Source organism: Oryx dammah, unplaced genomic scaffold, assembly GCF_014754425.2.
Source record: "Oryx dammah isolate SB20612 unplaced genomic scaffold, SCBI_Odam_1.1 HiC_scaffold_27, whole genome shotgun sequence".
Taxonomy (NCBI): domain Eukaryota; kingdom Metazoa; phylum Chordata; class Mammalia; order Artiodactyla; family Bovidae; genus Oryx; species Oryx dammah.
Window position 1 is genome coordinate 5,199,222 of NW_024070211.1, and position 137,449 is coordinate 5,336,670.

The 137,449-nt window shown below is 46.3% G+C and overlaps 4 protein-coding genes and 1 non-coding gene across 9 annotated transcripts in view; 4 read left to right on the top strand and 1 right to left on the bottom strand.

Moving 5' to 3' along the window:
- The first annotated feature begins 24,658 nt into the window (after nt 1-24,658).
- LOC120855015 (proproteinase E) lies at nt 24,659-31,814 on the top strand. Its single transcript, XM_040229538.1, has 8 exons — nt 24,659-24,703; nt 25,696-25,781; nt 27,623-27,720; nt 27,842-27,976; nt 29,065-29,201; nt 29,600-29,742; nt 30,922-31,074; nt 31,731-31,814. Exons 1-8 carry the CDS (start codon nt 24,661-24,663, stop codon nt 31,746-31,748), a joined length of 813 nt encoding a protein of 270 aa, XP_040085472.1. The 5' UTR covers nt 24,659-24,660; the 3' UTR covers nt 31,749-31,814.
- An 8,284-nt stretch (nt 31,815-40,098) lies between these two features.
- Nucleotides 40,099-44,743, top strand: LOC120855016 (SCAN domain-containing protein 1-like). Its single transcript, XM_040229539.1, has 2 exons — nt 40,099-40,540; nt 43,823-44,743. The coding sequence occupies exon 2, from the start codon at nt 43,855-43,857 to the stop codon at nt 44,284-44,286; it is 432 nt and encodes a 143-aa protein (XP_040085473.1). The 5' UTR covers nt 40,099-40,540; nt 43,823-43,854; the 3' UTR covers nt 44,287-44,743.
- Nucleotides 44,744-57,949: 13,206 nt separating this feature from the next.
- CDC42 (cell division cycle 42) lies at nt 57,950-105,236 on the top strand. 5 transcript variants are annotated; one of them, XM_040229544.1, is made up of 7 exons: nt 58,192-58,280; nt 60,734-60,812; nt 87,748-87,902; nt 90,627-90,699; nt 98,630-98,739; nt 98,871-99,068; nt 102,227-103,087. In XM_040229544.1, exons 3-7 carry the CDS (start codon nt 87,798-87,800, stop codon nt 102,314-102,316), a joined length of 576 nt encoding a protein of 191 aa, XP_040085478.1. In that variant the 5' UTR covers nt 58,192-58,280; nt 60,734-60,812; nt 87,748-87,797; the 3' UTR covers nt 102,317-103,087. The 5 variants fall into 5 exon arrangements, with proteins under 5 accessions (XP_040085474.1, XP_040085477.1, XP_040085478.1 ...); XM_040229540.1 differs by lacking the exons at nt 58,192-58,280; nt 60,734-60,812; nt 102,227-103,087 and adding exons at nt 57,950-58,189; nt 103,712-105,236; XM_040229543.1 differs by lacking the exons at nt 58,192-58,280; nt 60,734-60,812 and adding an exon at nt 58,077-58,189.
- Nucleotides 105,237-111,292: 6,056 nt separating this feature from the next.
- On the top strand, nt 111,293-111,399 carry LOC120855255. The gene has a single exon (XR_005719218.1). It is a non-coding gene; the product is annotated as a U6 spliceosomal RNA (small nuclear RNA).
- Nucleotides 111,400-127,439: 16,040 nt separating this feature from the next.
- The window catches only part of WNT4 (Wnt family member 4), a 13,705-nt gene continuing 3,695 nt past the window's right edge, over nt 127,440-137,449 (bottom strand). The window contains exons 3-5 of the mRNA XM_040228542.1: nt 131,211-131,342; nt 130,949-131,091; nt 127,440-130,338 (exon numbers count right to left, since the gene is read on the bottom strand). Coding sequence (XP_040084476.1) covers nt 129,871-130,338; nt 130,949-131,091; nt 131,211-131,342 — 743 coding nt within the window. The 3' untranslated portion in view covers nt 127,440-129,870. The remainder of the gene's footprint in view (nt 130,339-130,948; nt 131,092-131,210; nt 131,343-137,449) is intronic.

The following is a 137,449-nucleotide window of genomic DNA, read 5'->3' on the forward strand; positions in this document are numbered from 1 at the left end:
GCTCTCAGGGCCCAGCCTGGAGTCAGGCTTGGCCGGCGGGGGTCCAGCTGACTCTAAGCCCAGGGACACAGGAAGGGGAGGGAAGGGGAGCTGCCCACCCCACGTCCTGCCCAGACCCACCCCTGAGAAACTGACGTGGTAGAGCACTCAGTATGTGCCAACGAACCCGACATTGTCAGATCCCGGTCATCGCATCCACCTCCTGTTTAATCCTCGTAGCACCCTGGGAGGTAGGGGTTTTGCTTCCCAGATGACGTCCTCGAGGCTCAGGGAGAGCAACAGACTTACCGAAGCTCACCCAGCAGCCAGAACGAAGACCCAGGGTTTGGACCCCAAAGCCGACGGGTTTGAGCACTAAACAAGGAAGAGGGTGGGCCACCCACTCACTCCGTGAGGACTCGGTAAGTGACCCTGAGAGCTGAGAGGCATTGGGAAGGGTCCAGCCTGAAGACCCAGGCTGGAGGGACGCTTAGCCCTGTCTCTCAGTGAGCCTCCGACGTCCACCCCCCAGCCAAGGCCAGCTGCTTCTCCCTCCCTAGCACTGCGGGATGGATGCCAGGGTCTCAGAATATCCTGCCCCTCCCTGCACCGTCTCTAGCCACAGTGGCCCCTACCTTTGCCCCACCGGGGCCATCTCCAACCTTGGCTCCTTAGCTGCTTTGCCAAATCAACTGTAAATCACGAACTTTTCACAAGCCCTTGCCCCTCCCACTCTGTCCTCTTTCATCTGAGCGCCCCTCCCCACATCCCTACTCTCTCTCCTCCGGGTCCCACCAAGATGATCGGAGGCCCTTCCTCCACCCCTCTGATGAGTTCAAAGGCATCTCCTTTCCCTGGACTCCCCAAGAGTGGACGGAACAGCCCCCTTCTCCAGAGACCATAGGACCCTGCCCCGTTACTCCATAGGTGGCTTATTGTCACCCAGAGTTCCCCCTCCACCCCTGACCCCCAGACGGTGGGAGGAGGGTCTCCTTATTGTTTCAGGCACTTGGCAAGGAGGAGGGGCCACAGACATGGAGGAGGCCACAGACATGTGGGAGCCCATCTCAGTCCAGGAGAACAGCTAGAAGCAGGAGCCAGGGCTCTGTTACCACTGTCCCACCCTGCCTAGGGGACACTTCTCCAGCTTCTGGCAACCCTGAGCACTGTGACTCACCTGAGCCTTTACCTGGCTTGGGGCCAACACGCCCACAAGGCTGAAAATCTCTCCTGGGCTGGGCTCTGGCCCTCCCCCAGCTGCAGTCTTCCATCCACCCAAGCATAATGAGTCACAACCCTGCCTCATCCCCTAACCCCCTCAAAGATATCAGCCCTCTGCTCACCAGCCGCCAAAACAGCACTTCCCCAGGCCCACGTGTGGCAGGTACAAGATAGGACAGATCTGTGCTCAGGAGCGCTGGGGCAGGTGTGGCTTGGCAGGAGCCCCAGACTGCAAGAGCTGCCCTCTTGCCAAGCCACCTCATGGTTTTCAAGGAGAAGCAGCCAGTCTGGGAGTGGACAGGAATCTCATCTTTATGAGCCCTGGGAAATTCCCTCTAAGAGGGAATGGAGATGATGTTCACGTATAAGCTTATATTGTTGTTGTTGTTCAGTTGCTAAGTTGTCTTTTTCCAAGAGTGCTGCACTCAATATGCCAGCAAATTTGGAAAACTCATCAGTGACCACAAGACTGGAAAAGATCAGTTTTCATTCCAATCCCAAACAAAGGCAATGCCAAAGAATGTTCAAACTACTGCACAATTGCACTCATCTCACATGCTAGTAAAGTAATGCTCAAAATTATCCAAGCCAGGCTTCAACAGTATGTGAACCATGAACTTCCAGATGTTCAAGCTGGACTTAGAAAAGGCAGAGGAACCAGAGATCAAATTGCCAACACCTGTTGGATCATCTTCTGTTGGAAAAAGCCAGAGAGTTCTAGAAAACATGTACTTCAGCTTTATTGACTACACCAAAGCCTTTGACTGTGTAGATCACAACAAGCTGTGGAAAATTCTGAAACAGATGGGAATACCAGAACACCTGACCTGCCTCTTGAGAAACCTGTATCCAGGTCAAGAAGCAACAGTTAGAACTGGACATGGAACAACAGACTGGTTCCAAATAAGAAAAGGAGTACGTCAAGGCTGTATATTGTCACCCTGCTTATTTAACTTATATGCAGAGTACATCATGAGAAACTCTGGGCTGGATGAAGCACAAGCCGGAATCAAGATTGCTGGGAGAAATATCAATAACCTCAGATATGCAGATGATACCACCCTATGGCAGAAAGTGAAGAACTAAAGAGCCTCTTGATGAAAGTGAAAGAGGAGAGTGAAAAAGTTGGCTTAAAACTACATTCAGAAAACAAAAATTATGGCATCCGGTCCCATCACTTCATGGCGAATAGATGGGGAAACAGTGGAAACAGTGGCAGGCTTTATTTTTGGGGGCTCCAAAATCACTGCAGATGGTGAGTGCAGTCATGAAATTAAAAGATGTTTGCTCCTCGGAAGAAAAGTTATGACCAACCTAGACAGCATATTTAAAAGCAGAGATATTACTTTGCCAACAAAGGTCCTTCTAGTCAAGGCTATGGTTTTTCCAGTAGTCATGTATGGATGTGAGAGTTGGACTATAAAGAAGGCTGAGTGCTGAAGAATTGATGCTTTAGAACTGTGGTGTTGGAGAAGACTCTTGAGAGTCCTTTGGACTGCAAAGAGATCCAACCAGTCCATCCTAAAGGAAATCAGTCCTAAATATTCATTGGAGGGACTAATGCTGAAGCTGAAACTCCAATACTTTGGCCACTCAATGCGAAAAGCTGACTCATTGGAAAAACCCTGATGCTGGGAAAGATTGAAGGCAGGAGGAGAAGCGGACGACAGAGGATGAGATGGTTGATGACATCACCGACTTGATGGGCATGAATTTGGGTAACCTCTGGGAGTTGATGACGGACAGGGAGGCCTGGTGTGCTGCAGTCCATGGGGTTGCAAGGAGTCAGACACAGCTGAGCAACTGAAATGAACTGAACTGAGCTTTTTCCAAATTTGCTGGCGTATTGAGTGCAGCACTTTCACAACATCATCTTTTAGGATTTGAAACAGTTCAGCTGAAATTCCGTACCTCTCCTATCTTTGTTTGTAGTAATGCTTCCTTAGACCCACTTGACTTCACACTCCAGGATGTCTGGCTCGAGTGAGTGATCACACCATAGTGGTTATCTGGGTCATTAAGACCTTTTTTGTATAGTTCTGTGTGTTCTTGACACCTCTTCTTAATCTCCTCTGCTTCTGTTAGGTCCTTGCTGTTCCTGTCCTTTATTATGTTCGTCTTTGCATGGTATCTCCATTTTTCCCTTGGTATTTCCTTTGGTATCTCCAGTTTTCTTGAAGAGATCGATAGCTTTTTCCATTCTATTGTTTTCCCCTATTTATACATCCTTATATACACTTCCGCTGGGAGGAGGATAGCAAGTAACTGGTTTGTGCTGTGACCTTGGGTAAGTATTGAACTTCTCCTAACCTCTACCTCCTGAACTTCTCCTAACCTCTACCTCCTGTCCTGTTAAAAATAGGAGTAAGGAAGGTGCCCAGTGAACATTGTTGGCTCAGCTGACTTGCAATAATCGCTAATGTTTACGAAATATCCCCATGTGGCAGGCACAGCGTGCGGTAATGGTACCTGAGAGCCAGCTCATACTGGCTCTCAAAAGCCATTTTCAGAATATTCTAGAATCTGGTGAACTTGTTATTAAATCACTACTAGCTTGACATCAGCCATTTATACTACAGTTCAGTTTAGTCGCTCAGTTGTGTCCAACTCCTTGCCACCCCATGGACTGCACTACACCATGCCTCCCTGTCTATCACCAACTCCTGGAGCTTACTCAAACTCATGTCCATTGAGTCCATGTCCAGTGAGATCTAACCATCTCATCCTCTGTCTTCCCCCTCTCCTCCCTCCCTCATTCTTTCCTAGAATCACGGTCTTTTCAAATGAGTAAGTTCTTCGAATCAGGTGGCCACAGTACTGGAGTTTCAGCTTTAGGATCAGTCCTTCCAATGAACACTCAGGACTGATTTCATTTAGGATGGACAGGTTGTATCTCCTTGATGTCCAGGGGAGTCTCAAGAGTCTTCTCCAACAACACAGTTCAAAAGCATCAGTTCTTCCATGCTCAGCTTTCTTTATAGTCCAATTCTCACATGCATACATGACTATTGGAAAAACCATAGCCTTGACTAGAAGGACCTTTGTTGGCAAAGTAATATCTCTGCTTTTAAATATGCTGTCTAGGTTGGTCATAACTTTTCTTCCGAGGAGCAAACATCTTTTAATTTCATGACTGCACTCACCATCTGCAGTGATTTTGGAGCCCCCAAAAATAAAGCCTGCCACTGTTTCCACTGTTTCCCCACCTATTTGCCATGAAGTGATGGGACCAGATGCCGTAATCTTTGTTTTCTGAATGTTGAATTTTAAGCCAGCTTTTTCATTCTTCTCTTTCACTTTCATCAAGAAGCTCTTTAGTTCTTCACTTTCTGCCATAAGGGTGGTATCATCTGCATATCTGAGGTTATTGATATTTCTCCCAGCAATTCTGATTCCAGCTTGTGCTTCATCCAGTCCAGCATTCTCAAGATGTACTCTGCATATAAGTTAAATAAGCAGGGTGACAGTATACAGCCTTGACGTACTCCTTTTCTTATTTGGAACCAGTCTGTTGTTCCATGTCCAGTTCTAACTGTTGCTTCTTGATGTGCATACAGATTTCTCAAGAGGCAGGTCAGGTGTTCTGGTATTCCCATCTCTTTCAGTATTTTCCACAGTTGATTGTGATCCACACAGTCAAAGGCTTTGGCATAGTCAATAAAGCAGAAATAGATGTTTTTCTAGAACTCTCTTGCTTTTTCCAACAGAAGATGATCCAACAGATGTTGGCAATTTGATCTCTGGTTTCTCTGCCTTTTCTAAAACCAGCTTGAACATCTGGAATTTCATGGTTCACATACTGTTGAAGCCTGGCTTGGATAATTTTGAGCATTAGTTTAATAGCATGTGAGAAGAGTGCAATTGTGCAGTAGTTTGAACATTCTTTGGCATTGCCATTCTTTGGGATTGGAATGAAAATTGACCTTTTCCAGTCCCATGGCCACTGCTGAGTTTTCCAAATTTGCTGACATATTGAATGCAGCACTTTAACTGCATCATTTTTAAGGATTTGAAATAGATCAACTTAAATTCCATCACCTCCACTAGCTTTGTTTGTAGCGATGCTTCCTAAGGCCCAGTTGACTTTGCGTTTCAGGATGTCTGGCTCTAGGTGAGTGATCACACCATTGTGGTTATATCTGGGTAATGAAGATCTTTTTTGTATAGTTCTTCTGTGTATTCTTGCCACCTCTTCTTAATATCTTCTGCTTCTGTTAGGTCCCTCCAATTTCTGTCCTTTACAGTGCCCATCTTTGTGTGAAATGTTCCCTTAGTATCTCTGATTTTCTTGAAGAGATCTCTAGTCTTTCCCATTCTGTTGTTTTCCTCTATTTCTTTGCATTGATCACTGAGGAAGGCTTTCTTATCTCTCCTTGCTATTCTTTGGAACTCTGCATTCAAATGGTATATCTTTCCTTTTCTTCTTTGATTTAGCTTCTCTTCTTTTCATAGCTATTTGTAATACCTTATTGCCAAATTCAGACTTAAATTGAAGAAAGTAGGGAAAACCACTGGACCACTCAGGTATGACCTAAATCCAATCCCTTACGATTATACAGATTAACTGAATTCCAGTTGAGCTGTTTCAAATCCTGAAAGATGATGCTGTGACAGTGCTGCACTCAATATACCAGCAAATTTGGAAAACTCAGCAGTGGCCACAGGACTGGAAAAGGACAGTTTTCATTCTAATCCCAAAGAAAATCAATGCCAAAGAATGCTCAAACTACCGCAAAATTGCACTCATCTCACATACTAGTAAAGTAATGCTCAAAATTCTCCAAGCCAGGCTTCAGCAATACGTGCACCGTGAACTCCCAGATGTTCAAGCTGGTTTTAGAAAAGGCAGAGGAACCAGAGATCAAATTGCCAACATCTGCTGGATCATGGAAAAAGCAAGAGAGTTCCAGAAAAACATCTATTTCTGCTTTATTGACTACACCAAAGCCTTTGACTGTGTGGATCACAATAAACTGTGGAAAATTCTGAAAGAGATGGGAATACCAGACCACCTGACCTGCCTCTTGAGAAACCTATATGCAGGTCAGGAAGCAACAGTTAGAACTGGACATGAAACAACAGACTGGTTCCAAATAAGAAAAGGAGTACGTCAAGGCTGTATATTGTCACTCTGCTTACTTAACTTATATGCAGAATACATGAGAAATGCTGGGCTGGAAGAAGCACAAGCTGGAATCAAGATTGCTGGGAGAAATATCAGTAACCTCAGATATGCAGATGACACCACCCTTATGGCAGAAAGTGAAGAGGAACTAAAAAGCCTCTTGATGAAAGTGAAAGTGGAGAGTGAAAAAGTTGGCTTAAAGCTCAACATTCAGAAATGAAGATTTTGGCATCCGGTCCCATCACTTCATGGGAAATAGATGGGGAAACAGTGGAAACACTGTCAGACTTTATTTTGGGGGGCTCCAAAATTACTGCAGATGGTGACTGCAGCCATGAAATTAAAAGACGCCTGCTCCTTGGAAGAAAAGTTATGACCAACCTAGATAGCATATTTAAAAGCAGAGACGGTACTGTGCCAACAAAAGTCCATCTAGTCAAGGCTATGGTTTTTCCTGTGGTCATGTATGGATGTGAGAATTGGACTGCGAAGAAAGCTGAGCACCGAAGAATTGATGCTTTTGAACTGTGGTGTTGTACAAGACTCTGGAGAGTCCCTTGGACTGCAAGGAGATCCAACCAGTCCATTCTGAAGGAGATCAACCCTGGGTGTTCTTTGGAAGGAATGATGCTAAAGCTGAAACTCCAGTACTTTGGCCACCTCATGGGAAGAGTTGACTCATTGGAAAAGACTTTGACGCTGGGAGGGATTGGGGGCAGGAGGAGAAGGGGACAACAGAGGATGAGATGGCTGGATGGCGTTACTGACTCGATGGACGTGAGTTTGAGTGAACTCTGGGAGTTGGTGATGGACAGGGAGGCCTGGCGTGCTGCGATTCATGGGGTTGCAAGGAGTCGGACACGACTGAGTAGCTGAACTGAACTGAAATTAACTGAAGTCTGTTTTGAAAGTCTGTTTTGAACCTGTGTTTCCTTGTCCATAAACCATAATAATGATGATCTGGATAAATTGAAATTTTCCTGGGTTCCAGCTTCTGTGTGTGTAATTTTATGCATCCACTAGACTGGGCCATGAGATGCCCATGTATCTGGTCAAACATTCCCTCTGGGTGTGTCTATAAGGATGCATCTGGATGAGAGAAGCATGTGGATCGGTGGACTGAGTAAAGCAATCTGGCCTCCCCTTGTGGCTGGGCATCCTCTAATCCGTTGAGGGCCTGAATAGGAGAAAAAGGCAGAAAAAGGTTGAATTCACTCTCTGCCTGACCAGTTGAGCTAGGACATCCATCTTCTGCCCTCGATGCTCCTGGTCCTCAGAGCATCAGACCTAGGTTGGAATCTATACGATCAGCTGCCTGGTCCTTAGACCTTTGAACCACTTTTTTGGAGCTCCAGCTTGCAGACAAGAGATCATGTGACTTCTCAGCCTTTGTAACAGCGTGAGACAATAGCTAATAATCAATAGTACATAAAGATGTGTGTTTATATAAATATAAAAATCATATAGTATATATACATATATGTACACAACCTATATTATAGCATATAGTATTATATTTATTGCTGTGTGTGTGTATAGAAGTTTGTGCCCCCTACCATAATTTGTATATTGAAACCTAATCCCCATATGGGATTTAGAGGTGGGAAGTGATTAGGCTGAACCCCAAAGAATTGATGCTTTTGAACTGTGGCATTGGAGAAAACTCTTGAGAGTCTCTTGGACTGCAAGGAGATCCAACCAGTCCATCCTAAAGGAAATCAGTCCTGAATATTCACTGGGAGGACTGATGCTGAAGCTGCAACTTTAATACTTTGGCCACCTGATGCTGGGAAAGATTGAAGGTGGGAGGAGAAGGGGACAACAGAGGATGAGATGGTTGGATGGCATCACCGACACGATGGACTTGAGTTTGAGTGAACTCTGGGAGTTGTCGATGGACAGGGAGGTCTGGCGTGCTGCAGTCCATGGGGTAGAAAGAGTCGGACATGACTGAGCGACTGAACTGAACTGAACTGAACTGAACTGAAGTGATTAGGCCACTGAGGGTAAAGACCTCATGAATGGGATTAGCGCCCTCATAAAGGAGACCCCAGAGAGATTCCTTGCCCCTTGCATTCTTTGGGAATGTAGTGAAGAGGCAACCATCTGTTACCCAGGGAGTGAGCTTTCACTAGATACTGAGTCTAAAGATGTCTTGATCTGAGACTTCCCGGCCTTCATAACTATGAGAAAGAAATGTTTTTTAAAGTCACTCAGTCTATCAGTTTATGGTATTTTTGTAATAGTAGCTCAAACACAAAGATATAGAAGACTCAGAAATATATATATATATATCATTTCTTATTGATTGTTTCTCTGGGGAACCCTGACTACTACTCTGTACTGAGTGCTTTACATATATTCACCCATTTGCTCCCCACTACAACCTTACAAGGGAGATATTAATAGCATCTCCATTTTTTAAGACAAGAACTTGAAAGGCAGAGGTGAGTGAACTCACCTAAAAAAGGGTGGCCAAGACATGAACCCGAGCAATGCGGCTCAGGCCTGCCCCCTGCCCTACTGCCTCCAGGGCCATACTCACAGGTTTAGCATTTCCTGAGTGGAGCCGCTTGGCTAAGGGTTTTCCACCTGCAACAGGTGGACTGAAGCCTTCCAGTCTTCTGTGATTAGCTTTTCATTTAATAATCAAATCAAAAGCTCAACCCTTGTTGAGCTTTCCATGTGACACATTCCAGGTGCCATGCGAAGTCCAGCGCCTCCCCGCCTCCATTCCCGAGGAAGCCCAGGGGGCTGCTATGGTTGCTTGTCCCTCCCCACTCTGAGTCCCTGCTTCTGGACCGATTCCGTGACTGCCATCTTGGTGTGTCTTTGGCCACACCGTGCAGCTTGCGGGATCTCAGCTCCTCTACCAGGGATGGAACCCCCTCCCCCCGCAGCGGAAGAGCAGAGCCGTGACCACTGGGCCCCAGAGAAGTCCATCTGTGACTGTCGTCTTCCCTCAGCAGAGCTGCGCCCTGCTCCCACCCCAGTGACCTCTACCACCTCCGCATCTGTGCCCCAAGCCGCCTGTGACAGACCTGGCCAGGGGTGCTGGGTGACAGAGGGTGGCAACACGCGGCACGGGACAGAAAAGCCTGCCATGGAAGAGACGGCCACCACCCCGTCCTCACGTCTCCCGGTCTCCTTCATCTCAGGCCTGGGCCGCCCACTCCCACCATGAGGCTCTCAGGAGTCCTTTTCCATCTTAGCTCCTCCCCCGCCTCGCTCTGGGGTACCCCCCCCAACCCAGGCCTCCCCCTTGGGGGCTGCTGAGGTCAAAGTCGACATTTCCGGTTCCTGGTTGACCCTTCAAAGTGGCTCCCGTGATTCTTCCCTGGGGTGGGTGGGGGATGTCGCCTTCCACACGACGCTGCTCTGACTTCCCTGGTGGCTCAGTGGTAAGGCGTCTGCCTACAATGCGGGAGACCTGGGTTCGATCCCTGGGTGGGGAAGATCCTCTGGAGAAAGGAAATGGCAACCCACTCGAGTACTCTTGCCTGGTAGCTTACAGTCCATGGGGTCGAGAAGAGTCGGACACGACTGAGCGACTTCACCTCGCTTCACTTCCTCCCGCCACCCCTACTAGGGTGTGGAGCAGCTGCTGACAACATTTCCCTTCCTGTAAATATGCTTTAGGTGACCAGATCCTTTCAATAACATTGTGAGGTAGATCCTTGGTCTTCCCAGAGAGGAACTTGGCCCTGAGATTTTGCTTTGTGCTTTTTTTTTTTTATTACCAGACATCAGACCTTTGGGCAAGTTTACTTCCCTTATCTGAGTCTCAACTGCCTCATCTGGAAACTAGGGTAATAAGAACACTTGCACCCAAAGCTTGATTCCTTGGCGTGTTGTAAACTCTCAAGGTTGTTGTTTAGTCGCTAAGTCGTGTCTGACTCTTTTGCGACCCCACGGACTGTAGCCCACCAGGCTCTCTGTCCACGGGATTTCCCAGGCAAGAATACTGGAGTGGGCTTCCGTTTCCTTCTCCAGGGGGTCTTCCTAACCCAGGGATCAAACCTGAGTCTCCTGCACTGACAGGTGGATTCTTTACCATGGAGCCACCAGGGAAGGCATAAATCCTGGCTGTTCAATAATTGACAGATGAGGAAATTAAATTCTAGGCCCAGCTGTGTTCTTTCATTTTATTTTATTTTTTTGGCTGCAGACCTTATGGGATCTTAGTTCCCCAACCAGGGATTGAACCAGGGGCCACGGCAGCAAAAGCACCACATCCTAACTGACAGATTGCCAGGAAATTCCCCCAGCTGTGTTCTTCATGCGCTGAACGACGTGGGCCTCAGTTTGCCCAACTGGAGAGGAGATAGTGGGACTGAATCGTCTCTGAAGACTGTCCCAGGCCTGTCCTTCTGAATAATGGCATCCATGGGTCTTTACCATGCGCGCTTAGAGCCTTCTGGACCTTGCCCTGTGTATGTCTTCACCTCTGAGCTCATTGAACTCCTTTCTAATTTTTTAAATTAACTTTTATTGGAGTATTGATTTACAATCACTGGTTGATTTACAATGTTGGGCTACTTTCAGGTGTATAGCAAAGTGAATCAGTTACATATACACTCACATCCACTCTTTTTTAAAGTATTTTTTCCCCATATAGGCCATCACAGAACACTGAGTAGAATTCCCTGTGCTGTGCAGGAGGTCCTCATCAGTTATCTGTTACATAGTAGTATGAGTATGTCAATCTCCCAGTTGCCCCTGACATCCCTTTAAGGCCCCAGTTCAGTCAGCTCAGTCGCTCAGTCGTGTCCGACTCTTTGCGACCCCATGAATCGCAGCACGCCACGCCTCCCTGTCCATCACCAACTCCCGGAGTTCCCTCAGACTCATGGCCATCGAGTCCATGATGCCATCCAGCCATCTCATCCTCAGTCGTCCCCTTCTCCTCCTGCCCCCAATCCCTCCCAGCGTCAAAGTCTTTTCCAATGAGTCAACTCTTCTTATCAGGTGGCCAAAGTACTGGAGTTTCACCTTTAGCATCATTCCTTCCAAAGAAATCCCAGGGTTGATCTCCTTTAGAATGGACTGGTTGAATCTCCTTGCAGTCCAAGGGACTCTCAAGAGTCTTCTCCAACACCACAGTTCAAAAGCATCAATTCTTCAGCGCTCAGCCTTCTTCACAGTCCAACTCTCACATCCATACATGACCACAGGAAAAACCATAGCCTTGACTAGATGGACCTTAGTCTAGCAAATTATCAAACCTAAGGAGGGAGTGGTGGGAACTCCCAATTTATGGCCAATTAGGTCAGAAATAGGAGAAGGCAATGGCAACCCACTCCAGTACTCTTGCCTGGAAAATCCCACAGACAGAGGAGCCTGGTAGGCTGCAGTCCATGGAGTCGCTAACAGTCGGACACAACTGAGCGACTTCACTTTGACTTTTCACTTTCATGCATTGGAGAAGGGAATGGCAACCCACTCCAGTGTTCTTGCCTGGAGAATCCCAGGGATGGGGGAGCCTGGTGAGCTGCCGTCTATGGGGTCGCACAGAGTCGGACATGACTGAAGCGACTTAGCAGCAGCAGCAGCAGCAGGTCAGAAATACAGAGGTAGGAAATTCCCTGGCAGTTCCGTTCAGTGGCTATGAGTCTGTGCTTCCACTGCCAGGGGCCTGAGTTTGATCCCTGGTGAGAATTAAGATCCTGAAAGCCGAGCAGCCCAAAAAACAAAAAAAATTGTACTAGGGTAGCCCTAGGCACTGGTGTCTGAAGTGGGGACAGTCTCATGGAACTAGCTCTATTGCTTAGGGAGGTGCCCGGGAGGCAGTGATAGAAATGAGCTGTTGGGTGCCCAGTGGGTGTCAGAGAATCACAGAGTTGGTGGGTGTCAGAAAACAACTTACAGCTCCTTTTCTAAAAAAGCTCTAACAGGAAGCCCATGAAAGAGACATGTCCCAAGAGATAAGAAGAGGCTCTGATTGATTCAGGCTGGGAAGGGAGGTGCCAGAGACCACCGGGAAGATGTGCCGAAGCTTGGTGGTATGTTCCCAAGGGGAAAAGTACTAGTCTTTACACTTTTTTGTATGCTTGAAATATTTCACAATTACAAGTTTAAAAAAAAAAAAACAGGGATGGGATGCAGCAGAAAGAGGATGGAGTCCGGGGTCCTGGGGGCTGGCTTCAGTTGCACCCTCAGACCACTCTCTGACGTGAGCAAGTCCAGGCCCCGCTCTGAGCCGCAGGGGCCAGTCTCCAGCAGCCCTGCCAGTGCTGGTATTTTATTAGAAGTTTTCATTTGGTTGTTGCTGTTCAGTCACCAAGTCGTGTCCCACTCTTTGCAACCCCATGGGCTGTAGCCCGCCAGGCTCTTCTGTCCATGGAATTTCCCAGGCAAGAATACTAGAGTGGGCTGCCATTTCCCTCTCCAGGGTCTCTTCCTGGACCAAGGATCGAACCCATGTCTCCTGCCTTAGTCCAAACATGTACTGAATGTCTGTTGGGTGCTTGTCTATTTACATGTCTGACCTCCCGAGCAGACGCTGAGCCCCGGGAGGGTAGGGGGCTGTCTCCTCACCCGTATCCTCAGGGCCCAGCACGCCCCGGTACCTAGCGAGTTATTTGAAGGAAGGGAGAACAGACTGAATGACCCCCAGGCCAAGTTCTAGAACACCTCCACCCCTAAAGTGTTTGGAGTCTGTAGTTGGGGCTGAGCTCACTGGGTGTCCATCCACGTGCGTGTACCCCTGGGCGCCTGCCCTGGGGTGGGAGTTGAGTGCGGCCGTGGGAACAGGAGATGAGCCAGCTTGGAGGTTTGGAGGCCTCCACTTCCTGCAGCAAACCCTGCCCAAGACTGGCTCCAGCCCTAACCTCTGACCCCACTGGGAAAGCACCAGGAAACAGGCCGGAAGGCAGGAAACTTCCCCTGGGCCTGGTCTGGGCCCAAGCTGCTACCAGGCCCAGGGCTGAGCCCTGAGTCCGATGGGCCAGAGCCCACCTCCTAGCCCAACCCGCAGAGCTCAGCTGCTCTGATTGAGAGCTCCTCAGCACCTCCTGTGTCCCTGAGACCACTGCCAGCCACTCGGTAAACACAAAGCGGCCTATGTTGCAGGGAAGGCAGCTGGGGTCAGCAGACCTGGGTTCAGTTCCCAGCTCTGCCTCTCAGGCTGGGTGAGTGTGGGCACTTTCCCTGCCTCCCTGAGCCTTGGTTTTTCCATCATATTTGTTGTGGAGATCAAAGCAGAGATGGTCTCAGTCTCGTATCGTATTCGAGGAACTCAAAAACAAGTCCAGCTCGGGATTTCCCTGGTGGTCCAGTGGCTAAGACTCCACGCGTCCACCACGGAGACCCTGGTTGGGGAACTGAGATCCCCAATGCCGCATGGAGCGACCAAAAAATAAATAAGTAAAATAAAAAGCAAGTCCTGTTTACAAATACCGCTGAAGCTACCTGAAGCCCTGGTCAACCCTACTCCCTCTCTGCTCGGAGAGTGTCACCAGCCTGATCGCTGTTGATCCTCACTTTCAGTTTATCCCATCCCCACACATCTCTATCCCACGTATGACTGATTTGCCTGTATCCGAATGCTATACACATTACGGTATATTGAATACATTATTCTATAATTTGCCTTCTTACTGTATGAAATGCTTTTGAGAACTAGCCATGTTGATACATGAAGACTGAGTTAGTTTTCATTCTCTAGTGCTGCTTTCTACAAATATACCATGATTTATCCAGGCTCCTGTCAACATACATTTGTTTCCAATTATGTTTGGCTATTTCAAGCAACATTGAAATAGGTATTCTTTTATGTGTAAACAATGATTTATGGGACTTCCGTGGTGGCACAGTGGATAAGAATCCTCCTACCAATGCAGGGGACACGGGTTCAACCCCTGGCCCAGGAAGATTCCACGTGCCGCACAGCAACTAGGCCGTGCGCCGCAACTACTGAGTCCATGGTTAGAGCCTGCCAGCTGCAGCTCCTGAAGCAAGTACGCCTAGAACCTGTGCTCAGCATGAGAAACCCCTGCAAGGAGATGGCCACGTGCCTCGCCGCAACTAGAGAAGCCCTCACATAGCAACGAAGACCCAGTGCAGCCAAAAATAAATAAGTAAAGTTATTTTTAAAATGATTTATGCAAAGATGAATGTTTTCAAGGAGCTTACATGGATTCCAGTAACGTTTGACTGTCATTTAAATGACACACTCTCCTGAACCCCAAATCGAGGCAACAACTTAACCATGAAATAGACCATTTGAGGTTGGGACTTTCTGGAATGCAAGGACAGTGATTGTCACCTTCTCTTCAGTGCTCCTCTGTCAGCGCCAAGCCCCATGCTAAATGCCCTACCTACCCAGATGATCAAAAAAAAAAAACCTCTGTGAGGGAGCTACTGGTATAACCTCAGCTGAGGGAACCAAGGCGCAGAGAGGTCAGGTATCTTAGTTAATGGTTAAATGAACTGGTTTGAATTCAAACCAACTCTGTGTCTGTCTGACTCCACTGCCCCTTTGTAGCCCAACAGACCAGGGGTCCCAGATGCGGCAGCAAAAAGGCAAGAAGGACCGATCCCGACCACGGGCTCAGGGAGCCCTTCCTGAGGAAGGGGCCAGTCCCACCTGGCCTAGAAAAATGGGGAGCACTGCAGTGGCATCAGTGGGCAGCACTCAGGAACAGTGGCACTTCAGGCCCAGGTGCCGAGACTGGCAGAGTTAGCTCTGCCTTCGTCCCTCGCCTCTCCCGCCACACAGCTTGCTAGCGTTTCTCTCGCGCTTCCCATTCTTTCCCAGTCTATCTTCTGTCCAACTTTCTTTTTCCAGCTTCTTTTCAACTCTCCTCTTTTTACCTTTTAGTCTTCTCTATTTACCTTTTGTTTTTCTCTCTTTTTAAAATCTTCCCCTCTTGGGTCACCTCTCTCTCATTCCCCTAATAATCCATCCATCCATCCATCCATCCATCCACCTATCCATTCATCGGACGGGAACTGGGTACCAGTGCCGTGTCTGGGCCTTGGAACCTGTGTGATGCTGGCCCATATTTGTGTCCCTCAGCCAAACTTCCATGAGGAAACTCTGAGACCCATCCCCTCCCTCAAACAACCAGAGACAAACACATTTTTACACAAACCAGGCAACTAACTAGGAAAAAAAGCCTGGAGAGACAGTCATGGCTCTCGTGTACCCCCTGCTGGTAACTTGAGAGATTACCTCCTGGGCGAGAGAGTTCCTTCACGACTCCAGGTGGGGCCTGGTTGGTCTCTCCGACTTCATCCCAGCTGCCCTGCAGCTTCTTCTGCCAGTGATTCCACTTTAGGGGCTCCGCAGGGTGGGTTCTTTTCCAACATGTTTAATTCCACAGCCATTGAAAGGCCCAAGCCAAAGACCAGAGGATGAAGCAGTGAGAGAGGTTGCTATGGATTGAATGTTTGTGTCTCCCTAAATTCTTACGTTGAAGTCTAGCCCCCAGTGTGATGACAGAGAAGGCGGGGTCTTTGAGAGGTAACAGGTCAAGAGAGAATAGGGCTGTCATGAAAGGTATCGATGCCCTTGTAAAAGGAGGCATGAGAGCTGGCTTTCTTGCTCTCTGCCCTCCACCATGAGAGGGGACTATTGTTCAGTCGCGAAGTTGTGTCCGATCTTTGTGAGCAGACGGGCATCAGCAAACCAGGACACAGGATCTGCCGGCAGCTCGTTCTTGGACTTTCCAGCCTCCAGAACTGTCAGCTATAAATGTCTGTTGTTTAAGCCACTGCGTCTATGGCATTATGTCACAACAGACCAAGCAGACTAAGACAAGTGCTTGTTGTAACCAGGAGAAGCGTGCGCTCCCCAGTGTGTATGGGAATCAAGCATGTGTGCGCTCTGCTGTGTGTCCACTCAGGGGTGCGGACGTCGGGGAGACAAGGTGCCCGTTCCAAGCACGTGCTTGCACACCATGCCGTGGGCACGATGGAGATGTGCGTGGGAGTGATCCTGCCCTGTGCACACACACACCATGGTCCTCAGGGAACGGGCGTGGGAATACACGCTCGCAGCCCCCTCACACATAGGTGGAACCCCGAGGCCTTGGCCCCCGGAGTTCCCGGTGGTTCCCAGCTGTCCGCTAACACGTGCCACGCTGACTTCCTTACCTTTTCGGTCGCGCGTCTCTGCTCCCCTACACGGGCTTCTTGGGATCACCTCCAGAATAAACCGCCTGCATTCAAACCCTTGTCCTGCTCCTGCAACGGTGAAGGAGGCAGCCTAGAGGAGAGAGCACCTCGCAGAGGCTGGCAGAGCACGAAGATGGCAAGAGCCTGGTCCCCAGGGGCATCACAGTGCCTCTGGCTTTACCGACCGGCAACTGGCCAGCCTCTCCATCCCCACCCCTGCCTCCTGGTTAGGTGCTGCTGCAGCTGCTGCTAAGTCACTTCAGTCGTGTCTGACTCTGTGCAACCCCGCAGACGGCAGCCCACCAGGCTCCTCAGTCCCTGGGATTCTCCAGGCAAGAGTACTGGAGTGGGCTGCCATTGCCTTCTCCACCTGGCTAGGTGAGAAAACCATCATCATTTTAGCCTCTTTTCACGGCGTTGTCTGTTCCTGGTGGCCGAAAGCCTTCCAGGAAGATGCGCTCTTCCACGTAGAGGGCAGGTTGGCAGCCAGCTGAGGACGAGCCGCAGTGGGTCCAGCGCAGCTGAGTGTGTGTGTGTCTGCCTGTGTGTATACCCACGAGGGGTGCAGAGTGCCTGCTGTGTGCAGGCCCCATGGAGTGGCTGTGTACCTGGGACGCAGAGCTGGGTTGGCCTGGCATGTCTGTGCCCGTCCCTGTGGCACCCCTGTCAGTTCCAGGCTTTGTCTCTCTTCAGCGCTCACCTTTGTCCTCTGCCCACCTGCTTTTCTCTGCCCTCACCCTGGCTACCCGGACAACCTCTATGGAACCCTGGCTATCTGCCCGACGGTATTCTTGCTCCTCTTTACTCAGCAGTCCGAGACAGTCTAAAAACATGTTGGATCGTCTTGTTCCCTTGGGAGTTTTTTTGGGCGCTCCACGTGGCTTGCAGAATCCAAATTCCCCCAACCGGGGATCAAACCCGGGCCCCTGCAGTTAGAGTGCCAAGTGCTGACCACTGGACGCAGGGGACTCCCATATTATTCTCCTGTTACAGACCCTTGAAAGGGCCCCACGGCTCTAGGACACCTGCCCACAGAGGTCTCCAGTCCCACCTCTCCCCTCCCTTCCCATTCCTTCCCACAAAGGCTCCAGACTCAGGTTGATTCCTCCCCGTATCAGGGCTGGGCCAGGGACTGGGGGACTGACTCCTGCGGGCTTGACTTCCCTGGCACCCAGGCGGGTCAGCCAGTGGGAGGCGGGAAAGAAGGGAAAATCCAGGGTCTTTCTCCACAGCACGTGCTCCATGGCTCCCACTGGACTCGCCTGGGCCGGGCCCCGCTCCTGCTGAGCAAGCCAGCTCACCTCACTCCTCTGTCCCCAATCCTGGAAGGTAGTCGTGACTGCGCTCTAAGCCCTGTTGTCTTCTCAGCACTCCCCTCACCCGCAGAACCAGTTCCCTTCGCTTCAGATACTTGAGATTCCTGTTTTCTGGTTTGACCCGGACTGAACTGACACCCGCAGCAGCTGCTGCCGCCGTGTGACTTTCCAGCCAGAGGAGGAAACCAGCGCTTGTGTAGGGCCGAGCCCTGGGAGCAGCAGAGGATGGACCCCCAAACCTGGGTGGACTTCCCCCGCGCTCCCCCTCGCAGACTTGAAGCCAAGTCCTGAGAGATGGTAGAGTTCCTAACTGTTTATCTTAGGCAGGGTTTCCTGCTGCTGCTTCTGAAAGCATTCGTGGTACTCGGTGCCAGGAACCTGCAGCTGCCCCCCATATCTCTTCTCCCTTTCTTCCCTGGTAAGAGGCATTTTCCCTGTGCCAGGACGTTTCCCAGTCTCCCAGGCAGCTAGCGGGGGACCACAGGCTGGTTTCCGAGCATGGTCAGAGGAGACGGACACAAATTCCAGCTTGGGTGCTTAAAGACAATGTGTCAGCTTGCCCCTTCCTTTTCTCCGTCTGGAATGTGGTATGGTGTAGAGGCCATTGCAGGCTGTGTTAGTCTCCTGGGGCCACAAACTGGGTCATTTAAACACCAGAAATGTATTCTCTCAAGGGTCTAGAGGCTAGAAGTCTAAAATCAAGGGGTCAGGAAGGTAAGTTCTTTCTGAGGGTTTTTCCAGGTTGTAAAAACCTGGCTTGTAGGGGGCTATTTTTCTTCTGTGTGGGTCTCTCTGTGTCCAAATTTCAGCTTTTTATAAAGATCCAAGTCATATTAGACTAGGGCCCACCCAAATGACCTCATCTTAACTAATTACATCTGCAATGACCCTATGCCCAAATATGGTTACTTTCTGAGTTACCAGGGAATTCGGAGGGGGAAAAACACAACAGAACCCATGCCTTGAGGTTGAGGCACATTCCTAGCGATGCACTGAGAAATAGAAAGAGCGGATGACTTCCCAGAGCAGCACCGCAACGCCAGCCTGGGGCTCTGAAGCCGCATGCACACATGCTCAGTTGCAAAGTCGTATCTGATTCTTTGCGACACTGTGGGCTATAGCCCGCCAGGCCCCTCTGTCCCTGGTGTTTCCCAGGTAAGAATATTGGAGTGTGTTGCCATTTCCTCCTCCACGGGGTCCTCTTGACCCAGGGATCGAACTCACATCTTCTGCTTTGGCCAGCTGGTTCTTTACCACGGAGCCACCTGGGAAGCCCAGACTTTGAGGTTAGAGGAAAATACATTTCCCTCTTATTCATGCACCATTATTTGGGTTCTCTGCTATATTCAAACAAAAGTGTATCCCAGGTCAGGGTCCGGGAAGGGAACAGGCGTCAAGCCCAGGAGGTAACTGAAGGATATTTAAAAAAAGTGCAGGTGGGGTTGGAGAAACTAACAAGGCATGGTGGGGGCATTTCAAGGCATGCATCGGGGGAGCCGAGACCACCCCCAGGCCTGGAGGGGCAGAGGGAGAAGGCAGTCAGTGGAGCCCTGAGGAAGGAGCTGTGGGGAAAGGAGACGGCCCCCTGACAGGCACCACAGCCTCTGATGGAGGGATGCAGGCCCTGGAACAGACGCCCCGACGGCTCCATCTTCCCATCCCCCGGGTTCCTGCTGGGACCCTCCACTGACTGAACCAAATCCAGAGGACCAGGGAGCCCACAGATGCTTCCAGCAGGCTGGCCCACGGCCCAGGATGCAGCCGGGCGAGGAGCAGAGACGGTCCAGAAGAACGGCTGACACCCAGTTCTTGCTGCCGCACTCCGCCTGCTGGCTGCGGGCTCAGGCGGCTGTGTCTCCTTGGCAGGAGCATCCCTGGTGACGGGTCAGTGCCTGGAATCTAGTGGGTGTTTGACAAATATTTGTGGATGTGTACGTGCCAGGAGGGCAGTGGAATGAGAGTGGGGAGGGAGGGGACTGCCTACCTCCAGCCCCTCGGTCAGCACCATCTCCCAGAGTGGGCGGTGAGGGGTTGGCCCCAGGAAGACAGGCCCCGGGCCAGCACCCCTCCTCAGTGCCACTGTCCAGCAACCTCCCCGGGTCCCAGCTGAGACAGCGACTTTCTCGGGGCAAGAGCCGTCTGCGTGGCATCCCAGCCCTGGGTCCCCTCAGCGGCTTTTTGGTGCCATTGCAGGGCCAGTGGGGCCCCTGCCTGATCTCAGAGGCTGAGCCATCCCACCCGAGAGGGACGCTGGGCAACGAGGCGTCCGAGTCTGGGATTTAAGATCACCTGTGTCTGACTCTCCATGGACACTGGCACCTTCCAGATTCCAAGAAGTCCTACAGGAGAGATCCCTGGGAACTTTGTTTAATCTCCCATTTCCCAGGCCCACTGACCCTCTGATTCTTTATTGCGTGCCCACGGGGTTCTGGGTGGGAGCTGAGCTCCCAGCAGAGAACACAGCATGGGCTCCATTCTCATGGCTTGTTTGCCACAGGACATGGATGAGCATCCTCCGAACACTGCCCTTCAGAACCGCCATCCAAGGGACCACGCTCAGAGGGGCCGGACTCCAGCGGCACCCCTCCTGAGAGTCAGGGGAGGAAGAGTCAGCAGGCGCTGAAGCGTCTTCGGCTTCATTCATTCTTTCGTTCCCTTTTAACACATTGTGCATTTCATTGCGTACACATGCCAGGCTCCTCCTGGCACTGGGAATTCAAAGATAAATCAGAAAGTTTTGCCCTCCTGAAGTTTCCCACCTGGTGGGAAACTAGAAATAATGAAAACACCTCCCCCCGCTGCTAAGAAAAGGCTCCCCAGCTCCCTGGTACCCTCTCCAGACACACCTCCGAATTCTCTGTTCGCTCTGTGCCTCCCGTTCAGGACGCTGCTTGCTTGGCGTTAGGCTGAACCCTGCTGTGAACCTGGGCCCTGCAGCCTCCCTGCCAGCTCCCTCTTCCCAGGGGAAAAGCTTCAGCTGCTCCCAGGCCGGAAAACCCCAGGGGATTAATCAGCAGCACCCTGGCAGCGTGTCCGCCAGGCCTTGAGGCTAAGGTGACCTGACAGGGTTAGTGGCGGGCGGTCCTGGAGAGTCCATCTCCCTTGGGACAGAGCAGAGGGCCAGGGTGGCCACACACCCGCCTGCAGAGCCAGTAGAGAGGCTGGGACCCACGCAAGGCCGCCCAGATAAAGGCTGGGGTGGCTTATCGTGTGACCCTGCGGGGAGCAGGCAGTGACCCTGCGGAGGGGTGCTGAGCCAGTCCTCACTGTTCCCTGGGTCTTCATTTCCCATCTGTCAGAAGAGATGGATTAGATCATCTTTGAGGCTGTGTCTGTTTCAGACCCTCTACGGTGGGATCCGGGAAGCTCTGACCTGCCCCTCTTCCTCCCCGGGCATGTCTTCAGTTTCTCCCCCTTTCTTCCTCTGCTCAGGGTCTGGGAAATGGCTGTGAGCTTCAAAGCTGAGCAAACAAGCATGCCCGGGCCCACAGGGAACAGGGGTGAGGGAGGGCGCGGCTATTTTTATCGGGCTCTGAAGGATTTTCACAGCTGCTTCTGTTGTTGTCCACACACTCGCCGCAGGCTCAGGCTGTTGGCGTCGCAGACGTCACTGTAGAGGGTGCTCGGAGGGGCTGGACCCTTGAAAGAAACCCTGCCTGCTGTTGCCTGGCATTCCATCACGAGGGATCCGTTTAAAGCAGCTAAGCGTTGCCCTCCCCCCGAGCTTCCAAAATGTAGCAGCCCCCAAAGAATGGCTCTGCATGATCCCTGACCCCAGCAGGAAGGAATCTGGCCATCCTCAGAGTGCTGGGCGTGGAGGACAGGAGAGTGTTGCTCAGTCAAGTCTGCAGCGCTCCTTTGCCTTATTCTGCAAACGTGCATTGAGACCCTGCGAAATGTCGGCCCTGGGCTGGGAGGCTGTTTCCAGCCGCCAACAAGGATGTGCCAAGTCTTTTCTACAATTAGAATAATGTGAACTGAGTTCACAGACTTAGTGCCAGCCTCTGTGCTTCACAGGCTTCCCTGGCGGCTCAGATGGTGAAGAATCTGCCTGCAGTGCAGGAGACCCAGGCTCAATCCCCGGGTCAGGAAGATGCCCTGGAGAAGGGAATGGCTGTCCACTCCAGTATTCTTGCCTGGAGAATCCCATGGACGGAGGAGCCAGGCAGGCTACAGTCCATGGGGCCAGACACAAAGAGTCAGACACGACCGAGCAACTAACGCTTTCACTTTCTGTGCTTCACACTTCACTGAAATGGTCTCAGATATCGCTCTGTCTCCAAAATACCTCCTGATCCCACCCAAATCTCTCCATCTCAGTCTCTACCACCCCACCCCCACCTCCCATACCCCAACTTCGCCCAAGCAACTGAAATAGCTCCAGCTGGTTCCCTTCGCTCTCACCCCACAACCCTTCATACAGTACCCAGGAAAGAGATTTTTTGAAAGTGTAAGTGAGATCCCAGGTCCTTCTCCTACTTAATCACCACTCCTGCCCCCATGGCTTTCTCCTTATTGGAATTAAAGACCCAACTCCTTATCAGCCTGACCTGCAAAGAGACCTCGTGGGGTCTGGCCTTCACCCACCTCTTTTTCTCTCTTTCTCTTTTTCTCTCTCTCTAAATCTGGATTTCAGGTAACAGAATTAGGTTAATCAAATAGCGTTAGTCCACTCATGGGCCACTTTTATTTATTAGACACATAGTTGTTTTAAATAAGATAGTTGCTGCTTGCAAAACCGCATCTAATACAATGACGCATGTGACTCACAGAAGCATTATGCTAACCGAAAGATGCCCAGACACATAAGATATATACTATATGCTTCCATTTATATGTAAAGGTTCTATAAAAGGCCAGACTAAAGAGACAGAAAGCAGATCCCAGGTTGCCAGGGGGGCCAGGTGTGGAGGTGGGAGGGTAGGGGCAGGGGATAGAAAGTGACTAGGTGGGAGGAAAATTTCTTTTTGTGTGTGTGTGTATTTATTTTTTTGCCTAGGGCTTCCGTGGTGGCTTAGACAGTTAAGAGGCTGCCTGCAGTGCAGGAGACCCAGGTTCGATCACTGGGTCAGGAAGACCCCCTGGAGAAAGAAATGGCAACTCACTCCAGTATCCTTGCCTGGAAAATTCCATGGACAGAGGAGTCTGGCGGGCTACAGTCCATGGGGTCATAAACAGTCAGACACAACAGAGTGGCTTCACTTTCTTTCTTAGTGGCAGAACACACCATCTTCGACGTGTCATGCAAGATCTTTCGTTGGGTGTGTGGGCTCTCTAGTTGGGTAATGAAAACGTTTCATGTCATGATGGTGGCGGTGGTTACTTGCCTGTGTGTGTGTTTGTCAAAAATTAAATTTTACAATTAAAACTGGTGAATTTTATTATATGTAAATTAATCTTCAACAAAAATCTAAAACTAAAACAAAAACTACCAAAACAAAGCTGCTGCTGCTGCTGCTAAGTCTAGAAGCTCTCAAAACATCTGACCTATCCTCTTCGCCTTCTCCCCAAACTTGAAATGAACATAATCCCGAACCCTAGGTTCATTGCGCCTTTGCTTGCCTTTTTATGAAATTTTGTTCACTTATCTATATTTTTTAAAAGGTAAATGTTTAAATTTCAGTAGTTTTTAATTCTCCAAAAAGAGTATTAAAGTATTTCATCTTCTGGGGCCTTCTTGCTTTATATTCCTAGAGATTATCTACAGTGTGGCATGTCATGGTGATTCATTCTTTTTGACTGCTGCTTGATATTCCATTGTATACATAGACCACACATATTCATCCACTTGCCTTCATGGACATTTCTGTTGTTCCTAGGCTTTCATTATTAAGGAGAGTGGACAGGGATGCCAGGAACATTTTTGGGGCATGCCTCCTGGGGCACATGTGTGTGATTTTTTTGAGAGGCTAGAGGAGTGGAATTGCTGGATGAGGTGTGGAATCAGCTTTAGGCTTTGATGCTTCAGCCTCACTGACCTCCTGTCCTTGGACAAGCCTCCAGACCTCTGCACTTGTCCTTCCCGCCTGAGGAGTTTTTCCTTCAGGGCTTCCCATGGCTGGCTTACCCACACTTTAGAACTCAAATCAAACACTATCTCTTCAGCCCAAATGTCACTCTCTCTGGCCCCCCACCTAAGTGAGTCACTCGCATCCCCACCTCAGTCCCCTACATCTTATTTTTTTCATAGCATCTTCCAGCACAAACAGAAATAGCCTTTCTTTATTTTTGCTAATTTGTCATTGTCTTCCCTAGTAAGCAGACTTGCCTGGAGAATTCCACGGACAGAGGGGCCTGGCGGGCTACACGTCACAGAGTCGGACATGACTGAGCAACTGATATCTTCCAAATCCCCTAGTAGACTAAAGCAGCCCCAAGAAAGCTGGGACCATTCTTGTTCACGGCTGCATCCCCAAGAACATCCTGATATGGAGAGAATGCTCAACAAAAACATACTTTTAATTGAGGTGGAGAGTAATATTAATCCCATATTAGAGATGAGAGACCTGAAGCTCAGAGAGGGTAGGCCATGTGCCCAAGGACGCAGAGCGTGGGAGTGGTAGAGCCAGGATTTGAACACAGGTGTGAGCTGTCCCAGAGCCCCTGTTTGCTCCTGGAAGAGGCTGTCTTACTCTGACGCGAACTTTCCTTCTCCCTCCCCTGTTATCGGCTTGCCATTCCGGGCCACCTGTGCAGCCTCACTTTGGAGAGCACACTCGGGACCCTGTTGTCGGCAGTCACTGCCCCATCTGCGGTGCGTGGGGATGTGGCCTTGGACTATGGGAGACCTGGTGTTCCACCACCTGTTCCGGGAATGGGGCCCAGGAGGGCCCCCCGCCCATCTTCTGCCCTATATTAAAGCCTTGGGCTATGAATCCCTTTCTTATCGTCTCAAAGCTCATGATGATCCAGCTGCTGAGTTTTCTCCTATTTGTGGCCCTTGGTAAGACTCCAGCCTGTGCTGCGCGGGGCCAGGATCCCTTGAAATCTACCGCCCACCCTGAGTCTCTCGAACGTAATGCCTGGTTTCATAGGAGAGGGCTCAGCTTGTAGCTGAGGATGGCGGTGAAGGTTTTCAGCTCGGTGCTGGAGCAGGAGAATCGAGGGGAAGCTGTGGGTGATGGACCAGCTCAGGAGGAGGACTGGGGGACCCAAACCCCTGGGTGGGAGTCCTTGACAGAAATGATGGTAAACAAAGTCTAATGGTAAAGAGTCTGGGCTCTGTGGTTAGACTGCTTGGGTTTGGAATTTCTGTTCCTCTGCTTAACCCTCCAACCCTCCAACCCTCCTCTCACACTCCCCTTACTGCACTCCACATCCTATGATCTAGCCTTTTCCTGGTACCTCTGCCATATTACAGTACAGCTCAGGGCCACCCTCTCCAAGCAGCCTCCCTTCACTAGCAGTAATGAATGGTAACAGGTCATGTTTACTGAATGCCTACTACATTCCAGGCAGAATGCTTGGGGTTGTTTTCTTATATTATCTTCTGTAATCCTCACAGCAGCCCCATGAGGTCTGTACTATTATTATTCCCATTTTGCAGATAGAGAAACTGACCCTCAGAGAAGTAAAGTGGCCCATTCTAGAACCAGGGGCAGAGTTGCACTTTGAATCCAGACAGCCTCATTCCAAAGTGGCCCCTCTTCATGGCAATAGCTATCGCTCCTCAAGCCCCCTTTGGGTACCTGGCGCTGTTCTAAGTACATCAGGTTTACCCCTGCCCTGAAAGGAAGCCACATGTTCATCTCCATCCCAGACTCCCAGGACCCCAGAAATCCCTGCTCTTGTCCAAATGCTCACTGTTGATACACGGCTACTGGGGTCAGAGATGGGAAGGAGTTGTGTGGGATATCACAGCCTGTCTGGGGCCCAGACCTCTTCTTTGCTTTGGGGAACCGTGGGGCTGATTGACACTTCTCCTGTCCCCTCTAGCTTCGGGCTTCAGCCAGCCTTTCTCCCGCCCCTCCTCCAGAGTTGTCAATGGTGAGGATGCGGTCCCCTACAGCTGGCCCTGGCAGGTAAGAGCAATACCAGCTGCGCTGTTTCCCACCATGGGCTCTCCGCCCCATGCTCTGATCGCAGGGCACCCAGTCTGGACTCCACTGCATTGCTTCCGGTATCCACTTCAGTTTCCCAAAGGCCAGGAAACCCTTGGATAATCGCCTTCATACAGAAGTTTTGCCCATTTAACCTGTAATTCTCACTGGGCTGTTTGTAAGTTAACAGTAGACTCTGGGGAAAGAGAAATGTTTAACCCAAGGGTCAGTGCATTAATGGTGGAAGTTCAACGCTATGTTTAGGGAGGGATGTGAGGTCTTATTTCCCAGGCCAGGGACCGAAGCCTTGCTCCCTGCATTGGAAGCACAGAGTCTTAACCCCTGGACTGCCAAAGAAGGCCTGCCACTATTTTCTTTAAATTGATTCACTTTTAAAAACCGAAATGCCTACGTCAGCCTCATTTTAGCAATACTGGTCAAGAAATCATGGATTTGATGAGCTAATTATACACTTTTTTCCCTGCCATACATTATGCTGTTGCTAAGTCGCTTGAGTCGTGTCCAACTCTGTGTAACCCCATAGACGGCAGCACACCAGGCTCCCCTGTCCCTGGGATTCTCCAGGCAAGAACACTGGAGTGGGTTGCCATTTCCTTCTCCAATGCATGAAAGTGAAAAGTGAAAGGGAATTCGCTCAGTCGTGTCCGACTCTTAGCGACCCCATGGACTGCAGCCCACCAGGCTCCTTCATCCATGGGATTTTCCAGGCAAGAGTACTGGAGTGGGGTGCCATTGCCTTCTCTGGATACACATTATACAACAGGACTATAAAGTCTGAGAGCAATAAAGGGATGAAGGGCTTTTATGGAAGTCAGTGGAGGGAGGCAGAGAGGACTAGACTCACGGCAGTAACACAGTAGCCACTTGTCACACGTGGCTATTTAAATTTATGTATTTATTTTAATTTTTATTGGAGTGTAGTTGATTTACAAAGTGGTGTTAGTTTCAGGTATACAGAGAGTGAATCAGTTATACAGAAACATGTCCACTCTTTTTTACAGACTCTTTTCCTGTATAGGCCTAAATTTAAATTCATTAAAATTAAGTCATATTAGAAATCCAGTTGCTCAGTGCTGACCACATTTTATGGATTGATTGATTGCGCTGGGTCTTGTTGCTGCATGCAGGCTTTCTCGAGTTGCGGCTAGTAAGGGCTACTCTTCACTGCTATGCATGGGCTTCTCATCGTGGTGGCATCTTTCGTTGCAGAGCACAAGGTCTAGGGTGCCCGGGTTTGTTGCAGCACGTAGGTTCAGTAGTTGTGACTCAAGAGCTCCAGAGCGCAGCCTGAGTAATTGTATAGCTTTAGTTGCTCCGAGGCATGTGGAATCTTCCTGGACCAGGGATCAAACCTGTGTCCCCTGCATGGGCAGGCAGATTCTTATTCACTGCACCACCAGGGAAGTCCACTAACCACAGTTTAAATTCTCAGTAACCACACGTGGCCAGTGGCTACCAGGCTGAATCCTACCAAACATTTCCATCATCACAGAAAGTTCTGTGGGGTGTCATTGGCCTGTATCAGGTGTCCTCTGGCTTGTTCTGCAAAGGCTGAGACAGGAAACGTTTTAGCCTCTGTTGGCCCTGTGCTTTCCATCGAGGTGACTTAATTCCACCGTTGTAGCTTGAAAGCAGCTGTGGAAGGTACAGTTGTGTGTGGGATGGGCACCCCCTTTCCAGAGGATGCCATTCTCTGTGACTACTGCCCTCTAGAGTTGTGCAGGGCACAACCTATACAGCCATGGGTAGCAACCCCCCTTGTGGGGCCCAGACCACTCAGAAGCCCCCTCCCTTGCTGCCAGGTCTCCCTGCAGTATGAAAAGGACGGAGCATTTTATCACACCTGCGGCGGCAGCCTCATTGCCGCTGACTGGGTCGTAACCGCGGGCCACTGCATCTCGTGAGTTCTCTCGCTTGCCCCTGTCCCTGCGTGAGACCCAGGCGGGCTGGGGCCGTGGAGGACGGTGGGAGGGGACCGGGGAGGCCGCTCAGGCCTGGGCTAACGTCACCTCCGTCGGCAGGACCTCCCGGACCTATCAGGTGGTGCTGGGCGAGTATGACCGCTCTGAGCTGGAGGGTTCCGAACAGGTGATCCCCATCAACGCCGGGGACCTCTTCGTGCACCCTCTCTGGAACTCCAACTGCGTGGCCTGCGGGTGAGTGATCTCTCAAGCCGGGCACCCAGGGGCTCCTCTGCAGGCCCCTCTAGAACCGGACACTGATGCGGAGAAGACTCCCAGGGGCAATGGACCTGAAGGTCGGAGCCAGGAGAGCCTCTGGGGATCACCCATCCCAAACCTCTCTCCCTACAGAGGGGACAGCAGGGCCCAGGCAGGGGCAGGAACTCCCCCGAGGCCACTTGGCTCTGCGGCTTCAGAAGAGGAGTGACGTAGGAACCCCAAGTCCAAAGGCTCCTCCATTCCATGGGCACTCCTCCAGAGCCTCCTGGGCTCCTGGCACTGTGGGTCAAGGGAGGAGCACTGGACTGAGAGTCAGGCTCCAGCCCTGAGTCACTGTGTGGCTTGGGCAAGTCATCCACTTTCTCTGGGCCTGAGTTTGACCACGTGTCAAGGGTGACCTTCATGAAGGTCAAGAAGGCCATCACTGGGTGAGAACACAGAGTAGGCTTCTTAAGCCTCTCAAGCATATGCAGAATTGTATGTCTGGGTGGCTTCGCTCAGCAATTTTCTGGGGAGAGGACCAAAGGAGGGTGCAGAACCCCTGCGAGTGCAGGAGTGAGGGACCGTGATGATCAAGACCTGGACCCATCTCCTGGGGCTCCTGGGGTAAGCGGAGAGAAAGTCAGACCCAGATGTGATGATCTGAGTGACAAACAGGAAGATGAAAAGAGCGCTGGTTCTCCAAGTGTGGTCCCCAGGCCAGCAGCAGCACCTGGGAACTCACTAGGAAGGCCAATCCTCGGGGCCTCCCAAACCCACTGCATCCGAAACTCTGGAACGGGCTCCGGATCCTTTGTATTAACAAGCCCTCCTCTGATTCTGACACGGATGACGTGTACGAACTCCTGGTGTAAAAGCCGAGCACAGTTACTGAGGCCAAGGGTCATTGTGGGCTGAAGGGGCCAGGGGGGCTTCCAGAAGTTGCTCAGCAGTAAGAATGCATGGGATCCAGAGGGGAGCGTCGGGAGTATCCCGGAGGTGAAGTATCCTGAGCAAAGCTGGGGCTGGAGCTTAGTTTGGCTGGAGGACCAGGCTCCTTCCAGTGACTCTTCCCTCCTCCCCAGCAACGACATCGCCCTCGTCAAGCTCTCGCGCAGCGCCCAGCTGGGAGACAAGGTCCGGCTCGCCAGCCTCCCTCCTGCCGGCGACATCCTGCCCAATGAAGCCCCCTGCTACATCAGCGGCTGGGGCCGTCTCTACAGTGCGTGCTGAGTCCTCCAACTGGCCGTAGGGACGGTGGGCAGGAAGACAGAGCCTGGGGCGAGGGCTGAGGGCAGCACCCGGAGCAGCCTAGCATTTTCTTACATTCCTCCTCCAGCGGCCGCCTTCTCCCCTCACCCTCCCAAGCACGAATGTGTGCAGCGGGGGCAGTGTTTAGTCTCTCCTTTGTGCCCGTTGCCGAGATGTTCTGATGGACAGAGCAGGCAGGACCACACGACCTGGTGGGAGGAGACTTCACCTCACACGGGAGGAGCAGGCTTTCCTCGTAACCCCCACACCATGCTGGGGCTCCCAGCTCTGACTCAGACCCTGGCACCCCCACAGCAACCGCCCCCCACCCCCACCCCCCCAGCCGCTCTCACTGCTCTGTCTGCACAGCTGGCGGGCCGCTCCCAGACAAGCTGCAGGAGGCGCTGCTGCCCGTGGTGGACTATGAGCACTGCTCCCAGTGGGACTGGTGGGGCATCACCGTGAAGAGAACCATGGTGTGCGCCGGCGGGGACATCCGCTCCGGCTGCAACGTGAGTCAGCTCTCACCCGCCCGCGCGGGCTGCAGCCCCTCTGCTGAGTGCAGGGCCTGGGGCCCCTCTGCCTGGGAGCTAGAGGAGGAATCTTGCCCATTCAGCCTCCAGGCCAGGAGGAACTTGGAGGAAGTCAGTGCAGCCCAGACACACAGCCCTGGTCTGTCACACTGACTTGATCTGGAGCAAATCACTGTGCCTTTCTGGTCCTCGGGAGTCCCCTTCAGTACACCAAGGAATGGGGCTTCCCTGAGAGCTCAGTTGGTAAAGAATCTGCCTGCGATGCAGGAGACCCCAGTTAGATTCCTGGGTCGGAAAGGTCTGCTGGAGAAGGGATAGGCTACCCACTCCAGTATTCTTGGGCTTCCCTTGTAGCTCAGCTGGTAAAAAATCTGCCTGCAATGCAGGAGACTTGGGTTCAATCCCTGGGTTGGGAAGATTTCCCTGGAGAAGGGAAAGGCTACCCACTGCAGTATTCTGGCCTGGAGAATTCCATGGACTGCACAGTCCATGGGGTTGCAAAGAGTTGGACAGCACTGAGCGACTTTCACTTCACTTCACACCAAGGAAAAGAGGCATCGTGATCTCTAAAGTCACCTTCAGCTCTGGGGTCCTGAAGTCATAATTAAGCAATACTCTCATTGTACTATAAGTGAACATGAATAATAATAACTAACTGTGGGAATAATAATCAGAACTACTATTAGCTTGCTTCCTCTCTACCAAGCATTGTGCTAAGACTGTAGGCTTATCATCTCATTTAACTGTCACAATATCTTATAAGATAGGCATAATAGGTATCATTCCCCATCACAAAGGGCTTCCCAGGCAGTGCTAGCGGTAAAGAACCCACCTACGAATGCAGGAGACATAAAGAGAGGCGGGTTGGATCCCTGGGTCAGGAAGATCCCCTGGAGAAGGAAATGGCAACCCACTCCAGTACTCTTGCCTGGAGAATCCCTTGGACAGAGGAGCCTGGTGGGATACAGTCCGCAGCATTACAAAGAGTCGGACAGGACTGAAGCAACTTAGCGTGCACGCACGCACCCATCACAAAGGGGCAAACTGAGGCCCGGAGAAGTCAGGCCATATAAGGCTTTCTCGAGCCCCCCAAAGTCAGAACCAATTCCTTGGAGCTCAGACGAGGCTCAGTCCCCTACGGCTCTCTGACTGTTCCAGGGTGACTCTGGAGGACCCCTTAACTGCCCAGCAGCAGACGGCTCCTGGCAGGTCCATGGCGTGACCAGCTTCGTTTCTGCCTTTGGCTGCAACACCATCAAGAAGCCCACAGTGTTCACGCGAGTCTCAGCCTTCATTGACTGGATTGACGAGGTGAGCGGGGCAGGGTGAGTGGAGAGGGCTCTGGGGGCTGGGTGAGAACAGCAGATCCTGATCCCAGATCGGCAGTTGGGGGTGGGGGGTGGGGACCTTCCACAGGGGCTTGAGGATGTTTTCTGGGCCTCAAGGGCTTCTGGGTAGAGTTCTGAACACTACTGGACTTCCGTATTTCAACAAGTGTTTAGGAAATGCCTCCTCTGGTCCAGGTCTTTTCTTGTCATGGAGGATAGAGTGATACGCGGCTTGTGGGAAACAGAGGACTAGATGAACAAACTGACGGAATGGGATGGACACTGTGATAGGTGAAGCTCAGGCCCCAGTGACCATGCCAGCTTCATCTGGGCATGAGTGATCAGGGAGGATTAATATTGTTCATGACAAGAGCATTAGTCACCATCTATGGACTCTTAAACATATGCCAGGGACCGTGATGACACCTATGTGTTTAATTTAACATACACATGAAGTAAGTATTATGATCACTCCCATTATACAGATGAGAAAATTGAGGCTAGAGAGGTCAAGTCACTCTCCCAGGGTCACGCAGTTAATGAGTGACATGGCTGGGAGTTGAACTCAGTTCCATATGGCGTTAGAAGCTGTGCTCCTGACTAGACCATTCTGGCTTTACTCCCTCTTTTTTTTTTCAGACCATTGCAAGCAACTAAGAACCAAGGCCAAGGTGGCAGTGCCCATCCACACTCTTTATAAAAAATAAAAGATCTCTCAGAAAATTCCAGCTCGAGTCTTTCTTTCTTCTTTGACTCACCTCTCTTTCCAGCCCATTTCTAGAATTTTACATGTTGTATGTAGAAATGAGACCCAACTCTCTCATATTAGAATGAGAGAAAAATGAGGCTCAGATAGAAGGGAGCTATTGTCAAGTGACCGAGCATGCCAGTTTGCCCGGGAGTGAGGGGATAGGAAAGGACTTTTCATGGTTAAAACCAGGTGAAGGACTTCCTTGGTGTTCCAGTGGTCAAGACTTTGTGCTTCCACAGCAGGGAGCATGGGTTCAATCCCTGGTCAGGGAACTAAGAGGCGTGACAGAAAAACAAACAAAAACAAACGGAGTGAGTTCTGGGAAGCTGGACGCCTTGCACAGCCACCTGCGCAATGATTGGCTTTTCAGCACAGGCCTAAAAGCACAGTAGAGGCTGCAGATATACCGTCCTCAGCAGCCCCTTGGGAAGCTCATGGTGGAGGGGGCATGGGCTGTGTATTTTCTGCTTCCACTGATGGGCTGGGGAAGAAGGACCAGAGTCATTCATTCATTCAACAAACATTCATTCCTTCAACCTGCGGATGCCCACAGGGAGAAGACAACACGGTTCCTGCCCTGAAATGGCTCAATATTTAGAAAGAAATGAGCAGAGCATATCAGAGTCATTCAGTAAACATTTACCGGGCACCTTCTCTGTTGAAAGTTCAGGGCTGAGAGAACAGAGGTGAGCTGGACAAGCTCAGGGAGAGCTCTGGCTGCAGTCGGGGGCGGACGCAAACACAGATGTACATGCGAGGCAGAAGGTCAGGGCCCAGAGAGCCACTGCTGACATCCAGAGGACACAAAAACAACATAACTCTTTCACTCCTATTTTTCCTGAATACCTTGAAACATGGTTCCCACAAGGACACACAAATATAACTCTCAATATTGACATTGTTCCATTGCCCCTTCACTTAAAAAATTACACTTCTAAAAGATAAAAAAATCAAACGAACAAAAAAAGTACACTTCTAGTGTTTAAAAATTAAAAACATGACGAAGGTGAATTCGCTCAGTTGTGTCCGACTCTTTGCGACTCCATGGACTGTAGCCTGCCAGGCTCCTCAGTCCATGGAATTTTCCAGGCAAGAATACTGGAGTGGGTTGCCATTTCTTTCTCCAGGGGATCTTCCCAACAAATAATATATAAAACACCCACATAGCTTCTCTCCACAAGTTCAGGTGGAGGCCCTTTTGTACTCTATCCAAGGGTCTTCATCTTCACACTTGCGGGGTTGTCCACCCAGTATTACTGGTTTTCCCCTGGGGCTAGCAGAGCTTTGTGGTGCAGAGCCGCTCCGCTGCCCCTGATGAACATGTAGTAAGTGTTAGTTGCTCAGTCATGTCCAACTCTGCGACCCCAGGCACTGTAGCCTGCCAGGCTCCTCTCTCCATGGAATTCTCCAGGCAAGAATACTGGAGTGGGATCTTTTTCCTTCTTCCCTTCTCCAAGGGATCTTCCAGACCCTGGGATCGAACCCAGGTCTTCTGCACTGCAGGCAGATTCTTTACCATCTGAACCACCAGGGGAGTCCAATGCAAGAAATTTACTCTTGGTACACCCCTGGTAGACCAGTGGTCAAGTCTCCCAGTTTCTACTGCAGGGGGCATGGGGTTTGATCCCTGGTGGGGGAACTAAGATCCTACATGCCAAGCTGTGCAGCCCCTCAAAAAAAAAAAAAGAAAGAAAGAAAGAAAAAAGAAATATACTCTTGTTGTAAGTATATATTATAAGCTGCTTGAGATTTGGGGTGTTTGTTACAGTGACATGGACCTAACCTATCCCCTCTCCAGACTGATAAATGGAGTTTGGTGCTTATCCTTCTACTCCTTGTTGTTATATTTAGATATAACTATCCATAAACCATATATTACTTTTTCTTTTAGTTTTAAAAAAATACATGCATGGCATCTTGCCATATTGATTTTCCATAACTTGCTTCCTTCATCAAATATTTTCACCCAGTGGTTCTGAGGTCTACCCTATGCTAGTTTCTCTCTCTCCAGTTCGTTGTCGCAAGTTTTGTAGAGTATGCTACTGCCCAACAACAGCAGCCATTTGTCCTTCCCCTCTCCTGATGGACGTTTAGAACAGGGCCAGTTTCTCCTGATTTCAAACAGTGCTTCAGGGAACATCCTCGGATATATCTCCAGGCACGGACGAGAGTGGTCTTAGGGCATATTCCAAGAAATGGGATGGCGAAGCGGGAGAGCGTGCTCATTTTCAGCTTTTCAGTTCAGTTCAGTGCAGTTGCTCAGCGGCATCCGACTCTTTGCCACCCCATGGACTGCAGCGCGCCAGGCTTCCCTGTCCATCAAATTGTTCTCCAAAGTGATTACATCAACAGTATCTCTTAACATTCTCGTTTTTCTTTGCCCATCCACTGGCTCCACATATTACAACTGCCCCACATTTTTCTCCTAAAACCACCCCTGGAATCTCAACCATTCCCCCTGAAACCTTCTCCTCCAGTCGCTATCCCCATTCCATCTCCTACAAAAGCTCAGGAACTGGTCTGGCGAGGCCAGAGTGAGGGCAAGGAAGGGACTGAGTCCCTCCTTGGACTCAAAGACGTCCACAATCCAGGGCAGTGAGGGGGATGGGAGACAATGCCAGAGATATATGCAACTTCAAATGTTTCCAGGCCACTGTGGTATCTACTTCTTCCCAGTGGGTCAGGGAAGGCCCTCAGACAATTTTCCAAAAATAGTTTTAGGACAAAAAGCAGTCAAACATGTAAAATTCCATCCTGTGGCTGGGCAATGGGCCCTCAAGGGCCCTCCACCCAGCTTCAGGAAGAGGCTGAGGGCTATGACAACCTTCTCAGGTATATGACCAACAGGGAGTTAGGACATCCTGCTAACTATACATTTCAACTGTACCGAACAAAAATGTTTTTGTTAATTTGAAAAAAAAAAAAAAAAACAGCTTAAAAAATTCACTTTTTAGATCTTAAGAGTCAACAATTCCATTATCTTTTTCTTTTTCAGAATATTCATACTGGCTCAGGTTTAGAAACTTCCACTTTGGGACAGATTTGTAAAAATCACCTACATTCCCATCTCTCTTCCACAACTGCTTCCATCATTTTGATATGCTTTCCTCCACTTTCCCCCCACCCCCATCCACTTCTTTTTCTTCCCATTTAGAAAACCGATCAACAGTTAGATTTGATGGGCATAGACTGAGCGCCTACTGGTATTCTGTGCCAGGCACGGGCAGAGGAGAATGAAGCTAACTTGGGTCAGGCCCTCTCAAGCCCTCAGTCTGGACGGGAAGCCAGGGTGGAGACGGCCTGGTGTTCTAATGGAGGCCCAGAGGGGTGCAGGGCCCGGGGAACTGGGGTCACATTGCAGGGGGAAGCCTGGAGCGCTTGACGGCCCTCCGATCCCAGTGATGAGGCAGCAAGGCATTCCTATCAAACATGAAGCTGTCGAGTCTTCTGTCGCCAATTATCAGCAGAGACGGTGCTGAGAAAACTTATTCTCTAAAAGCAGAGACGGTCAGAAACTTTGAGAACAGAGTATCCCTCTCTGGTGTGGAGGGTTGAAGCCAGATTTTTCGCAGAGAAGCAGCTGGGATTACCAACCCCAGTACAGAGCTTCAGATAAGGGGTTTCTGGACGCAATAGTCTATATTGATCTTAACTTTGTGCTGTCCAAGGAAATAAGACCAGGGATTTGCTTCTCAGCCCAAGTCAAATGTTAACCCTTCTCCACACAATGAGGTTTGCTCTGAGTCAATAGGGCTTCAGTTCATTTTCACGGAAATTCCACTCTTCTCCCTAATCCTATGATAAACCGGTCTCTTCCTTTGTTTGGCTCCTCTGGGTGTTATCTCCCTTGCTGCATCAGGTTAATAAACCAACCTAATTTTGTTAAATGTCCCCACTGGCCTTTATCAGATTAGCTTGATCATTAAATCTAAGTCTTCTCTGTCCATTCAGTTACGTAGTGATTCATTCAGTCAATGTTTAGCCAACCTATGTTCAGTGGTACGTGCTGGAGGCATGCTGAGAGAACAGTCAAGGTCCTTGGCCTTGTGGACCCTGCTTTTAGTGGAGGAGGTAGAAAAACGAACAGGTAATAAAAATGGGGTAACAGGGCTTCCCTGGTGGTCCAGTGGTTAAGAATCCGCCTGCCAATGCAGGGGACATAGGTTTGCTCCCTGGTCTGGGAAGATTTCATATGCATCGGGGCAACAAAGCCAGAGTTCCAGAACTACTGAGCCTGTGCTCTAGAGCATGAACTCCACAAGAGGAGCACTACAGTGAGAAGCCTGCTCACTGCACCTAAAGAGTAGCCAGAGAACAGCAGTGAAGACCTAGCACTGATTATATTGGTTTATAAATCAATAAAAAGGAATAAAACCAAAACAACAATGAAAACAGGGTGTCAGGCTATAAAGGAACTGGATGGGTGCCTTTGGAAGGGCAGGGAATTCCAGTGGTTAGGGCTCCACCCTTTCACTGCATGGGGCATGGGTTTGATCTCTGGTTGGGGAACTAAGACCTCACATGTCGAGAAGAAAACAAAAAAGTAAGAGGAAGAAGGGCAGGGCAGTGAAGGCTGCTTTAGGGAGCTACGTTTGAGCTAGAACCTGGATGAGCAGATCTCCAAAGAAAGCACCACAAGCAGAGATCAGCAAAAGAGGCGAAGATGAGCTTGTGTGAAGATGAGATTGCCAGGTGCACGGAATAACAAGAAGGTCAGTGTGTCCTGTCTTTTTGTCCTTTTATACAGTTCAGGAGGTTCTCACGGCAAGCACACTGGAGTGATTTGCCATTCCCTTCTCCAGTGGATCACATTTTGTCGGAACCCTCCACTATCACCCGTCCATCTCTCATGGCCCTACATGGCATGGCTCATAGCTTCACTGAATTATGCAAGCCCCTTCACCACAACAAGGCAGTGATCCATGAAGGGGTAACAGAAGCAGAAGAGATCAAGAAAAGAGAGCAAGAATACACAGAAGAATTGAACAAAAAAGATCTTAATGACCCAGATAACCATGAGGCTGTGGTCACTTATCCAGAGACAGACATTCTGGAGTGTGAAGTCAAGTGAGCCTCAGGAAGCACTGCTGACAATAAAACTAGTGGAGGTGATGAAATTCCAGCAGAGCTATTTAAAATTCTAAAAGATGATGCTATTAAAGTGTTGCACTCAATATGTCAGCAAATTTAGAAAACCCAGCAGTGGCCACAAAACTGGAAAAGTCAATCCTCATCCCAGTTCCCAAGAAGGGCAGTACTAAAGATTACTCAAATCACCAGACAACTGCACTCATCTCCCATGCTAGTAAGGTTATGCTCCAAATCCTTCAAGCTAGGCGTCAGCATTCTGTAAACCGAGAACATCCATATGTTCAACCTGGGTTTAGAAAAGGCAGAACCAGGGTTCAAATTGCCAACATCCACTGGATCATAAAGCAAAAGAATTCCAGAAAAACATCTACTGCTGTTTCATTAACTAGGCTAATGCCTTTGACTGTGTGGATCATAACAAACTGTGAAAAATTCTTAAAGAGATGGGAATACCAGACCATCTTACCTGTCTCTTGAGAAACCTGTATGTGAGTCAAGAAGCAACAGCTAGAGCCTTGTATGGAACAACTGACTTGTTCAAGATTGAGAAAGGAATACAAGGCTGTTTATTGCACCATGCTTATTTAGCTTATACACAGAACATATCATGCAAAATGCTGGGCTGTATGAATTACAAGCTGAAATCAAGATTGCCAGGAGAAATATCAACAACATCAGATATGGAGATGATACCACTCTAATGGCAGAAAGCAAAGAGGAACTAAAGAGCCTCTTGATGAGGGTGAAGGAGGAGAGTGAAAAAAAGCTGGTTTAAAACTCAATATTAAAAAAACTAAGATCATGGCAACTGGTCCCATCACTTCATGACAAACAGAAGGGGAAAAGGAGGAAGCAGTGACAGATTTCCTCTTCCTGGGCTCTAGAATCACTGTGGATGGTGACTGCAGCCATGAAGTTGGAAGATGACTGCTTCTTGGCAGGAAAGCTATGACAGACCTCGACAGTGTGTTAAAAAGCAAAGACGTCATTTTGCCAACAAAGGTCCATATAGTCAAGGCTATGGTCTCTCCAATAGTCATGTATGGATGTGACAGCTGGACCATAACGAAGGCAGAGTTCCAAAGAACTGATGCTTTTGAATTGCAGTGCTGGAGAAGACTCTTGAGAATCCCTGGGACAGCAAGGAGATCAAACCAGTCCATCTTAAAAGAAATCAATCCTGAATACTCATTGGAAAGACTGATGCTGAAGTTGAAGCTCGGATAGTTTGGTCACCTGATGTGAACAGCAGACTCATTTGAAACGATCCTGATGCTGGGAATGATCGAGGGCAGAAGGAGAAGAGGGCAACAGAGGATGAGATGGTTGGATGGCATCACCGATTTAATGGACATGAACTTGGGCAAACTCTAGGAGATGGTGAGGAACAGGGAAGCCTGGCATGCTACAGTCTATGGGGTCACGAAGAATTGGACACGACTTGGAGACTGAACATCAGTGCGTCAACTGATGGAGTGAACAGGAGGGTGGGGAGAGATGAGGGAATAGGGCGAAATACAAAGTTTAAACTTTTCTCTCAATGACACAATAATCGTATGCAGAACCACAATGTACATACTTTTCTTATAAACCTATAGAATTGGAGCTGCTCTGGGACCCAAAGGGCTTTCCCCCTTCCCCGCCATCCCTCTTACCTGAGCAGTTTTCTGAAGCATTCCCAAAGAACCTAAGAATTGAAGGGGGGAATGACAATTGGATGGTCCTAATGCAGGTGATGATTGGAGCCATGCAATTAAAAGACGCTTACTCCTTGGAAGGAAAGTTATGACCAACCTAGACAGCACATTAAAAAGCAGAGATATTACTTTGCCAACAAAGGTCCGTCTAGTCGAGGCTATGGTTTTTCCAGTGGTCATGTATGGATGTGGGAGTTGGACTGTGAAGAAAGCTGAGCGCGGAAGAATTGATGCTCTTTAACTGTGGTGTTGGAGAAGACTCTTGAGAGTCCCTTGGACTGCAAGGAGATCCAACCAGTCCATTCTGAAGGAGCTCAGCCCTGGGTGATCTTTGGAGGGAATGATGCTAAAGCTGAAACTCCAGTACTTTGGCCACCTGATGAGAAGAGTTGACTCATTGGAAAAGACTCTGATGCTGGGAGGGATTGGGGGCAGAAGGGAACAACAGAGGATGAGATGGCTGGATGGCATCACCGACTCGATGGACATGAGTATGAGTGAACTCTGGGAGTTGGTGATGGACAGGGAGGCCTGGCGTGCTGCGATTCATGGGGTTGCAGACAGTCGGACACGACTGAGCGACTGAACTCAACTGAACTGAATCTAGTTCAACCTCCTCATTTTACAGATGGGAAAACCAAGGCAAAGAGGAGGTAAATGTGGATACCGCACTGTAGGAGTGGGTGGGGGAAGGACCTGCAGTCACCAGGGGTGGGGTGGTAGGGGTAGGGCCATGGCAAGGAGCCCTGGTTCTCCAACCACCTACTTGAGTACCTAGCCATCTAGGAGTTTACGGAAGGCAAAAGGCGCATCTTCCCTTCCCCAAGGACATTGGGTCTGGGGTGATAACCCAGCAGGAGGCACTGAGGCGCCCCTCTTAATTTTCTAGGCCATCTCATCTAGATAGGAGAACGCAAAGGCTAAGTTCCTTCCCTTCAGGATTAAGAGCAAACTGGGAAGCCTGCCTTGGTTAGCATCTCTGCACTTCCTCTTACAGGCTGTGCTATTTAACCTGCGTGCCCAGACTCAAAAACCACCTTAGTAAAAATCTGAAATTTCAGTTCCTGCGGCATTACTGACTCAATGGACATGAGTTTGAGTAAACTCCGGGAGTTGGTGATGGACAGGGAGGCCTGCCCTGCAACAGGCCATGGGGTCCCAGAGTCTGACACGACTGAGCGACTGAACTGGACACACAGGACTAAGATTTAGCCTCCTACGTACAAAGGGTCTCCCCCAAGAGGGACTGCCAAAGTCCCACGGGAAAATGCCCCACTCTCTGGGCGGGCCTAAGTGGGTACATAGAGACACCTCATAGGCTGCGCCCTCTGTCCATCTGGAGTGACTCTCCGGGAAGCCACACTGACCACTGTCTCCCAGCAGCAGCCAGCCAGCCCTCCAACTTGGTTTCTTTGCTCCGGGTGGTGCAAAGGATCAAGGGTGTAACCTCAGGGTGGGGCGCTGACTCAGCTGCGGGCGGGCTCGAGGAGTGTCTCAATTCCTGCTGCATCCTCTTTCCATTCTATTGGGCAAAAAACTGCTGGTCAGAAAGGCAAAGGCCACTCCTGCGCTGGAAGAGCTCCTAGGCCGGACGCACCTCTTCGCTCAGTCGGGAGGACTGGGGACCGAGGGAGGCCAAGAGACCAGCAGGGGTTAAGACCATGGAGCTACAGGGCACCGCCAAGGCCTAGAGAGACCCCGCCTTCCCCCGCCCCCCCCCCCCGCCTTGGAACTCGGTTTCCCCTTCCGTTTCCAGCTTCCGGGCGGGGCGCGACTTCCGGTTCCGGCGGTGGGCTACAAAGCTCGGCGCCGAGCAGCTGATTTCCCTTTCCCGGAGCCGGTGGCGGGGCTTGGCGTTTCGCTCCTCTCCTTCCCCCGTTCACCCGGCCTTCCGAGGGGCACCTGCTCAGGTGAACGCCCCCCCCCCGCCCCCTGCACCTCCCTCCTCCGCCGCGCACCGCCGGGTGGGAGCGGGCGGCCGGGGCGGCGGCCGTGGGAGTGGGGAGGCTCTTGCCTGTTGGGTGTGCCGGCTGGTCGGCCTGACGTGGCCTTGGGGCCCCGCTAAATGTCCCAGAGAGGAGGACGTCCAGTTCTGGATTCCCCAGATGGGCCTTTTCCGGCCGGATCTCGGCCGTCTGAACCGCGCCCAGGTGGTGGGAGGAGTCGGACCCAGGCCCCTGCAGAGACGCCGGGGATTTTTGTTCTGGGCTGGGTGGTCCCGCCACTTCCCAGCCTTGTGACCTTGGTTAAGTCCCCTTTCCCCGAGCCTCAGTTTGTTTATCTGTGAAGTGGAAATGACAGTAACGGCCCTACTGGGTTGTCGGGCAGGACTCGGTGACCGAAAGCTACTGAGGACCGTGTGGCCTATAAAATTGAACAAATGGAGCGGTGGAAGCTGCTTGTTAAAATGGAGACAACTGGGGCGGTAGAGAGTCTTATCGAGAGTTTAACCTGAGTCGCCAAGAGAATCACGTAGAGCACAGTATCAGATAGGAGATAAGGGTTCCCTAAGCTGGAGTTACTGACTGGTGAGGATAAGCATTCTGTATGGCAGGTGGCCTTCTCAAACTGATTGGGTTTGGAAGCTGGGTAAATCATGGAGCTGATCACCATCTTCCAAAGCCAGCTTTGAAAACTGGCCTGTTGACAGTTGAGACTGCTCCTAGAAGTCGGGTTTGGGAATGAGAAGTAGTAAAAGGGTGTTTTCCTAAGTGGATTAGGGATTTTCTCTCAGAACAGTTTTGAGCTGGAGGGGAAAACCTGAAGTGTTTTCTCCCTCTTGAGTTGTCATGAAAGTAGCATAGATGTAGTAAAAAAGAAGACAGTACAGAAAGGTATAAGAAAAATGTTTCCCACTTTCCCTGTTCTGCTCCTCAGAGGTAAAAGAACTTCTTTGATAACCTTCCCGGTACTGTTTATAGATACATCAGGTCGTATATGCTTATGTGTATGTGCTTCTAATTTCCCCAGATGAGATTACACTATACATACTGATCTGCACCTGGCAGAGGGGTGCTATATTATGGAGAACTTTACATATCGGCTCTCATAGGCCTCTTTCATTTCTTCCAAGGCTGCATAGTATTCTGCTGAGTGGCTTACAGTACTTTAATCATTTCCCTGTTGATAAGGGCTTCCCTGTGGCTCAGTGGTAAAAGAATCTGCCTGCAGTGCAGGGGACACAAGTTCAGTCTCTGGGTGGGGAGAATCCCATGGAGAAGGAAATGGCAACCCACTCCAGTATCTTGCCTGGGAAATCGCCTGGACAGAGTAGCCTGGTGGGCTACAGTCCATGGGGCCTTGAAAGAGGTGGACACAACTTAGCGACTATACAACAACATCTTAACCACGTTCCTGTTGATGGCTTAAGCTGTTCCCAAGATTTTGCTTTCATACAGTGTTTCATCCAACCTTTCCTTGACTATTTCCCTTTTATTCAAGGCACCCCTGAGTTTGGGGTATATTCTGCTTTTGTCCTTCTCATCACCCTGGGATAGTTAATTTATTTTGAGGCATGAGCAACACCCTGTTGATTGAACAGAAACCCAGATAATAAGGGAAGTGATATATTCCAAAAATACTGCTACCCGGTCTAGAATCAATTCAGAGCTCCTAGAGGGACTTTCCTGGTGGTCCTGTGGCTAAGACTGTACTCCCAGTGTAGGAGGCCTGGGTTCAATCCCTGGTCAGGGAACTGGGTTCTGCTTGCCATAACTAAGAGTTCCCATGCTGCAACTAAAGATCCTACATGTCTCAAGTAAGAGCTGGTGCAGCCAAATAAATATATATTTTTTTAAAGTTCTAGAAAATGAATCAACGTTTAGAGACGAGGTGTTAGGAGCCAAGAACCATTTAACTCAAGGCAGCTGGTCAGTGTTAACGATTGTTGGCTTCTATAAATTGTTACCTAGAGGACAGATTTGAGACTCTTTGATGTAGGAAGGATTTTAAATCTCAACTCTTCTGCAGTGTTGATACAATAAGAACTGATCCTTGGAGGTGGTAATAATGAAAGAAAGGTGATCTGTGTAAAGTGACTTCATAGGGATTATAATCTTTGATTGGACATCCCTGCTGTGACAGTGTAGGCATTTCTATACCGTTAACTGGCTTCCCTGGTGACTCAGAGGTTAAAGTGTCTGCCTGGAATGCGGGAGACCCTGGTTCGATCCCTGGGTCGGAAAGATCCCCTGGAGAAGGAAATGGCAACCCACTCCAGTACTCTTGCCAGGAGAATCCTGTGGAGGGAGGAGCCTGGTAGGCTACAGTCCATGGGGTCGCAAAGAGTTGGACACGACTGAGTGACTTCACTTTCATACTGTTATCTTGTCTCTCTTTTTGTTTTAAATTAACATAGAATGTGGTTTTCCTGTAAATAATCCCTCTTTGGACTGGGCCCTAGCCTAAATGAAGCAAAACCTTTTTTCCCCCAGCTTTTCACAGGTGTTTGATTTACCTGTCAGACCCCCTCCATCTCCCTTCGTCACACTACCTCTGGTTTGCTAATTCTGGAGCTCTCAAACATCTAACGAGTCAGAAATCCATGCTACAAGGATTCTTACAAGTTCAATTCCTCATACTTTGAGGGAGCTTAGGATCTTGATCTTAATATAAAAGCTTTTTTCCTTTTTTTTTTAATTGCCATAGACTCCGCCCTGATGGTAGCTCCTAAAGTATTTTTTTAACACTTGCTATTCTTTCATCATCATAAAAGACAGGAGGAGATAGAAAAGACGACAGAGTATATGAAAATGAACAGACATTTTTTCCCTCTATTTTAGCGTTTCTTCATAATTTGCTTTTAAGTATAGCAAATACTCCATAAAAGTGGTTGGAGGAAGCAAACAATGATTTTAAACACTTCCCCCCAACAAGTCATGTGCATATGTTTGTATTGGGGGAGGGGGGACTGGATGAAAGATGTTTCCAGCTAGCAAGGCCAGCATTCTTGACTCTGCTTTGAGAATCTACTACATCTTACATTTTGGTAAACTGTTGACAAACTTTCTCAACTGTGCCATTGATCCAGCAAGAGGAAACAAAAGCGGAATTTCTCATAACTTCATTAAGATTGAAGAGTTGTTGGAACCTAGGTCTCTCCTAGTTGGTGGACCAGATCCTTGAGATCAGGGAGGTTTTAACATCCTTTAAGATTTGTTTTTGTTGAGCCTGACCTTTCTCTTTGTGCCTAGGAGTCTGAAAAATCCTTTTGCAGAGTTCTAGGATGGAGACTGAAGGGTATCCAGAGATGCAAAGAGATGGAGAAGTCCAGAATGATGAAATAAGGTCACCACCAAATAAGAGGATGGCTGAGGAGCCAGAAGGCATCCTGATAGCGCCGCCCCAGGGCCAGGTTCCACCAGAGAGCCTGGATGAAGACTCTGAAGATGACCTGGAGACCGTGCCCCGAAGGAGTCCTCTCAACCCTGCAGCCTCCAGGCAGAGGTTCCGGGAGTTCCGCTATGAAGATGCAGCTGGGCCCAGGGATGTCCTGAGACATCTCCAAGAGCTTGCTGGACAGTGGCTGCGACCTGATATTCACACGAAGGAGCAGATTGTGGAAATGCTGGTGCAGGAGCAATTCCAGGCCGTCCTCCCTGAGGAGCTCAGAGCTTGGGCACTGAGGTGTCAGCCTGGGGTCAGAATCACTGGCTAAAATCTCACTGCTTCTTTTTCAGCCTACATATGAGAAGTGACCAAAGGCTCTCTGTTGCAAATCCAACTACAGTCATGAGAATTCTGAACCTTGATTTTCTTTGAGCTTGCCTTTGCTAGCTGTAATAAGAATCAATGAAACCCCCCCCCTTTTTTTTTTGCCTGAAGCAGCTCTATTTCCTGGCACTGCGAACTCCAAAATGAGTTTCCCTGCCCTCTTGTAAGGACAATCAGTCTGCTGCTTGTTTTTGCTCTGCTGAATGCATCCCTTTTTGCACTTTGTGACACGCTTTAATATATAGTTTTTATGTATCCAAAGAGATGATTGCTTCAACTTTAATATTCTTGATTCTCGCTGTGGTGGCTTGAATGGAAGCTTCTGTAACCTCGCCAGTAACTCATTTGGGGTGTCCTTGAAATATTAAAGTTTGATTCTTAATAAAAATGTCCTGTGGTGATTTGCCAGTCTGGCTCTTAGTTGTCAGCATTTGAGAAAGGTGGGATAATTATCAGGAGTAGATGTGAGCTGCAGATAAGCACTATGTGGCATTTGCTGAGCTGGCGAATAAGAACAGGCCTGGCCTTTGTTTTCAGAGTCGGCGTCTAAATTCGGCAAAACTGAAAAGGGGGAAAGAGGTCAGAAGAGGTAAGTAACTCAGGTGGGGCTGTTTGATTTGCTCTTTGTCCATTTCTTTATCTTCCTCAGCTCATCTTCCTGCTAGAGGACCAAACCATCTGAGGTTCTTTCTGGAACAGAGGTTATCCTGGCTTTTTGTGTGTAGAGTCCTGTACTTTGGTTTGCAGCTGAAACAGCAGTAGCTGTGGTTGTGACAGGTAGAGAGGAAACAGCAGCTCCTTCCCCAGCAAGACCCAATCTTGAGGAACCTTTCTGCCTCTGCAGCCTGGCTTTTGGGATAGGGGTGGTTAGCTCCATTGTGGAGCTTGAATTTGATTCTGCTGATGTTGAGTACTTCTGTGCCTTTGGGACTCTTGATGCTAGAATCCCAGGTGGCACAGCAGTAAAGAATCTGCCTGCCAGTGCTGGAGACACGGGTTCAGTCCCTGGGTGGGGAAGATACCCTGGAGAATCCCATGGACCTAGGAGCCTGGCAGACTACAGCCCATAGGGTTGCAAAGAGTCAGAGATGACTGAGCACACACAAATATAAAACCCAATTTCAGGGAATTGCCTGGTGGCACAGTGAATAGGAATGTGCCTGCCAGTGCAGGAGACACGAGTTCGATCCCTGATCAGGGAAGATCCCACATACCTGGGAGCAACTAAGACCCTGTGCCATAACTGCTCAACTGCTGAGACCTATGTGCTCCAGAGCCTGTGTTCTGCAACATGAGAGGCCACTGCAAGGAAATCTGCACAGCAACAAAGAGCGGCCCTCACTGGCCACGGTTAGAGAAGGCCTTCACAAAGCAATGCACACCCAGTGCAGCCATAAATAAAAAATTTAAATACATAAAGCCCAACTTTAAGGAAATCTATTGTTCCTAAGGAGAGGAAGAAGCCATCAAAATACATCATTAGAAATGCTGGAGTAAAACTAGCCTTTTTTTGGCATCTGATTTTGAGACAGCACTAAGAAAACACATTTTGTGTTTTTTTTTTTTTTAAAGAAATAGGCGAGTCAGGGAAGTGGCATTTTTATTGAACTTTAGTAGGAGAGATCACTGGACAGAAGGAACACCTTTTGTAAAGGCCTTTGCAATGGGAATGGGAGGGCGTACAGTATTTGGGAAATAACTCATTGACCTGGTTAAGCTCTCAAGTAAAATTTAACATTGGCGATGGAGTAACAGTGATAGTGTCAGTATCTTCAGTACTTCCATTTGTTCCAAACATTCCGAAGGTATTTCCTTTAATCTGCAGGGATTAGGAACTCCAGGTGTTAAAGAATTTCCTGACCTGCTCCAGTTTCTCAGATGCTTTGATGGCCTAGAATTTAGGATGCAAGTAAAGGACTAGAGTTCCAAATAGACTGAAAAGTTTTCATCTGTGGGATTTTAAAACATGAGATTTCCTGAATCCCGTAGCACAGATTTTTCAACCTTGGCAATTTGGGGCCAGGTAATTCCTTTTTGTGGGGGCTTGTCCTGTGGATTCTAGGGTGTTTAACAGCATCTTTATCCTCTGCTCACTAGATTAGAGTAACATCCGCTAGGTGTGACAACCAAAAATGCCTCCTTTGCCCCTGGTTGAGAACCACTGGCTTTCAGTAGGAGACTTCATCCAGACATGTCCCAGATTATACTTTGGTCCACGGTCTCTTAAACTTAACGTCAGATTGAGAAGCTGTTGGAAGACTGGTGTAAACTGGGCTTTGTGGTTCCTTCTTTTTTCCCCCTTCAAATTTTCTATTGGAGGATAATTGTAAAGCACTCTCCTGTGTGTGAGGTATTTCTTTGGCTTTTTTCATTTTTATCTTGAAAGTGAAAGTTGCGCAGTTGTGTCCCACTTTTGTGACCCCATGAACTATACAGTCCATGAAATTTTCCAGGCCACAATATTGGAGTGGGTAGCTTCTCCCTTCTCCAGGGGATCTTCCCAACCTGGTCTCCTGCATTGCAGGTGGATTCTTTACCAGCTGAGCCACACAGGAAGCCCAATCTAAAATAACATGTCTTAGATTCTTTTGACAAAAAGTATGAAAAAACCAAGCCTGGTACATACTCTCACTTCCTAGGTAACTCCTGTTAGCGTTTTTAAATTATAAGATAACAAGCGTCCTGTGCTGCCTGCGTCTCCTTTCCTCTTTCTGCCTCCCCAGCACATGGTAAGCTCTCTGAAAGCAGGGTTGGCATCTGCTTTGTCCTCTACCCGAAGAGTTCCCAGCCTTCAGGATCTAATGCCTGACAATCTGAGGTGGAGTTGTAATAATAACAGATAAAGTATACAGTTAATGTAAAAAAAAATTAATTTGCATGTGTATAGAAAAGTCCAAAGATATAAGAGGAAAATGTAAAGGCTGTCTTCACATTAACAGTTTTGCAGATAGACATGTATGTGCCCACATATGCATATATCACCCCGCCTTTTTTTTTTTTTTTTGACCACGCTGTGTGACATATGGGATCTTAGTTCCCTGACCAGGGATTGAACCCATGGCTCCTGCAGTGGAGGTACAGAGTCTTAGCCACTGGACTGCTGAATCGCCAGAGAAATCCTTTTTTATTTACACAAAATACATTATGAATGTTTATTGCCCAGTAAGCCTTAGCAGTCTTTTGCTATCAACATAAAAAGATTTATTAAAAAAAATTTTTTTTAGCAGTTGCATAGTATTCTGTATGGCTAATACCTAGCCTTACACTTTTCAGTAAAAAATGCAAGGCAGGGGGTTTAGATACAGAGGTGAACCTCCAAAGCACAAGTGAGGCTTACAGAGGTAAGTGAGAGAGCCAGAACTCAAACCGGAACTGGTAAAATGCCCAGCACTATCTCCCAGCAACCTGTTAGTACCAACACTTTCTCATGGAAGTGAACTTGTAGATGCAAATCCTTACCCCAAACAAACCCGCTAAGAGGAGAAGCTCGAGTTGATCTCCATTCCATCTGGCCCTAGTCCCATGCCCTTGCCACAAGGTCACGCTGCCTGGTTACTAAAAAGTAAACCAACTTCAAGGGTTTCTCGGGCCCTGTGGAGATTTGGGAAGACAGTCACTCCCCATCTCTAGTGCCACTCCTCCAGAGGTGGTTCCCATGCTTTCTCTACCCTGTAGAGTAGTTCTCACCGCTGCCAGTCACTGTTATTTCTGGAGTCAATCTAGATACCAATTCTAAAGAACCCTGTTTATTTCTAATATTTACTTTTTGGCTGCACTGGGTCTTCGTCGCTGCCTGTGGCCCTTCTCTAGTTGTAGCAAGCAGGGGTTACTGTTGAGGTGCACAACTTCTCATCGCCGTGGCTTCGCTTTGCAGAGCATGGGCCCTAGGTGCACAGGCTCAGTAGTTAGGGCGCACGGGCTTAGTTGCTCCGAGGGAATGTGGAATCTTCCTGGATCAGGGATCAAACCAGCGTTCCCTGCATCGGTAGGTGGATTCTTAACCACCGGACCACCAGGGACATCCAAGAAAGCTTTAAATTCTGCGAATGATGGGGCAAGAGGAGGGAGAATGTAGAGGAGCTGGAGGGGAGCATTTCTAACATGTCTCGTGTGTCTGACTTGCCCTCTGTGATTATTTTGACTCCAGTTCCACAGTTTCATCTAGTCACTGAAAAGTGCTCCTGCCAGATGGCTGCTGGTGAAAACCAGTGTACGGACCACAAGGTAATATGAGATTCCTAGCAACTGGCTGGAGCCATGGAAAAATACGTCATCTGTTGGGCAACTACACCCTGAGCAGTGAGTGGGTGCCAGGCCCTGGTTGCTGGAAGGGAGGCCAACTCCAGGGGCTGGGGTAGGGCAGAGTCCCCCACTCGTGGTGGTGAGAATTCAAGCGCATCTGGCCTTCCTCAGAGCACCGTGTGCGGTCAGTTTCCAAAGGCAGCTCACTACAACTCTCTTGACAACGAGTTGACTATTTTGCTAAGCATTTTCCACCCACCACCGTGCATTTATTGGCCATTTTCCCTTGGCCTGAAATGTCCCACCCCTTTGCCTCCCGCGTCTTTGCCAGCCTACTCCTATTCGTTGTTTATGACGCAGATAGCCGTGGTCACCTTCACGAAGCCTTCTGTGATTTCTGCCTTGAATCAGCGTTTGAATCCCTCTTGTGCGCTCCTGTAACACCTTCCCTCTAGTTCTACGTCGCTGCTCATTCAGCAAATATGCACTGTGTACCCAGCACGCCAAGGCCCATGCTAAAGATCACATGCAGCGTCTAGTTTGTATCCCCAACAGATTGTGAACCCCATGTAGAGGGAATCTGTTCCTGGCCTCCAACACACGACCTGCACGGGACATCCTCTAGAAATAGTTTATTTTGTAGAAGACACGTGGTTGCTGCCTGATTTAAGGTGCTTCCTTCTTAGTGAACACAAATGACTGGAATTCATGGGAAACGAGGGAGTGAGATTATTAAATCCTGTTTAATTGGATATTAAATTGTTTAATTGGAGATTATTATTGTCCCTGTTTAAAATGGAGATGATGGTGAAAATAAACCCCTGAAGAAAAGAGGAAGGTTTCACTCAGTCTTCACTGGGGTGGCTGGCTTCCCTCTCCGTTTTGCACCTGATGTTGCAGTGAGGTGAAGTTAAAACAGCCCTTGGCTGGCTCTGTTTGAAAGCTCCAGGGCCCCCTGGGTGCCTAGCAACAAGCTGACTGCCCAGAATAGTGATTTTGAAGCTGGGTGTGTCTTCTGGGCAGAAAGCCATCAACACCACCAGAGCAGCCAGGGCCTCCCCTTCACTTCCTCTGGGGTGAAGGTCCGCCTTCACTTGGGGCCAGAACTGTGTTTTGGAGCCCTGTCTTAGCACAAATGGGATGTTCCTAGCAAAGGTAAGTCCCGCCCTTTCAAGGTGTGTGATCTCAGACAAGTCTTGTCACCTCTCTGAGCTCCAGTTCCCGCACCTGTCTTGTTTCATATTCCCAGCTAGGGTCACCCTTGCACAGCACAGAGACATTCTGTATATGCTATGTTCTGTGCTAAATAGTCTATATCGTAGCTGAATCTGCTTGGTAAAGGGAAGGTTCATCGAGTGATTCCTTCTCAGCTGTCTCTTTGATCTTTTCCTTCCTGAGCCCATCTCTCAAACAGCTCCATCTCCTCATTCCTCATTTCTCTACGTAAAATCCTGTTTTTATCTTCCCACTCCTCCCCACCCCTCTCCTCATTTCTTATCTTATCCCCAGGCATTAAACCTCAGCGTTGAAAAAAGCCTACACTTCTTAAAAAAAAAAAAAAAAAGAGTGTTTTAGTGTATAGGCCATTGCTAGTGTGTCGTGACCTTTAATTTTTAAGATTTAGATATAACAGGCATCCTGTAAAACACACAGATCTTAATTTCATGACTCAATGAATTTATCCAAAGTGGGCATACTCCTCTGACCACCTTCAGATGAAGATACAGGATTTAACCAGCTCCCCCGGAAGTCTCCCTCATACTGTTCCCGAGTTATCAGCCCCCTGAAAGGTAACTGTTATGCTTTCTATCACCCTAGAGGGGTGCTGCTGAAGCTAGTGGGCAAAGACAGGGTACGCTCTTTTGTGTCTGGTTTCTTACATTCAGCATCATGTCTCTATAATTTGTCCATCCCCCGAGCATCCTGCTTTTCTGTGTCTGTGAACCTGGACACGCCTGTTCTTTCTAGCAGGAAGCTTCTGTTCTGCTGACACGCCCTATCCTGGCCTGACCAGTCTGTGCAAGTCCTCTAGACTCAGATCAAATCTCCCTCCTTTGGGAAGTCCGTGGTCAGCTCTGGATTTGAATCCCAGAGCTTCCGTCTACCGGCTGTATGACTTCGGCCATGGATTACTGACCTCTTCACTCCTCACTTTTGTTGAAGATCATGGTTTCTAGAGTTCTTATGAATTTCAAATGAGGCAATACATATTAAATACTAAGAACAATAGCTGGAACCTAGGAAATACTTAGTAAATATTACATATAACTATTGTGAATACTCTTATGTCCACAGATTCTCGTACACCCCCCATCTTAACACTTACCTTGATTATTGTTTGTTCCACTGTGTGAACTTAGTTCTTTAAGTGGGAATTGTATCTTCATTCATGGTATTTTCTGCAACAGTCATTTATGAGTATGCCCTATATTCTAGCGCTGAGGGTACAGTGGTGAAGGAAATCTTTGCATTTACTTTTTAATGGGAAGAGGCGGATTACAAGAAAAATAAAGAGGTGAGATCATTCTGGATAGTGATCAGCTCTAGGAAGGAAGTAAAACCGTGTGGTGTGAGAGTGGGTGTGAGGTGCTGCTGAAGCTGCAGGGGTGAGGGGAAGGGAGGAGTTCTTCTTGAAGAGGCGAGATTGGAACAGAGCAGGTGCATGCAGAGCAGGAGCGAGAGCAGCAAGTGCAAGCTTCAGAGGGTTTCACAGGAAGCTCAGATGTGTCTGAGGAACAACAAAGAAGACCACGTAGCTGGAGCCCAGTGAGTGAACGTGTGGTCTGGAGAAGGCCGGAGGATGGGCAGGAGCCAGGAGAAGCTACTGAAGTTAAGTGGGGGGATATTGTTCACCTCTGCTGCCAAGGTGCCTAGTACATAATGGACACCCACTACTTGCTGAATACTGGCAGCAATGTGCCCAGGACAGGTTAGGCCACACAAGCAATTCTTGGATCATTTTCAAGTTAAAATTTCATCTTTGTGCCGTATGCTTCTGAGCTCTTTCCAAAACCGACTGAATGGGGAAGGAGATGCTCAGGTGTTTATAGATTCTTCTCTTCCCTATCCCATCTCATCCACTCTTCTTCAGTGACCCAGATGATCTCCACCAGAGATGTGTAACAGAGATGAAGGTGGCAAGCCTGGGCCAGTTAGAGAAAAGGCAGGTAGGAAACAGGTTTGGTCAGTTTCTCTCCTTTCTCTGACTCCAAGAGGGGTCCAGGTCCCTGGACAAGCTTAAGGATGTGGCACAAAGTGGAGGAGAGAGACTGAGCCCCGGGGGGACTGCATGAAGGGTGGGAGGGGGGTGATGACCCTTGGAGGCACCTGCTGCTGTGGCAGCTCTAGCCTCTTAAGGTGTGGCAGTCCCAGCAGGAAAATGGGGCTGCTGGCAGGGCCTGGGGCCGTGACCAGCCTGAGGAGGGAAAGACCAGTCAGTAAATCAGCATGGAAGGAAAGGCCTGAGTCTCAGTGACAGGAGTTTATTTATTTATTTGGCGGCACCAGGTCTTCCCTGCAGCATGCGGGCTCTAGTTGCACCATGTGGGATCTAGTCCCCCGCCCAGGGATCGAACCTTTGCTTCCTGCATTGGAAGTGTGGAGTCTTAGCTACTGGACCACTGGGGAAATCCTTCAATAAAAGGAATTTGTACAACAACATCAACCTTCTAGTAACAACAGTGAGACTTTGTTTTATTTAATTATTTCTGATTTTAATTTTTATGAAATATTACATGTGAGAAAAAGCACAGAAAACAAGTATACAGTACAATGAATACTTATAAAGCAAACATCCAAGTAATCATCACCCAGGTCATGAAACGGAACATTGTCAACATCCTCCTCCAAGCCCAGCACACCTCGATCCTTTCCAGATTACTATCTCAGTTAGAGGCAGCCAGTAGCTGGATTTTTGTAATAATCACTTCCTGATTTTCTTAATAGTTTTATAACCTATGAATCACACAGAGAGTCTTAAATTAGGATTTTCTCACATAAATCCTAAGACTGAGGGCCGCAAAGGAGAGCCTCTTTAATATAGATCCTTCTCCAGTGGATCTTGGCAGGCTCTGGGAGATGGTAGTGGATTTGAGGCTTTGGTATTTGTCAGAGAAAGTGGTGTTGAGGCTTCTCTCATTCAACCAGTGTTTGAGTGCTCACTACATTTAAAGCTCCTGAAGAGCACTCTCAAGGGCATAAAGATGCACCCCAAACTGAGCCTGCCCCTGGGAGCTTACAGTCAGGCAGAGAAAGTGTGGATAAGCATGACAGAACAGGGTGAGGCCTGGGGAAATCCTCAGATAAGTGCTATGGGAATTTAGAAGAGGCAGGGACCACTTTTGGTGGCAGGAAGCAGAGCAAGCCTTATGGAAGAGGTGGATGATGCTCATTCATGCATTATTTATCAAATATTTTTGAAGGTCGGCAGAGTGCCAGGAAATTAGGTAAAAGGAAACAAAAATGAATAAGTTAAGGTCCCTGCCTGCTCATGGCCGAATGGCATTTTAGCAGATACAAATATGTCATGCTTTAAATAGAGCATAATAGGAATAATTGGTTGTGTGGAGTTTTCAGGGAAGCATTCACAGCTGAGATCTAGGTTAGTCCTTGAAGAAAGAACAAAGAATTTGGCAGACAAAGATGGGAACCAGTGAATCTGCCTAGTTACAGAAGTGGGAAAGGACACAAGGTCAGTGTTGGCAAAAGTAGCAGTTCATAATGGGGAGGAGAGTGGGACTTGAGAGGTAGGATAGGTGAACAGGAAGGGTGTTGTCGGCAAGGGGAGCAGCATTAGCAGGACACAGAGACCAGAAATCATGGTACCTGCGTGCACAATACTAAGTAACTTACTCTAACTGCAGCATAACTTACTCTAACTGGGATGAAAGTTGTGATGGTTAATTTTATATGTCAACTTGACTGGGCCATACGGTGCTGAGATATTTGGTCAAACATTATTTTGGATGTTTCTGTGAGGGTTTCTGGATGATATTAACATTTGAGTAAAGCAGACTGCACTCCCTGATGTGACGGGCATCATCCAACCAGCTGAAGGTCTGAGCAAAAAGGCTAACCCTCCCTTGAGTAAGGAAGAAGTAAGTCCTGGCTTTGGACTCAAACTGAAATGTTGACTTTTCTTGGGTCTTGAGTGGCTGGCTATTGGACTGCAATGGAAACACTGGCTCTTCTGGTTCTCAGGCCATCAGACTCGGATGGGAACTGTACCAGTTCCTGCGTCTCTAGCTCGCCAACCCACCTTGCAGATCTTGGGGCTTACCAGCCTCTATAATCATGTGAATCAACTCCTTATAATAAGTCTCTTTAGGTAGAATTTGAAATATAGATGCATATACATATATTGATAAATAGATGTAGATCTATCTATCCATCGATTGAATCTCCTATTGGTTCTGTTACTCTGTAGAACTAATACAGAAGGGAAGGGGAAATACTTTTGGAAAGGCAAGTTGGTGCCTGATCATGGGGGACAGAGAATACTTGGCTAAAGGACTTAGAATTTTATTTTGAAGACAGAGGAGAAAGCACTGGGATTTCCTGAACTGGGCAGTGTCTTAATCAGAACTGACACCTAGGAAGATGAAAGCTGTGCTGTATAAAATGAATACAAACAGAGCTTCTTTTTGATTTTTAAAATTTTTTAGCTGCACCACATGGCATGTGGGATCTTAGTTTCCTGACCAGGGATCGATCTAGCACCGTTTGCAGTGGAAGCACAGAATCTTAACCACTGAACCATCAGGGAAGTCCTAAAAGAGAGATTCTTAAAGGAAACCTCTAGAAGTTGGGTATTAATTTGTGGGCATAGGATCTATGATGCAAAAAAGTTTGGGATCCCCAAAGCCGATCTAGGCACCACAGAACCTGAAGCACGTGGGAACTGGAAGATGATTTCTGTGGTGCTGATGAGATTTGTGCGTAGCTGGAAATTTGGAAAAGGGGGTGAGCAGGGGTTAGAGACGGAAGAGATTTGGGGATCATCTACGTAGAGGGTGGTGGCAAGTACCACAGGAGGCAGACACTGGGGTCGGGAGTGGCAGAGTGATGGTGCATCAAGAGCCTTGAAGTTGCGAGTAATGGAAAACTACCCCCCCTGGCCCAGGCAGTAGAGGGAATTTATTGGCTAATGTGATTGCAAATTGAAGGAAGCCTGGATCCAAGGGTTCAGTCACGCTACTGAGACTTGGTTTCACAGTCCTGTCTCTCCGCTCTGTTCTCCCTGTCTTGGTCTCATTCTCAGGGTGTCGCTCGCCTGACTGTGGGAAGAGGGCTACCAGCAGTGCCGTGATAACATGCTGCTCTCAGAAGATGGATTCATGCAACTGGACAGTTCTGACCAAAGGCCCAGAATCGGATCTCACGGCTCTCATTGTGTCACGTGCCCACTGCTGGCATGCTGTGGCCAGAGAGTCCTCTAAAATGCTCTGATAGGCCAAGCATGCATCACGTGTCTAGCCCTGCAACTTGAGGAGAGACTCATCTCCTCTCAAGCCACAGGGGTTGAGAACTGGGGGAAGAGCTGCCCAGGAGAAATGGAAATGCTTTTACCAGAGGAAGAAGGAATGGACACTGGGCTAGTAATCACAGGGGAAGGAGAACTGGAAACCCACAGGCTGGTCGTCCTGCAAACGTGAAGCAGCTGCCGCCAGTGGGGCAGTGGGGAGGGGCCACTAGGAGGTGGAGGTCTGGGCTGACAGCAAGGGAAGGGCTAGACTCGGTAACACTGTTGCCTTTGGGGCGATGTAAATGTTGGAGAAGCTTCTTCTGACAAAGCCCTGACAGCATGACAAAGTGCTAAGTGAGTTCTTGTCCTCAGGATAAAGGCAGGAAAAACCAAGTGGGTTGGGTGACACCCCATCAGGATTTTGCTGCTGATGGAAAGGGCAGACATTGTCTGGGGACATTGATGGGAACTGTGAGACGGGATGGAGGAAAGGTCACTGCCAACTGGTCTTGCGGAGGGAGAAAACAACCAGTTTTTCTTCCAGTTTAAGAAACTAAGCTCATGCATTTTTCCAACAGTCACAAATTTACAGTAACCAAAAATAACCTAAATTCTAAAAGTACGCGATTGATTGGATAAATATAGAAATGCCTGAATAATGAAATGCAGCCTTTAAAAATGATGCGTGGGGACTTCCCTGGTTGTCTAGACCTCGGCCTTCCAGTGCAGAGGGTGTGGATTTGATCCCTGGTTGGGGAGTTGGTTTCCCTGGTGGCTCAGAGGGTAAAGCGTCTGCCTGCAATGCGGGAGACCCGGGTTCGATCAGTGGGTCAGGAAGATCCCCTGGAGAAGGAAATGGTGACCCACTGCAGTATTCTTGCCTGGAAAATCCCATGGACTGAGGAGCCTGGTAGGCTACACACCATTGGGTTGCAAAGAGTCGGACACAACTGAGCGACTTCACTTTCACTTTGGGGAGTTAAGATCCTACATGCCTTGGGGGGGGGGACACAAAACATAAAACAGAAGCAACATGGTAACAAACTCAATAAAGACTTTAAAAACCGTCCACATTAAAAAAAGCAACTTTATATTTTTTAGTATATGATGCTTTACTTGACATGGAAAGATGCTTGCAACGTAGTTTTGAGAGAGAAATGCAAGAGTACAATCTGTTTTTGTACAATAAATGTGTATACATATATCTATGAATATCTATATATATTCATATATCTATGAATATCTGGAAAGGTGTACACCAAAATGTTAATAGTTGGTATCACTAGGGATAGGACTAACAGCTAAAGCTTATCTTCTGATTTCATTTTAATAAACCTGCTAAGTAGTATGTAGGTACTACCTACTACCAACATACTACCTACAACTACCTACAATTAGGTAGTTTGTAGGTCAACTGGCCTCTTGGGGTTAAGTGCTAGCTCTGCCACTGCCTGGCTTTGTGACCTTGGGTAAATCCCCTAACACCTCTGAGCCTCTGTTCATGCATCAATAAGTGGGGGTAAACTTTGTGCAGTGGCAGTATCCTAGCCTATGAAGTTTATCCCAGAGGTGATTATGACTGATTGAAGAAAAAAAACAGTGGGGGTAGCAGTTCTTAACTTCTAGGGTGGTTGTGAATTTTACATTAGCTACTATTACATGCAAACCTGTTCAGTTCATTTCAGTCGCTTAGTTGTGTACAACACTTTGCAACCCCATGAACCGTAGCACACCAGGCCTCCTGTCCATCACCAACTCCCGGAGTCCACCCAAACCCACGTCCATTGAGTCAGTGATGCCATCCAACCATCTCATCCTCTGTCGTCCCCTTCTCCTCCTGCCACTTATAGTAAACACTCAAAAATGTATTCTTCTTGTGTAATTAAAAAGTCCAAAAGAAACTCTTAACTATTAAATATATTGGAAACAAATGTTTTTCTTGGCCAACTAACTGTGGTGGTCATCAACAAAGGAGCTATTACTAAGATAAGCTATTTTCCTGTAACACTGGGAAACATCTGAACAGACAGAGAAGGTTTCTACTCTCCTGAAGTTTGCACACTATCCAGGAAGACAGATGATAAACAGATGCTGTGAGGATAGCAAGATCAGGAAGTCGGTGACACTGAAAGGCTGAGAGCCAGCAGAAGAGCTGAAGAGGAGGCAGTGAGTGCGGGTGGTGGGGAGGAAGTCTCTAAACCAAGAGATGTGGTTGAAGCGAGGGACAGAGGGTCTAAACAGAGATGAGAAGTGACCTCAGCTCTTAAGCCAGTTCAGTTCAGTCGCTCAGTCGTGTCTGACTCTTTGCGACCCCATGGACTGCAGCACGCCAGGCTTCCTTGTCCATCACCAACTCCCAGAGTTTACACAAACTCATGTCCATTGAGTCAGTGATGCCATCCAACCATCTCATCTTCTGTCCGCTTCTCCTCCTGCCCTCAATCTATGGTCTTTTCCAGTGAGTCAGTTCTTTGCATCAGGTGGCCAAAATATCGGAGTTTCAGCTTCAGAATCAGTCCTTCCAATGAATATTCAGGACTGATTTCCTTTGGAATGGACTGGTTGGATCTCCTTGCAGTCCAAGCGAAGACTCTCAGGAGTCTTCTCCAACATTACAGTTCAAAAGCCTCAATTCTTAGGCGCTCAGCTTAAGCCAAGGCGTACTGAATACAAGCCTGGGGGAGTCAGGAGGCTGTCCCACTTGTAGTGTGGTCTCGGGCAAGTCACTGCCCGTTTGAGTAGCCACTGTCTTCTCTGCAAAATCGGGATGCTAATACTGTGTAAGGATGCAAGGATCAAAAGACATGTTAGAGGCAGCGCTTTGCAAGAGATAGTTTGTAGCATAAATTACAAATCCAGGAGAAGAACTGTAGAAAGAAGTCCAGAGAGCAGCCACCAACTAGCGACCGCGGTAACTGGCGCGTGCGCGTTAGGCGGCCCGAGCCAGGGGCCTGGCGGGAGCGGGGGGAGGAGTTCAGGCCCCGCCCGGAACCGCTCCGCCTCTTTTCGCCTCCCGGCCCCTCCCATTTCCGCGGATAACCCAACCGTGCGTCGCCTGCGTGCTGACGTCAGGCGCGTGCCCCTGTCCGGCAGCCGAGGAGACCCCGCGCAGTGCTGCCAACGCCCCGGCGGAGGAGCTGAGGTGAGTGTGGGGCCCGAGGTTGCCCCGCGGGAGCGGCTCCCCCCCTCACACCATCCCCGTCCCCCCGCCGCGCCGCCCCTGGCGTCTCCCCGTCCGCGGGGACCTCCTGCTCCGGGACCCCCGGGGGGCGGGCGCGGGCGCCGCGGGGGGAGGGGTGCCGGGCTCGCGCGGCGCGGGTCCGGGTTCTGTCAGGGGGACTGAGGGGAGGGGGTCGCGGAGGGCCCGGCGGCGGCGGCGGCGGGGGGCGCGGGTTCGGCCCGGAGCGCGCGGCCGGGGCGTGAGGTGTCGGGGCGAGGGCGCGGCCGGGCTGTCACCGGGCAGCGGCGGAAGGAAAGGGTCACACCCATCCCGGCCGCCCGGCTCTCCTCCCCCGCGGCCCCGCGGACGCCCACCGCCCCCATCCGCCGGGGCGGACGGCCGGGCCGGGGCGGCGAGGGCCGCAGACCCTCTCTCAGGCGCCCGCGGGCTGGCGGGGCTGGGGCTCCCTGGCTGGCCGGCCGGCCCCCAGCGCTCGCCCCGGCTTCGACTTCCTGCTTCGCCGCGGACATTTTGCTGCCGGCGGCGGGGGAGGGGAGCGGATCGCGAGGGCGGTCGGGGAAGCGGGCGGTCCGAGGGGGGCTCGGCCCTGCCGCGCGCCTCCCTCTCTCTGCGGCGCGGCCGCCCGACGCCTCGTCCCGCGCCGGCAGGGTGGGGTGGGGGGCGGCGCAGTCGCCGCTTCTCCCGTCTCCTTGATTCCTGCCTTAGGTCGAGTTCCTCCCAGTACCATTTCCGTTTGGCTTCTCCCAACTCTTCTCCCTCCCCGCCTCTTCAGTTGAAGCTTCCCTTGCTGGAAGTTAACCTAACCACCTCCCGAAACTGTCGTTCTGCCTTTTGCCTGATTCCTCTCTTTAGGGGGAAATTTTTCTTTGTTCATTTGCTCCCCCCGCCTTTCCCTTTAAGTCCTAGAGAAATGCAGTGGGGAAGATTACGTCATTGCAATATAAGGGGGTGAGAGTTTTTAACTCCTGCAAGTCAGGGGCTCGCTAAATTAAGACAGCATTTGTAGCCTCTGTTGGTCCACCCAGTGGCATATCCTGCCTGTTTCCCAACTACTGGTATTCAGAGATGATCTTTTGAAATCCTGGCCGTCTCATAAGCGTCTGAAAGCCAGGGAGGTTTAAAATCTCAAGATGATCTTAATGCCAAGACAACACTTTTCTTTAGCCACTTGGCGTGGGCAGTAACTTTAAAGATTCCTGTGACTGTATTGGAATGAAGTTAATTTATTTGTGGAAGCCTTTCTTTGTTCCAAAATAACATTCTCAGATTATTTAACTTTAATAAGTGTGTTATTGATTCAGAGTACGTACCTAAGTCGACTCACGTGCACTTTTGTGGCAAGGGTGGTGAAAAGAGAGTCAGTTCATTTTACACCTGTTCTTTGCTTGCTGGTCACTTTAGTTTTGTTAAAATGAGTTTTGGGTTTTTAACAACAAAAAAAACCCTCAAGTGAATAACATTTTCAGACTGGAGATCACAGTATTCATTCTTCAGAATGTTAGGCACGTCTTGAATTGTATATCCTTCGCTGACTACAGGGTACAGTAGCACAGAAAAATATTAGCATTGTAAAGCAGATGAGATCCAGTTGTGTAATGCATTGTTATAAGGATAGTTCATGTTGGAACAAGTACTTTCTTATTGTTTCTCGTTTCTATAGAGAGAACAGATTGCTTGTTAAACACTTAATAGAAGTGGTCGATTTAAAGCAGCTTTTGGTAGTTTGTAGGTGTTGGTAGATGATTATATAGGTGTGGAGCTTGGCTCTTCTGAAATACATTTGTTTGTCATAATGTATCTCTTTTTAAGAATATAAAATTGAAGTACTTATCTGCCATATTTCTCGACTCTTCTGTACTTAAGAGCTTTAAATACACAAATATCAATTGTCTTCTTCCCTTTTAAAAGTATGGGAGAATAGTTTGGATTTACAGCTTTTATACTGAGGCAAGGAGATTGGTGATTGAGTATTAAAAATGAGCTCTTTCTCAGTAATCTTTTCAAGACCCAAAAGGTATCACAACCTCTTAAAGTGTTTGTATGTAATAACACCTGTACTCAGTTGAACTTAATTTTTTGGGCACCCGAGGCAGGTATTACAGCCTAGGGTGGTGGTGGTTCAGTTGCTAAGTCGTGTAGGACTCTTTGTAACCCCGTGGCCAGGCTCCCCTGTCCTCCACTGTCTCCTAACGTAGTCAGGGGCTGAAATGAAACATCAGTGAGATTCTTTCAAAGCCCACCAAACCCACATCTTGACTTTTTTGTAACTTCAAGATTTTTTTTATTCGGGTACTTTTTCCACTTTTAATTTTATGGTTTATTAAAGAAGCATTTCTAGTTACTTTAAAAATGGTTCACTAATAAAATGTTTTGATTCAAGATGTGTTCCATTTGGAAAACTTCAAAGTACAGTTTACTGTGCCTGTCTGGGAGGAGTATTTATAGCCATTCTTGGAAGTAAAAGTAAAATTGTACTTTTTATTTTAAATGCATTTATCGTTTTAGGGTCTGTTTTTGAGAGGACAAGGAATGCTTAACGAGAAACACTTAAGGCCACAGAGCTTCCTCTGCTGGAGGAAGGGGGGTTTAGTATGTTCACTTCTGTCCCATAAATAGACCTGTGTGTTTTCTTTTAAAGGTTGCATTCTAGGTTTTCAGTATTTGGTAGTCTCTTCCAAGTCTGTTAATTTCACCCACTAGAATGTAAATCTATGAAGGCAGGACTTTTGACCTGGTGTGGTCACCCCGATCCCTAGTTCCAAACCATGATGTATCTCAAGAAATGTTTGTCAAATGAATGAATGTGATGTCTGAGGGTTAACATTTTCTCTTTCTGCATATTCTACAGGCGTATGTACTTTGTTTCCTGAGACGACTTTTGTGCTTGGTCAGCCATATCCATATTTGGGCTCATTGAAGTTATGATTACTAATCTTTTTTTGCTTAACCATATCCATCTGTTTACTCCTATATTTGCTGCAGGTGTACTATCTGAACAATTAACAGTTGCTTAGAAAACCTTTTCTGATGACTGGTTTTTATTCTCCTAAAAATTATGCAGACTTTAATATGTTTCCTTCCCCAATTTCTTTTTTTGAAATAGCTTAATTATGCAACTTCTTTTCCTCAATTTAATGGCATAAAATTCTTGGTCATGTTATGTTTTGTCCCTTACGTTTCTACTTTTAGTTGCTCATCCCTTCATTCCAAAATATTTTTGCTAAAGCAAATCAATTTTCTTTCTTGTTGTTTTGACCTTCACTCCTGTTATAAGTCCTGGATGTCAAAACTCTTCTTTACTGGTTGCCCGTGGGACATTGGTCTCAAATTGCTCATTCCATGAAGTGAAACCCCATTTTTGCTACCAAAATGATGTCCTATTAGAAAAAATTAGAAACATTTTTTTCTTAAAATATTTAGCTATTATGCTGAAATCCAGAACAGTTTCTAACAGCAAAAATCAAGTTATGGTGTTTACCAAGCGTCAGTGGTCAGTCACCTGAAGAGAACCTCGGTTGCTCACTCTGTTCTTTGACACTTTACATTTGCATCATTTTCTGTAAGAGTGAGCCATTTTGATTTGCTGTTGCTGTGTGTTTTGAGAGAGACACTGCGAGTATAGTGATTAATAGTGTAGACTCTGGAATCAGACTGCTTAGATTCAAATCCTGGCTTTGGCATTTATTAGCTCCATGCAGCCTGAGTAACGTCTTTGTGACTGGATTAACCTTCCATAGAAAAGTTCTAGCAATAGTCTCTACCTCACAGTGGTGGTGGTGGTTGGTCGATAAGTCGTGTCCGACTCTTAAGACCCCATGGTAGGCTCCTCTGTCCATGGGATTTCCCAGGCAAAAATACTGGAGTGGGTTGCCATTTCCTTCTCCAGGGAATGTTCCCAATTCAGGACCCAGGAATTGAACCCGTGTCCCGGGCATTGCTGGTGGATTCTTCACTGCTGAGCCATTAGGGAAGCCCCACAGTGTTGTTAGGAGTATTCTAAATGAAGTACTTAAAGCAATTAACTGAGGCACAGCAGTGCTTTGTAGGTGTTTGCTCTTGCTATTATTACAGCCTTGCTTAATGCCCCCATTTTTGAGAAGTTACATGCATTTCTCTCAAACATCAACAGTTTAATAACCATCCCTCTCCCAGATTAATCTCATGAAACCATAAAAATTAAATGAAGTGGGAATTGGTGTCTGCTTTACGTTTATGTTCATTATCTTAAGCAGTGTCATAGAGCAAAGGGTGTAAGTTCTCAAGTGTGAAGTATGTGGACTAGCAGCATAAGCCTCACTTTGGAGCTCCTTAGGTATCTCAGGCTCCATTCCAGTCCTACTGAATCAGAATCTGTATTTTAATGAGATCTCCAAGTGATTTTCATGCACATTGAAGTTTGAAGCACCCTCTGAGTTATAGTTTCCTGCCTATTGTGTAGAATCGCCTCATGTCTGTGCTCATCATCAGGAACTAATGTGTTTAGTTTCTAAAGAGTCATTACCCACTTAGTAATAACTAATCTTAAATTCTAGTTTTAGAACTGCTTGAACTTGAGTTCAGTTACACATTTGAACTCAGTGACTTTTTATGGAAAACTAATTGCTGTTGTGAAGAGCATATGATTAGGATCATTCACATAATTGTTGGTTATGAAAACAGGTTAAATACAAAGTTGGCATTTAGCTGATCAAATGTAAAAAATTTTTTCTGCATTTTTGGTACTAAAATAAACCATATCTCCAGTCTCAAGGGAAAATGTTAATAACTAAAATCTAGTCTTTTTTAGCTACCATCCTGAAAAAATTATTGCTATTTTTAAAGGACTTGATTAAATTTTCTGATTTTTCTTAATACTGATTGATATAGAAGAGATTCACCAGTAATATCCCTGTGCATTGTGTGCTCTAGAGCAGTGTTGCATGACCTTTTTCAAATCAATGGAGACATAAAAAAAAGTATGGTATGGCACCCTGGAGTAAAAGGATAAGACTACTCTTGGCTGGCTGGAGGTGCTGCAGCCCCAGGAGAGCTGGGAATCAATGTCTCAGGCACACCTGTGTCCGTTCTGTGTGTCCCAAGGGGCACTTTGAAGCCATCTGCTGTTGGATATTAAGCCACAGCCATCATTTTCAGCTAAAAAGATTATCACTTTTTGTTACTCCTTGTGTGAACAGAAGAGATGAAAGATAACAGGTCAAATGAGGAGCAGATGAAACCACGGGGAGAAATGGAGGTAGAATTAAAGAATACTGTAATTAGTGTTAAAGACTGTGAGATGATAAATTTTGTAGAAGAAAACAAGCAAGATTTCAGCTACAATCCATTTACTTTGTTGGTAGGCAGTTTAAGGATATTTGTAATTTTTTTGTTTTCATTGGGTTTACTTTAAATCTGTCTAAAAGCAGATGAAGAGGAATAGGATGTGAGAGTCAAGTTTCTTAAGAAAGATATCTTTGTTATATGTGGTTTCAAGGATTTTCATCCTAATACAGCTTCACTGTAACTTCTAGTGTTTGTAAAACAGCTGAAGGCTATTTGAGAGGAGCTCAATTTTAGAATCTTTTGAAGTGGAGTTAAACCATCTATTTATTTATTACTTTGCCAGAAAACCATATTTTTATTGTAAGGTTTAAGAATAACAGTACGACTTAAAAGTAAACTTAAGATTTTAAATATAAAATTTTATTCTTCAGATAACTAGGAATGAATGGATAGTTCCTGTGAATGTTGAGTGCTGGGGCTTTAAATGTGAGTGCTAGGGCTTTAAATCAGTATCTAATACTCTAATTTGTTTCAGAAAGTGGATAAATAGTATACATAGTATAAAATATAAGCTATGAAAGTGTTTGAATCATTTTCAGTTGTATGATTTATTTGTTTAAAGGGCCAAAGGAAATATTAGTTCATCATGGACAGAGGAGCCTAGTAGGCTGCAGTCCATGGGGTCGCAGAGTCGGACACGACTGAGCGACTTCACTTTCACGTTCAAGCATTTATAAATCAGTGAAGATGGGGATAAGGGATACTTTAAATTTTTAAGAGTGGGGATTTTTCTGGTTGTCCAGTGGTTAGAACTCTGCCCTTCCAATACTGGGGGTATGGGTTCAATCCTTGGTTAGGGAGCTAAGATCCCCCGTGGCATGCTGTGTAGCCAATAAATAAATCAAAAAAAATTTTTTTAAGAGTAATGCCTATGTTAATTCTCTAGTGTGTTTCAGAATAGCTGGAAGAGGTTTCCATGGGGATGGGTTGGAACCCCTACTTAATATATCCCCATTTTGGAAATATATGATATGTAAGTTTGTTAAGGGTTCATAGAAGTTATTTACATTTGATCACAGATTGTCAGAATCTGTTTAATTCAGTGTTTTTTAAACTTGTTTGGTGATGGCCCCATCTCCCCAACCCATGGGACACCCAGTTCCACCTTTGAGAAAGTGGACTGGGAGAAAGTGGTATTTGGTGGCTTGTTAATCTCCATTAGGTTCAAGGGCTGTTGGTGTGGCTTTGCTATGGGTAGAAAAATGGAAAAAAACTTTAAGTTCCTGAGGCAAGTGAAAGGTAGAGACTTTAGCAGAGGCCATAGATTATCTATTCTTGCTGTAACCTAAACGCCGCTCAAGATCTTTGTACAGAAATTGCTAATATGTACTTCCTTAGGATGGAACTTGGCATGTTATGTATAAAACACATCTTTGGGGTATCGATAGGGGAGTTAAGTATTCATTGGAAGGACTGATGCTGAAGCTCCAGTACTTTGGCCATCTGATGTGAAGAGCTGACTCACTGGAAAAGACCTTAATGCTGGGAAAGATTGAAGCCAAAAGGAGAAGGGGGCAGCAGAGGATGAGATAGTTAGATAGCATCACCCACTCAATGGACATGAGTTTGAGCAAACTCTGGGAGATATTGGAGGACAGTGGAACCTGGTATGTTGCAGTCCGGGGTTGCAAAGAGTTGGACACAATTTAGCAGCTTAACAGTAACAACATGGGGGTGTAGCTCCATCTCAATTTAAAAATCAGGCAAGGTATGGGAAGGGCTGCAGTCCATTATTAGGGACTGGGAAAGGGATTGTCTAGTGGCTGCAAAGGAAAGCTCTGAATGGAGTCTCTGTCTCCAGTTTTCTCTGTTCTTGGATCAGTAATCCTAGTTTGAGTATTTATTATTTTCCAATATTCTGAAAAGCTTGCAGTAATTTCAAAGCCATTTTTTAAAAGCTCTGAAAGTCGTGTAATTTTTAACCTACTTTATTTGAGATCCAAAGAAGTTTTATGTTCAAAAAATAATTGTTAACTTAAACAAGTTTTTTAGGAGTTTGTGGCAGTAATCTGTAAGTTCTTTGTATTTTATAATATGACATCTTTCTTTTGCTTTTTCTTGTCATACATACTGCCCAATCCACTTCTCCCTTCTCACAAAAACAAAAACCTGGCCCAGATACCATCTTTTACGTTGATTTTTCCCCCACTAGTTTCATATATTACATGGAAATGAAGATGTATTCTCCTAAAAAATTGTCCTTGGTTCTAGTTCAGAGCCAGGAATAGAAAAAAATCATTTTACTTACTGTTGGATAGTTGACCAAAAGAGGTGAGGGAATGGGGAAAGATGATTTTGTGGGTCAGGATTAGAGTCAAGGACTCGGGTTGGGCTGTTCTAGTTCTTTTTAAAAAATTACTATATTTTGGTAGTGGGGTAATTTTTCTTTAGGATCACAATTCATGTCTTGGGTGTGATATATGTTGAAGATACAAAAGTTTGTTTTCTGTTGACATCAAATTTTTTTACCTCTGCTACTTTCAGTTTGAGAAATTGGTGTCATTTCTGCTCTTAAAAAACATAGATTTCTCATGTTCTGTCTTTTTTAACAATAGAAAGGTGAGGTGATTCTTTGGAAATATTAACACACACTCTAAAAGAAACCTAAGACTTAGAAACAGCTTTTAAAATAGAGCTGCTGCTGCTGCTAAGTCGCCTCAGTCGTGTCCGACTCTGTGCGACACTGTAGATGTCAGCACACCAGGCTCCCCCGTCCCTGGGATTCTCCAGGCAAGAACACTGGAGTGGGTTGCCATTTCCTTCTCCAATGCATGAAAGGGAAAAGTGAAAGTGAAGTCGCTCAGTCGTGTCCAACCCTCAGCGACCCCATGGACTGCAGCCTACCAGGCTTCTCCGTCCATGGGAGTTTTCAGGCAAGAATACTGGAGTGGGGTGCCATTGCTAATCAATAACAAAGATTTTTGTGAAAACCTAGATTCTGGAAATAATTTTTTGGCAGTTCTGTGTTTCCTTAAGTGTACTATTTTAATTGATGTTAAATCTGAATGAATTTTTCCAAAATTAGAAGCACATTTTAATTATAAAGCTACTGAGCCTAAGATTGGCTACATAACTGTTTCACTGTGATACAGTTGGAAACATCATGTGGTACACATTCTTTATAGGGATCTTGTATTTTATAGAAAAGTATCCTTTTTTGCTAGTTTAAAACTCAGTAGAGTTTCCTTGGTGGTCCAGTGGGTAAGACTCTGGGCTTCCAATGCAAGGTGGGGGGATCCCTGGCCAGGGAATTAAGATCCCCCATGCCACATGCCACAAAAAGAAAAAAAAAAGTAGAATTGTGCATTCCCAGACTACAGTTGCTCATGATGATTCAGGATATTTATTCTCCAAAATGATATTGGGTGGCTTTTAAACAGTTTGATGTTAACTACTGGAGCTAGTTTGGGCTGTGGCCTTGACTTAAGCTTTAGGAATAGGATTCTTGTCTTTCAGAGGGAGTTAAAAAAATTTTGGTTTTTTTTGTTCCTCCCTCCCTTCTTTTCTCCGGATAGTGATAGATGAGGGTTTAGGAGCTTAGAGGATCGACTAATGGGTGTATTCTGAGTTCAAAGAACCAGTTTTTTTTTTTTTTTGACTCGCTTCATCTCTAACCCATACTGTTTTATTAATTAGTGATTTCAGCAACCCTTTCTGTGCTCTCTGGAAATGACAGTTCTAGGTGTTGGTGATAGAAGTGAATGCAGTAGACCAAAACAGATCTCTGGCCCCATGAAACTGACACACTAGTGTGTGGGTTGGAGATAAGTGGCTAAAAATGAAGAAGGGGAGGCAGGGAACAGTGGAGTGTTTCAGGGTTTGTAGAACTTGTGGTGCAGTTTAAGGTAAGGTACGTGAGGAGTCCTCACTTCAGAATGACATTTGAGCAAAGACCTGTAGGGGATATGACTGAATGAGTCATCCAGGCCAGAGCATTCTAAGTAGAGGGAACTACTGTAGTCAGTCTTCAATCAGTGACCAGTGCTGTTCCACCTAATTTTATATGAAGTCTTTAAAAACAGACATTAAACAAATTAATTTTTTTCATTATTTAAAAGTTTATTTTTTAATAGAAGGATAATTGCTTTAAAAGAAGTGTATTATTAATGCATCTGGAATACCATTATAGGAGCTTAGCTTCTCAAAATGTGGTATGTGTATATAATTTCCATAGAAGGAGTTCATAATCAAAGTAGAAGTTTGTGCTTTGATGGTGTTATCTTTGGTTGCAAAGTGTGCTCTAAAAGGCATATCTGTGGCCAGCACATACTGGTTGTTTTTCAGTCTTTGCAACTCTTGTCTTTGTTGTTTTTGTTTCTCTTGATCTCTTTTAGTGGATAGAACTATACTGTTACCGCTGTGCAGCCAGGCTGAAACATCTGCAGTCATGCCAGGTGTACTGCCTTGACATAGAATTTAGTGCAAGTGTTATGATGTCTTTATTCTTTGTTGAATTATTTCTTCAAGTGCACAGCTGAGTGCTACTGTAGAAGTTCACCCTGTTAATTTTACAGTTGGTAGACTGCTTTGCTTCAGAATCTTGGTAATCTTATTTAAAAAAAAAAGGCTTGTAGTTTGTAAAATAGATTGTTGAGTATCTGAATGTAGGTACCTCTGCCTCATTAGATATAACAAAATTTAAATGATCATGGTTAGTTTTGTAACCATTTTTGGCCTCTCACCTGATAACCTATTCAGAGAAAGGTTCTCAGTTTGTCACTCATTTTATGGTGTGTGTGTTGTCTAGGTTATATAGTAACTTTTTTTTTTTTGCTTCAGACATTTTTGCTGCAAATGTATGCTTGTATGTGGGACTTCTGATACATACTGGCACATGATTTCATCCTTGATGGACTTAGGACCAAATTACTGTGTTCTGATTCTGAAAAGGCTATTCTTTTGCGTGTTATCTTACAAAAGAACGTAATACCTTGATCTTAAGATTTCTTTTCCAACTTCTCCATTTGTCTGTGTTACACATCTCTCCTGTAATTTCCCGAACTAAAAAAGTTTCCTCATAATTTACCACCTCCTTAAATAAACCCATCCTCCACCCCCAAACTGGTCAGCTCTTTCTCTACTGGCATACAGCCACTTCCCTAGTTCAGGCCCTTGGATTATTAAACTAGTTTCTTAGTTGAGTTCCTGTATTTTATCTAGTTACCTTTGACAGTTCACCTTGGAGTACAGATACAAGATTGATATGCCTAAAAAAAAAAACTGGTTCATGGATCAGAAAGAAATGGTAGCGTCTTCTTATTAAATGAAAGTTAAATGAAAGTTCCTGTCCTTAGCTTTCAGAGTCTATATGACATGAACTCAGCCTGTGTGTGTGTGTGTTTCTTTCATTCTTGACCACTCCCATGTTTTATTACTTTTGAAAATCTTTGGAAGTTGTAGCAGACTATTGCAATTGTGTTAGTCTCTTCTGCTTATAACCAATGAACTATACAAGGTGATGTATGTCAAGCTATCTAGCATAGTGTTTGACACAGAGTAGGCATTGAGGAAATTACTAAATTTGTTTTGAAGTCAGGGTTTCTGCCTTACCCAATGTAGTGCTATAATAAGCACTTAAATATCTTGCTGACTTTTACAGTATGTAGAGTTGTTTCTTGGAAGAACAGAAGTGTAACATGTTCTAGATTCTAACTTGTGTCCTGATGCAGTGAAGATTGAAAAAGATGTTAGGCACTAGGTTCTTGTTCATTAATTGATATACACACACACTCACTCTAGCATAGCTGATATTTTCTTTATTGTTTGCTCTGATGGTATTCTTCATAACTATTTTTAATATGTATTGCATGTCATTCTCTGGTGTATTGTTACTTAATCGTTTTTTTCTGTTTAACATTAAGGTATTTCATTGTTTCTTAATAAAGAATTTTCTTTATTTTGGATAAATTATCTGAAGTGGAATTATTTTTTTAAAAACAAGAATAAAAGCATTTTAATTGTTGAAATACATTGGTACATTATGAAGGGTATTATTGAGGCAAATGAGTGAATATTTAATGGATCTTAGAATACAACACACACACAAAAAAGCCTATGCTCATGAAATAGATCACAGATTTTTATGGGTTTGGTTTATTTTTTTATTTTTTTATTTTTTTTTTGGGTTTGGTTTATTGGTACTTGATATATCTTGTAGACGAGGTTTGCTCATAATGTTTTCCTTACTTGTTGAATGGCTTTTGGAGATCTTTTCATTTTAATAGATAGCTTTGTTTTTAAAATTAAAATACTATATGTACATGGTGAGAGCTTCAGTACAAAAGAGAATATGATGAAAAATATGTCTACCCATTACAGACACACCCATATCCTCTTCCCAGAAGCAGTCACTTGTCCAGCAGATGTGTTTTTGTAGAGTCTCTGGACCTGTCAGTATATATGTATCTCCTCTCCATTAAAAAATTCACATGCATCAATTGCTATATTATGCACACTGTTTGCACTTTTCTTTTCAAAAGCAATATATTTTGGAGATCTTCCACACTTGCACCGTATTGGTAGTGTTTGCTAGGATTACTGTATAGTCTGGCTGATTTAAACAGCAGACGTTTATTTCCTTACAGTCCTGCAGGCTGGGAGTTTAAAAGCAGGGTCTGGGCAGGTCAGTTTCTTCCAAGGCCTCTCCTCTTCGTTTCTAGACGGCCGACTTCTAGTGTCTGCACTTGGTCTTCCCTCTTGAGTGTCCCAGTCTTGCTATAAGGACACCAAGTTAGATTAGGGCCCACCAATATGATCTCATTTTACCTTCATTATTTCTTTAAAAGCTCTGTCTCGAAATATAGTTTTATTATTAAAATTTTTTTTAATTTAAAATTTTAATTGAGGTATAATTGCTTTACATTTTTTTAACCAACAAGTTATATAATTTTTTATTCATGTTAGAATTTCTGTCAGTGTTTGAACATTAATATTTAGAGAGTTTGTACATTTTTGCCTTCTGAGGTTTGAAATGAGAACCACACTAGGTCACAGGTTGTAACTAATACAACACATTCCACATCTGCATGAATATTCACTCAATCTCACTCTCTTAACACTGTTAAGACATTTTCTTTTTCTTGCTGTAGTTTACAATGAAAAGTGTGACCCACTCATGTCTCAGCAAAGTTCCAGACATTATGGATTCATCACATATAAATTCTTTAAAAATATACTTCTGTCAAAAGACTTGATGACTACTATGTACACTACAAAAATAAATTTTCATATAAATTACATGGCATACTTTTATCTTTGTAATTGAAATGACACAAACCCATTCCTGCCAAAATTGGCAGACAATGAGACCCAGTTTGAATATTTCCTTTAAACTCCTTACACTAAAACCTACCATGAGTCCTTAATGAAAATGTTATATATGCTTTAGTGTTATGTTAGTTTCTGCTGTACAACATTGTAAATCAGCTATATGTATACGTATCTCCCCTCCTTCTTGAACCTCCCTCCCAACCCCCTCCACCCCACCCTTCCAGGTTGTCATAGAGCGCCGAGTGGATCTCCCTGCGCCATCCAGCAGCTTCCCGCCAGCTGTCTGTTTTACAGGTGGTGTATATATGTGTCAGTGCTGCTCTCTCAATTCACCCCCGCGTCCCCTCGTGTCCAGAAGTCCGTTCTCCACATCTGTCTCTCTTCCTGCCCTACGGATAGGTTCATCAGTACCATTTTTCTAGATCCCATATGTATGCATTAATATACAATATTTCTTTTTCTGACTTCACTCTGTATGACAGACTCTAGGTCCATCCACATCAACAAATGACCCGATTGCGTTCCTTTTTATGGATGAGTAATACTCCACATATGTTCAGTTCAGTGTCTCAGTTGTGTCTGACGCTTTGCAACCCTGTGAACCACAGCACGCCAGGCCTCCCTGTCCATCACCAACTCCTGGAGTTTACCCAGACTCATGTGCATCGAGTCAGTGATGCCTTCCAGACATCTCATGCTCTGTCATCCCCTTCTCCTCCTGCCCTCAATCTTTCCCAGCATCAGGGTCTTTTCAGATGAGTCCGCGCTTTCCATCAGGTGGCCAGAGTATTGTAGTTTCAGCTTCAGTATCAGTCCTTCCAATGAACACCCAGGACTGATCTCCTTTAGGATGGACTGGTTGGATCTCCTTGCAGTCCAAGGGACTCTCAAGAGTCTTCTCCAACACCACAGGTCAAAAGCATCAATTCTTCGGCGCTCAGCTTTCTTCACAGTCCAATTCTCACATCCATACATGACCACTGGAAAAACCATAGCCTTGTCTAGTAGCCTTGACCTTTGGTGACAAGAGTAATGCCTCTGCTTTTAAATATGCTGTCTAAGTTGGTCATAACTTTCCTTCCAAGGAGTAAGCGTCTTTTAATTTCATGGCTGCATTCACCATCTGCAGTGATTTTGGAGCCCAGAAAAATAAACTCTGACACTGTTTCCCCATCTATTTCCCATGAAGTGATGGGACCGGATGCCATGATCTTAGTTTTCTGAATGTTGAGCTTTAAGCCAACCTTTCCACTCTTTTCTTTAACTTTCCATCAAGAGGCTGTTTAGTTCTTCTTCACTTTCTGCCATAAGGGTGGTGTCATCTGCATATCTGATGTTATTGATATTTCTCCCGGCAGTCTTGATTCCAGCTTGTACTTCCTCCAGCCCAGCGTTTCTCATGATGTACTCTGCATAGAAGTTAAATAAGCAGCGTGACAATATACAGCCTTGACATACTCCTTTTCCTATTTGGAACCAGTCTGTTGTTCCATGTCCAGTTCTAACTGTTGCTTCCTGACCTGCATACAGGTTTCTCAAGAGGCAGGTCAGGTGGTCTGGTATGCCCATCTCTTTCAGAATTTTCCACAGTTGATTGTGATCCACACAGTCAAAGGCTTTGGCATAGTCAATAAAGCAGAAGTAGTTGTTTTTTCCGGGACTCTCTTGCTTTTTCCATGATCCAACATATGTATCACTTCTTTTGTTCATTCGTCTGTCAGTGGATGTTTAGGTTGCTTCCATGTCATGGCTGTTGTAAATATTGCTGCAGTGGACATTGGAGTACGTGTGTCTTTTTGCATCATGATTTTCTCAGGGTGTATGCCCAGTAGTGGGATCACTGGGTCATATTTTTATTTAGTTTTAGTTTTTTTAAGGAACCTCCATACAGTTCTCCAGAGTGATTGATTGTATCAATTTACATTCTCACCAACAGTGCAAGAGAGTTCCCTTGTCTCCATGTCTGGTGCAGCATTTATTGTTTGTACATTTTTTGATGATGCCCTTTCTGACCAGTGTGAGGTGATACCTTATTGTAGTTTTGATTTGTATTTTTCTAATAATGAGTGATGTTGAGCATCTTTTCATGTGCCTCTTGGCCATCTGTATGTATTCTTTGGAAAAATGTCTGTTTAGGTCTTCTGCCAATTTTTTGATTGGATTATTTGTTTTTTGATGTTGAGTTGTGTGAGCTGCTTGTATATTTTGGAGATTAATCCTTTGTCAGTTGCTTCATTTGCAGATATTTTCTCCCATTCTGAGGGTTGCCTTTCATCTTGTTGGCAGTTATATTCTGAGTTACTGGTGTTTATGACTTCAGCATATCAGTTTGTGGGATGGGCACAATTTAGTCCATAACAGGCACTATAGGTCATTCTTTTTAAATAGTTCCATGATATTCCTTCGTAATATGACCTGTTTTACTGTTCCCCTGTTGGTGTCCATTTTGTTCCTGCAAGCAAGGCTGTGGTAAATATGTTTGTGCCTCCCTCTTTGCATACTTGGAGAACGTCTTAGCAATGGAACTGCTGACCAAAGAATGTATATATTAAATTTTGGTAGGTACTGGCCTAGACGTGGGAACCTTGTTCCTTATTGTTTCTGATATTTTTTGAAAGCTAAAATTTACTTTGTGTATCATGTCCTAATGTAAAAACCACATTTTATTTTCAAGGGTATATCATTGACTTTCACTTTGCATTTTCATGGGGTATAAACACAACCCCCTATAGAAGACTGCTTAATCAGATTCTGAATTAACTGCTTATCTGGGTCATTTTGGGGCTTCCCAGGTGGTGCTAATGGTAAAGAACCTGCCTGTCAGTGTAGGAGATGCAGAGACATGGTCGGTCCCTGGGTCGGGAAGATCCCCTGGAGGAGGGCATGGCACCCCACTCCAGTGTTCTTGCCTGGAGAACCCCACGGACAGAGGAGCCAGGTGGGCTACAGCCCATGGGGTCACAAAGAGCTAGACACCACTGAAGCAACTTTTGCACACTTTTGCACATAGCACACTGGGTCACTTCACAATGATAAGAAACATTCATTTTTGAGTGTCAAGTGCTGTACAGAGGAGTAACAGTTCATTATTACAACCTGTGATGTAAGTACTACTTCTGCTTTTAATGGAGAAACAAGGTCTTGAAAAGAGGTTAAGCTTGCCCAAAGTCACACAGGAATGGAAATGTAAAATTCGGGCTGAAAGTGAAAGTGTTAGTCACTCAGTCGTGTCCACTCTTTGGGACCCCATGGACTGTAGCCTACCAGACTTGCCTGTCCATGGAGTTTCCAAGGTAAGAATACTGAAGTGGGTTGCCATTCCTTTCTCTGGGGGAATCCCTGACCCAGGTATGGCACCCAGGTCTCCTGCATTGCAGGCAGTTTCTTTACAAACTGAACCACGGCGGAAGCCCCTAAATCCCTAAGGGGCTGCTTGACTTGAAAGATTTTGTGCCTGCCTCCTCTGTATTGTTTTCCTGGACCTTGTTTTCCTGGGCATATTAGTCTTGCTAGATATTTGCTGCATGATTAATTGTTACTTTGTCTCTTTAAGTAAAGTGGATTGCAACCCTTTCTGTAACATTCAAAAGCTCTTGCTACAAATGTGACATTGGAATTTAAGCTACAAATGTGACATTTAGTTTAAGCTGTTCTTTGAGATTATCAGAAAGGAAACCCTAACCCTGTCAAGTAGAAGCAAGGATTTTTCTTATATATAGTATTTAGATGCTTTCATTTTACAACAGTGGTTCCGATCTTTTTCATAGGGCCATTTTGGTTTTTGCAGATTATAATTGGGGATAAAAATAAGGTGCCAGATTAGGTGTTTACTCTCTACCAGGTGATAATCAATAGTTTTATACACATTGCTTTGTTTCTCTTTGTGGCAGTTTTGTGAGTTAGATGTTACTGTAGAGAAAAGATATAGAAGTGAAATAATTTTCTGGGATTACGTGAAGTAACTTGCTGGGATTACATACATTAAAATTTTCAGTTCTAGCTCAGTACTGTATTAAAGTGCCTTGGGAAGGAGATAAAAAAGTATAAGCCTAGTTTTTCCTCTCAGAGAGCTTAAGCTCTTTTAGAATAAACACACACTTCTGTGAGTAAAAACATGATAATTGAGTGCTCAGTGGTGTTTCACATTTGTTCACTGAGTGCCTACTGTGTCCAGTATTGATCTGTCTTCTAGGAATACAGCAGAGTCCCCGCCTTCACAGAGATTTCCTTATTTTTTACCTGTCTTCCTTTACAGCTATATAACATAAACAAGATAATTATAGATTATGTCTATACTATAATGGAAATAAACAGGATAATACGATAGAAGTGAGGAGGGAGGTGGCTGGATAGTACTCTACATAGTGTGTTTAGGGGAGAATTTTCTGAAGAGATGATTTGAGCTGAGATCTGAAAGATGAGAAGTCAAACGGTGTTGTGAACAGGGGAAGGACTATTTGGCAAGTATAAAGACCTGTAGGCAGGACAGGACTTGACATGTTTGAGGAATATAGTGAGACATGTATAGCTGGAGCATGAAGAGTGAAAAGGATAGAGTATGAGATAGGAAACTTAAGAGCTAAGAAGGGCCTTGCCATGGAAGTTCAGAGAATTTGGGCAGTTTCTGATAGCTGGAATAGTTAGGGAATGTGTTTCAGATGAGGTGGGATTTTGGGATGGGAAGTTAGGATAGAAACAGGATGAGTTGTAAGGCTAGATATCCAAGATTTGGAGAGATTTTATGGATAAAAGCATAGACATTGAAATAAGCACCATACTGTATTAGATAATTTAAATAATATCAGGCAACTTGCAATTGATTAGATGGGCCGAGTAAGACGCAAACTTAGTTGAGCAATTTCAGTCCTGTCTTTGCCTAGGTTGTCAGACCTCAGAGCAGTAGCAGATGTAGACTTGAGATCTGGGATCTGTGAAATGCTCTGTCTTTTGTTGTCTGATCTTTTGCAGGAAACAGGGTAGATTTGAGTGTGTTTTAATATCTCCTTGCCCTTTCTTAAGAGAACAGAATAGGAAACCTGCATATAAGGGTGTCCGTATTAGTAATATTACGAGGAAGGCTGTGCGGGGGCGATGCTGATTTCCTTATTGTCTGTATACACAGCTAGGATTATTGTCCCAAGCGGACAGGAACTTTGTTCCAGGCATGGGGGCATGGCTATGTATAGGACAGTGCTTGGCACTTACTAAGTGTTTGTTGAATCAGTGAATAAATCTACAAGTCTTGAATATTTTGAGGGAAAATCTTATTGTAATTTCCCTTCTTTTCTAATCAGATTCTTAGTACTCTTATACATTTTGGCATACTCTTCAATTTTTCCAAATTGTTTTGAAATATATTACACTCAGAAATTATATACCTTAGTAGATACTTACTAATTGGACTAAATTTTTTTTTGAGTCACAAAGATAATAAAAAATGATTACTTTGGCTAGCATCCCTTAATTTTTGGTAGTTTGAGGAAGGAAAACTCAGTAAGGTTCTAAAAATAAGGACTCCCATTCTTACTGGATCAGACATTTCTGAATGAAGTCATTTTCAGAAATGAAGCTGACAGCAAACTTTGAGCCCTGCTTAAAACTACTTTTTGCCACACAGGATCTAATCTTTTCATGTTACGGGTGCTGCTGTCAGCGCTTTCCCGACAGTTGCTTCATTTTTTTGTCATTTCAAGGACCCAGAGAGCCTTAATTTGGCACCCGCTTCTCTACTGTCTCATATAGGTTGCAGTTTCACAATATATATCAATTTCTTTCACAAGTGGCAGAGAATGGAAGAATTGAGTAATTGCTTTAATGAATGCCTAATGTTTGCCTTTCAACACTTTGCATATGTTAATGCATCTAATTGTCAGCTGGAGATATTAGAAATTTTGCAGCCATTTTGTGGGGGAGAGATACATGAAGAGTTTGAGATGTTTTTGCCCAAAGATACTTTTGTTTTATGTAACATCTGGAAAGTACATTTACGAGAGTGGAGAAAAACCCATTATCTTTTCCAGCAATCAAAGGCTTTTGTAGTGTTATCACATTCTGCCCAAGTCTGTTTCTCTGATTTCTTTGACTAATTTTGGTGCGAATTTTACATATATCTGCCAATCTCATGTTAAACATTTGAGAGGAAAAAAAGCAACAACAGGGCTCTCAGACATGTACCAGGAGACTTTATCCTTTAACTTTATATAATGACTTAATTTTAGAAGTGAATAAGTAGAATTTTGGGGGAAAATAAGCATACTCACAGCTATTTAGGGGCTTCCTTGGTGGTTCAGACTGTAAAGAATCTGCCTGCAATGCAGGATACCTGGATTCGATCCCTGGGTTGGAAGATCTTCTGGAAAAGGGAATGGCAACCCACTCCATATGCTTGGAGAATTCCATAGACAGAGGAACCTGGCGGACTACAATCCATAGGGTTGCACTCAGACATGACAGAGTGACTAATACTTTGACTTTCACAGCTGTTTAAGGATAGGAGAACAAAATAAGGTTTGGTTTTTGCAAAAATAGCAGATTTATTAGCTTTATTCAAAGCAAAACAAATACATTCTTAGTTTTATTTTACCACCTTTCTTGATAGAGGATTCTGGCCTTCACTCATTTCTTCCTATTAGAACAGACACCTGGAAGATGGAACATAAACAATTGAAACAACCAGTCAGCTCTTAGGGAACATGTACTGGCTTAAGTGAGGAGACCAAGGTGTAAAAAAATGTTGATTATTTCAGGAGGGTTTTCTGTAAAGAACACCTTTGGATACTGCATAAGATATGAGACCTAGTAACCTAGCCTCTACTCTGTTAATTATTCTAAGAAATCATCTAATTGCTCTGTTATTTACTTCCACAACTCAAGTGCACACCAAAATCATTCTCATAGAGCTCAGTCAATTAAGTAAACAGGGTTGGGGATTTTATTTTATTCCCCTTAAAAGCTAATATGTTAGCCTTGTATTGTTTTACGGATGCTGGCAGAAAACATGGGTCGGAGACAACGAATTTAATTAAGCCATAGCCAGCAGCAGGAGACAAGAGTGTTGTGTGCTGGGTCGCTTACCCCTAAGACTTACGGATGGGTGACACTGGGTTTGTGTCATAGCTGAGGAGTGCCGAGCTTGGGGAACCTACTATTTAGTAGCATGCAGAAGGTCGCCTTGCTGTTTGTCCCAGAGGCAGGCTTTACTGTACCCGTCAAGGTTGTTTGCTGCAAACAACCCTGTGACATGGTCTGGGTAGAGTGATCAGGGCCTTGCCCACTTAGCATACCTAGAAGATGCTTAGGACCACAAGAGACCCATGAGGACTGTCTCTCCCAACACAGGGTTGTCTGTTTTTTACTAACAGAAAGTTACTTTATAGAATTCTAGTTTTAATTTATTGTTCAAATTGGAACGCACGCATTTATTATTGAAAACTGAGGCAAACTATGTGATCATATTAAGCTTCTTTTGGATTTTACTAGAGCAGATAAGTTTGAGCAGTAGTTGAATCATTTTGACCTTTTGAATGAGCACCAAAGTTTTCTAAGATGATTCCTTGTTTACTTAGGACTCTGAAAACAGATTATCAAGTTCAAAAAGAACTGTATTTATGTGACTTGTTATGTATTTGCCTGAATTCTGAAGAGTTGGGTAAGACTATCAGGATACATCGTTGTTAACTGTCTGGCACTGGGGCAAGTCCTTTCCATTTAGGCCAGAATATCTGCAAAATGATGGGAGATTCAGTTCATTAAGGAATATTCCAGTTTTGAAGGAAAATAATATTCTTTATTTGGGTTCTTCTAAGTAATATTGGATGAACTCTTAAATTTAGTTTGAAACTAAGTGTCTCTTTTCAAGGTTTTACGTATATTGTTTGTTTTGGGGGAGAAAGGCATCTAGGGCAGAGGTGCAGGAGGGTTTCTGGGAAGAGCTGCAAAAGGCTGTATGCACCATATTCTCCAAAAGCGACTGGATGTGAGAGGAGAGACAAGTGGCACCAAGTTTATTCATTCTGTCTAACCCTGTAACCAGAGCAGCCGTGTCATCAGATATGTAAGGAAGGCCTGTTATTCAGGGTTCTTATTGTCTTGATTCTTGATGTCTTTTTCCTGTATCTTAAGTATGAAAATGGGTTGCTTCAGGGAGAACTGTATTTCAGATGAAAAGAGTATTACTTTGGGTGTATTTTGTGTTAGTGTGAATGTAGTATTTTTTTCTGATATCACTTCTGTCAATTCCATTCTAACACTAACTCCCAGAATTAGTGTAGACCCCACAGCTTAAGGGCTCAGCCCCACAAGACTGCCTCAGCTTCAGGCAGCAGCTGCAGCAGATGGGGTGCCGAGGCTAACCACCCTGCTGCCTGGCTGATGGCAACTTTGGGGTATGGGATACAGGTCCCCTCCAGGTAGGCACTCTCCAGCACAATGTGGTGACTAACTTGGAAGCTCTCTTAAATCTTCTTGTTCAACAGTTTTCACAGATATCAGTTTCCAGTGCTCTCCTCCCCGTCGCCTACTGCTGAGGTTGACAGGTAGGGCTGAAAATTCTAACCCTCTCATTGCTTGGCCTTTCTGATGAGCAGTCCCATCCCAAGGCTATCCAGGGGCCCCTTCCTAGTCACTATTAGGAAGGAGCTCATTATGAATGACAAAAGATACTGCTGTCATTTAGGGGAACTTGAAGGGTTTAGGAGTTCTGTGACAGGAATGCTGCACAAAGACTAGTTATTTTTACCACAGTGAATAGCAAAAATCAGACGTGGGTTTTATTCATACTGTTTACTGTTAATATTTCACATCATTTTATAAGGGATATAGTAATCTGATTGAGAATACATTTTTTTTTTGCAAAACATGCTTATTAGCAAATGCTACCCCCCAGATCTTTTCATATGCTCTTTGTGCCTTATGTCTAGAATGAACGATGGTGCATGGAAAGTCAAGGCGTCTGTGGCTGGGAGCTTTGTTCCCTTCTGCTGTGTGAGTTCTTTTCCTTGCAAATTGCATTGTTGGTGGAGTTTAGTTGGCTAATAATGATGCTAAAGAGAGAGTTCCAAAGTCTCTTTATTTTTATTTAAATATTTATTTATTTGGCTGTGCTGGGTCTTAGTTGCAGCATGTTGGATCTAGTTCCCTGACCAGGGATCAAACCCAGGATCCTTGCACTGGGAGCCCAGAGACTTAGCCACTGGACCACTAGGAAAGACCCCCATCGTCTCTTTAAATCTAGATAGAGCTTAGGAATCCCAGAAAACTAAAGGGACTTTAGTTTAGAGATCCTTGAAGGGTAATTTGAACCACCAAAGCATTTAAGAACCTAAGAGAAGGGTTTTGGTGTGGCTGTCAGGAAGAGTGATAGATACTGGGAAGGAATGTAGACGATTACCTTATTTCACAATTTTTCTTCCTTAGGATTGGCAGTCGTTTTTTGTGCCTAAGGTTGCTCAACACAACCAATTCCAAGTTATGGTACAAATGAACTTCATTATTAAAAAGAAATAGTATTTAGCTGTTGGTGCAAAATGACTTTTCTAGCCACTCTGGATAGCAGAATGGTAAATTGGTACTACATAATCTCTTTGCTGTTACAGTGATTTGACATGGTTTAAATAGAGAGTTAGCATAGGATTTACAAACATGTCTGGCCTAGTTTGTGCATGTTGTTGAAGCTGCCATTATGTATGTTGCAAAAACAGTCTCTCCCCTGGTCCCCTGCTTCCTTCCCATCTGTGGGTCATCTGGTGACATTTTAATATGTGATATTATTAATATTAGTAATACATGTCAAATGCTTTTCAGAATAGCCCTAATTAAATTGGATCTTGACTCTGAAATGACCACCTTTGTAATGATAACTCTAAATTTGATTACATTTGTAGTAAAGACTTTACTCATTTAAGAGTAGGTGTAAACATTTAGTAAGCATTTATTGGAGGCCAGGCACTTTTACTTCTTTACATATATTATCTTCTTCAGTCAACTTTATGAGAGTGGTATTATTATTTTTATTTTTGAGATAAGTGAAAACAGCAGTTAAATAGCTTGACTAAGGTCACATAAGCTAGAGTGGTAGAGCCAGTCTGACTTCTTAACCAGTGCTCTTAGCTGGGGTCCCACAACCGATTTCTGATAGATTGCTGAACTGTCAGGTTAGGAAGCCTAAGAAATGGAAGATTTGTGGGTATAGAGATAGAAAGAGGAAGAGCAAACTCTTATCTTACAAATTCTCGCTTCCCTTCTCCCCAGTAAAGATTGAGTGGTTGTCTGCAGGGTGAAGAAATAGGAAATGAACTTAATCCCTCTTCCTCGCTCCTCCTCTAGCTTCCTCTGCCTAATGCTGGCAACTGTCATATACGTGCCACTTCATTTGCAGTGATCATGCTTGTTTTTATTAATGTCTTCTCAGGAGAAAGTGGTATAGTGAATAGAGTTTTAGAGCAGAATCTTGACAGACTCCTTGGGCTTAAATTCCAGTTCTGCCATTTACTGGCTCAGTCATCTTGAACTAGTTACTTAACTTCACTGAACCCTCCTTTTCTTATCTGTGAAACAGGGATGTATAGTACATACCTCAGAGTTGTTGAGAGGATGGCATGTACAGATATGTGTAATATGTTTAGAACAGTATGTGGCACAGAGTAAGTGCTATATAAGTGTTGGCACTGTTATTTGAGAACACTGAGGTTGAACCAGTATTAAAGCATCTCTGAAGTATCTTGGTTCATGATCTCTCAGTATCCAACATGAGTTTTGTGTTAGTAAATACCTGGTTGATATAGATAATTTACAGTGATAATTTGGATTCTACTTTGAAGAAACTCACTTCTTGGAGATTTAAATGTTTGTAGTGTTTATCTTAGTTTGCATTCTTTTGTTACTGGTATTTTTTGTCTGGTTATCATATGTGGTTGTGGTTCTCAGACTTCTCTGTACATGAGAATTACGTAGGGAGAATTGAGATCTGGTTTATTAGATTTGGGGTGAGGGTCCAGGAATCTGAATTGATAACAAATTCATTTTGGCTAATCCTGACTGTGATTGCTTGAGGTAATATTTTTGGAATTGCTGATTTAGAGGCTGAATTCAAGTATAACAGGAAAAAGAGATTTTTATAAAAGGTATTAACAGTGTGAACATTGATAACAGAAACCTCATTTAAGCTGGAGTCAGGCTTCCCAGGTGGCTCTGAATTGAAATGAAAGTCACCGCTTTGTGACCCCGTGGACAATACAGTCCATGGAATTCTCTAGGCCAGAATACTGAAGTGGGTGGCCTTTCCCTTCTCCAGGGGATCTTCCCACCCCAGGGATCAAACTCAGGTCTCCCGCATTGTAGGGGGATTCTTTACCAACTGAGCTATCAGGGGAATCCCAGGTGGCACTAGTGATAAAGAATCCACCTGCCAGTGCAGGAGATGAAAGAGACACAGGTTCGAGCCCTGGGTCAGGAAGATTCCCTGGAGTAGGAAATGGCAGGCTACTCCAGTATTCTTGCCGGGACAATTCTATGGGCTGAGGAGCCTGGTGGGATACAGTCCGTGAGGTCTCAGGCTACAGTCCATGGGGTTGCAAAGAGTTGAACACAACAGCACGTACTGCAAGGAGACCCAGCCAGTCCATCCTAAAGGAAGTCAGTCCTGAATATTCACTGGAAGGACTGATGCTGAAGCTGAAACTCCAGTACCCTGGCCACCTGATGGGAAGAACTAACTCACCTGAAAAAACCCTGATGCTGGGAAAGATTGTAGGCGGGAGGAGAAGGGGACGACAGAGGATGAGATGGTTGGATGGCATCACCGACTCAATCGACATGAGTTTGAATAAACTCTGGGAGTTGGTGATGGACAGGGAGGCCTGGCGTGCCACAGTCCATGAGGTGGCAAAGTCGGACACGACTTAGTGACTGAACTGAACTGAGCACAACAGGTGACCAGAAGGGGGCGCTCTCACACCCTACCACTGGATTTTAGTTGTCCACCTGGAAATTACTTTTTTATCTCCAGCAGGGAGAAGGTAAAATAACTGGCTGTTTTATTGTTTTAGATGAACAGTTGTCAGATTTTCATCAGTTTTCATGTAGGCAGTGATGATTTGTAATCCCAGGGGATCTTCCCGACCCAGGGGTGGAACCCAGGTCTGCTGCATTGCAGGCAGATTCTTCACCATCTGAGCCAGCAGGGAAACCTGACTGGGTCTGTTCCCATACCAAAATTATATTGTTTTGTTTTAAAGCTCCATTTAAAAAAATTATATCTATTTATTTGACTGTGCCAGGCCTTGCCTGTGGCATGTGGGATTGTTTGATCTTTTGTTGTGGCATGCAGGATCTAGTTCCTCGAATAAGGATCAAACCCAGGCCCCCTGCATTTGAAGTATGGAATGTTAGCCACTGGAGCACCAGGGAAGTCCCCTAAAATATATTGTTAACACCTGTTAAGTAACTTGGTTTTAAGGACTGCTCTGTAAACAGAGAAAAGTACAGGAAATACAGAAAGAAATAATATGGGAGTCTTCAGGAGAAGAAATATTTGGGTGGATTTCTTGTTTTTTTTGGTGTCATTCACTATTAATAAATAACAGCAAATATAATCAGTTTATTTTAGCCTGTTTTTGATGTGCGTGTTTTGGGTAAAGTGTGAGAAGTTTTGCTTAGGTAACAGCCTACTAAAGAGAGAAGAAAGTGCGGTGCTCGTTTTGCGCCTTTGGATGAAAACAGGTGTGATGGGATTGATTTAACTGGCATACCTGGTAGAGGAATTCATATATATTGAGTATGTGCTAGGAGCCAGGTTCTTTAATCTTTATAACTTTGCAAGATGTTGGTTTAAATTATAATTAGTTCTGTTTTTAAATGAGAACATTGAGGCAAAAAGAGATTTAAGAAACTTGCCCAGGTCACTAGTAAGTGCTGAGCAGAGATTAAAACCGAAGGTTTTCCTGATTTCAGAGTTAGGAAAATTATTGTCACGTTATGTATTATGTAGCTTGGAAGTTCTTTCCAGCTTACTAAGCAGGACACGAAAGAAGGGCCTGATTGGTTTGGGGGCTGTTTTTCCTGCTCAAAAAAGATCCAGACTTCTACAGGTTTTCAAAGCAGCAATGTTTAGTGATCTGGCCAAACTGTGATCCCATTTCTCTCACATGAGTTTCAGTCCCCATTATCTTTCAGTGGAAAAGCTTAAAGATCTTCCTCAGATAGTGATTTTGTTCTTAACAATGCAGAGATATTTTTAAAAATTATATTTGGAGGATAAACTTAATTAGCCAATTTGAAATATTGTTACCTTGTTTCTAAACTTACATTGTAGACTTACTCTAATACAACTTGTGTTGTATGTTTTGCTCAATAGTTATGTTTCCTGGTGGGCATTTTTAGCATTTTCTTATACTTAATGGTATCAAATACAGAGGTACCACAATTTAGGTTTTCACCATACAAAGAGGGCTTTCCAGATAGTGCTAGTGGTAAAGAGGCTGCTTGCCAGTGCAGGAGACATAAGAGACACTGGTTTGATCCCTGGGTTGGGAAGATCCCCTGGAGTCGGAAGTGGCAACCCTCTCCAGTATCCTTGCCTGGAGAATCCCATGGACAGAGGAGCCTGGCGGGCTACAGTCCATAGGGTTGTAAAGAGTCAGACACAACTGAAATGACTTAGCATGCATGCAGTATATGAAGAACCAGTTATTTGTGAAATGTCTGTCCTGAAGACAGTTCATTTTGATAAATTTCCTAATATACCTATAATAAAAAAAGAGGAATTTAACTTGAATTAGATTTAAATGTTTCTCTTTTAATACATTTATTAGTGATAGCTTCTCTTTTCTTTGGAATGTTGTAGGCCAGCTTTAACCTTCTCCATCATAGCTTGTGATTGTTTGTGATTTAGCCATGTGGCAGTGGTATTTGTGTCTTTAGTCATGGAAACTTTTTGTTTTAAACGTCTTTGTTTCCTAGAGAATTTTAGTGCAAGTTTTAAGAAATGTTAGCTCTTCCTTTACGAGAAGTTTCAAGTTTAGAAGTGGTCTGATGATTTTGTATTTGCTAGGTTGTATGAGTTATAAATCTTAAAAGTGAATACCATAGGTAGACTGAAGATAAGGATTATCATATTTAAGGATGGCAGTTTTAACCACAGTTAAAATTTAACAATAGCATTTACATTAACAATAGTATTTATCTTAGGTGTTTTTAAGACAAAGTTCAAAAGTGGTCAAGTTTACTATAAAGTTACTTGATAAATCCAAATATTACTATAATTTTATTAATTGTAAGACTATATCTTCTACACTTAACATCTCTAATTTAGGATGTATTTTAAAAATCGTTGTCTTAGTGTCTGTGAAATACAGAGATTAGGATTTCAGTTCTGCTGCTGTAATTGAGAAGTCCAAAATACTAGGGACTTAATGAAGGCAAAGTTTCTTTCTCCTGTAAAAGTCCTGGAAGGCAATACAGGGCTGGCCTCTCCTTCTGTGTTCCTCCTCCTCAGCTGTAATCTCTGCCTTCTGGTTCACTGTGACTGCCCTCACGTCTGTCATGATACATTCTAGCATACAGGCCAGGTGGGACAAAGAAACTGTTTCCCTTGTTTTTAAGGCTTGTCTTGAAAATTACATGCTTTGCTTTTATCCCCATTTGCTTGAACTTGGTCACATCTAAGAAGGCAATGGCACCCCACTCCAGTACTCCTGCTTGGAAAATCCCATGGACGGAGGAGCCTGGTGGGCTGCAGTCCATGGGGTCGCTGAGGGTCGGACACGACTGAGTGACTTCACTTTCACTTTTCACTTTCATGCACTGGAGAAGGAAATGGCAACCTACTCCAGTGTTCTTGCCTGGAGAATCCCAGGGACGGGGGAGCCTGGTGGGCTGTCGTCTATGGGGTCGCACAGAGTCGGACACGACTGAAGTGACTCAGCAGCAACTGCACAAGAATTTAGGAAATGTTGTCTTTACTAGGAGCCATATGTGCCAGTAAAATTCTTTTACTAAAGAAGAGAGGAGCAGTTGCTAGCAGTCTCTGCCACCCTGCTCGAACCTTACTTTCTGGCCAGTGTTTATGATTTAACTCTATGTAAAACGAAATTACCCATAATGGTCATGAGACATGGAAGATGCAAGAACTGAACTTGAAATTTATTTTTAGGCATAATTTATTTTTAGGAAGATAATTCTGTAGGATGATCAGAAGTCTCTGCTTACCTTTTTTTCCTTCACTCTGAACTGGAAATAAATTTTACAGAAGACCTTGTTTCTTAGCAGTCCCTGGTAGCTCAGCTGGTAAAGAATCTGCTTGCCATACAGGTAGACCCCAGTTTGATCCCTGGGTTGGGAAGATCCCCTGGAGGAGAACATGGCAACTCACTCCAGTGTTCTTGCCTGGAGAATCCCCATGGACAGAGGAGCCTGGTGGGCTACAGTCCATGGGGTTGCAAAAGAGTCAGACACGACTGAGCGACTAAGCACAGCACATCCTGTTTTTCAGAGGTGGATTGAGGAACTATGAGAAGACAGCCATTTCTGTTTTCTCTTCTTGCTTTTGTTAATCAGTAGAAGACATTCTTCTAGAATAATTCTCTAGAATTAATTTAGTACTTGGTGTAGTGTTATTATTTTGATAAATGATTTAGTTTAGGGGTCAAGATCCTTAACCTTGTATGAGTATGCTAGTGCATTGTTCTCTAGTGCATTACAGGGAAAAGAGAAAGATAAAAGGAGGTTAAATAAAGAGAAATGCAGTCAAGATGATTTTGGTGGAGAATGGAAGAAGGTATATTTCCTGTATGTTACCCATTCCTCATATGTATACAGAGATATTAACAGGACTAAGTGATGCTTAAGAGTTGCAGAGGTTTACTATAGGAGCATATAGGCCTGGCATGTAATTCTGTTGACATTTTTATGTTAATAAGGTGGCATCTCTAGCTAACAAGAAATTGTAAATCCCTTCAGAATTATAAGAAAAAGAATTTAATCTTAAAAAATAGATATATAGGTAGTGGTGTTTTTTATTCTTTCAGAAAAACTTAAGATTTTCACTAATACAAGATGTCATATATCCCAGTTTCATAGCTGTCAACATGTTGGGGTAAAATGGCTGGTAACAAGTGTAAGGAACCTTTGGTAAAGATATGTTTTGATTTTAGAAATGCTTAAGTATAAAAACAAGCATCTCAGAATTGATAAAATTAATAAATCTTTGGTGTATTTGTAATCAATAGTGTCTTAGAATGGAGGACTACAGTAAAAGAAGCTAAAGTAATTGTATCTGTTTATAAGTTAGAATGCTTTAGAGTGATCTTTTTCATTTGAAAAGTCTAGATTTTGATCTCTTCATATCATAAATATTGAATTTGTAGCTTGACAGCTGGTGCTGAAACAGCCACTGAGACCAGGGATCACCCTGCTCTTTGTCCGGTTCTTCATGCCTGTCTGTTATGCGGGGCAGGTTCGGGTGCTCTGCTGCTTATTAGTTATGCCTGAGTAGCCATCTTAGATGGGGTAAAGGGACCATTCTTTGAAGCAGTGGCCTTTTTTTGCAGTCTAGTACACATATATGTGTATACACGCATGTGGGGGCACGTACAACTGAAGGAAAAGTTGCACAAAATAACACTTGATATTAAGTGGGGTTCATTCTGAACTAGCTTCTTCTCTTTCATTATAAAAAGAACTGTGCTGCTGTTTATGCTCTTTTTGATTTTTTAAGAAAAACACTTAAGTCAAAAACAACCAAGGATCAGAAACTTAGGAAAATTGACTCCTATTTGCAAATCACCGTTTCTCTTTTTTGGTTCTCCTAGCGCTGGTAGTTGAGGTGCTGATTCTGTTATTGCTCTGAATGTGTGAGTCTGTTGCTAATTGAAGAAAAACAATATATGTGTAAGTACAAATAATTGAGAGAATTATTTTTAATCTTTTTGTAGGTCATCATCACATTTGAAATATTTAAAGTGGATACAAAACTGTTTCAGCAATGCAGACAATTAAGTGCGTTGTTGTGGGTGATGGTGCTGTTGGTAAAACGTGTCTCCTGATATCCTACACAACAAACAAATTTCCATCTGAGTATGTACCAACTGTAAGTATAAAGCTTCCATCTGTTAGTGAAATGTATTATTTTGATATCCTTTTGAAAACTTTCTCATGTGTGTACTGAAATTTTTCTGTTGTCTGCCTTTGTTTCCTGTTTTTAAAGATCTTGACTTCTCATGGGTAAATTATGTACACTTTAAAATTAAACAGCTGAAAAATCAGTGGAAAGTCAGAAGGGGTGACAGAAGGGTTTGCAAGAAGTGCTGGGAGGCAAAACTCCAATAGACAAGCTTCTAAAGAGTGGTGGTCTCAGTTTGGAGGAGTATGCACTACATCTTGGAATGAGGTGACTTTTTTTTTTGATATCTTGGCCAATGATTAATCAGTGCTTGGAGTTCTTCGGGATGATTTTGGGGGGCCTTGTAACTTGAGGGAAAGTAGTGTGTGTCTACACATTCTCCTTAGGGAAAGTAGTGTGTGTCTACACATTCTCCTTAGGGAGTAGAAGAAAAGCTTATGGAGCTGTTGTCCTCACAGAAATGGTGCTCCAGACTGGTGTTTAGAGGCAGAGAAGACCTGTTTTTTTAATGAGAACATCAACAGAAGCCTATGGAGGTTCGCTCGCACATAATGCTTTTTATCAGCTCCTTAGAAGAGTGGAGGGAAAATGGGGATAACAAAGATCTTGAAGTCAGAGAGGGAGAGGGAGAGTTCTTTAGAGTAACACTCATTGTGAATGTGTTTGGGGATCCACTGTTTGTCCCAGGTTGGTTGACCAATCCAGTGGTATAATTATGTTAAAGATAGATGTCTATACTGTGGTGAGAGAGGAGCTAGTGTTGGCTTGGCCTGGCTGCAACCACCTGTTGTTAAGTGAGCTATTTTAGAGGTTATAGAGCACCTATGTATGATTAATATTTGGCCACCTCATGTGAAGAGTTGACTCATTGGAAAAGACTCTGATGCTGGGAGGGATTGGGGGCAGGAGGAGAAGGGGACGACAGAGGATGAGATGGCTGGATGGCATCACTGACTCGATGGACGTGAGTCTGAGTGAACTCTGGGAGTTGGTGATGGACAGGGAGGCCTGGCGTGCTGTGATTCATGGGGTCGCAAAAAGTCGGACAGGACTGAGGGACTGAACTGAACTGAGTATTGTTTGGAAGTGAAAAGGAAGAAGATGTACGATTACTTCAGATTAATCTTCAGAGATGAGAGTATTTTTAAGAGGGCGGTGACGGGTTAAAGGTTTGGTAATTATGTTTGATTGTAATTGGCAGTCTGTAATGTCCCAGGGCAGATAGTGATTGAGGTAGGCCTAGGCTATAGGAGGAAAAACTAGGGTTTCTTGAAGGGGGAGAAATCATATTTATAAACATGAGTATTTTTGAATTGGCCCTTTTGGAGATATTTGGAAGTGAAAGAAGTGCTGAGGTTGAAAGGGACTTTTAGGGGACCTTTAGAGATGGGTCACTTGTGGATCTTGAGTGAAGGCTATCAGAATGTTTGTGTTTCAGTTTCCATTTAAAGTTATTTTCATACAAATGGGATTTCTGAGTCTTAAGTGTTTAAGGAGAGCTTGTGGGTGTTTTATGTATGTGTTTGTGTATGGATCTCTGGAAAAGGGTTAGGTATGACTTAAGAAAATAACCTAAATGAGAGCTTAACCATATTCTTTTTACTTCCTTGTTCTTGCTGTCAAGAACTGAGTTTCCTTTTAACTGCCACCTCTCCCAAGCCCTTTTTTCCAGTCTACTTTTTTTTTTTTTTTTTAAAAAACATTTAAACAAGCTCTCAACAATCCAGTCCACTAAAACATGAATCAGAGAATTGGTGTTAAGCAGAGCTGATATTAAAATGTACCATCCTTCTCTTGGCTGGAAAGCCTTGCTTTTCAATTGTAAATTACTAATAATTCAGAGGAGTCCATGAATTAGTGTTGGGTCTTTTTTCATTTCATTCATTTTTTTCCTTTGTTGGAACTTGCATTTCATTTAGTTACCTCCCATTTTTACAAATTACTTAGTACAACCTATATATATATATTAGTATATACTGAGTTTGTTTGTTATGGGTTTTGCAGTCTATTTATAAGTAGTATACCCTATTCAGTATCCTTAAGTGTACACACACACCTATATACTATCCTTAAGTATACTCAATTCAAAGAAGGTATCTTAGGTCATGTGGTTTGTACCCAGTAACGTGAGTTTTATTCATGATCTCCCAACAAAAGATCTGCCAGCCTTTTTGGACACTTTCCTTGAGTAACTTGAGGGAACCTATATTTTTCTCTAATGGGGCATATTTGCAACAAGGGTGCTCTTGAACCCTGAAAGGAAAAAGATTATCATGGATCTAGGAGATTTAAATTCTATATTAAAAGGAAATGGCCTGTGAAGAATAATTTCTTAGAAATTAGATAGAAAATTTAGGTAAACTTTAAATTACTGTCTGGAAAGTTTCAAACTTGAATCGTATCATTTCATATAGCCAGGGGACTCCACTGCCGCGATACCGCTAACCCTTTTGTGGCTTTTTATCTGGGCGGTTGGGGTAGAGCAGACATGCCAGAATGCGTCTTCTGTCACTTTTTGTGAAGAACTGTTAGGCCATGCAAGGGCTTAGTTGGCATGATTGGTCATTGGAGAAATATGGACTGAGAGAGCACTGAGTCTTGGGAAGGAAACTTTGTTTTAGCTTAAGAGTTGTCCTGTCCTGTTTTGACCATCCCCTTGCACACTAACAATGTCATATTTTTCTGTTTTAGGTTTTTGACAACTATGCTGTCACAGTTATGATTGGTGGAGAGCCATATACTCTTGGACTTTTTGATACTGCAGGTGAAAACTTGCTGTCTTCTATAATGTTTTCGTCTGTAACTGTAACACTTGCTGGTTGTCTTTTTTGGGACATTTTGGGAAACTAGAGTATTAGCAAACCATTTCCTTTTGTTAATAGCAGGATTGAATATTATGATGGTCGATGCTTAACCAAGAAGCAGCCCCTGACCTGGAATGGCAGATAGGTGTCTGGAGTACCCTGACTGGATGGTGTGGAAGGGGACCAAGTAGGATGAGAGCAGAGTACATTGGACAGGCTCTGCTGTCACTCTCGTGTTTGAAGACTTACTTAGTCTTTAGTATATGTGTCTGTATATTACATATACAGGTAGCTTCTGTAGTATCATATTATAGCTTGTTGTTTTATATTACATTTGAAAAATTTTTAGGGCAAACCAGTGTCTAGCTCACAATATTGATATTTGCAGTCAGCTTTTCAAATTTAAATAAACTTCTTTATTTACAGTTTCTCCGTTTTTTCCTTATTTTAACAGTAACTGCACATCTTAATCTCTGACTTCTATTATTTCTGTTATCAGTTCAGTTAGGCGAAAGAAATATTCAGAAATTTGTTTTGGTATGTAGGAATTCTAACCTCTTTGCTGTTTATGAGTTATCCTCTCACTGCCTGCCAGATGGACATATTGCTCTTACGGAGTATATCATACTGCCCACTTTGAGGAACTGTCTAGATTTAATTGGGAGGGTGAAATGGAGAGACAGTAGTAAACAGTTAAGTTTAGAGACTTTCTAATGGTGTGTTAGACCTTGAAAATTTTTATGAATTAAAAATTCTAAGAGTAATGGTATATTAGAGGAAACTTGGAAGATGGACAGAGTAAGTGAATGACCTACATCTCACGGTTGGTGAAGGATTGTTTTGTTTTTGTGTGCCTTCAGAGACAATCTGTGTACAGAGAAGAGACAATTTATGGCTATCTGAGGTTGAAAATTAATTTTAAACTTTATTTTCAAATTTCAAAACTTATTTTTTTATAAACCTTTATGTCTTAATCATTTTTTAAAAACCTTTTTTGAAGTATACTACAGTAGAATTCACTCATTTTAAGTGTTCAGTTTGATTATTTTTGCTGACTGTAGTTGCGTTGTTGTTGTTTTTGCTCAGTCTTGCCTGACTCTTTTGCAACCCTGTGGACTGTAGCCTGCCAGGTTCCTCTGCCCATGAGATTTTTCCAGGCAAGAATACTGAAGTGGGTTGCCATTTCCTTCTCCAGAGGATTTTCCTGACCCAAGGATTGAACCTGCCCACGACTCCTGTGTTGGCAGGCGGATTCTTTACTGCTGAGCCACCTGGGAAGCCCATATAGTTGTGTAACTGCCACAATAATCAAGATACGTCATTCTAAGGGTTTCCTGTGCCCTTTACAGTCAGTCCCTCTCCTTGACCTGGCCCCAGGCAACTGCAGATCTGCTTTCTGTCAGTATGGTTTTGCTCTTCTGGGATTTCATATCATTGGAACCGGATGATCTGTAGCCTTTTGTGTTTTACTTCTTTCACGTAGCATAATTTTTTTGAGATTCATCTGTTATGTTTATCAATAGTTTGTTTCTTTTGTATTCAGTTTATGAATATAGCACAGTTTGTTTTACCCGTTTATCCACCAATAACAAGTTGATGGTTTGGGTTCCGTTTTTAAGCTAGGATGGATAATGGTGCTGTGAACATTTTTATATATATGTCTTTGTATGGTCACAGTTTGGAAGTGAGTAAGCCTTTACATTTATTAATAGTTGCACAAGTTATTACTTCTTTTTATTAAAACATCTCTTTTTTAACAAATCATTCTCACAGTTTCCCAGGGTCCTTTGATTAATATTGGTTTATTTAACTTGGGTTGGTCAGACTTTAATCCTAGTCAGCCTCATTTACGTCTGTTAAATTTCTTATAGCACTTTAGATTGGCATTTATAAACTTAAAATTTTATTTTAAGTGATTCAGTTTGCTTGACATGACAAGTGAAACATTCCCAAGTGTTTACGTATATAACTTGAATAAACCTGGTAACTTATGATTTTCTGTATTTGTTTTAATTTGTCTTTTAAACAATATTATTTACAACTTTCATAAAATCTTAACATTTTCAATGAAAACTCAAGATCACTTACTCTGTAACACATTTTAAATTGGAATCAGAAAACTAATCTATCATGTTCTTTAACATGGTGATTACTTTAAATATTATAGACACTGAGTGTTAAGTAAGAATAGGTTATTCCCAAATATAATTGAAAATTAACAATAATAATGTTTGATTTATTTCATTTCTATATTAGATTCTCAATCTTTATAGGGGTTGAAAGACATTTACTAAGGAAATTATTTTACTGTACTGGGCAAGTTGCAGAGTTTTCACCTCAACTGGTTGAGGTCACTGTAAGCCCAAGATCTTTTTTGACAGGTGCTGGAGACCTGGGATATTAGGCATCCAGATTGAGTCTCCTGTCTTTGATAGACTTAAGAGGAGACTCTGTATCCTTCTCCAGAGGCCGTAATCTCAGAATCCTGGTTGGAGTCATTCATTAACTCAGTGTTCTTTCTGCTGAAGCTTTCAACCATGTTCAGATAGCCTCTGGTTTCCTTTGTTTGTTTGGTTACTTTTAACCTGTCGACTGTGTTATTTTGTTTTGAATTCTTTAACTCATTTATTTTTTTAAAAACTTTTTAGAATTGAAGTATAATTAATTTTCAATGTCATGTTAGTGTCAGGTGTACTACAAAGTGATTCAGTTATTCATATATATATATATATGTGTGTGTTTCCTTTTTCAGATTCTTTTCCATTTTAAGTTATTACAAGGTATTGAATATAGTGATTTTGACTTCTTTTTTATACTATTCCTATCTTTGGCTACAACTCTTACAGCTGTTGTAAAATAACACTATTTAAGACCAGAGATAGGGCTCTTCCTCTGTCTCATAGCTTTATTTCTGCTTCGGTGGTCACAACACCAAATTCTTGTTTAATGAGTTTCCAGTTATTTTGTTCTTTCTTCTTTTTTTCTTAATGCATTTTTACTCTTGTGTTTATAGTTCTATATTTAGCTTTTTTAACTTACGTATTTTATCATAGTCTGTTTTCCATATTGAATAATTCCACCACCAATTCCTTTCTATGTCAGAATTTAAAATGTTATTGTTTATTATAGAGATACAGGTTTTTCCTTATTACAGGAAAAACAGAATATAGATAAGCAAAAGGAGAATATGAAAAACCATCTATATCCAGAGACAATCACATCTTAGTGCATGTTCAAAACAGAGCTCTTCTGAACATTCATTGTATTTATACATAGGGAAAAGAAAAGGATACTCTCCCCCGCCCCCCCTTCTCTGTACCTGCCTTTATCTTTTTGTAGAAAAGTATGATGATATCTCTGAGGGTTGTACTTGTGTGTCATAGTCTTCATGGTTACACAGTAGTCTGATCACAGCACAGTTTAACTTCTTTTGTTAACACAGGAGTCTGTTTGTAGTTTTATGTCTCCTAGAGAAACACTTTAGTATTTGGATGCACATTGTCTTTTATCACTTTTTATCCTGATTTAGCTTCAGGTTTATAGATAAGTTACTACTACAAAGAACTCCTGACCAGATTCACCAGTTTTTAACCTTTTGTGACATTCTCCAGCTCTGTATGCATATCGCTTTTATTTCTAAGTCTAAATTAGTAGACTAAATTGCATACCTCATGCTCTTTTGTTTCTTAATGTTTCAGTATGCAATTCTGAAGAGCAAGGAATTCTTACAGTGCACTTACCAAATTTAGGAAATTTAGCATTGTGTGTGTGTGTAATATTTTAAACTTTGACCTGTTGTCAACTTTCTGATTTTGTCAGTTGTCTTAATATTGTTCCTTATAGCAATTTTTCTTCTACAAGTTCTGACCTAGGGTCACACATTGCATGCAGTTGTCACTCTCTTTGGTTAATATCTTTTAGTAGAGAGTCTCAGCCTTTTATACCATTGCCATTTTTTTTTTTTTTTAAACTGGCCGTTTATTTTATGGAATGTTTCTCAGTTTGAGTTTGTCCATTTCCTCATGAGTAGATTCAAGATAGGCTTCTTTGGTTAGTATACCAGGTTGGTAAGTATGTCCATCTCAGGGTATCACCTTTTGGTAAAAGTAATTTTGATCACTTTTTATGGAGTTGTCCAGTTTTCCTATATATTTAGAATATTTCCTTTTATAATTAATAGTCACTTTGTGAGGAGATACTTTAAAATGGTATAAACATTCTCTTGTCTTTAGCACTCTCTCTAGATTTAATAATCACTGACAATTTTTGCCTGAACCAATTTTTCCTACAATGTTGCAAAATGGGAATCTTAAGTCCTAGACGTGCTTATTGTTATAGAGCTCTGGACAGATAAGAGAGCATAACAGCTGTAACAGGGTAGCAACTTGTTTTGCACCACAATGACTTGTCCTGAACCACAATGACTTGTCTTGAATATCATTCTTCCAGCTAGGGAGGGAAATAACATTAGCATGTTTAATCTGGATAGCGAGTTTTTGTTGATAACTCCAAATTCAGTCCAATTCAAGCTGTCGTCTTTGCCTTCACCAATTCCATATTTTCATCTCCATGTCTTGTATAGGTAGATGCTAAGTCCGTAAAAGATGAGTAATATGTTCTCATTTTCACTTCTGCAACACACATAAAGCAATTTCAGAATTTTATACCATATCACTGTGAAAAGCAAATATGTAATAAGAGTTCAAGATTGGTTTGCAGTACCTTTTTCCTTTGGTCTAATAGCATACAAAGTTTCTTGGATTTTGTTCCCCCGCCCTGCCCCCATGTGGCTATGTTATTTGGAAGACAGTTCAGTTCATTTATGTTCACATTAAATTTGTTTCCCTCCATTCTCATTTATTTTATTTATGTATTCTCTTGTTAGGTTCAGTTTTCAGAGGATAGCTTCATTTTTGAATTCTAACAAATGTAATCAGTCACTTCAGGCACTACCGTAGCAATAAACGAGAGAAAGGTTGGACTTTGATGCTAGATAGACCAGTTAGCTAGATAGTTGGTAACTTACTTAACTATGTGGAGCTTAATTACCTTGATGTATAAAATGTTTAAAATATTTTCCTCAGAGGTGTTGTAAAGATTCAGTGATAGTTTAATGGAGTGAATACATACGTAAAACCTGAGGGGCTGTGTATTTATGGTTCATTGTTTATCACTAAGTCCTGTACGACTCTCTGTGACCCTATGGACTGCAGCTCGCCAGGCTTTCCTGTACCTTCACTGTCTCCTGGAATTTGCTCAAATTTATGCCCAAATTTGGTAGTTCAGCCATCTCAGCCTCTGTTGCCCCTTTCTCCTCCTGCCTTCAGTCTTTCCCAGCATCAGGGTCTTTTCCAATGAATCGGCTCTTCACATCAGGTGGCCAAAGTATTGGAGCTTCAGCTTCAACATTAGTACTTCCAATGAATATTCAGGGTTGATTTCCTTTAGGATGGACTGGTTTGATCTCCTTGTAGTCCAAGGGACTTTATAGAGTCTTCTCTGGCACCACAATTCAAAAGCATCAATTCTTCTGTACTCAGCCTTCTTTGTGTGTTTTTTTTTTCTCTCCTCCCCTCCCCCGCCTTCTTTATGGTTTAACTCTCACATCCCTACATGACTCACTTTACAATTAAAAAAAACCCCAGCACAATGACTGGAATGTGTTTGGTGCAGAGCTAATATTATTCTCTTCCTTAGCAAAAGAATAATACTCAGAACAAGCCATAGTGATGTACTTTGACCTGGTTTAGCTGTTGCTGTTCTTGATTCATGTTGTTGTACAGCAGAAGCTAACACAACATGAAGCAATTATATTCCAATTAAAAAAAAAACTTCCATTGAGGTGTTTTTAGTATCTGGCTGTCTTTTGTAGTTATTCATCAATTACTTTGTCAGGAATGGCAATGCTGTCCACAGAGAAATTTATAGCCGCTTTGGTCTCGAGTGTTATTGTAGAATCTTTCTTTGAGTCTTCAGTAACTTCTGCATTAACATGCAATGGTATAGATTTTTACAGATGTTATATATAAGCTGGTAGGAATCTGAGGTTCCAGTGTCCCCATTTATTTTTGGATTTTTTTTTTCTCATGATGTAAAAGTTACTAAATTATTTAGGAGTAATCTCTGTAACAGGCTTCCCAGGTGGGGCACAGTGGTAAAGAATCTGCCTGTAATGCAGGAGATGTGGATTTGATCCCTGGGTTGGGAAGATCCCCTAGAGGAGGAAATGGCAGCCTGCTCCAGTATTCTTGCCTGGACAGTTCCATTGTCAGAGGAGCCTAGTGGGTCCAGTCCATAGGGTTGCAGAGAGCCGGACATGATTGAGCGACTGCACACACACGCACACAAGCTCCACAGCATAGATGGAGCAGGGATCACTGAATGCTGTTGAATTTTGAGAAACTCTGTGTAGAAAAAAATGTTTTAAGTTTTAATTTGTAGTTGTATATTCTATGAAATTTGTAATGTCCTCCTGAAATTCTCTGAAAATTGTTTCTTAGCCATATTCTTATTTTTCATACCGTGAGAACATTTCAGATTTCATATGGACCAGAGTCCTCAGTTCAAGTTGACTTAATTCCTCTTGAATTCAAATTTTGAATATGTGATTGTGAGCAGGGAACAAAACCAGCAACCTATGAGATGTACCCTTGCTTTTTGTCAAGTGTTAAAAATTAAGTGGTGAGCTGGTGTGCTGCTAAATATAATTTAAGACTTTTAGGCAAAACCTGTCTTACACAGTAGAGGGAAATTTTGATTATGTTGTGTACCTTAAAGGATGTTAAATGATACTGCTACCTCTATCTTGAGTGAATAACGACTACTTGTGACAAACTCAGAAAATAGATTTTAGCTGGATAAATTATGCTTGGATATTGAAGAGACTTGCTTATCTAAGGGATCATACTCACTAATGATACTGCTACCTCTATCTTGAGTGAATAACGACTGCTTGTGACAAACTCAGAAAATAGATTTTAGCTGGATAAATTATGCTTGGATATTGAAGAGACTTGCTTATCTAAGGGATCATACTCACTCTGTTTTTCTATGTGTTTTCAGTTTCAAGTACTGGTGTCTTTCATGTACCCATTAACTAAACATGTGAGCCTGATTTGGTAGTCAGGAGCAGTGGATTTTGTCAGCTGGATTTTACTGAGGTTTTTGTTTGCTTAGGTCAGCAGTCCCCAGCCTTTTTGGCACCAGGGAAGATTTTTCCATGGATTGGGGGTAGGGAGGATGGTTTCAGGATAATTCAAGTACCTTACATTTACTGTGCACTTCATTTCTAATCTAATGCTGCCGCTGATCTGACAGGAGGTTCTGGTTCATGGCTTGGAGGTTGGGGACCCCTGCCTTACACAGTTTCACTGTCATTGTTTCTTAGATCTGAGTAGATCTGATTTTTAATCATTTCTGGCAGCAGTTTGTTGAAAACTGTAAATTGATAACAAGGCAAATAATATATAACAAATTCATTGCTGTTCTAAAGCAGTGAAAACAGTTTCTCCATTTTTTTTTTCTTTATTGATGTGTAGTTGACTCACAATATTATATTAGTTTTAGGTGTACAACATAGTAACTTGATATTTTTATACACATCATGCAGAGTTACTAAACTATTACTGACAATATTCCCTGTACTGAGCACTACATTCCTGTGACTTAACTTATTTTATCACAGATAGCTTGTACCTCTTAACTAGAATTAGCTGAGTTGAGATTATTGCTTAAATATTCTGTTACAAAGCTATACATTTTATTAGATAAGTTACATTCTCATTAGTAAGTGTGCTGTTAACTACATGCTTAATTTGTTGGCTGCTTGTGATGTTAATGCTGTTAGGCACCAAGACTCACTTGCTGATTTCTCTGGTTTTCTCCCATTAGGGCAGGAGGACTATGACAGGTTGCGACCGCTGAGCTATCCACAGACAGACGTGTTTCTGGTCTGCTTCTCAGTGGTCTCTCCATCCTCATTCGAAAATGTGAAAGAGAAGGTGAGTTAGTCAGATACTTTCTCCCTGAAAAAAAGGGTATCATAGAACTTCTGTTGACTTGTAAATAGCTTTGGAGGCTTGTGGATTAATGCAGGTGTATTTTTTCTTTTTTTAAAATATCTTTTTTCTAGTGGGTGCCTGAGATAACTCACCACTGTCCAAAGACTCCTTTCTTGCTTGTTGGGACCCAAATTGATCTCAGAGATGACCCCTCTACTATTGAGAAACTTGCTAAGAATAAGCAGAAGCCTATCACTCCAGAGACTGCTGAAAAGCTGGCCCGCGACCTGAAGGCTGTCAAGTATGTGGAGTGCTCTGCGCTCACACAGGTGAGGACTGTGCGGAGCCCCCTGTCTATTAACAGTGGAGCGGTTTGAGTAGCATTTAGGACACGGGTTATTTCTGACAGTGGTCTGCAGTGCTCAAGAAAGCTGCCCAGGAAGACTGTTAGAAGTCTTGTTAGAGGTCTCCATTTTTATGAAGAAAATTATTCGTCTCTAAATAAAGTGCTTGTGTTGGTGAGCTCCCTGTTTTATGTATCATTTGTAGTGGTCAGGGATTGTGGTTTTTTGTTTTTTTTTAATTAATGGTAAGGTCCATATTAGCACAAATTTATAAGAGTATGTGAATGATTCCCCTCTTCCCCCTGCCCCCAACCTAAAATTTCATCTAAGTAAATCTCATCTTTTATCAGTACTGATAGTTGATGCTATAGTCTCCTGGGGTAATTCATCTGAAATCGGGAATTGGTCATAATCATTGAGACTTTCAGAGAAAGCTACCTTGGCCATTTCTCAAGTTTGCCTTTATATAATGTCTCTATTCCTAGATTTTGGGAGGCATTCCTTCCTTACACTGTTCACTTTTCTTTCTGAATGATTTAATTGGAACTCTGTTCGTAGTTTGATGGGAAACTTCAGATTCTGAGGACAACGAGCAGTGCTGAGAGTATTTTGGGTGAGAGTTACAACTGACTTGTGTGGTTTCACCTTCTCTACCTTCATGGTATCGCCAGCCTATTCTCCCATTTGAGAATTGTTCTGTTGGGGGGTGGAAGGAAGGATTATGGAAATAATTAGCCCAGAACTTTTTTATTCTGTTTTTTGACATTTGAACAGTGAGCAGACATGCCTAATTAAAATAAGGCAGGACTGAAGGGTAGAGATTTCTTACAGTTATGTGAAGTTCACTTATATTTCTCACACTGCTTTTTCAGATAGGTTTTTTTTTTAATTAAGTTAAAAAGACAGATTCTTGATTATATATATACTAAAGTAAATGGCATATAGTTACGTATTCTACATGTACTAGGTATTTAGTAAGTAGGGTGTAGACATAATTTAGAAATCTCCATTTTAGCCCTGGGCTGGATATGTAAAGACAAAATTTGTGTTTGAAGCTGGATATCTCACAGGATAGCTTCAAGGCCTAATTTTATTCTTCCAAGCCTAGTTTTTCCTGGCAGTTCAGTTCTGTTGTATTGACATTGCAGATGTTTACAAGTTGAGATGATTTTATATTTTCTTACATGTACAGCTGAGATTTTTAAAAATGCATAATTGTACAGTTGGCTGAGACTTTAAAAAATGCCTAACGCCTGTGTTTTGCTAGAAAACTGTTGTGTGTGTACTGAAGAAGGATGTGTGTGGAACACTTGAGTCAGCTAACTGTTGCATGTCCCCATTCTCTGAATATGGGTTGCTTTTGGGGGAAGTGGAGGCAGGTAAGCCATGTGGACCCAATTTTAGGTCCCTAGAGAAGCTTATTTTAGAGAATTGGATGCTTCCATATAAGGTGTTCTACATTATGAGCAGATTTATTTAGGAAGTCCCTTTTCTGAGAACAGAAATTTGAAAAAGTCTTAGCAAATATATTTTTCTTATCAGATTTTGAAGTTTGGAGAAATCAAAAGAGAAGACAGAAAATGGGGTCCGTGGTGCAGTTTGGAAGCTGGAAGTTTTTAGGACTCCAGAATTTGTTGGTTCCTCTAAAACTGAACTCTTTATATAATCAGATAGTGTGATTAAAGCAAAGATTAGGTTTGTCTTGTAGGGGATTAGTTGATCTTTGTCAATAAGCAGGAACATACTTGCTTCTTATTAAGGATGCCCTAGTTACTAATTGTTGTCCTCTTCTTTTTTTCCCCTCATAAAATTTATTTCTCCTTGATAGCTTCCCTCCTTTCTTTTATGTTTGACAGCCAGAATTTGCTCCTAGATATGTAGAAAGAATTTCAGAGGAACCTTTGACTTGTTTAGCATTTCTAGTTTGTGAAAGACACAGAAGGAAGAAAACTTAACCTTTGTTTCTTTTCAAGTGCTTATTGTTATTTCTCATTTATTTTGTACCTAATGGAATATGTGGTGCCAGTCTTCTAACATACTTTGTGGGGGCGGTGAGCAAAATGGGGCCAGCGGGGCCGACTGGGGCTCGCACATTTGCTATTGGAGCTGTGCTCTGGGGCTTTGAGGGGCATGTTTACTTGGGATCCAGCTGACGTAAAGGACATGTGAAACTTCTTTGGGTGGTAAATCTGTGGCTTCAGATTTAGGTTGAGTTTAGGTTGAGTCTATAGACCTGGTACCAGTACTGCTGAGTCATACTGTCACGCTGGAGTTCTGGCTGAGGTGTAAGTGTATTTCTGCATCTTACTCCTTATAGAGCTGAGAATATTCTTTGTTTTCACTCCATGCTTTATGCTCTGATACCCCACGCGGACATTAAAAGCATTGATCTGCTTGCTAAAACTCATTCTAGGACCCCATTCTTTGTTTTCCTATTGGGTGGTGGTTACTTGCTCTAACACATTACTGAATAACTGAAGTGTATGCTGTTTCTAGAGTCTTTTCTTTAAACTTCTCCCAGTTGATACTGCTGAACAATTAACACTTTTTCTAAATGCCTGAACCTGTTGTTCTGCAAAACTTGTTTAATCTGAAATCCTGATGAATCCCATCTAGATATGTCATTGAATCTAGAAACATGTAGCATGCTTGTTAGTCTGCTGTTTGTGTCCTTCAGTTATTCAGGGGATGAATTCACAGAAGCCTGAAATTGTAATAGGTTTAGTTCCAAAATGCGTGTGCCATTCTTGTCATTAGAAGTACTTGGGTATTTTACAAGTACTAACCCTAATTATTTAATGCATGTGTCTCATGTTTACATATCCATTTTATTCCTCTGGCACTGTTTTCATTAATATGTTGTGATGTTAGATTTCAGGGTGTGATTGTTCTAGAAATCAACATATGGCATTGTCACAAAAATTGTTTTCTTGCTCAGTTAACCTTTTTTGAGGTAAGACATTTGTTCAGTTATTTACTCTCTTGATAATGGACTTAAGATCTAGCTTTCTGGCAGTTAACTTTTCTAAAGGTGCATTGCTTCTGTGAATTCAACCCATTTAATCCAGACTGCTGTTGTATCTGCTAGTCTTTCTAATCCTCTAACCTGGCTGCTATTCTCTCTCCTCCCCTCTGTCTTATAGAGAGGTCTGAAGAATGTGTTTGATGAGGCTATCCTAGCTGCCCTCGAGCCTCCGGAAACTCAACCCAAAAGGAAGTGCTGTATATTCTAAACTGTTTTCTCCTTCCCCTCTTTGCTGCTGCTTCCTGTCCCACTATTGTAGAAAGATCGTTTAAAAACAAAGGAATAAAACCATCCTGTTTGAAAGCCTCTGCGTCTTTTTACTCACTACCTTAGAGCAACCTCTGTATTAGTTTTTGATCAAGAATGCAATATCTTATAGAATATTTTTTGTGATCAGTAGTCAAGTTGGACTTGTTTAACTTTCTGCTGCTTGAGTTGCCTGATGCTGAGAGCTTTTTGGTTTGGATTACTATTGCAAAAGGGAACTTGGTCTGGCATTGATTTTCCTTGGAGAAAATTAAGAGTTTTTAACACTTATAGATCTTAGTTCTTGATGGAGAAAATAACACAAACATCATTTTACTCTTGTGATCCATTGTTAATTGTAATTGCATGACAAAATTTATGGGAAAGGGTGACCTGCTAGTAGAGTGTACTGGGGAAGGGAGGATTATTTTCTGGTTTTCCTTTGTGCAGTGAAACTTTGTGTTGCTATTGCTTTGGCTGTCTGTGCTGTAGTGGAGTGTTTGTCAGTCTGGGTGGGAAAGATACTGATGTACCTGCTACTGCTTTATGAGATCATTTGTTACACTCTTTGAAGAATAGCATCCATTTTAACAGTTGACTGAAGGTTTGTTAATGTTGAGATGTAAAGCTGCCACCTTTATATTTTCCTGCTTCTGATTTTATTGTTGTGAGGGGAAACGTACAATTGTGGTTACCTTCAAATTTTGAAATTAAAAATATACAATTGTTTGTATAAATGCCTGATGAAGCTTTTTATTCCTGTTGCACTGACTGGCTCTAGTTTCACATATGTATAAGGTACCCACATTTCTGCTTCCTTGAATCCCCCTGGCTCTTAATTGGTGGGAAAAGGGGAGTTCAGAGTGAATACCTTTGATGCAGCCACTATAATTGCTCTCTCCATCTTTGCCTGCGCCTTCCATGTGATAAGGACGCCACTGCCCAGTGCCCGACCTCTCACTCCTGTTCCATATTCAGCTGTTTCATTTGAATGCATAGCTGCTTAGTTGTTTTTATGGAAAATGTTTCAGCAGCACATTGTACAAAACTCATTGAATGAGCAAATGACACGTGTGCTTGTTTGCTTCTTGTGACATACATTGGTCTGCAAAAAGCTTTCTCAAAGAACCACTGTCTCACTCATGAATATCTGCTCCTCTGCTCCTGAATTGCTGGATCCTTCCAGTGCCCTGCCTGGACAGAACTTGGTGAAGTGAGATAATTGTGTTGAGATTCAGGATTTTCCAATGACTCATTCTTTGCCAGCTCTTGAGGGTTTGAATGTTTTAAATTTGATCTTCAATTTTATTATACTGAATATCAGACTGCAAATTTTTTTCTTTCTACCCCTTTTCAGAAAGGCCTAAAGAATGTATTTGATGAAGCAATATTGGCTGCCCTGGAGCCTCCAGAACCGAAGAAGAGCCGCAGGTGTGTGCTGCTATGAACGTCTCTCCAGAGCCCTTTCTGCACAGCTGGTGTCGGCATCATACTAAAAGCAATGTTTAAATCAAACTAAAGATTAAAAATTAAAATTCGTTTTTGCAATAATGACAAATGCCCTGCACCTACCCACATGCACTTGTGTGAGGCAAGGCCCATAGGTATGGCTCCCTTCCCCTCTCAATACTAGTTAATTTTGAGTAATTGTGTATTGTCAGAAAAGTGATCAGTACTAGTTTTTGTTTTGTCGTTTCAAAAAAATTATTATTATTATTTTTGTTTGTTTAAAAGCAAGGCATGCTTGTGATGACTCTGTAACAGACTAATTTGGGCTGTTGAAGCTGTTCCCGGGTTCCACTCTGTCGAGTAATCTGGGATATCTAGTGTTTTTTTTTTCTTTCTTTCTTTTTTTCTCGTTTGGGCAGGGGAGTGTGTGTGGGATTTGTTTATATTTAGTCTTTTTTTTTTTTTTTTAAATCCATTAACCATTGGACAGCCCTTCGGGGAGGAGGACGGATTGATTCCATGCTCCACTTCCTAGATCTAGTTTAGAGAACACGTTCCCCACCTGGTGCTCTTAGGAAGGAGTATCGTAAACGCCTCATTTAATAATATACTCCTTTTTGAAAGTTGCCTTTTCTCTCCACCCTTGAGTAGGTCCAGTATTTGATGAAACTCATGAAAGTGGGTGGAACCTGTCTTGCCCCTCCTCTTTTCTAGGATGCACTATATATGTGACTGTGACTCTCAAGGAAATTTGTTTGCCATTTGCTGATTTTTTCTTTTGAAGTTAATTTCTAACTTCTTTCACTGATAAATGAAGAAAAGTATTGCACCTTTTGAAATACACCAAATGGATCGAGTACATAATTAAAAAACTTTTTTTTCCCCCCCTGTCAGTCATTGTCTTAATATGCTTAGGATAGACATGCAGCTTAATAGTGTATGATCTGGTGTTCCTAGAACACAGCTGAAGACCTGGTATATAGAGGAAATCCAAGGGGTGGTGCTGGAAGACAGATGCATGGGATGATTCACATCCTCTTCCAAGTCGCGAGGATGGAGACCTGCTTCATTAAGAAGCTGGGGGTGGGGTGTGGGGGGAGAACCTTTAACAACATGGGGACCAGTCAGGGGAATCCCCTTATTTCTGTTTTGCATACAAGGAACCCTAGAGCAGCCCGGTGAGGCTCTCTAGTTCAGTAAAAATCCTAGGGAGAGTCTTATGAAGACTCTTCATAAGTGTTAATAAGGATTTTATCAGCTTATTTTGGTTGCAGTTTTCAGGTTTTAAAAATGTTAGGTTATCTTCCCCACCTTCCCGAAATCCTAATTCTTGTAGATTTCGTTAGTGTTGAACCAATGCTTTCTCATGTCTCAATTCTTTGTATATGCATTCTTTTCAGATGTATTAAACAAACAAACAAAAAAACCCTTCACAAGTCAGCCTGGGGATTGTTATTTTCCCTCCGCCTCTTAATCTTTAGACATTTAAGAGTGGGAACATGACTCTCATTGACATCAATTTCTAACAGATTTCAGGATAAAAATTTAGAGCATAAAGATTTAATGTACTTTGTTTTCTGGAATTCAGGTTGAGATATTTTTTCCTGTCCTCATATTCAGATTTCTGCCTTCTCCCCTAAGTTTGACAGGTAGCCTACAAACTCCTTTTCTTTAATATCAAATGGGTTCCATAGAGAAGTGCTCTGACAGCTCACTGCTCATGTTGTTGAAATGACAGCGTACCTCCAATCCATGGATTAGTGGGAAAGCAGCCATTTTTCCTCCCAAGTTTTCTGTGTCAGTGGTTTTCAGACTTTGCTGCTTTGTAGAGTACAGCTTGAGCAGGGGATTATTTAGAAGCTTTCCAGGTACTTCCATTATGCAGCCAAGTTTGAGAACCACTGCTCCAAAGGTGTTAACCACAAACTGCTTCTATCAAATTACAGATTCTATGCCTTGTATCTGAATATAGGGCACATTTTCTGTAGGTGCCAAGAATGATTCATTTATTTTTAAGAGCATTATACTGATCTATATGAGAATCTTAGAAACTAAGGGCTGTTAATTCAGTTAATAAGGCTGATAGAGTGTGTAGCCTCATTTTCATAGTTTTCTATGTGGAGTCATGTTTGACTTGATTCTGTTCTGTGCTGGAACTTAGCTGGGCTGGTTGGGAAGAGGTTCAGTTCAGTTCAGTCGCACAGTCATGTCCGACTCTTTGCAACCCCATGAATCGCAGCACCCCAGGCCTCCCTGTCCATCACCAACTCCCAGAGTTCACTCAGACTCATGTCCATCGAGTCAGTGATGCCATCCAGCCATCTCATCCTTGGTCGTCCCCTTCTCCTCCTGCCCCCAATCCCTCCCAGCATCAGAGTCTTTTCCAATGAGTCAACTCTTCGCATGGAAAGAGATTAGGAAGAAGCAAATCTAGGCTTTACTGTTTTAAACAATGTGTCTTACTTCTTCCATGTTGGCTGTACCTGAGACACCTGGATCATGTTATGAGACTCTGGGGAGCAGGAACTCCGTATCCCTTGTTCTTGGAATAGTGGCACACGGGTCCGTCCTGATTCTCACTGGATCCCTGGTCTAGAGCAGTGTTTGACACAGGAGAGATAGCTCTGAAAATAGTCATTGGATGAGGACATGGTTTCAAGAATGAATAAATGAAATAGAGCAGGTTACATGGTGGTATTGTTGCATTTTTCACACATCAGAAGAACATTGCTTGAAGCTAACATTGTTTTTTAGTTAAGCATTTTCAATTTGATTTCCACGTATCAGAAGCAAGTAGATGAAACTGACATTGTTTTCTGTTTATTGTTTTCCTATTTGACTTAACAAACTTGTCTGTTATCTTTGGGTTAGTGATACAGCCCAGCGTGTGTGATAATAGAGATTGGAAAAGGGCTGTTTAAAAAAGTCCTTGGCAGACTTAGCTTATGGCAAAATTTACAACATTTAGCCTAATAAAACACCCAGTAAATACATCACTGTATTTCTAAAATACTCATGTTTTACTGAAGGTCTTAGAAATAGGTTCTGTAGTTTGTTAAAGTTGGCATCCTTTGAGCTGGATTTTCTCTTTGGCTGCACCACATGACTTGCAAGATCTTAGTTCCTGACGAGGGATCAAACCCAGGCCGCCAGCAGTGAAAGCACCTAGTTTTGACCACTGGACCCCCAGGGAGTTCCCTTTGAGTTGGTTTTTATGCCAATAGAAGGACTATATTAATATATTTTAAGGGAATAGAAGGTTGATCATGGAATCAAAGGAATGATTACAGTATTTCTTTTATTCTAAAATGTTCAGTTGCTCAGTTGCGTCCGACTCTTTGCGACCCCATGAATCGCAGCACGCCAGGCCTCCCTGTCCATCACCAACTCCCGGAGTTCACTCAGACTAACGTCCATCGAGTCCGTGATGCCATCCAGCCATCTCATCCTCTGCCGTCCCCTTCTCCTCCTGCCCCCAATCCCTCCCAGCATCAGAGTCTTTTCCAATGAGTCAGCTCTTCTCATGAGGTGGCCAGAGTACTGGAGTTTCAGCTTTAGCATCATTCCTTCCAAAGAAATCCCAGGGTTGATCTCCTTCAGAATGGACTGGTTGGATCTCCTTGAAGTCCAAGGGACTCGCGAGTCTTCTCCAATACCACAGTTGAAAAGCATCAATTCTTCGGCTTTCTAAAATGTTATATTTCCTTTTTCTGAGGCAGGGCTTATTTTCATAGTATTGAATATAATCAGAATAGCTCTTAAAAGTTTTGTGTTATACATTTAGTGTAGTGGTGCTTTTTTCTGAAAAGCTGTCGTTAGATCATTGGTGTCTTCTAATTATCTTCACAATATCTTCATAGAATGGATAACATACTACTTTTTCTTCATTGTTAGATTTGGACTGTTCTCTTAATTTTCTCCTCCCATTTTGATGTTGTTAGTGGTTATTGGAGGGTGCTGAATGCTAAGGAACTGGTGTACAGGGACCCTGCTTCTTGAGGTTTGAAACTTAGTCTTCTCTGGGTACAGCTAACATACATTGAAAATTTGGATGTTTTTTCACCAAGAAGTAGCAACTCTATTATTTTTCAGGAAAGACAGCTCTTCATGGTTAGGATATCTGAATAATATGTGAGGGGAGTGTCTTTGAATCACATTCCTGATTTAGCTCTCATTGTTTTCTGTAAGACTTACCCAGTTTGCCCTAACTTCAGAGCATGGTGATTTAACTTAAAAAGCTCAACAGAAGACCTCACCTTAATATTTTCTTCTTTCCAGGGCTGTTACAATACTTTGTTTATATATTACTTGTCTTTTTTTTCTGAAGAGCCCCTCCTCCTTTAAAAAAAAAAAACATTATTCCTACAATAATGGTGCATTACAAACCACGCTAACTCTCAGCTGGCCTTATGCAACAGCATTTATTTTTCTAGATTGTGGGTCAGTTGGATTTTGCCTCCAAGCTTCAGATTGGGCTCAGGTTGGCTTCATGTTTCTTGTTCTGGAGCCTTCCGGAGAGGACATCAGGTAGTGAGCCAGAGTGGGTGCAGGAACAAGCACATTGAAAATCCCTCACGTTCCATTGTCCAGAGGGTTCCACATAGCCAAGCCCAAAGCCTGCCACTCAGACGTTCATTTCCCTCAGATTTAGTAATTAAAAAGTACGGTTTTCTTTCTTTCCTTCTTAATAAGGCTCTTGAGGATATTAGCAGAGAATAAAACAGATGTGAGTTCTTGACTTCTGCTTGGAATTTTCTCTCCTTTACAGTTTTGATACCTGCCCTTTTTTCGAATAACCATGTGAGAGAGTAAAACTTTTCTCTGCACGTGCATGCCTACAATATACATTCATTCGTCAGAGCTCTTGTTCTGTACTAGGCTCTGGAGCCATTGGAGAATGACAGTCCTAACTCCGTGTGCAGGCAGCTTCACTCTCCTGGCCCCTTTGTGTATAAAATAAGTCTGTACTTAACTGTCATTGAGGTTTCAAGTGCAAGTCTACATAGGTGTGGGGTGGGACCTGGGAATCAATCTAGTTTTTAGATATTCCCAAGGTAGACCTTTGATTCGTTATGTTTGGGGACCAGTGTGTGCCTCAGTGGTTCTTAACTCTGTGTGAATGGCACCTTTGGAGCTTATTTTAAAAAAGGAAAATAATGCCTGCAGCAATTTTAGGCAATCCCTGGAAATAGGGTCTGGGCATCACAATTTTTTTCAAATTATTTTTTGTAGGAACATCATGGCTTTAAAGCTCATTTGCTGTTTTAATATGCCCCAGGTTTCGGAACTGTGGCACTAGATTGTCTCTTCAAGGTTCCATTTATATCTGACATGAGTTTTAGAGTAATTTTAGACTACAGTCTTTATAGCCTTTTTCTCCTTTGAGGAAGAGGTTCTCCATACTTGTGGTCCCAAACTGGCATTCAGTTCTTCGTAAGCCTTAGTCTGAAAGAAGGTTTACAAAGTTTGTAGTCATAGTCTTACTGGTGGACTGACACTGAGATAGTTTAGGCAGTCATCTCAGCGGTTAGGTTGCTTAGGCAGCAGTTTGAGAAGGGGGCAGGTATTTGAATTGTAGAGTTCGGCTGAGGTTTTCTAAGTTAAAGCTAGAATGTAGAGGAAGGCTGTATTTCCCTGATAACTTCAAGACAAGTGTACTGTACACATTTTGTTGAAGATGGAGATCTTTTTCACTCTTCCAGGAATATTCTAATTCACCTGCAGAGAGTACACAGGTCCAGATTCACAAATAGAAGGTAGTGCTAGAAATGAGTATGCTGCTAAGTCGCTTCAGTCATGTCCGACTCTGTGCGACCCCATAGACGGCAGCCCACCAGGCTCCCCCGTCCCTGGGATTCTCCAGGCAAGAACACTGGAGTGGGTTGCCGTTTCCTTCTCTAGTGCGTGAAAGTGAAAAGTGAAAGTGAAGTTGCTCAGTCGTGTCCGACTCTTCGAGACCCCATGGACTGCGGCCCACCAGGCTCCTCCGCCCATGGGATTTCCCAGGCAGGAGTACTGGAGTGGGGTGCCATTGCCTTCTCCGAGAAATGAGTATAAATTGAAGTTATTCCAACAGAGTACATTGGACTTCAGGGAGATGAAATCACTTGTTAACTCATGGTCCCTTGTTTCCTCTGCTGCAACCCCCACCCTCCCCACCCCCACCCCCATCCTGGTTATTTGTCAGACTTCGGGCAGTGTCACCTGGCTTTTATTTCCTCTTTTGTCAGTGAGTATAGTTGCAAGTGGGTTGATTTTTTTTTTTTTTTTGAGTTGTTAAATAGGTAGTGGTTTCCTTTGTATTAGCCGTATTCTGATACATTAATATTTGGTTGTATAGGGTTTTAGTTTCTTGGTTTGTGGTTTAGGTGTAAGTTGATGCAAAGCCCATGTGACCTGTCCTCTCAGAGGCAGCAACTGGAGCAGAGTACCTGGGTAGGTTTACAGATGTTCATTGCTTCTGAGCGATAAAGTCTAAACTGGAAATTCTTTCTTAACTCCCTGATGATGGGCCATTGGCTGTTTGGGGTATAGCCTCATGTAAGTGGGGAAACTTGTGCCAGTATCCAGCGGTCTCTTGTTTTTAAAACAATTTGTTGAGCTATTTTTAACTCTGGACCCTCTGTTCTGCAGCCCATGGATTTCTGGGATTGCTGAGATTAACTCCGCCTAGTGGTGAATTTAAGTTACAACTGACAGTGACTCTAGGTGGACTCTGCCTAACAACATCCTGTATGTGGGTGTTTGTTTTTTTTCCTGGCTGCTGGGTGTGTGGGATCTTCGTTTCCCAACGAGGGATCATACCCATATCCCCTGCAGTGGAAGTGTGGGGCCCTCACCACTGGTTTTGTTGTTGTTTAGTCGCTAAGTCATGTCCAATTCTTCATGGCCCGTAACCCTCCCAGGCTCCTCTGGACCGCCAGGGACCTCCAATGTAGGCTCTTGGTGGCAGAAGGTAGGGAGAAGGTGGTGAGGTAGAAAGGAATAGTGACTGAGCCAGTTCCCTGGTGGACTAGGGAAATTTCTGAATTATCTAGGAGAAGTTAGGAGTCAGAATTTGTAGCCAGTCAGAATGAAAAAATCTGAGGTGGTGTGTGCTGGTGGGAAATGATTGCCCCGAATTATAAGACTGTACTAGCTGTGTGATTTTGTCAGTGAATGTCCGTTGGCTCTATTTGCTTCATCTGTAAATAGGAATAATGATAAATTCTACATCTTAGGTGGTGAGTGTGAGAAATTATGTCATATATGTGACTGTTCTGTAAACACATAAGTGCAATGCAAGTATTACCAGCTACCAGATTTGCTTTGCACTGGGGAGAGTTCAGGTTTATGAGAGGGGGTATTTACTAACACCATGGTGACATGGCTACTGGGTGTACGTTGGGGAGTTTGTGTTTGCGTAGTTATAGGAGTACAGCTTCACTGTTTATAGAGCTCAGGTGGTAGAGCTCCAGGTAGTTTAGAGCTTTCTTTAAGAAGAATCGAAGTGCTTGCATCGGCAGCACATAGACTAAAATTGGAACGGTACAGAGAAGATTAGCATGGCCCCTGCGCAAGGATGACATGCAGATTCACGGAGCGTTCCATATTTTTTGATTTGGGAGAATGGCATTGAAACATGTATAATATATATGAAACGAATCGCCAAAAAAAAAAAAAAGAATCTAAGACCCAAGCTTCTCAGTTTCATAGAAATAACTTCATGTTCATAGGGTGTGTATCCCAAGAGCTGGAAGTGCTTCGTCTCTGAAGCTGCTTTCCTTCTCGGACACTCGGGAGGCAGGACCACACAGAAAAACCCCTCTGAAGATGAGGTCAGCCATGCAGTTTCCTCCGTGCCCCAGAATTACCAGGACTGTTGTCCCAGGTTGGCCAGATCTCTGAAGCTAAGCGTGAAGATCTTGCTGCTCCAAGCCGTTTTGTGAATATCAAGGGATAAGAACTATTCAGAAGCATTATTAAGAACTCAAGTCTCCCCCATGCTTTTGTTTTGTGTAATGTCAGTTTTACATGTTCATTTAGTACTAAGAGGCCCTCTGAGATAGCGGGACGGATGAGGATGGTGCTAATAACGAAAGTCAGGGAGGGGAACTGAACACACCAAGAAGAAGAGAAATCACATTGAGCTGTGTGGATGTGGTGTTGGGGAGAAGAAAGGTAGGAGGTAAAAGTAAATCAGGAAAGGCTTCTTGAAAAAGATTTGGGTCTGATTTGGACATACAGAGATACACAAGGCTGGAACGGTCAGGTGGATGAGTGTGAATTTCTGGGAGGAAGGAAAGGAGACACAGAAGAGAGGCACCTGGCATGTTGGGGTAGACAGGAGCCCAGGTTAGGGATGGGTGTAGTATGAAGAGAGGTAGCTCTTAGGGGCCCCACAAACATCTGAGTGTTAAGGAGGGAGCACTGTTCACTCCAGGAGGGCTCTAATTATTGAGGTTCATAAAAGAAATGAAACATACTCTTTGGTAAAAGAATAGTGATGTTTACTGACTACAGACTGTGTGCTTGCACTCTGTTGAACCCACAGTATTATCATATTTGATGCTCAGAACAGCCCTGTGAGATTTATGTTGCAAGTAACTGCTTTATGGAGCTTCCCAGATGGCTCAGTGGTAAAGAATCTGCCTGCCAAGCAGGAGACACAGGGCATGTAGGTTCAATCCCTGGGTCAGGAAGAGCCCCTGGAGTAAGAAATGGCAACCCACTCTAGTATTCTTGCCTGGAGGACTTAACGGACAGAAGAACCTGATGGACTGCAGTCTGTGGCTGAGCATACATGCAACTTTGTTTTACAGATAAGGACTCTGAGACTTCATAATTGCTTAACATCTCCAACCAGAATTTGAACTCAGGTCTACCTGATTCTGGAACCTGTGTGCTTAACCATACATATATTGTGAAAATCAAATGTATGTGACCAATTACAAAGCTGAACTGTAGTTCAGGCATCGTGTAATGCAGAGGGCAAGCATGGCAGCATAAAAGGCTTTATCTGTAATGGCAGGTTATTGGGTAGGACCTTCTGGGGAAGGTGACTGTAGGAACAGTTCTGGCCTGAGAGAATGATTCCCTTTTCCTTTGCATAGATTTAGAGGATCTTGAGGTGCCTTTGATTTTGGATAGTCTGCCTGTAGTCCCTGCTCAACTGTAGAGATTTTGTTTTTTTCATCATAGCAGCCTTCTGGGTTGGCAGAGCAGGGTAGGTTGATGAGAAAGCTGGACCTTAAAGAGTAACCAAGGCCAGGGAGATGATGGGAGTACCATGAAACTGGTGCCGTGCTGTGCTAAGTCACTTCAGTTGTGTTCGACTTTGCAACCATATAGACTATAACCCACCAGGCTCCTGTCCACGGGATTCTCCAGGCAAGAATACTGGAGTGGGTTGCCAAGCCCTTCTTCAGGGGATCTTCCTGACCCAGGAATCAAACCCATATCTCTTCCATCTCTTGCATTGACAGGCAGGTTCTTACCATTAGTGCCACCTGGGAAGCCCATGCTCTTCAACCTACAGAATGACCTTTAGAATCACACCATTGCTTTCCATATATCTAGCATGAGCCTGATCAGGAGGAAGGAACTCTGTTACTAGATAACAAAATTCTCATTAGCTTGACCCAAATAAAGGAAAAGCGGTTGGAATTCTGGGGCTGCCTCTCTCCAGGGGTCAGGGTTCCTCATCTGTCTTGAGTTTACGTAGTGAGCTCACAGACTTGGGTTTATGTTTATATTAGCGCTTTCACTTGGTCTTTAACGGGACCCCCTGAGGGAGGGAAGATGGATGACATCACTTGCCAGATGGCAGGACTGAAGTTACACAGCCTCGGCTCTGTCACTGACTTGACCTTTGGCCTTAGACAGGTAACGTAAGCCTTCTGAGTTTTGCATGCTCCTCTGTGAAATAAAAGTATTCTGTTACCTGAAAGATGTGAGGGTTAAATAAAATGCTATATGTGAAGCACTTAGCATGGTCCTGGGCAAGTAGTAGATACTCAGGAGTAAATGGGATGAATTGAAGCTCTCATCACCATTGGCTCACTTTGAACCAGGGCCAGGGAACCCTCTTGGCTTCTGGGTCTCGGGCTGCTGTGAGTGAGGGGGCTTCCGCCGCACTGCCAGGAATAGGAAGTCCTTGCAGGGAGCTTGGGAGTCTATCTTGTTGCCCCTCCCGTCTCACATCTGGCCTACTCTGGGGTAGGGCTGGCTGGCTGTCCTCGGTGCCAGGCCCACAGTGGAGCCTTGGTGCCAGCTTCCTGGACCTCCTTTGTAAAAGCTCTATAAGATCTGCACTGGTCGAATGGTGGAGGCATGTTTGGCTTGATTCTGAATCTCTTCCTCATTTAAGAACTGCCGCTTCTTCTCTATCACTTTAGTATTTCACAGCTGTATTGGTGTCAGGGAGTTCGGTGTATCCCTTGGCAGCTTGTGAGGGGTGGGCAGGCACCTGTGAGCTCCTTGCCTCATGTGAGAATGACTTCACCCTAGGATGCCATTGGTAGTTTTCTTGCCTGCTACTGTTAAATTCCTCTGTCTTAAACGCCAATTTCTTTTAAGACCAATCTTTCCTTAACCTGTAGGATTCTTGAACCCTGATAAATGTAATGTTTTGCTTCTAGCTTGCGTTATGGTGTTTGATCTTACCTCATCTTTTCTCCCATGGTAGGTGATATTCTACTGGAAAAAGCTCTGGATTGGGAGTTGGAGGTGCAGGTTCTAGTTGGGGCATCAGAATTTCCTTGGACAAATTGCTGTACCTTTTTTGAACCTCACTTTCTCCATGTGTAGATAAAATGATGTTCAACTCCTGTTTGGTTTGTATCATTTTAGCAGTAGGCCTCTTTTATTCCAAGTAAAATCTTGCATAGAGCCCTATTACAGAGACTAAAATGTTTCATGGGGAACAGAGCTGCTGTGATTTAAGCAGCTAATATTAAAGAGAAACAGTATGGAATAAAAAGAAAAATACATATACTTTGGAATAGAGGGAACCTAAGTATGAGTTCAGCTGTGTCAGTAACTAGCAGTGTTAGAGCAAACTAATACTTCAGTTTTTCAGTATTGATTTACACATTTGTAAGTTGAGCCAGTGATACCTACTGACTTTTTAGCAGAATTGTCATAAAGATTAGGAAGAATGTATCTTCATCCCCCAATGAACGTTCTGTCAGAAGGACAAAGATTGGTCTGTTACAGAATTACTCTCATAGAAGAGCATCCAATTTTATATTATTCATGGGTTCAAATGGTAAGTCACCCAGTGTGATTTATTCTTGAGCTTAGGTATTTATTCACTTCAGGAAACACTTGTTTATATATTGTTCATTTTGCAGGAGGCCATTATAGAGACTCTAGAGCCAGCCTGCCTGGGTTTGAAGCTTGCCTCTACTGTTTACCTGCTATATAATCTTGGGCAAGTTATTTGATATTTTTTTGTGGGGATAATAATGCCTACCTCCTCAGGAGTTTTGTTTTTGTTTTTAAACTAGGGTGACAAATTCCTGTCCAGTCTTGTAGAAAGAGAAAAGTTAGAGCACAGGTTGGAGGGAGAGTCTGGTAGTGTAGCACCAGTGATAACAACTCGAAATTTAGCAAGTGGCTCGTCTGTCCCCAGTAGCATGTTTCTATATTCTGGTTATAGACATCTTTTCTGCCTCATTCAGATGTGCTGTTGGTTTGTTCAGTTGTTTTTAAAATAAATGTTAGCAAGCACAGGTTTAGGGGAGGGTCTCGTATACCTAGAAGAAATAGGAAATTATTTTTAGTCCCTCATTTTACATACGGAGCAGGGGAGGGTATAAGCTTCACTAACAAGCCACAGCATATGTGGTGGCAGAACCAACTTGGATCCTATACATAGTTCAGGACTTTGTCCCTGTTACACAACAAAGGACTCACTTTTTAGAAAGACCAGATAAACAGTTCTTACTAATGAAAAGTAACAAAACATAGTGTTTAATAAATTACAGGGAAACAGGAAGTCTGAGGACATGGGGTTTTCCTCCAGAGGTTGTGGGCCATCAGATTCTCTTAAGTGCTTAGAAGACTGAAAGTGAGAGAGAGGATCAGTGAGGTGGAGCTGTCACAGGACTCAAGTGGATAGAGTTTTTGAGCCAGGGCTCACAGGGGAGGGGGTTTCTGATGTGCAAAGTGCATGGCTTATGGAATGGTGTTCTCAAATGATACACGTGCTACTGCCTTACCAGAAGTGGGGACTTACTCATCTAACTGGAAGTCTAGGCTCAGAGTAGCTCAGTCAGTTGCCCAAGATTCTGCAGCTTCAAAATAATGAAACCATGTTTCAGCTCCAGAGCTGTCTGATTCCAAAAGCCAATGTGTTTCCTACAAGACATGCTTGCCCCCTTCAAGTAAGAATGAACATTCTCAGAAGGGTTGAGCTCCAGTTGGAGCCACACCTTTGGAGGACCTCTGTAAAAAGGGAAAGTTCCAGAGCCTGAAGCAGGCCACATTGCCCTGTTTTTTCCCCCTAGAGTGAGTGGGTGTGTAGATGTCCACCATGTGGGTTCCTCAAGGTAGGAAGAGAGCGCATCTACCATTTGGAGGTAGAGGCTGCTGCAGAGGGTGGAGCGAAGCCCTTCAGGTGTCCTTGGATGGGACCAGTCTTCATACCAGGTTGCATCTGTTCAGGTCCGGTGATCAGTGCTGGGCTGATGGTGATAGGTGACCTGTCCCCTAAATGACAACTGGAAGGCCCTTTAGAGATGATTTAGACCAGCCCTCTCATTGTGTGTGTGTGTGTGAATGCGACAATTGAGAGAGAATTCACATACTATACAGTTTATTTAAGGTGTACAAATTCAGTGGTTTTTTTCCCCCCTTATTTTGAGATAGAATTGACAATATGGCACCGTATAAATTTAGGTGTGCAGTGTATTGACTGACTGACACGCAGCATGAAACGATCGCAATAAGTTTAGTGAACATCATCTCATACAGATAGAAAAAATTTTCTCCTTTGTGATAGGAACTCAGCATGCACTCTCTTAACTTTCGTATATAACGTACAGTGTGGTTAGTTGTATTTGTTATGCTGTACATTACATCCCTGGTACTTATAACTGAAAATTTCAATGATTTTTATATGTTTATTCAGTTGTGCTACTGTGACCTTTTTATTTGGTTGTGCTACACGGCATGTGGGATCTTAGTTCCCTTATCAGGAATCGAACCCACATCCCCTTCAGTGGAAGAGTGGAATCTTAACCACTGGACTACCAGGGAGGTCCCTAAGACGTTTTCTTTGCCTCAGAAAGAAACCCTGAACTCTTGCTATCGCCGCCTAAGCCCTCCTCCTGCCCCCATTGCCTCCATTTCTAAGCAACCACTGATATTACTTTCTCTTCCTATAGATTTGTCTATTCTGGACATTTCGTATAAATGGAATTGTACAGTTTTGTGTGCTCTTATTTGATTGGTTTCATCAATTTAACGTAATGTTTCCAAGGTTCATCCATATTTTAGCTTATATCAGAAATGCATTCTCTTTTATGGCTAATATTCCGCTATATGGACAACATTTTGTATAATTCATCACCTGATGGACTCTTGTTTCTACCTTTTGGCTATTATATATAATGATTTTGTGAGTGTTTGTGTAGATGTTTTGTGTGGCCTCTCAATTTTCAGACAGAGAGATTGAGTTGGGTGATTTGCTCAATTGCCAGTGCTTTGCCCAATGTGTTCTGTGGCTGGAGGAGGCTGCAGTACCATCCAGTTGACTAGGATGGTAATTAATTGTGAGGAACAAGGTCCGTCTAGTCAAGGCTAAGGTTTTTCCAGTGGTCATGTATGGATGTGAGAGTTGGACTGTGAAGAAAGCTGAGTGCCGAAGAATTGATGCTTTTGAACTGTGGTGTTGGAGGGAGAGTCCCTTGGACTACAGGGAGGTCCAACCAGTCCATCCTAAAGGAGATCAGTCCTGGGTGTTCATTGGAAGCACTGATGCTGAAGCTGAAACTCCCAGTACATTGGCCACCTCATGCGAAGAGTTGACTCATTGGGAAAGACTCTGATGCTGGGAGGGATTGGGAGCAGGAGAAGGGGACGACAGAGGATGAGATGGCTGGATGGCATCACCTACTCGATGGACATGAGTTTGAGTGAACTCCAGGAGTTGGTGATGACACGGAGGCCTGGCGTGCTGCGATTCATGGGGTCGCAAAGAGTCGGACATGACTGAGCAACTGAACTGAACTGGAGCATATATAGGGATTTATGGAAGAATTGAGATTAGTTTTAGGGCCTTCTGTTCCTCCCTTTAGGTGGACTATAAAGTGGCATGATACTTTTCACTGACCCTCAGTGTAACTCTGGACAAATGACTTGATTTCTGTAAGCCTGCGTTTTCCTGTTTGAAAAGTAGAATCAGTTCTCATCTTGCCGTGTTAAGAACAGCAGTATAGATAAAGTATCAGCATAATTCCTGGGTGTCTTAAGTGGTACCATTATTTAGGAAGATGCTGGAAGGGCTGAGGGAAATGGCCACAAGGGGGACCTGTAGTGCTCCAGAGCAGCCACTAGATGGCAGAGAAACAGCAAGAGAAGTTTGGTTGGTGACGCAGCTGAGACTTAGCAAGGTGTCTTGGGTGGGAAGAGAGTACAGTCTCGAGCTGCTGAGAACAGAGCCCACTGCCCACAGTGTCTTGCCACCTATACCTGCAGCCTGTGCTTCAATTCTAAGACCCATTATTGCCCTCCAGAGCTAGTGATCTTGCTTCTCATATCTCAAAATAACTGAGTATCTTTCAGTTAACCTTCAGCCAAGCATCAGTCTTCTCCATGCCCCCACACCCTTTTTTTTCCTTTCTTAAAATTGGATCATGAACCAAGCCTGCATGCAGTCTCTGTCTTTGGGGACCTTGCAGACATGTGTAGATAGAAATGTTCTGTGTAGACATGCTCTGTCCGTACCTGCAGCAGCATCAGATTTGGTCTGCCAGAGAGGAGTGAAACGGGAGCTGGAGGGAACTGGTTTATTTCAGGCCTTTGGGGGTTGGCTGGAGTATGTGTAAGCAGAGAACTCCTTAAGGCGGTGTAATGAGACTATTAGATGAGATGACCTCCATCCACATCCTCTTCGGGTTCTGAGCCTGGATGGCCGGAATGGGTGGGTAATGGGAGTTTTCAACTTTTCCCTGGGGCATTCAGAAAGATTTCCTACTGCTTGTTTTCTCCTAGTGACCTTTTCCTCCCAAGGAAGGAAGTTTATATCTAGCGGAGTTGAGGTTCTTCATTTTGGCAGTGCTCACGAGTAGAAGATGGAAAAATCAAGGAGTTAGTGGCAGGTTGGTGGGATCCTGGGGCTGGAAGTAGTCTTGAAAGGTTATATCCATATCCTTGCGTATGGGCCAATGAATGTCTGAATTAGAGGGAAGCTGAACTAGTCCTGGGGCCCCTACAGCCGGGGCGAGAGGGTCTTGGGCAGGTCTGAGGCTTAGCCAGATCCTGACCATTTCTCATCAGGCCTGGCCCTTCGGCTCACTGGAAGCCAGTTGACTCTCACAGTGTCGATCTTACGTCTCTGTCACCTTTTCTTAACCTGTGTGTGAGCCTCTCCTTGTATCCAGCGTGGTGTCAAGCACATAGTGTGTTCAGATGTTTGAACAGAAGAAAGTCGGAGAGGAAAGGGGAGCCAGGAATGCACAAGAAACCAGCAGGGGAAGAAACATGTATGGGGTCATAATGTCATCTATTTGTAAAGCTGTTGATAAAACAGTTTCACGTTCATTTTCAGAAAAGCCTGTGAGGCAAGCAGACCAGGTATTTACTTCACAAAATGAGAAAACTGGCGTAGGGTCGGGCTTCTGTGAGATTGACAGGCCGAGTCGGAGCCTTCTGGCTCTGAGTCTGGTGTGCCCTCTCCTCAAGCCCCCACGTCCGCGTAGACGATGCCCCCTCTCCACTCAGTGGCTTCTGCGGTCAGGAAAGCTAGGGGTGGCGGTCCACTGATGCACACAGTGGGTGGGGCTCATCCTCAGCACCTCTCACGTCCCTTTTCCCTCGTGAAGCCGCCTTCCCCTGGGTTAGGTGGTGGTTGTCACTTGGTCAGATTGAGGTAGAAATGACTCGGGAAACTAGGCTGACAACTGCTGTTTTGGCTTCCAGATTCAGCAGTCTGGGTTTTGCTTCCTTCATGAGTTTTTTCCCTTCAGATGTTAAAGGGTAAACAACCTTGCTTTGAGACTGGGAAACTGGACGTTAGGAAAGAAGGAGCATTAAAAGGGTTGCAGGGTGGTTTTAAAATTAACATGGAGGCTGTAGGCATTGGAGTAAAACAGATCTAGGTTTCAAACCATCTGCTACTGAACACTTGTGACTTTGGACAAGCCCATTAGGCCCCTCTCAGCTTCAGTTTCTTCTTCCTTAAAATTGACCAGTGCCCTTGTTAGAGGGTTGGGGAAGATCGGAGATGGGGCACGGGGAACGGCCTGCATGCTGCCCTGGGATGGATCCTGGGTTGTCTTCTGCTCTGGGGAGCTGGGAGCAGGAATCCCAGGCCTGGTTCTTGGGAAGCTCACCCCAGGGGCTGTAGAATCTGATGCATTTGTCCTTTCCCAGGAGAAGGGGGAGGATGTCTTTAAACTTCTTGCTGGCTGCTGGGCCCTGGGACAAAGGGGAGACAAGCCCCAGGGCTGAGACAATCATGTCTTTATTATCTCAGATGTCTCAGGCCTGTCCCCCGCCTGGAGATATATGGCCAGGAAGGCTAGCTGCATGGCCTCGGCGTGATTCCAGGTTCTCGGAATGTCTGGCTGTTTTATAGCAAACAAGATCACGCACAACAGCCCAGCATCCAGGCATCTCCGCCCCAGCAAGTTCTTTCTCTCCGCCAGCTTGTAAAACAGTGGGACCTACAGCAGTGTGACACAGGCCCCATGCCTCTTGGGTCCCAGCAGCCTGGTACAGGGCAGCAGTCCTGGGCAACGGTGAACCCATCTAAGGCTCCGGGCACAGGGCCAGCAGTGCAGGCCTGGCCGTACCCAGGGACAGTCTTTCAGGCCAGGCCCCGCCTGGCTCAGTCCTCACTTGTAAGCTCTGGGCTGCCCTGATTCTAGCCCGCTTCTCTCCCTTTTGACCCCTGGGCAGCAGCTGTAGGGAGCCACTGAGAAGGCTTGTTTACAGATGCATTTGGCATGGGCTGGGGAGACCAGCAGTGATGAGTCCTTGAGTTCCAGCTTCCAGCTGCTCCCAGGTGTTGGGGAGCCTTGCACTCTGGGCCCTGAAGAAAGAGTCCTCACTGTTGTGTTTGGCTGAGGCTTCGGGAACTTGGAGATGAGGAGACCAGGAGACAGTGGGTCAGATGGCCGTCAGGGCATCATTTATAACAAAGCCACGTGGGCTGGCCCTTCAGGAGGCCTTGTACAAGAACCAGGGCTTGGGGGGGCCAGGTTGGGGCTTTTCTCAGGGGCCCTGAAAGGGGAGTGGGCTCCTGCAGTCCTGGGTACTGGTGGATGGAGATGCTTTAATCTACTCTCTTGACTCCTTTGTGCTGGAGAAGGAACCGAGAGGAACAGCCATAAATCTGTAGTTTTTCAGAGCTTCCAACGGTTCGAACCCACTGCTCTGCTGCTCTTTATCAGGCTGGCAGCCCACTGTACGGCTATCTAGGGCTTGGCAGATGTCTGCGTTGCATTTTATTCTGGAATGCATGCCTCGGGTCCTTGACATTTATTCAGTGCTTTCTGAAACCCTCCTGCCCCTTGCCATGTAAAATAGAAGATCCGGATCTCGGCCTGAATCGGGAGCTCACAGTCCGAAGGGGAGAGTGCGAGCGTTCGAAGCAACAGTGTGTGTGACAGAGTGGACCTGCAAAAGGGGCCCTCACCCGTTCTCTACTGCATGCGTCCCTTGCCAGCTGAAGTCTGGGGTGTGCACCCCGATGCACCCCGCCCCGCGAGTCTCCGCCTGGCGAGCGTTCTCTGCCATTAGCAGCAGTCGTGATGGCCCCTGGCTGAGACCTGCTGTGTTGTGTGGTGGGTATCATACTAAGTGCCTTACGTGCTTTACCTTCCCAGTGGCTCTGTGGATCCCTGAGGAAACAGTTGGAACGACCCATGCAAGGGACATGGTGGGACATGGTGGAGCTGGGATTTATTTGACTCCAGAGCTTTTGACCATTAGACTCCCCTGGAGAGGAAGTATTAGAATAGCCAGGGGACAAGTGGTGTATGTAACGTGAAGTGCTTATTTAAGTCACAAGATTTATTTTGAAATGTCAGATAGAACTAACAAAGCAAGGGTGTTTTGTCGCTCAAAGGCAGGGGGCATAGGTTAAAGGTTGGGAACCCCTTTCTTGCTAATGAGCTGAGCCCTCTCCTGGGTGAACTGGACAGAGCTCTTACCCTTGAGGGCAAGTTGGAGGGGAGTCACCTGCCTTTCCCCTCACCATGCTAGGGTCCTGCTATCAAGTGAAGCCTGTCAGGCTTGCAGACGGGTGCCTGAGCAGCCTGGAGCCCAGGAATCATGTTCCGTATTGAGCTTCCCCTGGTGCTGAGAGGACAGGGCTGAGTATGTGGGTGCGGGTGTGGGTGTGGGCAGCGGGGTGGAGGGGGGGCACGTTGACACCATCAACCGTGTGGCTTTGGTACCTGGCCAGATGGGAAGGGGAGAACAAGCGTCCCAGGTCACAGTGAAGGGAGTGTGGCAGAGAGCTCACTCACTAGACCCCCACCTCCATCACGGTCCAGTTCAGTAGGCTCTGAGACGGCACCGATGGGGAAGCTGAGACTCTGGGGCTAGTGTCTCTGAGGCTGCCCAGCTAGTGAGAGGACCCAAAGATGGTCAGCCCCAGGCCCGTGCGGCTTCAGCTCAGGCCCTGTCCACTGTGCGGTGCCTGTTCTCTCGAAGCATGATTTTAAAGTCACCATTCCTTACCCCCTTCTGATTTGAATGAGCGCTCTGCCCCCCGCCTCCTGGACTGAAGCAGCCTCAGTTCATCGCAGCAGCCCTGCATCCTCCTGGTCACTTCTCTGGATCCAGTCCAGTTCTGTGATGAATCAGAGGCGCAGCAGTGCACCCTGTCCTGGCTGTGATAGCCATCAGCTATCCCTGAAACTTCCCAGGTGGCTCCAGCCGCAGTCCCAAGAAGGAAGGGGAGGAGGCCCGGGCTGCAGGAGGTGCTGAAAGGCAGGAGGAGGAGGGATGGGGAGACCCCCAGAGGATTCTTGCATCATCCGAACCTGATGGCACCAGGAACCCACAGTGCCATCCCCTGCACCCCAGCGAAAGCCCTCCCTCATTCTTGAAACAGGCAGGGTGCTGGCCGAAGAAGACCCTCAGCGTCCTCTGCTGCCCTTCCCAGTCCACAAAGCGCTTCCCCACTCACTGCTTCCCCAGAGCCACGGTGGTGGGGGCAGGGCCGGGAGGCTGTACAGGAAAGAGGCTTTGGAGTTAGCCATGAGTTAGTCCTGCTCTCTGCTACAGGTGAGAAGGAGAGGTTACTAATTTGCTTCAGATGCCACAGGCAGCCAGCCGTGGAGCTGGAATGAGAGCTCCATGTCCCGGGGTCTAGAAGGAGGCTTCACAAGACCAGAAGGGAGAAGCAGCATCCATAGGACTCTGGTTCGGTGCCGGTTAAAGTCCTGTTTAGGAATCTGCTTGTTTCTGTGTACTTGTAATCTGTTTGTTTTCCTTCCGTTTCCTAGTAGAAGATCTTCCTGAAAAATACCTCCCTTTTTGGCTGAACTGAAGGGACTCATCTCTTCATCTATACCTTGGTCCAGGCTAGAAGCTCTAGAGCCAGGTATTGGAGCAACCCAAAGAGTTTAGTGCTGTTTGTGGTGGGCAGGATGCTGACAGCCTGTCTGGCAGGCTTGGAGCCAGGCCTAAAGTCTTCTGCCACGCTAGCCAGGGCAGTGGGTAGTGGGCCAGGCTGCCGTTTCCAGCTGTGGCTTTGTCAACCCTAGCAGAGTGACACCATTCTGTCCCCAGAGTGACACCTTCCCCATTCTCTGACCCAGAGAAAGCTGTCTACAGAGCAAAGTGTAGCTTCCCAGCAGAGGGGCAGAGTTGAGCTGAGCCCAGCTAGAGATGGATAGTGCTGTTAGTGGGGAGGGGTCGGCCCAAGACTGAGGCTCTTTGGCACAGGAAGCACCAAAGGTGGGTCTAGGCCAGCAATGGGATTGAGGAAAGATGAAGAGGCTTACGGATGGAACTGGAGGGGGGCCCGGTGACACATATCCTGCCCGGGAGCCTGGAGGTCTGGCTCTGGCTGTGGGCAAGTCTTCCCTTCTGTGGGCCTCAGTGTCCTTGTTTGTAAAGTGGGGATAAGTCCTGCACTTGCCTCCCAGCTGGTTTATCCGACAGGAGGTATTCCTGTTCCATTATTCGCTTGTGACCGTGGCACACGATAGTGCTGGTAGACTGTGCTAGTGGGGGCCTGACTCTGCAGCTAGTCAGTGTTCAGTCCGTGGTGATGGTGTTGGGTATTGGTGATAAGCAGAGCGTCCCAAGGGGCCTGGCCAGGTGGGAAGCCATGTCACTTCCCCAAGCTCCGAGGAGGCTGTGTTTTCCTGATGCTACAAAGTCCCTGGGCACCTGGGGGATGCAGAACCAAAATGAGGATAGATGGGTTAGCTCAGAAAGGAGGTGCTCCCAGGCCGCAGGCTGGTGAAGGTGGAACTGGGCTGGGAAGAAGCAAGGCTGCAGGAGCAGGGCCTTGTCTCCAGGCTCGCCCAGTGGCTGCCGGCTTGAACCAGGACCAGTCTGTGCCAAAGCTTGTTCTGGATCCCTCCTGCCTCTCTTGGCGCCATCTCCCCATCTATCAATCTCTGGGCCTCAGGTGGCTTCTTCTGGGTCCCTATTTATCTTTTCAGCTGTGGGGTTTTGCCATGGCCCTGCCAGGCTGGGGGAGTGGCCGACGCGGCTGGAGACTGGCCCTGCTCCAAGGTCACATGCAGTCTGTTCTCTCACTAGACCGGGAGTCCCCTGAGGGCAGGGTCCAGGTGTGAACTGTCTCTGGGTTCCCACGTCCAGCGTGGAGCCTGTAATCCTCGTGTCCTGACCAGAGGGCCCAGCCCCTGCTGGCCTTGGTTGTTGGGCTGGCAGAGTTGGCCCTCCTCCCTCACAGGTGGCATGGGTGGGAGTTGGGGTGGGTGCCGAATCAGAGTATATGGCTCCTTGTGTCCAGCTTCCTCTTCCTGGCTGGCCCAAGGCTTGGGAACAGTGGCTGCCTTTCTGGGGCAGCTGGGGCACCTGGCCAGAGTATGCTCTGTCGGGCACTGTCAGCTCTTCAGCAAGCCCCAGTCCTCCTCTTAACCTAGAGAAGGCCCCGGGTTATTGGTGTTGTTCTTGGCGGACCACTGGGCCCCTCAGCAAACAGGGAGGCGAGTGTGCACCCGGCCTGGGCCTGTTTGTGTTGGCCTCGCCAGGCGGGGGATTAGCTCAGCTGGGCTGCTAATTGCCTCCGAAGTGCCGGCCGGGATGCTGACAAGGGCTGGGCCTCCAGGCCCCTCCTCCCCAGCAGGCATGATGCCAGGCCTGGGGGCCTGGCCCAGAAGGGCCCCCTTCTCTCCCCTGTCAGCGCCTGCTTGGCCTGGACCCTTGAGAGGCGGGCAGAGGGTCAGCAGGGCTGGCGGCTCAGGAAGGGCTGGGGGAGATGCCTATGAAGTCATTGCCTGGGCCAGGCCAGGCCCCCGGGGGCGGGGGGGGGGGGCGCACGGGGAGCGTCTTGGGGCTGGCGCCTTCTGCTGAAGGTCAGCATTTTCTTCTCTTAGGAAGCTGCTGGAATCCTCTGCCCATGCCTTCTGGTCCCTCAGTGCCTTCCTGTCTCCCGGTGTCTTCTGTTTCCGTGTCTGCCCTCCCGCCCGCTGCCTTTTCCTCACTCAGCCTTCCTCAGCTCCTCTCAGTTGCTCAGAACTGTACCCTTCCTTCTTCTCTTCATTCTCCTGTGTTCTCTGCCTCTTTCTTGACCCACAATCCACTTTAAACCCTGCCTCTGGTCTCCCCAAGACTTCTTTGGGCCACTGGCTGTCGAGAAAGAGCTGAGAAGGAAGTCTGCGCAAGCTTTCCAGACACTTCAGGCCTGAGTCTGAGGATGTCGTCAAGGATGGATCTGGACATGGCCTCTCTGTGAGCTGACCAGGCCTAGGAGTCCTGGAAACCTTCCATCCTCAGAGGCTGAGCTGCTGGGCCCCACTGCCTAAGCTTCCTGCGGGTCCGACATGCCCCCCTCCACTCGTGACCGCCCTCCTTCACCCTCCTCCCTGTTCTAGTCCCGCTTCTCACCCTTGTTGGGACCTCAAGTTAGCCTCTCCTCCTGGGGCCCAGGGGCAGCTTTACCACTGCTTGACTGCTCCAGGCTGTCTCGATCCCACTTTCCTGCCTGGGGATCTCTGCCCTGAGCCGGCCGCCGGCTTCTGAGCTCTGAGGGGCAGGGCCAAAGCAGGACCAGGACCCTGGGACACCTGCCTTCAGCGCCTGGCCTAATCCACAGTCTGCTCTCCTCTTCTCATCTCATCCTCTGTCTGACCCTGTCAATCTTAGAGCTGTTCCTGAAAAGGGAATAATAGTTATAGTAGTCACTGCCGTTTGTTGAACTTTACATGGTTTATTTGACATCCCCAGTAAGTAGATTTTATCATTATTTCGTCCTATATGATGAATGAAGTTGGGGCAGGGGGAACAGCCCCATATCACAAACGAAGAAAATGAGTTCCAGAGAGGGGCAGTGCGTTGCTCAAGGCTCCATGTAGTGAAAAAGTGGCAGTGCTGGGATTCCAGCCCAGGTCACTTGGATGGCAAAGCCTGGGTCCTTTTCCTGCTTCTGGAGAGTGGTCGGGCAGGGACATCTCCACCGCTTTGCTCCACCATCTTGGACCCTCTGTATCACCAAGGATTTCACCCTGATTTGAGGATGTGTCCTGTTCTGGACCCAGTCCCTTCCCCCAGTCCTTCACCAATTTGTGTGTAGCCCTGCTATCCTGAAAGCACTTTGCTTCTGCCCTTTTATACCCCACTAAATGTTTGGAAAGCCAAGCACATAGCAGCCTCACTGTTTTCCAGGCTGGTGTGGATTTGCTGCACAAATCCAGGGTGGGGGTGGGGGTGGAGGACCATGGTCCCCTTGGTAAGGATGAAGACTTCATCCACTGGACTTGGGTTCCTAAGAGGCCACCTTGGGCCTTGCCCATAGCTGTGACAGAGTTCTGTGGAGTTTTCCATCCAGACTCCTCATCCTGACTGGGCTCCAATCTTGGAATTTACTTTTAGCCACAGGTCTTGAATACTTGTGTCCTTAGGCAGGAACTAACTTTTTTTCCATTTGTCCCCCACCTCCTCAGTCCCCACCACTTCACCAAACCCTCCTTTGACCTTCGTAACTGTCCCTCCTTTTTACATCAATGCCTAAGAAGGGTTCTGATACCTTGGATCAGGCCAAGGTTTGAACAGTTGATCATGGCCCAGTGAAATGCAGATACAGCCTCTGGGTGTTAAAGGTGAATTCCAGACAGCAGGCAGGTAGGTCCTTAGAGCCATCCAACCACTTACCCAGGAGAGGGAGCAAAGAGGGTCCCCATATCTAGAACTGGCTACTGTGTATCTGCTTTTCCCATGTCCTTCCCCAAATCTCTCTGCTCCCTCTTCTACAAAAAAAAAAAAAAAAGTCACTGCCACAATTGCAAGATAAAGAAATAATCATTTTATCGTGCACCAGACTATTTCATGAGGATGTCACAAAGGCAGGAGCCTAGTATAAAAGTAAGGGCATGGGGTGGGGGCAGCAGGGGGTAGCAGCATCCAGAGCTGGGACTAGTCCAGCCCGAGGCCTCAGAGGACATCTTGCTTTGTGATCAGACTAGTGGGGAGGGTTTCGGGCAGGGCTTGGGCCCTCTGGCCAGCCTCCAGAGTGGGTGACTGCGTCAGTCATTTTCCTGCAGCCGTGGAGCCCTTTGGGGTGCTGGTGGCACCCCAGCAGTGGTAGGGCTGGGCAGAAGTTGCTAGAATCGAGTCTGCTTCACTGAGGCTACATGCTTCCAGAGCCACAGGAGGGTCAGCTTTGAGGAGTCCCCTGGTAGGTGGAAAGATGAAGCCTGTGAACAAGCACAGGCCCTCTGACTTCTCCCTGGGGCAGTGCCCATCATACCAGCATCCAGCCGGAATCTACTGTTCCCCTGGGGGAGGGGTCTCCACCGCTTCCTTTGTGTGGGTCTGGCCCATGCCAGTGAGGGATAGTGTTTTTCCCTGGCGCTGAGCAGACAGCTGAACAGAGCCCGCCAGAGGAGCAGTGAGCCCAGCTGGGCAGCTAACCGTGGGGACACTCAATCGGCTCAGCTTTCATCCACATCAGAGCCTGCCTGCCCCAAGATTATCCCTACGTTTGAATGTGGGTCCAGCATCTCACTTGGTTTTGGCCTTCTTCTCGGATGGACACTGAGCAGAGAGCTTGGCTAGGGGCCAAGGGTGTTGACCCTGTCTTCATGAGGGAGCCAACACCAGGAGGTACAAACCTCAAGGCCCGGAGAAGCGAGTCTAACAGGCCAGAGCCTGTATTGTGGATCTGGGGCTTTGAATTCAGATACTGAATCTTGGAGGCAACAACCGGGAGTCTTGAGAACCTGCAAGGGGGGATCCTGAACCTCAAGACCTCAAACCAGGAGCAGAAAGCCTCAAAGTTGGGGCAGCTTGGAGAGTGGGCTCGGAGTGAGGTCCCTGGGGGGTCAGGAGCCCACCTGAGAAGCAGCTGGGTCAGGCCAGGGCTTGCTGTGTACAGGTCCTACCCACAGAAGTCTGGGCTGGGCTCCTGATGGTCTGAAGGGTGCACAGGGCCAGGCCTAGGCTGTGGGGCTGGCTCTGGGGGCGCTGCTTCAGGCCCCACGGTACCTGGGGGCAGGGGTGCCTCCGTGCTGAGAACTCGCTTTGTCAGCCTGGCTGCTGGCCCCCACTTCGCTCCGAGCCGGCTCTGCCCTCCTTGGGGAACCACATGGGCTCCAGCTCTGCCTGTGGTCTGCGGCTCCCGCTGCTGGAGTCCCGTCCCTGAGGCTCCGACCCAAGGGGGGCCCTACAGTCTCTGGGACTTTGGGAACAGGCTCCCAGGAGGAGGCTTGGCTGGAGAGCTCTTCCGGCTCCGTGTCGGCATCTATGGGTCCTGGACCCAGCCGAGCTTTGCCCTTTGTCCTGTGCAACGAGCACAAGTGTGCGTCCCTGTCTGGTTGGCCTCCCAGGACTGCCGCAGTCATCCAGTGAGACGGCCCAGGACAGGGCCTAGAACAGTGTTTGCTCAACAGATTTGGTTAAGAGTGAAATGAAAGTCAGGTGAGGGCTTTTGCACATGGCCCTTTCCTGCGTATGATATTAACGTTCTTAGTTTCATGGACGAGCAGCCCTGTGAAGAGTCACCGTGAAGGCTGAGCTGGGGTCTTTGATCCAGGCTGCAGCCGCATTCCTGCCTGGGCGGGACCGGGAACTGGGGGGAAGGGGCGCGTCTCCCTCTCTGAGGGTCGGGGTGCTGCAGCCTGCACTGGTCCTGGCCTCATCTGCTGCTCTTGCCTAGAGGGTCCTGCAGAGATTGAACCGCTGGCTGCCCATGGAGACCTGGTGTGTCTACCCACTCCTTTTCCAGGGGGCTTGAGAGGTGATGAGGCCGAAGCTGCCAGGGGCCCCCGCGTAAGTATGGGGGTGAGGCTGCCATCAAGACCGCACTGTTCCCCAGCCACCCCTCTCCCTGAACGGCAGGGTCAGTCGGCATGGGTGGCTGGGACACTCTCTGTTACCCACCTGAAGTCCGCAAGTAGAAAAACGGGTACAGACAACAAGTGAGTGGTCAGCAGCAGCCACATGTGGACAGCCAGAGGCGCGAGCAAAGTCCCTTTGGTCAGTGGCAGCCACAAAGGCCCTGGCTTCAGGGCGGCCCGAGTCAGTGCCCTTGAGACCGCCCGCCCGGTTCGGGCAATAAATAACACAAGGGACCCAAAAACCAAACCAAAACAAAAAATAACAACCAGTATCTTTTGGGGCGGTGGTGGCTGGCTGGGGGGACTGTTTAAATTATCGGCCTTCCCCGGGGCCATGAGGCGGTCGCTGGGCGCCGGGCGCCGGGCCGGGCGGCGGTCACCGGCACGTGTGCAGCTCCACCAGCCGCTGGCACTGCCGGCATTTGACGAAGCAGCACCAGTGAAACTTGCAGCTGCAGCGCTCGGCCAGCTCCACCTGGGCCGTGTGGAAGCCGCGGCCGCAGCACAGCAGCTCGCAGCCGTCGATGGCCTTGGACGTCTTGTTGCACGTGCGGCCCCGCGTGCCCAGCACGCCGCTGCGCACGTCCTGCTCGCAGAAGTCCGGGCTGGGTTCCAGGTACACCAGGTCCTCATCCGTGTGCGGCTTGAACTGCGCGTTGCGCGGCACCAGGGCCCTGGAGGAGCCCACGCGGCGGGGCTCCACCTCCGTGGCGCCGTCGAACTTCTCCTTCAGGGCGTGGCCCACCTGGCGGAAGGGCGGCACGGCTCGCCAGCACGTCTTTACCTCGCAGGAGCCCGACACCCCGTGGCACTTGCACTCCACCCGCATGTGTGTCAGGATAGCCTGCGGGGGAGGGGGAGGTGAGAGGGCCGTCAGGAGCTGTTGGGGGGTGGGGGCGGGGCTGGGGAGGGGCCGCAGGGGTGGGGGGTGGACCGCGGAAGGGGGCGGGAGAGGTTGGGATGCCGCAGGATGGGAGAAAGGGTGGCGCTTCCTCTGTCTTAAGCCCCTTCTGTATCCCACAGGAGCTGTTCAGCTATGTGGGGAACAGTCCAAGATACTGTCCTTGGTGTCGGGGCTGCTCAGGGTTGATGGAGGAGGGACCCTTCAGAGGGCAGTGTCGTTGGAACCAGTGACAGCTGAAGTGAGGGGAAGGACAGGGCTGCATTGCCCCTGCCACTCAAGGACCCTCGAGGAGTGGGTATTGAGATGGCAGACGGTGTCACAGTCAAGGCCACGGTCCTGGCAGGGACGCAGAGCAAGGGGTGGGTGGTGTGTGTGTGGCGGAGGGGTGGAGACACACAGCTGTGTGCACACGCGCAGGTGGATGGCCGTTCACACTCCGCGAGGCCTGCTCATCGCCGCACACCCCACCCCACAGGAGGGGCCTGGCAGGGAGTGTTTGGGGCCCTTGCTGAGCCTGCCCTTTCCCGCTGGGGCGGGGGGCCCACGCTACCTTCCTGCCGGCCTCGTTGTTGTGGAGGTTCATGAGGGCCCGGCTGGACGAGGCCCCCTTGCTCCTCTCGCGGACATCCACGAATGACTGGGAGAAGGCCACCCCATAGGCGATGTTATCCGAGCATCCTGACCACTGGAAGCCTGGGTGGGTGGCAGGGTGAGGGACACCCAAGACCACGGGTGAGTGAGGGCCTGGCCCAGGCGCCCCATCCACGCACCCCTGGCCACCCACTCACGCCCTCCCCAGCGCCCCCACTCACCCTGTGGGCTGACCCCATGCACAGTCCGGTCACAGCCGCACTTCTCCAGCTCCCCGCTGCTGCACGCCCGCGTCACCGCAAAGGCCACACCTGCCGAAGAGATGGCGTACACGAAGGCCGCCTCCCGAGTCCCTGTGGGAGGCAGAGGGGGGCAGGGCTGGGTCCCAGCGCTTCTCCCCCCTGGCACCCTCTTTTATACAGGGGGTGGGTAGATGGGACCCTCCTGGATGATGGCGGCCAGGGAGAGAGACAGCGAGGCAGCGACTCTGTGGAGCCACGGGTCATGCTGAGCTGACACTCTCAGCACACCAACGGACACAGCGACACAGACCAGGCACTGCCCCGTGGTCTTCACACGTGCCGGGCATTTGTCCGCCCCACACCCGTCAGTAAGTACAACTGTCATCCCCATTTTCAGAGAGATGAGCCAACTCGTCCCAGGCCACGCGGCTCGTGGTTGAGTGGTGCCGGTCCAGCTTCAGGGCTGAGCTACCCCCAGATCCTGCTCTCATGGCCTCTCTGGGAGATGAGTGATGCTAGCGTCCTTTTGTGAGCGACAAGGCAGGCAGGGAGAGGTGCATTAACGTGCCGAGACTGCAGGAGTCCCGGGCCGGGCCTGTCCGCCTGGCTCTTCTTGCCTTTTCTGAAGTCTCCGAGGGGGTCCCCTGCCCTGTCAAGCTGCCCTAGCCCCTCCCTGCTGAGGCTGGGCCCATTTCTGAGACCACCTTGGTTCCTTAGACCTTTCAGGGTAAATGGCAGTAGCAATGGCCCCACCACTTACCAGGCAGGGCCACTGCCAGTGAGGGGGTGCCCTCTACTTCCGGAGAGTTGACCATTTCACAGGCGGCCCGGTGTGGGTCTGGGGAGGGGAAGTGGGTCCCAGTCGCCCGTCAGGAAGTGACAGACCAGGACCCGAGCTCCGGTCAGTCCGCCTCTGCTCCCTGTCTCTTCCCTTCCGCCCCCTGACTTCTTGGTGGTTCTATTTTGGTGTCTGCCCGGTCTCTTGCCTGAATGGGTGTTTTTATCCTCCTAGGAACTGTGCCTTGGGGGGTGTAGCTGCTGTGCAGGCTCTTTCTGGGGGTGTGGGTGGTGGGAGGGGGGATATTTGTGTGTGTGTGTGTGTCTGTGTGTGTGTAGCGCGTGTGTGCACGGCTGGCTGGGTGTGTGACTGGACGGGCCCTGCACCTCTCCTGGGCCCTGTGAGGGCCTCTGTGTGCCCGTGACTGTCCCTCTGTCTCTTGCTGGAGTGTCCGTGTCCGCAGGAGCGGAGGGGGCAGGCTTTGGCCTCGCGGTTGGCAATTACCTCTGCGACACCCAGGCCTGTGCTCCCGGCTGCCCTGGGGAGCAGTCGCCGTGGTCAGGCGGAAACAATCACCTCCTGTGTGCCCGCGTCTGTGGGCAGGGGTGGGGGGCAGCCCTGGCCCCCGTGGCTCAAGACGCCCTGTTCTCTGTCCAGCCCTCGAGCGAGGGATCCTGCCCGCCACCCACTCCCCGCAGCCTGCCCTCTACCGTGGCCTGGCCACTCTGGGCCGGCGTGAGGGGCTTGGCCAGAGCCGCGGGGGCTGTGACAGCCTGAGGCGGAATCCTCTCCAAGTTAATCGAGGTTAATAGCAGGATCATGTTGGTTGGTTTTGTGCTGTGGCCGCCCAAAGAGAGACGACTTTAGTTTCTGGTATTCCTGGTATTTCCAGGCCTGAACCAGCACAAATCTTTGCCCCAAAGACCAAGGGGGAAGGGATGGCAGGAGATAGGGTGGAAGGGACCGGCAGGGTGGCCCTAGCTCCTGGCCGGGCGCGGTCCTGGCTCCTCTGCTTCTCTGGGCCCTCAGGCAGCCCCCAGCCTGCCCCAAGCTCTGGGCCTACCTCCTCCCCTGTGTGCTGGTCGCCTTGGGTGCAGGGCGCCCCGTGAGGTGCTCAGGGAGACCTCTGCCTCATCCCCAACCAACACCCATCTGCCAGAACTTCAAGCCCCCCTGTTCTGGCCTTGGGAGCAAGGGCACTATGGTTCTCTCTGCTTGGGTGGAACGGAAAAGGTTCTGGAATGAAGATAATAGCATGAGCTGAAGCTTAGAGCTCACTCTGTGTCGCGCAGTGTCTGAACACAACATCCCTGTGAAGCAGAGACTTTTACTCCCCATTTTACAGATGAGGAAACTGAGGCACCGAAGGGTGAAGCGACTGGCCCAAGGACATCCAGCCAGGAAGCGGGGGAGGCAGAATTCAGACTCGGTCAGCCTGGCTCCAACGTTTCAACCTTGACACAGTCCTGCCCCCTGGAGCCCAGAGTCCCCACGAATAAACAGCCCATCTCTTCTCACCTCTGTGTACGAAGCCCTGAACTGTGGGACCTGTCCAGTTCCTTTTATGTGTTCTTTCTGGGGGGATGGTGAGCAGTGCTCAGCACAGGAGCACCCCCCGCCCCCACTACCCCCGCCCCCAGGCCTGGAGAATGTGACCAAGCCCCTGTGTGCTGAGAGCTGATGGCAGCGGCTGCGGCCTTTTCTGAGCAGCCCTGAGTCCCCGTCCCTTGACTCCAGCACTGTGGCTCCTCCCAGCTTCTCCCCTGTGTCCCAGCTGGAGGCTTCTCACCAGTGGGACACCGGGCAGAGACTGCTGAGACCCAGAAAAAGGACTGCGGTGCAGCGGTGAGGGCCGCGGAGGGGAGTTCCCCAGCTGCCTGGTAGATAACTGCTCCCTGGTCTGAGTCCTGGCTTTGTCCTCCTGGGACGGCAGAACCAGTGAGGGGAAGGCAGAGCACTCGAGAGTGCTAGCAGCTGCTCACAGCTCCTGCCGTTTCCATAAAGCCGTTTGCTCCATTCCACATTCAGCCCCTTTCTTCCTGCTCTTTCCTGTACCTCCTTCCCTGGCTCCAAGGGTCTAAATCCTGAGCGTCCTCTGGGTCCCACCTCACTGTCCTCTTTTCCAAGGTGCGAAGGCTGCCTGCAGCTGGGAAATTCAGAGTTGTCCTCGGGATCCAGGGATAACTACCCTTTCTGAGGGCCTCCCACATGCCAGGGCCTGTCCACGTGCTCATGATGACCTGAGCCACCCAGCTCTCTCCAGCTCTGCTCCTGGAGGGAAAATGAGGCTGGTGGCTCGCCTAGGGTCCCTCAGTCAGCCAGTGGACGAGCAGGAACCGGGGCCTATGCTGTCCCGAGCATATCACAAGCACTGTCTCCCCAGATGTTGGAAGGAAGGGCGTTTGAGCAGGAGGGAGTGTTTGGAAGAAAGGCTGAGTTGGGCTGGAAAGGAAACCACGGGCACGGGGATGCCCTGGGGCACCAGGCAGGTGTCCTGGTGGCACTGGCATTCCGAGCATAGCTCACGTTTCCAAAGCAGGCCCAGCGGGAGTCCTAGAAGGAGGGGCGGCACAGGCTGGCCTCTGAGAGAGTACTGACCTTGGTTCTCCCCATCCCTGCCCCTCACTTGACTGTCCAATTTCCTTTGCTATCTTGTCGGCAAAAACTGTTTGTTTGTTTTTCTTGAAACCTCCTCCAGGAAGCCTCTTTGGATTTACAACCCAACGTAGGACAGGGGAAAGAGTAAAGGCGCTGGAGCTGGACAAAGCCGTGTTGTGCCCTTTTCCAGTTCTAACATGGGGAAGATAACGCTGCCCCGGGAGGCCAGGCCCTGACACTTCCTCCCACCCTCCATCACGGATTCCCAGGACCCCAGGTGCCCTCCCTGGCTGCTGTCCACTCTGACTGTTTCGTCTTCTAAGTGTCTTGTGTGGCCTGTCTGCAGCCAGACGGGAAGCTCCAGGGGCCACGCTATCCCTCACCTCCTCCCAGTACAGAGCTGGCAGTGACAGGCCTTTCCCAGCTCCCTGGAAATGGAAAGGGTTATCGGGAGGAGCGTGGATGCTCAGCCAGGCAGGCCTGAAGTCTGGTCCCGGCTTGGTCACTTCCTAGATGTGAGATTTCGGTTTCTGTGTCCAAAGAATGGGGCTGACATCGTCCTGACCTCTTCAGGTGGGTCTGGAAATCTACTGACGTCAAACACAGGAAATGCTTAGTCACTGGCCCAGAGTAGGAGCTTGAGACAATAGCTACTGTGAATGTTACTGTTGGGTGAAATTAATGCCATTTTATTCATTCCCTAACAAATATTGGTAGGGCAGTTACACCCTGAAGGCTGCTTGTCCACATATTGGCCATTGGGCTGAAAGCTTCCTTAGGGTGGAGACACCTCCTCCTTCACCAGAGGGTTACCTGCTGTGAGCCAGGCCCTGTGCTAGCACCAGGGAGGCCCAGAGGAACCTGTCCTCAAGGAACCCCTAGTGTGGAGTATCTCCGGGGTACCCCCTCCCTAGGCCTCCTGTGACTTATCTGATGGCACCAAAGGCTGGCTCGAGAGGTCCCCTTCTCTGGTCCAATATGATGTCAACATCGAGGACAAAGGTGAGAGCACAGGTGTCAGGGAGTTGCAGCCCAGAGAAGCATCTTCTCCCCACCTCCAGCCTGATGCTGCCACCAGGAAGAGGCACCGGGACTTCCCTGGTGGTCCAGTGGCTAAGACTCTGAGCTCCCAATTCAGGGAGCGTGGGTTTGACCCCTGGTCAGGGAACTAGATCCCACGTGATCCAGCTAAGACCTAGCACAACCGAAAAAAAAAAAGATGCCCTGATTTTCGAAGTTGGGGACTAGAAAGACAGCCTGGGCTGAATCTTCACTTGGCTGTGACTCATCACCTGTCCTGTCCAGTGGCAGCCAGGGCCTGACGGGGCCTCAGAGCTCAGGGAGTCCACTTTCTCGGGACAGGGGTGCGGTGGGGCTCACAGAACGGGGTGTGAAGAGGCAGGAGGGCCCCAGCATCCTCCACAGAGGGAAGGAGCGGGGAGCCGAGGGGTTGGTGTCTTCCCCACCTTTCCGCATCCTGCTCGGGCTAGCCCTGCTCAGAGACCCCCGCCCATCCTGTTCACGGGGACCCTGAACTTTCACCGGACCGCACGACCTCTCCCTCCCTCATTCGTCATTCCTTCCACAAATGTTTATCAGTTATGAGCGCAGATGCTGCCCCAGGCGCGGGGATCTGGCAGTGACCAGACTGCACAGAGGCCATCCCACATCTGGCCCTGAGTGCCTGCCCCACCAAGAACCTCTGCCTGCCCCATTCCTGCTGCCCCCCACCCCCTGCCAACTTCACCAAACTTCTGGCATAGTCTCAGCCCAGAGCACATGCCTTGGCCCAGACTTACACACTGTCTTCATGGGTCAACGTCTGTAGGCCAGGAGCAGAGGGGGTCCACTGCCCGGGGGGTGGAGGGGGTGCAGGGTTAGAGCCGTGCTGCCTCGGGCAGCAATGGCGGTAAGAGAGCCGTCCCCACCCCTGGGAGTCATTCAGGCATTTGGAGACATCATCTCTGAATCCTGACGGGGGGCAAGGATTGCCCCCTAGCCGCCTTTCCAAGGGATATGCCGCTGAAGCTTGGACAGGGGATGGACTTTGCCCGGGTCTCTGCCTGGATCAGGTCTGGATCTGGGTGGGTTACACCCTCTGCCTGCTGCACCACTTTTCTCAGCTGTAACGTGGGAATAATACTACATACTTGGAGTTGTCGTGAGGGTGGTTGGACGCGAGGCAGTGCCCTCCACAAATGGGGCTACTTTTCTCCTCCAAGAATGGCCTGGCTCCTGGAGGGATCTGTGACCTATTACCTTTCCAGGTCTGAGGTCATGACCCCAGCCAGGCAGCTCATGAATCTGGGAACCGGCCAAGCCCCCTGACCCCAAAACCTGGGAGCTGCGAGAGAGGCCTGCCCAGGCCAGTTGCTGCCCCAAATCACAGCATCTGGTGACGACGCTACGAGTGAGCGCAGGGGAGGGTCCCACTGGCAGGTGAGGACACCGAGGTTTGGAGGGTGGTCCCTCCCCCAAGGCCACGCTGCCCACGCTCTTTCCCCAGTGTCTCAGCCACCCTGGGAGGGACGAGTCCCTCTTGTTCAGTGGGGATAGAGTAAGGCTTTCCCAGGAGGCATTTTACTAGGGAAGAAAACGGAAAATGCAACAGTGAGGAGATGGACGGGTGGGAAGAGCTCAGACTCCTCCAGAACATGACGGCCCTGGCCTGGTGTGGCCGCCTGGTGTGATGGCCCGGTGTGATGGCCCGGTGTGGCCGCCTGGTGTGACGGCCTGGTGTGGCCGCCTGGTGTGATGGCCTGGTGTGGCCGCCTGGTGTGATGGCCTGGTGTGATGGCCCGGTGTGGCCGCCTGGTGTGATGGCCCGGTGTGGCCGCCTGGT

What these genes read in the sequence shown, in the direction of transcription:
- LOC120855015 (XM_040229538.1), top strand. Translation starts at nt 24,661, where the DNA reads ATGATGATCCAGCTGCTGAGTTTTCTCCTATTTGTGGCCCTTG. An exon ending in CCTACAGCTGGCCCTGGCAG is followed by an intron (nt 25,782 to 27,622) that starts GTAAGAGCAATA and finishes CCTTGCTGCCAG; the next exon opens with GTCTCCCTGCAGTATGAAAA. An exon ending in CGGCTGGGGCCGTCTCTACA is followed by an intron (nt 29,202 to 29,599) that starts GTGCGTGCTGAG and finishes CTGTCTGCACAG; the next exon opens with CTGGCGGGCCGCTCCCAGAC.
- LOC120855016 (XM_040229539.1), top strand. Translation starts at nt 43,855, where the DNA reads ATGGAGACTGAAGGGTATCCAGAGATGCAAAGAGATGGAGAAGTCCAG.
- CDC42 (XM_040229540.1), top strand. Translation starts at nt 87,798, where the DNA reads ATGCAGACAATTAAGTGCGTTGTTGTGGGTGATGGTGCTGTTGGTAAA. An exon ending in TGGACTTTTTGATACTGCAG is followed by an intron (nt 90,700 to 98,629) that starts GTGAAAACTTGC and finishes TTCTCCCATTAG; the next exon opens with GGCAGGAGGACTATGACAGG. An exon ending in TCGAAAATGTGAAAGAGAAG is followed by an intron (nt 98,740 to 98,870) that starts GTGAGTTAGTCA and finishes TCTTTTTTCTAG; the next exon opens with TGGGTGCCTGAGATAACTCA.